The sequence below is a fragment of the Aquarana catesbeiana genome, linkage group LG10 (genome assembly GCF_042186555.1).
Source record: "Aquarana catesbeiana isolate 2022-GZ linkage group LG10, ASM4218655v1, whole genome shotgun sequence".
Classification (NCBI taxonomy): Eukaryota; Metazoa; Chordata; class Amphibia; order Anura; family Ranidae; genus Aquarana; species Aquarana catesbeiana.
In genome coordinates this window covers 19,391,910-19,536,088 of record NC_133333.1, presented here as the reverse complement: position 1 = coordinate 19,536,088, position 144,179 = coordinate 19,391,910, and the positions used below count along the sequence as shown (strand labels likewise).

The following is a 144,179-nucleotide window of genomic DNA, read 5'->3' as shown; positions in this document are numbered from 1 at the left end:
TCCTAACATGCATAACGAACTAGGCATAACAATTGAACTTGAATTATAACATAAAGCATACACATCATTACATACCCTGTCCTGCTGACTCCTGTCCTCTGTGCTGTTGACCCCTGTATTCTTCCCTACTGACTCCTATCCTCTGTCCTGCTGACCCCTGAACCCTTCCCTACTGATTCCTATCCTCCATCCTGCTGACCCCTGTACCCTGCTCTACTGGCTCCTACCCTCTGTGCTGTTGACCCCTGTATCCTTTCCTAGTGACTCCTGTCCTCTGTCCTGGTGACCCCTGTATCCTTCCCTACTAACTCCTGTCCTCTGTCCTGCTGACCCCTGTACCCTTCCCTACTGACTCCTGTCCTCCATCCTGCTGACCCCTATACATTGCCCTACTGACTCCTGTTCTCCATCCTGCTGACCCCTGTACACTGCCCTACTGACTCCTGTCTTCCATCCTGCTGACCCCTGTACACTGCCCTACTGACTCCTGTCCTGTGTGCTGCTGACCCCTGTACCCTTCCCTATTGACCCCCTGAGCTCCGTCCTGCTGATCCCTGTCCTCTGCCCTTCTGACCCTTCTTCTCTGCCATACTGACCCCTGGGCCCTGCCCTGCTGACCCCTATATAGGTACAAGGAAGCCCAGGTTTTGTTTAACCACACTCCTTTAACTCCTCCCATTGTTAAGAGTTTTGCCACACCCACATTTTTCTGTGGCGCGCTGTGCATGCCGCAAATTACTTCTTCCATTGGGTGTCCCTCATTCTGAAGTTCAAAAGTTGGGAGGTATGCTTACTGAGTATGCAGGTTCTTTATCTTTTAACCCGGGTTTACACTGGTACGACACGACAGTCGCACCACTTTGGATCGGACTTTGCCCTGCGACTTGTAGTCCGACATGCGTTCGACTTCAATGAACAGGGATCTGACTTTGATCCCTGACAATACCAGGCACTGTGTCTGGTATGAATCTTTAGGATGAACTCCACGCAAAATGTAAAAAAAAACGGCATGGGTTACACCTCAAGGAGCATACCAAAAACCCCCCAAAACCCATACCAGACCCCTATCCGAGCACACAGCCCGGAAGATCAGGAAAGGGGGTGGGGACGAGCGAGCACCCCCCCGAACCGTACCAGGCTGCATGTCCTCAACATGGAGGGTGAGTGCTTTGGGGCAGGGGGGCCCTGCGCCCCCACCCCAAAGCACCTCGTCCCCATGTTGATGAGGACAAGGGCCTCTTCCTGACAACTCTGGCCATTGGTTGTCGGGGTCTGCGGTCGAGGAGCTTATCGCAATCTGAAAGCCCCCTTTAATAAGGGGGCCTCCAGATCCTGCCCCCCACCCTATGTGAATGAGTATGGGGTGCTCTGTACCCCTACCCATCCACCTAAAAAAAGTGTTAAAACTAAAAGCATTACACAAGTTTTTAAAGTAATTTATTAAGACAGTTCTGTTGTCTCTTCCGATCTCTTCTCCCCTCTCTGGCTCCTCTGTCTCCTCCGCTGACGTCTTCTGCCTCTGCCTGTTCTTCTCACCTCTCCGGGTCTTATCCGCTGATGTCTTCTAGCCCTCTCCCATTCTTCTCCCTCTGACTGCTGTCTTCTGCCTCTGCTGGGTCTTCTCTGCTATCTTCTTGCTCTTTTGCTGGGTCTTCTCCGCTCTAATGCTGGGTGCACGGTGTGCCACTACTTATATGGGTGTGGGGCGGGGTCACCCGGAGGCCCTACCCCTTATGATGTCAATGCCCGGGGCATGATGGGACATCAGTGACATCATAAGGGGCAGGCCTCTGGTGACCCCGCCCATGCCATTATAAGTAGTGCACACCACGCACCCGGCAATGTACCCCATACCTATTCACATGGGGGGCAGGATCTGGGGGCCCCCTTGTTAAAGCCCTCAGCCCGTAGACCCCTTACAACCAACGATGAGGGTTGTCGGAAAGAGGCCCTTGTCCTCATCAACATGGGGACAAGGTGCTTTGGGGCCCCCCTGCCCCAAAAGCACCCACCCCCCATTTTGAGAGCATGTGGCCTGGTATGGTTCAGGAGGGGGGGCACTCGCTCGTCCCTACCCCCTTTCCTGAGCAGCCAGGCTATGTGCTCAGATAAGGGTCTGGTATGGATTTTGGGGGGGCACGCTGTTTTTTCGGCATGGGGGTTCCCCTTAAAATCCATACCAGACCGAAGGGCCTGGTATGCTCTTGGAGGGGGATGCCATGCCTTTTTTTTTTTTAATTTGGCGTGGAATTCCCCTTCAAGATCATCAGAGCACAAGTCACATGCCAAAGTCTTATCAGTCAATCCGACTTGATCCGGATCAAAGTCGGACCAAAGTAGTGGTGGGAGAATTTTCAAAGTCAGACCGACTTGTGTAGGACCAGTTAGAATGGCTCCCATAGGGAAACATTGATTTCACACGTCATGCGACATGAGCTCCCAATGTCGGAGCATTTGTCGTACCAGTTTGAACCCGGCCTGAATCCATGCTAATGTTCCAGTTTAAAATGGTTCAATGATCAGTGCCTTAGGTTTTCTGACATCATCATCTGATTCTAATTTATTGTCTAATAATAGCACAGAGATGGAGAGGTGATGTAGGAGATCGCAGAGCTGCAGCCACTGAATAGCAATGTAATTCAATGCCCATAAAGCTGAACATGGCTGTGAAGTCATAATAGAGACTTAAAATGATTGTAAACAAATAATATACTGGAATCTGAATATGTTCAGCCCTATAATCTACTGATTCTACTTCATAGCAAGTTCAACAACCTGCTCTCAAATTTACAACAAAATATACTGATTAGAGACGCATTCATGGCCTGACACTCAATCAGGAGATCATTAGGCCTCTCATCTTCAATTCCCAACCAGCTAACTTTGCACAATAACTTCACATTCTTCATAAATATAAGCGAAGAGGACTATAAAACCTGGGACTCTAAGGCCCTACAAAAGCGTCAGAAATTTTTAAACCTAGAGTGCCTTGAAAAAGTATTCATACCCCTCGAAATTTTCCACATTTTGTCATGTTACAACCAAAAAGCAAATTGATTTTATTGGGATTTTATGTGATAGACCACCACAAAGTGGCACATAATTGTGAAGTGGAAGGAAAATGAAAAATGGTTTTCAACATTTTTACAAAAAAGTAAGTAAGTGAAAAGTGTGGCGTGCATTTGTATGTAATACTTTGTAGAACCCCCTTTCACTGCAACTACAGCTGAAAATCTTTTTGGGGATGTCTCTATCAGCTTTGCACATCTAGAGAGGGACATTTTTGCCCATTCTTCTTTACAAAATAGCTCAAGTGTCTGTGAACAGCAATTTTCAAGTCCTGCCACAGATTCTCAATTGGATTTAGGTCTGGACTTTGACTGGGCCATTTTAACATATGAATATGCTTTGATCTTAATCATTCCATTGTAGCTCTGGCTGTATGTTTCGGGTCTTTGTCCTGCTGGAAGGTGAACCTCCGCCCCAGTCTTAATACTTTTGCACACTCTAATGCCCTGTACACACAATAGGATTTTCCGATGTAAAATGTGTGATAGGACCTTGTTGTTGGAAATTCTGACCGTGTGTGGGCTCCATCACACATTTTCCATAGGAATTTCCGACACACAAAGTTTGAGAGCTTTCTATAAATTTTCCGACAAAATGCGTTGTCGGAAATTCCGATCGTGTGTACACAAATCCGATGCACAAAGTGCCACGCATGCTCAGAATAAATTAAGAGAGGAAAGCTATTGGCTACTGCCCCATTTATAGTCCCGACGTACGTGTTTTATGTCACCACGTTCAGTACGATCAGATTTTCCGACAACTTTGTGCGACTGTGTGTATGCAAGACAAGTTTGAGCCAACATCCGTTGGAAAAAATCCATGGATTTTGTTGTCGGAATGTCCAATCAATGTCCGACCGTGTGTACAGGGTATTACAGGTTTTCTTCTAAGATTGTCCTGTATTTGGCTCCACCCATCTTCTCATCAACTCTGACCAGCTTCTCTGTCCCTGCAGAAGAAAAGCATCCCCACAACATGATGTTTAACGGTGGGGATGGTGTGTTTAGGGTGATGTGCAGTGTTAGTTTTCTGCCACCCATATCGTTTTTCTTTTAGGCCAAAAAGTAAAATTTTGGTCTCATAAGACCAGAACACCTTCTTCCACATGTTTGCTGTGTCACCCACATGGCTTCTCACAAACTGAAAACAGGACTTCTTACGGCTTTCTTTCAAAAATTGGCTTTCTTCTTGCCACTCTTCTATAAAGGCCAAATTTGTGGAGTGCCTGACTAATAGTTGTCCTGTGGACAGATTCTCCCACCTGAGCTGTGGATCTCTGTCTTGGTAGGTTTGCAGTTGTGCCATACTCTTTCCATTTTCGGATGATGGATTGAACAGAGCTCCGTGAGATGTTCAAAGCTTCGGATATTTGTTTATAACCTAACCCTGCTTTATACTTCTCCACAACTTTATCCCTGACCTGTCTGGTGTGTTGCTTGGCATTCATGATGCTGTTTGTTCACTAAGGTTCTCTAACAAACCTTTGTGGGCTTCACAGAACAGCTGTATTTATACTGAGATTAAATTATACACAGGTGGACTCTATTTATGAATTAGGTGTCTTCCGAAGGCAATTGGTTCCACTACATTTTAGTTAGGGGTATCAGAGTAAAGGAGGCTGCTTACAAATGCACGCCACACTTTTCAGATATTTATTTGTAAAAAAATTTGAAAACCATTTATCATTTTCCTTCCGCTTCACAATTATGTGCCACTTTCGGGCTGATTTACCAAAACTGGAGAGTGCAAAATCTGGTGCAGCTGTGCATTGTAGCCAATCAGCTTCTAACTTCAGCCTGAGCAATTAAGCTTTGACAATAAAACCTAGAAGCTGATTGGCTTCTAAGCAAGAGCTGCACCAGAGTTTGCACTTTACGTTTTAGTAAATTAATCCAGAGGCGTAACTAGAACCTTCAAGGCCCCGGTGCAAGAAACCATGATGGGCCCCCCTTCCATCTGAGCCCCGGGCTTCCAATTTTGGGAGAGTGTCCATGGACATCCTCCCAAAACCGTGCTTCCTGCATGACCCCTGGGACATGCATCCAGCACAATCACATCGGCCCTTTACCATGTGATCAGCTGTGTCTGTGTGAGGAAAGGACTGCCATTAACTGTCAAGAATGTCAGTAAATTGTTTACACTAATAATCAGTGCCCCAATCATCAGTGCCATCTATCAGTGCCCATCAGTGCTGCCTATCAGTGCCCATCACTTCCACCTACAAGTGTTACCTATCAGTGCTCATTAATGCCGCCTATTAGTGCCCATCAATTCTGCCTATGAGTACCACCTATAAGTGCCCATTAATGCCGCCTTACAGCGTCCATCAGTGCCACCTATCAGTAATCTTCAATTCTGCCCATCAATACTGCCTGAGTTCTGCCTATCAGTATTTGTAAGTGCCCATCAGTACCACCTATCAATGCCACCTATCAGTGCACATTAGTGCCTCCTATCAGTGCTGCCTATCAGTGCTCATCAATGTGGCCTATCAGTGCTCATCAGTGCCTCCTATCAGTGCCCATTAGTGCCTCCTATCAGTGCCCATAAATGCCTCCTATCAGTGCCCATCAGTGCCTTTTATCAGTGTCCATCAGTGCCTTCTATAAGTGCCCATCAGTGCCTTCTATCAGTGCTCATCAGTGCCGTCTATCAGTGCTCATCAGTGCCTTCTATCAGTGCTCATCAGTGCCTTCTATCAGTGCTCATCAGTGCCTTCTATCAGTGCCTTCTATCAGTGCTCATCAGTGCCGTCTATCAGTGCTCATCAGTGCCTTCTATCAGTGCTCATCAGTGCCTTCTATCAGTGCTCATCAGTGCCGTCTATCAGTGCTCATCAGTGCCGTCTATCAGTGCCCATCAGTGCCTTCTATCAGTACTCATCAGTGCCGTCTATCAGTGCTCATCAGTGCCTTCTATCAGTGCTCATCAGTGCCCATCAGTGCCTTCTATCAGTGCTCATTAGTACCTTCTATCAGTGCTCATCAGTGCCTTCTATCAGTGCTCATCAGTGCCTTTTATCAGTGCTCATCAGTGCCTTCTATCAGTGCCCATCAGTGCCTTCTATCAGTGCTCATCAGTGCATTCTATCAGTGCCCATCAGTGCCTTCTATCAGTGCTCATCAGTGCCTTCTATCAGTGCTCATCAGTGCCTTCTATTAGTGCTCATCAGTGCCTTTTATCAGTGCTCATCAGTGCATTCTATCAGTGCTAATCAGTTCCCATCAGTGCCTTCTATCAGTGCCCATCAGTGCCTTCTATCAGTGCTCATCAGTGCCCATCAGTGCCTTCTATCAGTGCTCATCAGTGCCTTCTATCAGTGCTCATTAGTGCCTTCTATCAGTGCTCATCAGTGCCCATTAGTGACTTCTATCAGTGCTCATCAGTGCCGTCTATCAGTGCTCATCAGTGCCTTCTATCAGTGCTCATCAGTGCCTTTTATCAGTGCCCATCAGTGCCTTCTATCAGTGCCCATCAGTGCCTTCTATCAGTGCTCATCAGTGCCCATCAGTGCCTTCTATCAGTGCCTTCTATCAGTGCTCATCATTGCCTTCTATCAGTGCTCATCAGTGCCCATCAGTGACTTCTATCAGTGCCCATCAGTGCCGTCTATCAGTGCTCATCAGTGCCTTCTATCAGTGCTCATCAGTGCCTTCTATCAGTGCCCATCAGTGGCTTCTATCAGTGCCCATCAGTGGCTTCTATCAGTGCTCATCAGTGCCTTCTATCAGTGCTCATCAGTGCCTTCTATCAGTGCTCATCAGTGCCTTCTATCAGTGCCCATCAGTGCCTTCTATCAGTGCCCATCAGTGCCTTCTTTCAGTGCCCATCAGTACCTTCTATTGTTATGGAAATGATTAAGAGCTCCAATCGAGCCCAAGGTTATCTGCTGCTGTCTCTAATTGGAAAGTGTGGCTATGCATGCATATAAAAGTAAACACTCTGAGACACGCTCAGCACCGTTACTTTTTACACTTCTAATTTATTCAAGGCGGTGCTAATGTTTTATACACAAAAATACGTCATTGCTATGTTAGTCTAATAGGTACATCTCATTGGTTAAGATAGAAAAGAAGATGGAGAATCTTCATAACGAGGTTTGGCTGTCCTTGGTTTTATCTTCAGTTCTGCGTTCTTCTGATGTGTGGGATGTAGGGGGTACCCGCCATTTTGAGAAAATATAGAAACAGAGCAAATCTGTATACTTATATAATGAGTAAAGAGAAAAATATGTATGCACATAAGAAAATAGACATTTTCAGATTATTATTATTATTTACATCACATTCCTTCACAATCCCCCCTAAAATGTCTATTTTCTCTTTTCTGTCCCTAATACTAAAGGTCCTACTTTTAGCCTGGCCCTTCTCCTCAGCAACTCTTTTAGGCTGTATATAGAATTGGGCAGCAACTGTTCACTTCCCTCCTCAATACAGCTGGAGAGGTGCAGTCAGGTGCTATCTATCCCTATAACCCTATAGGATTGTGAGATTTTGGACAGGGAGTGACTGTAGAGGAGTGAAGGGTTTGTCATCTTCCATCATAAGGGTGTCCTCTTCTTCTTGGTGGAGAAATGTAGGTGTGCTATTGTCTACAGCCTTGTTCATTAACTTTTTTACAAAAGGTAGAATACAGCATACAACCAGGGCTAAAAGAACCAGGATTATTAATACCATTACCTGTATCTGGACGAGCACCTTCTGCCACCCACTCATCCAGCTAAAGTATTGATCCCATGGGTCTGTGATACATGAGTTCTTCAACTCCAATGACAGATCTTCTAATTTCTTTATAGCTAGAGTAACCTTACCATTTGGGCCAGTATTATCAGGAATGTATGTACAACAGGCTCCCGTTTTTTCCTATGATTTTACAAAACACCTCCTTTCCAGCTAGCACCATGTCTAGGCCATCCGGTCCTGGAATGTCATATAGGAAGTGGGGGATAACTGGTCAGCAATTCCCTGGAGGGCATCTTTAGTGTAATTTACAAATCTCTGTTGGTTATAATATGTGTAGTGTCAGGTCACCTAGAGGCTGGGTGACAGATGCACACCGTTGGGATCAGGAGTGCACCGCAAGGTAGTGGACCCTACGGCTGACTGCTGCGGCTTAAACCCTGGGAGGTTCAGGAAGCAGGTCTACTGGATCACTGACACAGATTCCACTGGGAGCTAGAGCATAGATTCCCCAGGGCGCGGAGTCTAAGAGCCAGCAGGTGTTCACCTGAGCCTTTAATGGTAAGGATGGACTGCGCTGCAGTCTGGCTCCAGGTCGCGGCCCCCAGGGTCTCACAGCTCATGGTAGACTACAGAAGAAAAGGAAGGAGGCAGCAGGCTGGAACAACAAGGAAAGTAAGGGACAAGCCAAGGTCGGTAACAGGAATCAGATGTAGGAAACACAGCAAGTACACATAGAGGCTAACACACAATGGTTGATCAGCACTGCTGGCTTGCAGTGCACAGGTTAATATAGGGTTCCCTGATAGGGCCTGGGGTGGGGCCATGCTTAGAGGAGAGGTTACAAAAGCAGTCAGGTGAGGGTCAGCTGGTCTCTAGAGATGAACACATGGAGACAGGTATGTTGATCGACAAACTCTATTGCTTAACCATGACATGTAGTTAATCCAATCTACATTCTTGTTGACAGTTGTTATGGGGATCAAAGACTCAAAACCAGCTTTTACCTGGTCCCTGGCTTTAAATTCATCAGGGACCCCTCTTGTAACCCCTATGGCAACTATGTACACATGAGGGTCAAAGCTTCCGGAGAGAACTGCTCGCTTCCTCCTCTGACTGTGTGCTGGGTCAGTGTATGTATCAGGGGTATCTTCGGTTAGGATATGGGGCTTTCTATTTTCATCTTTTTTTGTCTAATACACTCTGTGATCGCCCAGTCTGGCCCTGTGTTCCAACCCACTGGCCCCCACAGAAACCACAACTCTGTCCCCAGTAACTGTCTCTGTGGCATACATATGTCCTTACCGTCAGGGATGTCACTGTACCAATGGCATTGCCATGAAGGGTCAAACGGACAAGGTACTATGTCACAGTAATCTAAAGTAAAGGTGGTCACATGTGTACCTGAAGAGTTATACCAAAATGTAATTATGTTATCATTTTTGTGATGGCCACCTCCTGGGCCCCTCCCCCCTAGATCAAACAGAAAAAAAGGATATGCAGCACCCGAAAACACGCTCTCCTGCAGTGATAAGCGTGCATTCAGGTGTTCTTCCTGGCCAACTTGACTGAGGTGGCTGTGGTCAGCAAACTTGGAATGGACCATCATAACTTGGCTCAAGGATCTCCAGACAGTAGTTGGTGTGTTCCTGTATCTAATTCAGGATCTGGAATGGAAGAAAACATCTGGACATGCATTCAGGTTAATTCTCGTGATAATGTGGTTACATAATTAGTCAACACATCAGACTGCAACTCTAACTATTGTGGAAAGTAACAACCAAGTCTGGGAGCTGAACCAAACAAAATTTCATAAGGGGATAGGGCATGTTTCCCCCGGGGGTGTGTCTGACACTGAACAGGGCAATGGGCTAACTGTCTGGCCAACTCATGTTAGTCTCTTGGGCCATCTTTAACATCCTGTTTTTAGTGTCTCATTAATCCTTTCTACCTTCCCGCTACTTTGAGGGTGGTATGGGATGTGTAGTACCAACTGAACCCCCAGTGCTGCCCAAATCTCTTTTGTAAGGGTTGCTGTTAAGGCTGGTCCCTGATCTCTCAATATCACCTCTGGGACCCCAAATCTACATACTATCTCACTCAGTAGTTTCTTAGCTGTGGTCCTGGCAGTCATGACCACTTTCACTAGGGCGTTTTCGAATCTGCCACTTCTTGGCACTTGAGAATGATAAATTTGCATCCTCTGGAATGGGGTATAGGGCTTTTGCCAGGTGCTTCTTCTGTGTTTTTTCTGTGCGTCCTGTGTTACATTTGGTGCAGATAATGCATTATCTGCAGAAATTGTCCGTCAGTGGAGTAACTCTTGGTGCAACACTTGTTGATAAGAGAGTTCATAAAAGTCTTTGTCAAGTGGGCAGCTCCATGTGCCCATTGCACCACGGCTGGGTACATACTCCTGGGTAGGCAAGGCTTCTTGTTGCACTCGAATAGTCCATTTCTGAGAGTTGCTCCTCTCCATTTCCAGCTTTCCTTCTTATCCGGACTTGTTGTTTCCTGTAGTTCTTTTAGATAAACTCTGTCCACTGGGAGAGTCTGTAAGGTAAGCACAGGGTGGTCTTCTTCTACCACCCTGCTGTCCACTTCCCGTGGACCACCAGCTGTCTGTTTGGAAGCTGAATTGGCTAGATGATTGCCTCAAGCTTCCTTTGAGTTCATTTTGTCGTGTGCTTTACTCAGAATAGTCACTTGGGTTGGGAGAAGCAAGGCATCAATTTTTCACAGGTGTTCCTGCAGCCGTCAGGAATCCTCTGTCCTAGATAGGGATGAGCCGAACACCCCCCTGTTCGGTTCGCACCAGAACATGCGAACAGGAAAAAAGTTCGCTCGAACACGCGAACACCGTTAAAGTCTATGGGACACGAACATGAATAATCAAAAGTGCTAATTTTAAAGGCTTATATGCAAGTTATTGTCATAAAAAGTGTTTGGGGACCTGGGTCCTGCCCCAGGGGACATGGATCAATGCAAAAAAAAGTTTTAAAAACGGCCGTTTTTTCAGGAGCAGTGATTTTAATAATGCTTAAAGTCAAACAATAAAAGTGTAATATCCCTTTAAATTTCGTACCTGGGGGGTGTCTATAGTATGCCTGTAAAGGGGCGCATGTTTCCCGTGTTTAGAACAGTCTGACAGCAAAATGACATTTGGAAGGAAAAAACACATTTAAAACTACCCGCGGCTATTGCATTGCCGACAATACACATAGAAGTTCATTGATAAAAACGGCATGGGAATTCCCCCCAGGGAAACCCCGAACCAAAATTAAAAAAAAAAAAAAATGACGTGGGGGGGTCCCCCTAAATTCCATACCAGGCCCTTCAGGTCTGGTATGGATATTAAGGGGAACCCCGGCCAAAATTAAAAAAAAAAATGACGTGGGGTTCCCCCTAAATTCCATACCAGACCCTTCAGGTCTGGTATGGATTTTAAGGGGAACCCCGCGCCAAAAAAAAAAAAAAAAAACGGCGTGGGGTCCCCCCAAAAGTCCATACCAGACCCTTATCCGAGCACGCAACCTGGCAGGCCGCAGGAAAAGAGGGGGGGACGAGAGTGCGGCCCCCCCCCTCCTGAACCGTACCAGGCCACATGCCCTCAACATTGGGAGGGTGCTTTGGGGTAGCCCCCCAAAACACCTTGTCCCCATGTTGATGAGGACAAGGGCCTCATCCCCACAACCGTGGCCGGTGGTTGTGGGGGTCTGCGGGCGGGGGGCTTATCGGAATCTGGAAGCCCCCTTTAACAAGGGGACCCCCAGATCCCGCCCCCCCCTGTGTGAAATGGTAAGGGGGTACTTACCCCTACCATTTCACTAAAAAACTGTCAAAATAGTTAAAAATGACAAGAGACAGTTTTTGACAATTCCTTTATTTAAATGCTTCTTCTATCTTCCTTCATCTTCTTCTTCTTCTGGTTCTTCTGACTCTTCTGGTTCTTCCTCCGGCGTTCTCGTCCAGCATCTTCTCCGCGGCGTCTTCTATCTTCTTCTCCTCGGGCCGCTCCGCACCCATGGCATGAGGGGAGGCTCCCGCTCTTCTCTTCATCTTCTTCTTCATCCTCTTCTCTTCTTCATCTTCATCTTCTCTTCTTTTCTTCTCCGGGCCGCTCCGCATCCATGCATGGAGGGAGGCTCCCGCTGTGTGACGGCGTCTCCTCGTCTGACGGTTCTTAAATAACGGGGGGCGGGGCCACCCGGTGACCCCGCCCCCCTCTGACGCACGGTGACTTGACGGGACTTCCCTGTGACGTCACGGGGAATGCCACAGGGAAGTCCCGTCATGTCCCGTGCGTCAGAGGGGGCGGGGTCACCGGGTGGCCCCGCCCCCCGTTATTTAAGAACCGTCAGACGAGGAGACGCCGTCACACAGCGGGAGCCTCCCTCCATGCATGGATGCGGAGCGGCCCGCAGAAGAAAAGAAGAGAAGATGAAGATGAAGAAGATGAAGAAGAGAAGAGGATGAAGAAGAAGATGAAGAGAAGAGCGGGAGCCTCCCCTCATGCCATGGGTGCGGAGCGGCCCGAGGAGAAGAAGATAGAAGACGCCGCGGAGAAGATGCTGGACGAGAACGCCGGAGGAAGAACCAGAAGAGCCAGAAGAACCAGAAGAAGAAGAAGATGAAGGAAGATAGAAGAAGCATTTAAATAAAGGAATTGTCAAAAACTGTCTCTTGTCATTTTTAACTATTTTGACAGTTTTTTAGTGAAATGGTAGGGGTAAGTACCCCCTTACCATTTCACACAGGGGGGGGCCGGGATCTGGGGGTCCCCTTGTTAAAGGGGGCTTCCAGATTCCGATAAGCCCCCCGCCCGCAGACCCCCACAACCACCGGCCACGGTTGTGGGGATGAGGCCCTTGTCCTCATCAACATGGGGACAAGGTGTTTTGGGGGGCTACCCCAAAGCACCCTCCCAATGTTGAGGGCATGTGGCCTGGTACGGTTCAGGAGGGGGGGGGCCGCACTCTCGTCCCCCCTCTTTTCCTGCGGCCTGCCAGGTTGCGTGCTCGGATAAGGGTCTGGTATGGATTTTTGGGGGAACCCCACGCCGTTTTTTTTTTTTTTTTTGGCGCGGGGTTCCCCTTAAAATCCATACCAGACCTGAAGGGTCTGGTATGGAATTTAGGGGGAACCCCACGTCATTTTTTTTTTTAAATTTTGGCCGGGGTTCCCCTTAATATCCATACCAGACCTGAAGGGCCTGGTATGGAATTTAGGGGGACCCCCCACGTCATTTTTTTTTTTTTTAATTTTGGTTCGGGGTTTCCCTGGGGGGAATTCCCATGCCGTTTTTATCAATGAACTTCTATGTGTATTGTCGGCAATGCAATAGCCGCGGGTAGTTTTAAATGTGTTTTTTCCTTCCAAATGTCATTTTGCTGTCAGACTGTTCTAAACACGGGAAACATGCGCCCCTTTACAGGCATACTATAGACACCCCCCAGGTACGAAATTTAAAGGGATATTACACTTTTATTGATTGACTTTAAGCATTATTAAAATCACTGCTCCTGAAAAAACGGCCGTTTTTAAAACTTTTTTTTGCATTGATCCATGTCCCCTGGGGCAGGACCCAGGTCCCCAAACACTTTTTATGACAATAACTTGCATATAAGCCTTTAAAATTAGCACTTTTGATTTCTCCCATAGACTTTTAAAGGGTGTTCCGCGGCATTCGAATTTGCCGCGAACACCCCAAATTGTTCGGTGTTCGGCGAACTTGCGAACAGCTAATGTTCGAGTCGAACATGAGTTCGACTCGAACTCGAAGCTCATCCCTAGTCCTAGATAACACCATAATCATGGGCAATGCTGAAAGCATATCTTGAGTCCATATGAATGTTGGCTCTTTTTCCCTCTGTCCATTTACATGCTGTAGTAAGTGCTTACAGCTCTGCCTCCTGTGCAGACATCACCGGTGGTAAGGCTTCAGCTTGTAGAACAGTGTTTTCAGTGGTGACCGTGTGTCCTGTGTGGTCATGGGGTGACAAGTCAAGACTCTACTCCTCCTCCTCCTTTCCCCCCTCGAGAAGTGGAAGAAGGGTGGTAGGGTTCAGTGTTTGACAACTTAATAGAGTAATGCTGTCCAGTAGGAGGGAACACAGGAGTCTCAAGTGTCTGGTAGTGGACAAGTGTTTCGGCTGGATCTTGGTTGAATATGGCAACAACGTCATGGGGAGCAAGCAGAACGAGGCAGTGTCCGAGGACCAAGTTCAAAGTTTTGTCAAACAAGGCTTGTGTAGCAAAGCCAGCTCGCAGACACAATAGGCCTCCTCTTGCTACCGCATCCAGCCGACAGGAATAATATCCTATGGGGCGTAGGCTGATGCCGTGTGATTGGGTGAGTACACCTGCAGCATGTCCCAGACGTTCGGATACAAAGAGCTTGAGCGTTTTGTCATCGTCTGGGAGCCCTAGCGCCTGAGATGGCACACTTGAGGGCCTCAAACTTAGATATTTCTTCAGGAGACATCTGGAAGGGTCTGATTGCAGAGCATCAGTAGGAAGGCTTCTGGAATCCATGCTCTGCACTAGGAAATTAGTCCAAGGAAAATGACAGGTGTTGAGCACCACTGCAATTTGGGCTTTGAGGCTCTGCAGCCCTGGTTGGCAAGATAGCACAACAGGCTTTCTGAGGTGACTTCAACAGGGGGTAAATCAGCTGCACAAAGGAGAAGGTCATCAACATGTTGGAATAGAATCTCTTCCGGGTGTTCCTCTTGTCATGTGTCAAGGATGATAGCCATAGCTTTTGCAAACTGGCTTGGAAAGTTCTGTGCCCCTTGCGGCACAACTGTTTAGGTATGTTGCCGTTTCTTTCCGTGGATGAATGCAAAAAGGTACCAGCAGGAGGGGTGAGGGTGGACACTGAAGAAAACGTTTGTAAGGTCCACCTCTGTGAGGTATTTTGCAGTCAAAGGCATCCAGAGCAGTTACCTGGTTCTCCTTTAGGGGTTCTCTTCTTGGGGTTATTGTGGTTTCCGGGGCAATGATGCGCCCTCTTTTAGCTTGACTGAAACTGGTGGCACCTTTAAGTGACCGTTGTCTTCCGGTCCTGTGGACCATAGGCACACAGGGATTCTGTTAAGTACTTCCTGCAGTATTGAGCTTGAAGTTTTTGCTTCATTAAGTGTCATCAGGAGAGGCAAAAAAAAAAAAACACAAAGCAGATGAGTCTTCTAAACATAGGGGAGTATGTAACTTCATCCCCCCTTCAGGCGTGTCCTGATTGAGGCCTGTAGTCTGGACAATACATCAGCTCCTAGTAGATTCAAGGGACATGTAGAGGACACCACAAATCTGGCAAGCAAATCAGGAAGTGGACTGGAGCGGGGCACCCCATCCATTCCCACGCAGGAAACATCAATAGTGGAAAGGAAAGAATTATCAGGCAGGTTCACCGCCCTCAACACACTTTTGGCTGCACCCCTGTCAATGAGGAAAGTGGTAGGTTTTTCGTCTGGGACATCTTGGGGCTCTGCATTCTTTCCTATAGTGACCCCGTTTCCCACAGTTGTAACAGGTGATCCTTTCCCTGGTATTGGGCAGTGGTGGTGGACTAGTGTAGGCGGGATCTTCGTAATGGGTTACCATGAGGGGCGTTGGTTTTTTACCTTTTTGATTTTCTATACCTCTAGTCACCAACAATAAATCAGACATTTTCATTGAATGGTATTCAGGGCGGGCCACCATCAGGCCTTTTCTAATATCCTCTCTGAGCCCTGAAACAAAAGCAGTTGATAACATGTGTGTGTATGCCTTTATGAGTCTAGCATGATACTTCTTCACAGACTCCCCTTTATCTTGGGTAATATCTTGGATTGTGGTGGTCTGATCCGTCAACTTCTCCTTTGCCCAGTCGTGGAGTTGTGCACAGAAATCCACGCCTGAGATGTAGGAAGTGGCACTTGTCAGGCTGGCATCATTGAAGGCCGTCTGCATGACTGGCCAAAAGACATGTCCTGCTTTGATTTGGCATAGGCTGATCAAGTCTCTCCAGGCAGCTGAGTAAGTTTCTTGTATCTGCACTATCCTGTGGTAGAAGGGAATTGGCTGCTTCTCTGGGTCAGGCAGACTTGTCACTAAGGCCTCTGCTTGTGATGGAGTAAAAGCGACATACGTCACTGGTGCCCCTTCTGGTAACCGAGACTGTTGTTGGGGCGGGGGCTGGCAAGAGGCACTGTTCCTTAAGGTTGCCAGCATGTGTTTGAGATCCTCTCGGAACTGAGAGTCTGGAGCCGGATTGGGGGTTAAATCAGTGGGTGTCCTTGCTGCCTGCTGTTGGGCTTCCCACTCAGATGCTTCTTCATCATTAACATATCCGGCATGGAATGTGATGCTTCCGTATTGGGGAAGACAGATGTGTGGTATGAACCATCCTGGTTTAAAACAGGGAGGGCTGGGTACAGGCTGTTTAAGCTTACTGGGTGTACCAAGATGGCCGCCGGCAGGAAGTGCACTGGGCTGGGTAGAAAGTGAAGGCATGGGTGCACTAAGATGGCCGCCGGGCTGAGTTGTCACAGTGGGTTGTGCTTGGGTGGTGAGAAAGGAGTGGTTGTTAGACTGAGGGCAGTGCTGTCCCTCCCCTCCTTTTGTTTCAAGTTCCAACATATCATCAGCTCTGTGATACACATACATAATACAATTGCCATCTTTCTTAACTTCCTTTATCCAATTTTCTTTATCACACAGGATTTTTCTCCCTGTTTCTTTAGCAACATAACTTTCGCCACTTCTTTCAACTTTGTTAACTATTTCAACATCTTATCTCCTCTTCACAATATCACATTCTTCTCTCTCTCTGTTTCTCGGCTAACGGCTTGAGAGGAGAATACGTACAACCAAGGGGTTAATATTCTTCTCAGTGTTCCTTATCAACAAATTCCTTGGGTGGGGGAACATAAGGCTGCGCTCCTAGCTGCTATTGTCTGCTATAACCCTGTAATGTATGGTTAATCTCAGAACAAGAACAAACACATCAGGGGTAGTGAGGAGCAACGGCCCGCGACCCAACAGATCCCCCGGGCAGCCCCCCCTCCGACCTTAACCAGTCCCCAACCCCTCTCGTGTATAGCAAACAGTAAACCACAAATACACTCACGACAGGACATTACACCTGCCACTCTTCGAACTGCAAAATTTCAGCAGGCTAAGATAACCACAAGGGCAGACCACCCTGCAAAAATTAACCCGTTTATAGATGCCTGTTACACCTCTCCAGCCAGAGGCCGACAGCTCATCTGGGGGTGAGACTTCTGTAACACTTTCAGACTGCTGGGGGCTCCAGCAGCTGAGATTTCCCTCAAAGGTCCGACAAACCCTTGAGTAACCCGTCTATAACCGTTTGCTACAAAGGTAAACCCTCATCTCAGAGGCCGACAGCTCATCTGGAGATGAGATCACACATTCACACATGTAGCACTTTTAGACTGCTAAGTTTCGTAGCCCAAAGAATGGCAGACAGTGAACAAAAAATACAGACAGCAGAAACCCATTAGCAGGTTCATTAAAACAACCTCAGGCGAGGAAATACCTGCCTCTAAGACAGTCTCAGCATACCGACAGAATCCAGCCGTCAACCGAAAGATCAGAAAGTCGTACAGTGGTAAGAATATATATCAACTTACCGGTACTGTTAGGGCTGCGCAAAGACCCCCTCTGTTATCTTTCAATTAACGCTCAAATCCTTATTGCGGTATGACTTTGACTGTAGCCTGAGGTCCCAGGTTTCGGCACCAGCTGTTATGGAAATGATTAAGAGCTCCAATCGAGCCCAAGGTTATCTGCTGCTGTCTCTAATTGGAAAGTGTGGCTATGCATGCATATAAAAGTAAACACTCTGAGACACGCTCAGCACCGTTACTTTTTACTTTTCTAATTTATTCAAGGCGGTGCTAATGTTTTATACACAAAAATACGTCATTGCTATGTTAGTCTAATAGGTACATCTCATTGGTTAAGATAGAAAAGAAGATGGAGAATCTTCATAACGAGGTTTGGCTGTCCTTGGTTTTATCTTCAGTTCCGCGTTCTTCTGATGTGTGGGATGTAGGGGGTACCTGCCATTTTGAGAAAATATAGAAACAGAGCAAATCTGTATACTTATAGAATGAGTAAGGAGAAAAATATGTATGCACATAAGAAAATAGACATTTTCAGATTATTATTATTTACATCACATTCCTTCACACTATCAGTGCTCATCAGTGCCTTCTATCAGTGCTCATCAGTGCCCATCCGTGCCTTCTATCATTGCTCATCAGTGCCTTCTATCAGTGCTCATCAGTGCCTTCTATCAGTACTCATCAGTGAATGCTATTAGATTCCATCAGTGCCGGACAGCACGGCTCTGAGCGGGGATCATGTGTCATAGAACAAAAGCACAGAGAGACACCGGCGGCATTAATGTTCTATTTGTCGGTCCTCTCTGGCAGGGGATGAGAGGGGACACACAGCTGATCTCACGGCTCCCCCTTCTCCCCCCCTCCCCTCTCCTGTGTGCTCCGTGGGCAGTCTAGTGTGAAGCTAAAGAGCTCACATTTCCCATGGAGCACACAGGAGAGGGGAGGGGGGAGCCATGAGATCAGCTGTGTGTCCTCTCTCATCCCCTGCCAGAGAGGACCGACAAATAGAACATTAATGCCGCCGGTGTCTCTCTGTGGTATTGTTCTATGACACACGATCTCCGCTCAGAGCGTGTGTGAAGAGCAACCCCGCTGGGCTCCCCCCCCCCACAGTGGCGGAATGCCGGGCCCCGTCGCAACTGCGACTGTTGCGACCCCGGTAATTCTGCCACTGAATGAATCCATTTGTGTTGGTCTATCACATAAAATCCCAATAAAATACATTTACGTTTTTGGTTATAACATGACAAAATATGGAAAATTTCAAGGGGTTTGAATACTTTTTCAAGGTACTGTAACGCAACTCAATTCAAATCCTTCAGTGAAAAATATCAACAGAGTATGATTTGCCATCTCATCATGAACCCATCTTCTGACAACTAGTATCATTCTTCAAACAATGCTTCAACCAAAAAAGAAATCCCTTTCAACATTCAATTATCGACCAAGCAACTGAACATTCAGCATACTTTATATCAAAACTATATGCTTCTCTAAACTTCCATTTTTCAAAACCTCAAGGACATTCTCTCTTAAAAAGCTGGCAAAAAGATTTTGAAGACAAAATATCCGAGAAAAGATCTTAAGTATAGGTTGACACCTATGCGGCTGCGCTTGATGCATTTTTCAGGCATGTTTTTCAGTGCATTTTGCATTTTTAAATGAGTGTTTTTAGGCGTTTTTGCATGCAGTTTTTATGCGTTTTGAGTTTTACGGTTGTTATTTTTTTCTCTTTAAAAATGCACTGATCACTGTATAAATTACTCTGGCAGGGAAGGGGTTAACACTAGGGAGTGACCAAGGGGTTAACTGTGTTCCCTCAGCGTGTTCTAACTGTGGGGGGCATGGGCTTACTGGGACATGACAGAGATCACTGGGAATAGAAGATCTCTGACATTTCCCCTGTCAGAACAGGGAATTGCCTTGTTTACATAGGCAGTTCCCCATTCTGCCTCTGTACTAGGCGATCGCGGACCCGCGGGCACTCTCCGGCAGCTTGCAGCGGACCCGCAATCTCAAACTGCACAAACCAACGTACAGTTATGTCAGTTCACGCAGGAGAGCCAACCTGCCGCAGTAAAAATACACTCTGATGTAAGGGGGGCTCCGCTGGGGGCACCTGATGCAAGGACGGACTCTACTGGGGGCACCTGATGCAAGGACGGACTCTACTGGGGGCACCTGATGCAAGGATGGACTCTGCTGGGGGCACCTGATGCAAGAATGGACTCTGCTGGGACACCTGATGCAAGGACGGACTCTGCTGGGGGCACTTGATGCAAGGACGGACGGCTGGTGGCAGGCGACGTGGCAGGTGACATGCTCAGGGATCCCACTGATTCAGCATTATGGTGAGTTGAATGATTTCATTTTATATTACAATGTAATAATAGAAATAATGGACTTCAATCATCCTGACACCATAACAACCATGGTGCCAGGATAATTGAAGTGCTAACACCAGCTGTTTGGAGTATCTTTATCTGCTGATTGTTAAACTTTCTATAATACACATATTTCTATTGTTGTGTAGGATCTGGGGCTGCTTTCCCTCCATCCCTCTCCCCCCCTTTCCCTCTCCATCCCTCATTCATCTCAGACTCTAACCACACCCCCTTTGAGCCACGCCCATTTAAGACACGCCCACCATGTCACGTGAACCACGCCCGTTTTTCGCCGTGGCGCGCTTCGCACGCCGCATTTTTCTTTTCCCCTGTGCCACGCCCGCAAATGCATGCCCCACCCCCTAATTATTACAAGACTCCGCCTACAGCCAAAAAAGTGTCCCTAAATTTTTTTTTACAATGTTGGCAACTATGGCAGAGCACAATCATTTATCAAACAGGAAGTGACTTAAAAAGGAAGTTCATGGGAAGAGCAAGGAGCTCGAGGTTATCCAGAAACAAGATAGAAAGTAAGGCTGTCCAAGGGATCAGGCAGGAAGTTGTCCATGTTCTCAAATGGATCAGCAAAAAGAGCTAATAGAGGTCTTGGGTTCGGACACTGACACATTCCAGATTCTGTGGGAGCGTTCCAGGATTTCAACAAAATCCCAACATCCCATGGATCCAGGCTGAGTCTCAGAGCCTGGTGTTAGAACAAGTTCCACAACTTGGCTTCACAAACTCAGCTGGCAGGGAGCAGGATCTGGGGGTCCCCTTGTTAAAGGGGGCTTCCAGATTCCGATAAGCCCCCCGCCCGCAGACCCCCACAACCACCGGCCAGGGTTGTGGGGATGAGGCCCTTGTCCTCATCAACATGGGGACAAGGTGTTTTGGGGGGCTACCCCAAAGCACCCTCCCAATGTTGAGGGCATGTGGCCTGGTACGGTTCAGGAGGGGGGGCGCTCTCTCGTCCCCCCTCTTTTCCTGCAGCCTGCCAGGTTGCGTACTCGGATAAGGGTCTGGTATTGATTTTTGGGGGGACCCTACGCCGTTTGTTTTTTTAATTTTGGTGCGAGGTTTCCCTTAATATCCATACCAGACCTGAAGGGCCTGGTATGGAATTTAGGGGGACCCCCACGTCATTTTTTTTTTTAATTTTGGCTGGGGTTCCGCTTAATATCCATACCAGACCTGAAGGGCCTGGTATGAATTTAGGGGGACCCAACACGTCATTTTTTTTAAATTTTGGTTTGGGGTTCCCCTGTGGGCCGTTTTTATCAATGAACTTCTATGTGTATTGTCGGAGCGGCAATGCATTAATAGCCGTGAGTAGTTTTGAATGACTTTTTTTCCTTTGAAATGTAATTTTGCTGTCAGACTGTTCTAAACACAGGAAACATGCGCCCCTTTACAGGCATACTATAGACACCCCCCAGGTACGAAATTTAAAGGGATATTACACTTTTATTGTTTGACTTTAAGCATTATTAAAATCACTGCTCCCGAAAAAATGGCCCTTTTTAAAACTTTTTTTGCATTGATACATGTCCCCTGGGGCAGGACCCAGGTCCCCAAACACTTTTTATGACAATACCATGCATATAAGCCTTTAAAATTAGCCGTTTTGATTTCTCCCATAGACTTTTAAAGGGTGTTCCGCGGCATTCGAATTTGCTGCGAACACCCCAAATTGTTCGCTGTTCGGTGAACTTGCGAACAGCCCATGTTCGAGTTGAACATGAGTTCGACTCGAACTCGAAGCTCATCCCTAGTGTTAATGTGCTAATACTCTGCCTGACTGACCTTGTTCCTGAATAACCGGCTATCTTCTGACAATTCTCTTGGATCTCCCCTGCCTGCTGAACCTGCCTCTACCTGCAATACTGACCTTGGCTTGAACTTAAGATTACGACTCTGCCTCCTGATTCTGTACCCCACTGCCCATCTGTTGCCAACCTCTGCCTGTTTCTGACTACGGTTTGCCTTCTGACTTGGTACCCCACTGCCAGCCTGTTTCCGACTCCTGCCTATTCCTGATTCTGCAGTTGATCCTGATCTGGCTCCCGCTGAACAAGTTTGGTGATCAGTTTCCACATCTCCTCAGCAGAGGTTCCTGTATCTCCAAGTTCCAGCCTCCTGCCTGCAGGCACCTGCGCCCTTTCGTTGCCCTCGCACTCCCTGTACCCACCACCAGGGGTGCTTGGACCAGAATCGTGCAAGAGGCCACCCTCATCATTTCGGACTCTGCTGTAAGGTACGTGACAACTACATAATGAAAGGACTGTGCACATGTTAACCAAAATAAAAAGTCTATCATGTGGAGGTCCACCATGCAGTGAGTCAGCCAGGTATTATGTGATCTGCTTCTTGGTTTATCTCCAGGCTACAATAAGAATGTCACCTCTAGCTATTGCAAAGTTTCCCGTCCTATATTATTGCATGCAGTAGCGTTGCAGGGGGGTGGCTTTTAGGGCTACAGCCCCAAATCTGGGACCCATAGCCCCGAGTCTCTGCAGGGGTCCCCAGGGGGAGGGGAGGCTCTCTGGGGACCCTGATGTAAGTGGGGGCTCTCTGGGGACCCTGATGCAGGGGGGAGGCTCTCTGGGGACCCTGATTTAAGGTGGGGCTCTCTGGGGACCCTGATTTAAGGGGAGGCTCTCTGGGGACCCTGATTTAAGGTGGGGCTCTCTGGGGACCCTGATTTAAGGGGGAGCTCTCTGGGGACCCTGATTTAAGGGGGAGCTCTCTGGGGACCCTGATTTAAGGGGGAGGCTCTCTGGCGACCCTAATATAAGGGGGGCTCTCTGGGAACCCTGATGTAAGTGGGGGGCTCTCTCTGGACCCTGATGTAAAGGGGGGCTCTGTGGGGATATATACACACACACACACACACACACACATATATATATTATATACAAGTGTATGCCCGCCCAAGCGTATGACTTTCTTTAATCTTACATCACGGGACACAGAGCCATAGTAATTACTATGTGATTATAGTCCACCTTCAGGTGCTGGACACTGGCACACCCTAAACAGGAAGTTGCCTCCCTATATAACCCTTCTCATACCGGGAGCATCTCAGTTTTTTTGCCAGTGTCTAGGGTGTTGGTCACGAGTGAAGATGTGCTGTACTGAGCTCCACTGGAGCAATCCTTGCTGGGGCAAGCTATGCAGACGGATCCATTCAAAGTATCTTTTAGGCCAAATTGAATGGTGCCTGGGCCTCGTATCTGAAGAAACAAGGTTTTGCTTTTAAACGCTTCTCTTTAGAGAGCTGGACCCCGGGATCCAGTACTTTTGGTATTAAGGCCATAAAGTTTTACTGGCGGGGTGCTATTACAGGTCCAGGATTGTGGGTTCCCCAAGGGTCCTCAGTTCCTGAAGGTTTGTTAACGGAACCCACCATGAAGGGTGAAGATTGGGTCTGTTGGTTTTACCACAGAAAACCCTGCGGCGGGAAAGGTAAGTGGAGTTTTCTAAGGAATTTTTAAATTTTCTTATGAAATGTCTCCTTTAAAGTAAATGTTGTCATGGCTATGTCACCACTGGGGGCTGTATGGAGCACATACCTTCTCATGCTTTGCGCAGAATCACGCTGTGTCACAGAAACAGCAGACTTTTTTCCTCCGGCTAGCAGGCAGACCTCTGGTAAGTTTGGGGGATTTCCTCCAGGCACCCCCACCTCAGCTGAACTCTTCCCCTCTTCGTGAGGCTGAGTATAAGGGAGAACTAAAAACGATCAGCAATGCCGTTTTCTTTCGCCGCCCCTACTCGGCAGCAGCTTCCAGGTCTCCTCCACGCCATCCCTCCCTCACTCACAAGCTGATCCCATCGGATTGGAGGCCCGTGTTTGCGCGGGAAAACTCTTTTTTTGAAAGAGAATGTAGGGGGTGCGATGCGAGGTGGAGGCGGGGCTTCGCGTGGTGTTGGCGTCCTCCAACGTGGGAGTGTGTTTAAAAAAAACTCAATTTGTGCTAGCTGCAAAATTGTCAGAGAGACAAAAGAGCAAAGAGGAGCATGAAAGAGGTTTTGGTGACACATTTCCTATTTGACACATTTACTATTTGCATCAGGCTGAGCATTAATAGCAGCAGCAGTGGCTGGACTATTGTTCAAGCAGTGGATGTGATTTCTTCTGGTAGTACCTCTGCTTTGTGCATCGGGCTAAGGTCAGAAGGGGGGTTTGAAACACCCCCAAAAAAGAGCTAACAGGGTCTCCCTCAAGCTCTGGAAAGCCTACTCATCTCTACAAATGGCATCCTCCTCTGAGAGGGGGTGGCTGGTCAGAGTGAGCATCGGAGCCATGAAACATTTGCAACTGTTTTCAACACTGCAGCCCCTGTTTATGTTACTAAAAAGATCTTTTTTCCTCAGCCATGATAGGTTTTTTGAAAAAAAAAAGCTTAGCGACTGTAATCACATCCCAGTGCGACAGGTTCTCTTCCATTGCCCAGGACCCTCAAACTGAGGAACTAGAGACGGGAGAAGACGAATTCCCTCAGGGGACTGTGGTGAGGCTAATAACTCCCCTTCTGAGGTGTCAAATGCGGGAGAATCAGCTGTTTCAATCTTTAGATTGATGGTGCAATTTCTTGCTGAACGGTCCGCTCCACATTTATGTACCCTTAACTGACTGTTTGGGTTCGCTAAAGCCTCCTCAAGCTGTGCATGCCTTTTTCTGTCCATTCATTGCTGGAAAAGCCTTTTTGTATCTGGAGGATCACCCAGATAAGCATTATTTTCCCTCCTAAAAAATTTTCACACTTTATCCTATGGTGAAGGAAATTCACTAAGTAGGGTGTACCAGCAATTAACGCTGCTATATGCTCTGTGAATAAGAGTTTGACTTGTCCGGCAGACAATGCTCAAATGCTTAGGGATCCAATGGATAAAAAGTTGGAATTCCTATAAAAAAAACAAAAAAAAAACACTTTTTTCTCCGGCAGATTGAGTGTCTCAGCCTCAGTAATTGCTTAATCATTGAGAGACCAAATTAAACAGGTCGACGTCAAAAATGCATACCTCCATATGCCTATTTCCTTGCTCACTAGTTATATCTACTTTTCAAGGTGGAAAATCTTAATTTTTTAGTGTGTAGCACTGCTTTCCAGTCTAGCTACTGCACCTTGAGTGTTTACAAAGGTTCTGGCCCCTCTTCTAGCCAGATTAAGGGCCCAAGGTATAACGATTATGATTTACCTGGACGATCTGTTCTTGATAGTCCAGTCGGTAGCCCTCTTAGACCAAAGTATGGTCACCACTTTCAACTACCTGGAATATCTAGGTCGGATTCTCAGCCTAGGAGAAATCTTCTTTAAAACCATGAAAAGGGCTAAGATACTTGGGTCTGATCATAGGTACACCCAGAAAAGGGTATTCTTGCCCCAGTCAAAGATCAGCACTATAAAGGAACTGATTTAGGTGGTTGAAGCAAGATGAATTCTTCTATTCAACTTGGCATGAGGCTGTTGGGAAAGATGGTGGCTTCATTTGAGGCCATTCCTTATGCTCAATTTCATTCGAGACTGCTGCAAAACATTATCCTATCGGCTTGGAGCAAAGGGTTCAAGCTCTAGATTCCCAATGTGCCTGACTCCTGAGAGTCAATTTTATGTGTGTGTGTCGTCTATTCTAATTTCTTGCCCTCCTGAGTCCTGTCCGTGAGCTACTTATTTACTATATCGAAAATAAAATAAGAAATGTTTTTTGCCTTATTATCTACCTTAAATCATATTGCTAATTGCATATTGTATTTGTTTGTAGCCTAAATACTCAAATTTGCACTTAAAACTGTAATTTTGTAAGTTTTGGAAATGCCAGTAAAAACTTGGCTGTGTCAGTAAATTTTGGGTGTTGTGTCAGTAAATTTCAATCTGGTAGGTTGGCAACACTGGTACCCGGATGGACCACCTAGAAATACCAGGTACTGTAGGCTGGGTACGCCGGAGCCTCAGTTTATGGTTAATATCCAAAAATCTGCAAAGGGGAAAATCCTTCCTTCAGTTACCATGGAAGTGGCCCAGATCAGAAATGGCCTTGCCCATTATCTTTCTAGAAATTCAGGCAGACCACTTGGTTCTGAGGGCCTGAACGTTTACGGTATTGTCCTGCGAGGATTCAATCCGACTATGCCACAGCAATGGCCTATATTAATCATCAAGGTGGCACAAGAAGTTGGGAGGCTCAGAGAAAGGTGAATCATATCCTATCTTGGGCATAAAACAATGTACTTTGCCTATCGGCGGTCTTCATTCTAGGAATAGAAAATTGTCAGGTGGACTACTTGAGTTGTCAGCAGTTGTTCCCGGGAGAATGGTTCCTTCACCCCGATATCTTCCTGTCAATATGTCAAAGATGGGGGATCCCAGACATAGATCTGTTTACGTCTAGGTTCAACAAAGAAATTGACAACTTTGTGTCAATAACAAAGGATCCGCTAGCATGCGAAACAGATGCCTTGCTATTCCTGTGGAATCAGTTCTCACTGATTTATGCATTCCCTCCTATTCTGCCTGCAGCCACGACTTTTTTGCAGGATCGTGCAGGAAGGGAAATCGGTGATTCTTGTGGCCCCCAGCGGAGCCCAGGAAATCTTGGTATGCAGGGATCGTAAAGATGACAGTAGGGGACCCATGGACCCTACCGACACGGCCAGACCTTCTTTCGTAAGTTCCGGTATTCCATCCTACTTTACAAACGCTAAATTTAACGGTTTGGCTATTGAGACCCACACTCTGAAGAAACGTAGGCTGTCAGGTTCAGTGGTTTCTATCGTGGTTAATTCAAGGCAGCCGGCCTCCATAATTATATATTATGGAGTCTGGGAAGCATATGTCTCCTGGTGTGAAACCAGGGGGTGCACCCCAGGAAATAGGTCAAAGGTAGAATCCTTGACTTTCTGCAGATGGGGTGAGAAATAAAGCTGGCCTTAAGTGCTTTCTAAGGACAGGTCTCGGCCTTATCGGTATTATTTCAAAGACCACTTGCTTCACTTTCTTTGGTTCCTAACTTTATTCAGGTGGTAACACAGCTTAATCCCCGGTTATGTCACCCCTGAACTCTTAGGGCTTGAATTTAGTTTTGGCGGCATTACAAAACAGCCTTTTTTTTAGACCAATACAACATATTCCTTTGGTCCTTTTTTTGAAAGGAAACTATTTTTTCTGGTAACTATATCTGCTGCAAGAAGGGTATCAGAATTGGCTGCTCTTTCTTGTAAAGAGCAATATTATTATTGTTCTCAAGAATAAGGTAGTATTGCGTCCTCATCCTAACTTTTTACCAAAGGTAGTATCAGGCTTTTATCTAAACCAGGATATTGTTCTATCTTCATTTTTTTCAGAACCCTGTTCTATGGAACAAAAATCACTACATTCTCTTGATGTGGTGAGAGCAGTCTACTTAAAGACGACTGCTCAGATTCGGAAAACGGATGTTTTGTTCGTATTGCCTGAAGGTCCTAAAAGAGGACAGGCAGCATGGATTGGACAAGTAATCGTTCAAGCTTATGGTTTAAAGAGGTAGTTTCTACCCTCTCAAATAAAAAGCGCACTCCTCTAGGGCTGTTAGTGCTTCGTGGGCAGTGCATTACCAGGTCTCCACGGCTCAAATCTGCAAGGCCGCAACTTGGTCTTCAATCCATACATTTACCAGATTCTATCAGGTGGATGTAAAAGACATGAGGATGTCACCTTTGGGCGCAGGGTGCTGCAGGCAGCAGTATAAGTCCTCTGATCTCATGGTGCCCTACTTTTGTTGTGTCTCCCTCCCCTCAGTTGGCATTGCTCTGGGACATCCCACATAGTAATTACTATGGCTCTGTGTCCTGTCATGTATGATTAATTTTTATAACAGCTTACCTGTAAAATCCTTTTCTTTTGAAGTACATCACGGGACACAGAGGTCCCACCCCTCTTTCTAGTATACACGTGTATTGCTTTGCTACAAAACTGAGATGCTCCCAGGATGGGAGGGGTTATATAGGGAGGCAACTTCCTGTTTAGGGTGTGCCAGTGTCCAGCACCTGAAGGTGGACTATAGCCACATAGTAATTACTATGGCTCTGTGTCCCGTGATGTACTTCAAAAGAAAAGGATTTTACAGGAAAATTGTTATACAAATCCTATTTTCTTTACTACGCTGCTATGGGCTCAATCCCCAGATCTTTTGTAGAGCTAGCAAAGCCCCTGATTGTATGACTACAATATTACCAAAGGCAGCTAAGACAGGTATTCCAGAAATGTTTTGACACCCATGTATTTTATTTTATTTGCTTCCGGGCAATGCACTACAACTCCCCACCTATCTGCCATATTATTGATAGAAACAAACTAAAAAAAACATTGTAAAAATGTCTATTTCTAGTCAAATGCCTAGGACATATGTTACACTATGTCCCCTATGTTCCCCTAGCTGTCTTAGGGAGGATGGATCTCTATACACCATGTTGATGTGGGGTACTGTCCCGGCACTATAACTGCTGGTGTTCCATTGTCAACATGCTCCTAGGACCGTTACTGGGTGGAAAAAGAGTTTCTGTAAGTCACTCTAAACAAAGCTAGAGCTAAAACCATGGGATCGGCTACAGTAACTCTGGCTCAGTGCTCCCTTCTTCCAATAAATTGACCCACCTCCGCCCATGAGGCCGCTTTGTTTGTATATTTTGCTTTTAGTTTTTCATTTTTTTTGTTTTTTTTTTCAGGCTGGTCATGTGACGGGCTGGTCTTCTTCCTCCTCAAATCTTTTTTTTTTTTTTTTTTCGGACGTGAGAAATCCCTGATAAGACAGAGATTGGTGCTATGGTGAAGACATCAGTTCTACTCATTGCATCAATACACTGTATGAGGGGGTACCATGTTTATGCTCCTTTAGGGGGTTGGCCCATGACACCCTACCATAGCTCCCAACTGTCCCTGATTTTTTGGGACTGCCCCTGATATGGAACAATGTCCCTCTGGCCCTCTTTCTTCCTTATTTGTCCCTCATTTTAATCTGATCTATATAGTTTTGTATAAAATGCACTACTTATCTATTAAAAAAGTGTTTCCCAGTGCTAAAACTTTCATCCAATTCTCCTTTAAGTGGGGCGTGGCAGGGGGTGTGTCTTATGCCCATATACTTTTGCTAATATGTATCCTTAATTGCCATCTCAGAAAGTTGGGAGGTATGCCCTACATTCACCAGATGTCCACCAGTTTTGTGGGTTAAATGATGCATTGGAGAGGAACATCATTGGAAAAGAGGTGAATATTGCAGCCAGAGAATTTTAATAATAAAATAGCCTGGAGCTGGGATTAAGGAAGGAACATGTTTTGTTCATTATGGCAAAAAGTTAATCAAATGAACCTGATTTTAAGAGATCAAGAAAAAAATAGCATTTATTACTTGCCATGTGTTTTAATAACAGCCATTAGATGTACATAGATGTAGACATATTGTTGTCATAGAAAGGCACCCCCCACGCACGGGAGACGTACAGGAAAGCGGCAACCCCCCCGCAGGAGATGGATGGGAAGGCAGCACCCCCCCCCCCTTTGTGGGAGATGGACAGGAAGGCGGCAATACACCATTTTCATAGCCCTGACTCATGCGGGCCCTCCTGGACAAGCTCCTTGTACCCATGTTGGAGAGGACAAGGGCCTCTTTACCACCACCCTGGCTTGTCAGGGTTATCAGAATATGAAAGCCCTCTTTAAAAAAAGGTAACCTAGAAATAAGCACCTAAATGACTGACAAGTCCATTATTAAAAAAAAAAAAATCCCCAAAAGAATTACCCTACCCTAAAGTAATCCAACCTCAATTACAATGTCCACCACCCCAAGAATCGCCGAAAAAAAAAAAAAAACCCAATGGACCAGGCATACAGGACTGATCCAGATGCCACTACTCAAAAAATGACAGCTCCCTGACAGCTAAATAAAGGAACAGGTGAGGAAAGTGGTAACATCATTGATTAAACATGGCCATGGCCATATTTGGTTAATATACCTGCCCAAATATGACCAGTGGCCATATTTGGGCATTGATGTCAATGCTATCCCCGCCCCTTTATTTATGTGGCCGGGGATTCCTGGTCATGTAAGTCAATGGTGACAGTCACATCAGTGGTTGCTAAGGATGCGGCAAATTTCAGAACCTACCCCTTCCAAAGCAATAATTGACAGTGGAAAGCTGTCATCTATAGAAGCGGTAGAGAAATACTGCCTTTATATACGAAGTTTGGCTCCATAAGAACAGGGAGGGAAACAGGCCAACTGACCAAATTAACCTGTCCATCAGTCTGCATAAGCTGCAAGGCCTCTTCACGGCACCCTGTGTATGCTTGCAGTCCTAACGCTACTGAATTTATAAGCGTCTCCACAATGGAAGCACATGCATTAAATGGATAGATGAGGGGCAGATGGGCCTGGAGGCAGCCCAATCCCCCTTAAAGGAACAGGAGCACACCGGACACCCAGCAAGAGCAGCTTATGCATGCGTTTGCAAATGCGTGCTAACTAAACCCGTTTTTAACGCCTCCAGGCCCACCTGCCACTCATCAATCCATCTGCCCCTCATCTAATTATAAGCGGAGACTTGGAGTAAGCCTTCTTGTCCAACATCAGTGCCTGATCTCACAAAAGTGCTTCTGGAAGAATGGTCAAACATTCCCATAGACACACTCCTATACCTTGTGGACGGCCTTCCCAGAAGAGTTGAAGCTGTTATAGCTGCAAAGGGGGGGCCAACTCAATATTGAACCCTACGGACTAAGACTGGGATGTCATTAAAGTTCATGTGCGTGTAAAGGCCGACGTCCCAATACTTTTGGCAATATAGCTTCGATTTTATCAGTCCCTTTCTCTACAACCTCAGCTGCACCAACTAATTATTAGGAAGCACTCTGAGGCTTCCTGCTCATTCACAAACTGAAGCACAGTAAAGCTATTTTACTATGCCTCAGTGATGAATGGACACATGAGTGATTGGTACAGATTGCTCACTGTTCATTCAGGAAAGGAAGGGGTCAGTAAATTACATTTACTGACTCGTTCCCCGCTCTCCATCCTGAAACATCCCCATGCAGAGGGAGGGAGAGGAGAAGAAGCTGGCAGCACTACAGGGAGAGGCAGAAGAGGATCGATGTTTGCAATAAGACAGTACAGCCGGCCCTCCTGCTCAGCAGGTGCCCGGGCCCCCCTTTTGAACTGATGGGGCCCGGGCCCAGTACAGGAGGACTGGCTGTACTGCCTTATCAGCGGCCCTGGTTGTTTTACAAGGTTATTGTTTACAATCTTTTTAAATAATAACATGTCACTGTTGGTCGCTCTATGTAGTTCATTGAGGTTCCTGGCAGAATGTAACTGCCTGTCCATAGTGGAGGTACAGGCAGACAGCTACACAGCCAGTCTGCAGGACCGTGGCATTACATCCACCGTCTACTGATTTTGGGTGCAATGCTTTACAGGTCCCTAACAAAAATAAATAATAAATGCATATTTTTTTACCTGCAAAAAATGTGCATTTATTTATTTATTTATTTTTTTTTTTGTAAAAATGATCTTATCCTTTAAGAAAAGTATAGCATCCACCACATCTCGGGACTAGTAGCTGCAATTTATTACATATTTGTTCTTGGATTTAGATACAATAAATAATACTAATTAAATAAATACAATAAATACAATTAAAGGAATGCTAAAATACCATTAAAATACCATTGGTTGTGAGGCCAAGTGGCATACCTTATGTATACTTCGGTAATATTACAGGTTGATAAATCAGGGTCTATGCCTCTAAGGCATTATTAAAAAAAATAAAGCATGTGCCTTTTTTTTTTTTTTGTTGCGTTCTCATTCCTACCAAGTTCTTGTCTTCTAACTTGTTTTGCTGCATATTTCCATTATAATCTATGACATTGATTAAAAGGATGACTTTTTAGTTTCCTCATACCATTGGTCATATTCACCCCCCTCCAGATTTCACATAAAATAGGCTCAGCATTGACCTCCAGCAGTAGTGACAGAGCTGACACCAGGACAGAACACGTTGGGTGGAGGATGGACGGTCTGCTGAGTTTTCTCTGCCTGCTTTGTGTCCTCATAACACCAGGTATGTCTGATCCCAGCAGGGGATAGATTTTGAACTACATCTATGCTATCTCTGTGGAATGAGAAGGTCTTCCCGTCATAGTCAATGAGATAGTTAGGTGTGTTGCTGGTTGGATCACCAGGCCATATATTACATCTTTATTCTTGGGTTTCATGGTTGGCACTTCTGTCTTGCAGCCCTGGGGTTATGGGGTTAAATCCTAGTCAGAATTGCATTGAGTTTACATGTTCTCCATTTGCTTGCATACTCCAAAGACATGCTGGTAGGCTAATTGCCTCCTGTGTAAATTATCCCTAGTATGTGAGCGAGGTGAACCTTAGATTGTAAGATATTTGAGGGCATGGACTGGTGAATGTACAATATTTAAAATGCTGTGTGAATTGATGGCGCCATTTAAATACCTGTAATAAATACAATTTTACAATAAACGGAAGCTAGTGTTCATGCAAGGGGTTCTGTCTGTCAATCAATATTGTATTCTTATAATCTAATATATTTTTCAGGTCATTCTCTTTCATGCATTAACTGTATGGAACTAAATTCCTGCACGGGAGATTCTGAGACATGTATGCCTAATTACAGTTGCGGCGTGGCCTATAGAGAGATCACTGAAGGTAAGCCTTGCAAAATATTTCTGGAGTACAATCAATTTTTATTTTCATTATTTAATGAGGACTCATAAGCGTGCGCACAGGGTGTGCCAGATGTGCCTGGGCACACCCTAATCACCCTGTTTTGCACAGAATCCCTCTGCTGTTTGGCTGCAGAAAAAGGGACTGAGGAATCTCTGTCCCCAGTCTCTTTCTCAGTCTCAAAAGTGAGACATCAGGGGTCTGTTCAGACCCCTGATATTTCATCAAAGCCCCCCAATGGGGCTCCTAAAAAACTATAAAAAAATAAAAGAATAAAAAATTATTGTAATAAAATATTGGAAAAAATGAAAAAAATGAAGGTAAGTAATAATAAAATAAAAAATATAAAATAAAATAAAATACATACATAAATAAAAACTACTATCACCAATCTCTGCCCTACTGACGCCGTTCACTGCTCTACTGACACTGTCCACTGCCCTGCTGCTATATATATATATATATATATATATATATATATAGATAGATAGATAGATAGATAGATAAAGATATATATATATACCCAGTCACACAGTATGTGTGTGTTTGAGTTTTGGGGTGCACACCCTAATGCAATAGGCTGCACACACCTATGTGAGGAATCCAACAAAAGCAAATAATTCTAAGTAGAGCGAGTGAGAGTGAATTTCTCTGATGGGTTTATGAGGTTTCCCTGATCCTTGAAGTCTGTATTGCCTTGGCCAAGATTGCCGGGCCAGTTATAAAATGTAACATGCTTCGTGCATGTGCAGTAGGGAACCGGCTGTCAAGCTGAAAGGCTTCACTACCAGTTTCCCTTATGACGAATGGTGGGAGCGGCACCCGACAGCCGATCCGAAAATCAGCTGTTGTGCCGACATCACAGGCTCCCTGGACAGGTAAGTGTCCATATATTAAAAATCAGCAGCTACAGTATTTGTAGCTGCTGACTTTCATTTTTTTTCCCCAGGCAGAACACCTCTTTAAGTTCTCCAGTATGTCTAGTCCACTGTGTAAAAAAATGATCATGTCTTAAAGGGTCAGTCCACCCAAAACAGATTTTAATTTTTGAGAAATATAAACCTTAGCGCCTTTGGATTATATAACTGATCATCAAACTCCAGCTGCAGTAAAAAAAGCTCGCTAGTAAGCAGGGGCGGACTGACAACTCATGGGGCCCCCGGGCAATAGGAGATCCTGGGGCCCCCTGTCCCCGCTCATGTGTTCCCACCCACACTCAAGCCACACCCACACAAATCCGCACCTACATTTTGCACTGCCCACACTACATGCGTTCGTCACAGAATTACATTAAAGAAAGTGCAACAACGGTACCTTACCAAAATTAAAGTGATTGTAAAGGCTCGGTTTTTTTTTTGGTTTTTTTAAATAACAAACATATCATACTTACCTTCACTGTGCAGCTCGTTTCGCACAGAGTGGCCCCGAACCTCGACATCTGGGGGTGGCTCTCGCGGCTCCTCCCCACATCAGATAACTCCCTAGGAGAAGCGCTCTCCCGGGGGGGGGGTTACCTTGCAGGTGGGCTCCCGTGTCCAGCATTTGCGTCTATAGACACATGTTTACATACATGTGCTCATCCTACATAAAGCTTTTCATATAGAGCATGTGCTGGGATCATGGGGGTGCTTTACATTTTTTTTTAATTATTTTTCTTAACTTTATATAATTTTCACTGATCACCAATGTAAGGAACATTCTTCCCACTGACCACCAATGTAAGGAACATTCTTCTCACTGATCACCAATGTAAGGAACATTCTTCTCACTGACCACCAATGTAAGGAACATTCTTCCCACTGATCACCAATGTAAGGAACATTCTTCCCACTGATCACCAATGTAAGGAACATTCTTCCCACTGACCACCAATGTAAGGAACATTCTTCTCACTGATCACCAATGTAAGGAACATTCTTCCCACTGATCACCAATGTAAGGGACATTCTTCTCACTGACCACCAATGTAAGGAACATTCTTCCCACTGATCACCAATGTAAGGAACATTCTTCCCACTGATCACCAATGTAAGGGACATTCTTCTCACTGACCACCAATGTAAGGAACATTCTTCCCACTGATCACCAATGTAAGGAACATTCTTCCCACTGATCACCAATGTAAGGAACATTCTTCTCACTGATCACCAATGTAAGGAACATTCTTCTCACTGATCACCAATGTAAGGAACATTCTTCTCACTGACCACCAATGTAAGGAGCATTCTTCTCACTGACCACCAATGTAAGGAGCATTCTTCTCACTGATCACCAATGTAAGGAACATTCTTCTCACTGACCACCAATGTAAGGAGCATTCTTCTCACTGACCACCAATGTAAGGAACATTCTTCTCACTGATCACCAATGTAAGGAACATACTTCTCACTGACCACCAATGGAAGGAACATTCTTCTCACTGACCACCAATGGAAGGAACATTCTTCTCACTGATCACCAATGTAAGGAACATTCTTCTCACTGATCACCAATGGAAGGAACATTCTTCTCACTGACCACCAATGGAAGGAACATTCTTCTCACTGACCACCAATGGAAGGAACATTCTTCTCACTGACCACCAATGGAAGGAACATTCTTCTCACTGACCACCAATGTAAGGAACATACTTGTCACTGATCACCAATGTAAGGAACATTCTTCCCACTGATCACCAATGGAAGGAACATTCTTCCCACTGACCACCAATGTAAGGAACATTCTTCTCACTGACCACCAATGGAAGGAACATTCTTCTCACTGATCACCAATGTAAGGAACATTCTTCTCACTGATCACCAATGTAAGGAACATTCTTCTCACTGACCACCAATGTAAGGAACATACTTGTCACTGACCACCAATGGAAGGAACATTCTTCTCACTGACCACCAATGTAAGGAACATACTTGTCACTGATCACCAATGTAAGGAACATTCTTCCCACTGATCACCAATGGAAGGAACATTCTTCCCACTGACCACCAATGTAAGGAACATTCTTCTCACTGACCACCAATGGAAGGAACATTCTTCTCACTGATCACCAATGTAAGGAACATTCTTCCCACTGATCACCAATGTAAGGAACATTCTTCTCACTGACCACCAATGGAAGGAACATTCTTCTCACTGATCACCAATGTAAGGAACATTCTTCTCACTGATCACCAATGTAAGGAACATTCTTCTCACTGATCACCAATGTAAGGAACATTCTTCTCACTGATCACCAATGTAAGGAACATTCTTCTCACTGATCACCAATGGAAGGAACATTCTTCTCACTGACCACCAATGGAAGGAACATTCTTCTCACTGATCACCAATGGAAGGAACATTCTTCCCACTGACCACCAATGTAAGGAACATACTTCTCACTGATCACCAATGTAAGGAACATTCTTCTCACTGACCACCAATGTAAGGAACATTCTTCTCACTGACCACCAATGTAAGGAACATTCTTCTCACTGACCACCAATGGAAGGAACATTCTTTTCACTGATCACCAATGTAAGGAACATTCTTCTCACTGACCACCAATGTAAGGAACATTCTTCTCACTGACCACCAATGTATAGAAACATTCTTCCCACTGACCACCAATGTAAGGAACATTCTTCTCACTGACCACCAATGTAAGGAACATTCTTCTCACTGACCACCAATGGAAGGAACATTCTTCCCACTGACTACCAATGTAAGGAACATACTTCTCACTGACCACCAATGTAAGGAACATTCTTCTCACTGATCACCAATGTAAGGAACATTCTTTTCACTGACCACCAATGTAAGGAACTTACTTCTCACTGACCACCAATGTAAGGAACAATCTTTTCACTGATCACCAATGTAAGGAACATTCTTCTCACTGACCACCAATGGAAAGAACAATCTTCTCACTGACCACCAATGTAAGGAACATTCTTCTCACTGACCACCAATGTAAGGAACATTCTTCTCACTGATCACCAATGTAAGGAACATTCTTCTCACTGACCACCAATGGAAGGAACAATCTTCCCACTATTTATTTAATCCATATTGAGCACTATATTTGATTGGCTGCTTCTGCTTGGCACACACGCACAATCACAATCACGCACATGATGATGGAGTCAGCATCATATGCGATTGTGCGTGTTTGCCAGGCCTAAGCAGAAGCAAACAGCCAATCAAATATAGTGCTCAATATGGATTCAAGAAATATGCATAGCCATAGATATCATAAATGACTACAGGAGATAACCAGAGACTACGGATGAAACTACAGGAGATGACCAAAGACTGCGAATGGGACTACAGGAAATAACCAGAGACTGGGGATGCGACTACAGGAGACAACCAGAGACTACGAATGCGACTACCGGAAATAACCAGACTGCGAATGCGACTACAGGAAATAACCAGAGACTGCGAATGCGACTACAGGAAATAACCAGACTGCGAATGCGACTACAGGAAATAACCAGAGACTGGGGATGCGACTACAGGAAATAACCAGAGACTGCGAATGTGACTACAGGAAATAACCAGACTGCGAATGCGACTACAGGAAATAACCAGAGACTGGGGATGCGACTACAGGAGATAACCAGAGACTGCGAATGCGACTACAGGAGATAACCAGAGACTGCGAATGCGACTACAGGAGATAACCAGAGACTGCGAATGCGACTACAGGAAATAACCAGAGACTGCGAATGCGACTACAGGAAATAACCAGACTGCGAATGCGACTACAGGAAATAACCAGAGACAGCGAATGCAACTACAGGAGATAACCAGAGACTGCAAATGCGACTACAGGAGATGACCAGAGACTGGGGATGCGACTACAGGAGATAACCAGACTGCGAATGCGACTACAGGAAATAACCAGAGACTGGGGATGCGACAACAGGAAATAACCAAAGACTGCGAATGCGACTACAGGAAATAACCAGAGACTGCGAATGCGACTGCAGGAGATGACCAGAGACTGGGGATGCGACTACAGGAAATAACCAGAGACTGTGAATGCGACTATAGGAAATAACCAGACTGCGAATGCGACTACAGGAAATAACCAGAGACTGGGGATGCGACTACAGGAGATAACCAGAGACTGCGAATGCGACTACAGGAAATAACCAGACTGCGAATGTGACTACAGGAAATAACCAGAGACTGGGGATGCGACTACAGGAGATAACCAGAGACTGCGAATGCGACTACAGGAAATAACCAGACTGCGAATGCGACTACAGGAAATAACCAGAGACTGGGGATGCGACTACAGGAGATAACCAGAGTCTGCGAATGCGACTACAGGAGATAACCAGAGACTGCAAATGCGACTACAGGAGATGACCAGAGACTGGGGATGCGACTACAGGAGATAACCAGACTGCGAATGCGACTACAGGAAATAACCAGAGACTGGGGATGCGACTACAGGAAATAACCAGAGACTGGGGATGCGACAACAGGAAATAACCAAAGACTGCGAATGCGACTACAGGAAATAACCAGAGACTGGGGATGCGACTACAGGAGATAACCAGAGACTGCGAATGCGACTACAGGAAATAACCAGACTGCGAATGCGACTGCAGGAGATGACCAGAGACTGGGGATGCGACTACAGGAGATGACCAGAGACTGCAAATGCGACTACAGGAAATAACCAGACTGCGAATGTGACTACAGGAAATAACCAGACTGCGAATGCGACTACAGGAAATAACCAGAGACTGGGGATGCGACAACAGGAAATAACCAAAGACTGCGAATGCGACTACAGGAAATAACCAGAGACTGGGGATGCGACTACAGGAAATAACCAGAGACTGGGGATGCGACAACAGGAAATAACCAAAGACTGCGAATGCGACTAGAGGAAATAACCGCGAGACTGGGGATGCGACTACAGGAAATGACCAGAGACTGGGGATGCGACTACAGGAGATAACCAGAGACTGCGAATGCAACTACAGGAAATGACCAGACTGCGAATGCGACTACAGGAAATGACCAGACTGCGAATGCGACTACAGGAGATAACCAGAGACTGCGAATGCGACTACAGGAAATGACCAGACTGCGAATGCGACTACAGGAGATGACCAGAGACTGGGGATGCGACTACAAGAAATGACCAGAGACTGGGGATGCGACTACAGGAAATAACCAGAGACTGGGGATGCGACAACAGGAAATAACCAAAGACTGCGAATGCGACTACAGGAAATAACCAGAGACTGGGGATGCGACTACAGGAAATAACCAGAGACTGGGGATGCGACAACAGGAAATAACCAAAGACTGCGAATGCGACTAGAGGAAATAACCGCGAGACTGGGGATGCGACTACAGGAAATGACCAGAGACTGGGGATGCGACTACAGGAGATAACCAGAGACTGCGAATGCAACTACAGGAAATGACCAGACTGCGAATGCGACTACAGGAAATGACCAGACTGCGAATGCGACTACAGGAGATAACCAGAGACTGCGAATGCGACTACAGGAAATGACCAGACTGCGAATGCGACTACAGGAAATGACCAGACTGCGAATGCGACTACAGGAGATAACCAGAGACTGCGAATGCGACTACAGGAAATGACCAGACTGCGAATGCGACTACAGGAGATGACCAGAGACTGGGGATGCGACTACAAGAAATGACCAGAGACTGGGGATGCGACTACAGGAAATAACCAGAGACTGGAGATGCGACAACAGGAAATAACCAAAGACTGCGAATGCGACTACAGGAAATAACCAGAGACTGGGGATGCGACTACAGGAGATAACCAGAGACTGCGAATGCGACTACAGGAAATAACCAGACTGCGAATGCGACTGCAGGAGATGACCAGAGACTGCAAATGCGACTACAGGAGATGACCAGAGACTGCAAATGCGACTACAGGAAATAACCAGACTGCGAATGTGACTACAGGAAATAACCAGACTGCGAATGCGACTACAGGAAATAACCAGAGACTGGGGATGCGACAACAGGAAATAACCAAAGACTGCGAATGCGACTACAGGAAATAACCAGAGACTGGGGATGCGACAACAGGAAATAACCAAAGACTGCGAATGCGACTACAGGAAATAACCGCGAGACTGGGGATGCGACTACAGGAGATAACCAGACTGCGAATGCGACTACAGGAAATGACCAGAGACTGGGGATGCGACTACAGGAAATAACCAGACTGCGAATGCGACTACAGGAAATGACCAGAGACTGGGGATGCGACTACAGGAAATAACCAGACTGCGAATGCGACTACAGGAGATAACCAGAGACTGCGAATGCGACTACAGGAAATGACCAGATTGCGAATGCGACTACAGGAGATGACCAGAGACTGCGAATGCGACTACAGGAAATGACCAGATTGCGAATGCGACTACAGGAGATGACCAGAGACTGCGAATGTGACTACAGGAGATGACCAGAGACTGCGAATGCGACTACAGGAGATGACCAGAGACTGCGAATGTGACTACAGGAGATGACCAGAGACTGCGAATGCGACTACAGGAGATGACCAGAGACTGCGAATGTGACTACAGGAGATGACCAGAGACTGGGGATGCGACTACAGGAGATGACCAGAGACTGCGAATGCGACTACAGGAAATAACCAGACTGCGAATGTGACTACAGGAAATGACGAGAGACTGGGGATGCGACTACAGGAGATAACCAGAGACTGCGAATGTGACTACAGGAGATGACCAGAGACTGCGAATGTGACTACAGGAGATGACCAGAGACTGCGAATGCGACTACAGGAGATGACCAGAGACTGCGAATGCGACTACAGGAAATAACCAGAGACAGCGAATGCAACTACAGGAGATAACCAGAGACTGCAAATGCGACTACAGGAGATGACCAGAGACTGGGGATGCGACTACAGGAGATAACCAGACTGCGAATGCGACTACAGGAAATAACCAGAGACTGGGGATGCGACAACAGGAAATAACCAAAGACTGCGAATGCGACTACAGGAAATAACCAGAGACTGCGAATGCGACTGCAGGAGATGACCAGAGACTGGGGATGCGACTACAGGAAATAACCAGAGACTGTGAATGCGACTATAGGAAATAACCAGACTGCGAATGCGACTACAGGAAATAACCAGAGACTGGGGATGCGACTACAGGAGATAACCAGAGACTGCGAATGCGACTACAGGAAATAACCAGACTGCGAATGTGACTACAGGAAATAACCAGAGACTGGGGATGCGACTACAGGAGATAACCAGAGACTGCGAATGCGACTACAGGAAATAACCAGACTGCGAATGCGACTACAGGAAATAACCAGAGACTGGGGATGCGACTACAGGAGATAACCAGAGTCTGCGAATGCGACTACAGGAGATAACCAGAGACTGCAAATGCGACTACAGGAGATGACCAGAGACTGGGGATGCGACTACAGGAGATAACCAGACTGCGAATGCGACTACAGGAAATAACCAGAGACTGGGGATGCGACTACAGGAAATAACCAGAGACTGGGGATGCGACAACAGGAAATAACCAAAGACTGCGAATGCGACTACAGGAAATAACCAGAGACTGGGGATGCGACTACAGGAGATAACCAGAGACTGCGAATGCGACTACAGGAAATAACCAGACTGCGAATGCGACTGCAGGAGATGACCAGAGACTGGGGATGCGACTACAGGAGATGACCAGAGACTGCAAATGCGACTACAGGAAATAACCAGACTGCGAATGTGACTACAGGAAATAACCAGACTGCGAATGCGACTACAGGAAATAACCAGAGACTGGGGATGCGACAACAGGAAATAACCAAAGACTGCGAATGCGACTACAGGAAATAACCAGAGACTGGGGATGCGACTACAGGAAATAACCAGAGACTGGGGATGCGACAACAGGAAATAACCAAAGACTGCGAATGCGACTAGAGGAAATAACCGCGAGACTGGGGATGCGACTACAGGAAATGACCAGAGACTGGGGATGCGACTACAGGAGATAACCAGAGACTGCGAATGCAACTACAGGAAATGACCAGACTGCGAATGCGACTACAGGAAATGACCAGACTGCGAATGCGACTACAGGAGATAACCAGAGACTGCGAATGCGACTACAGGAAATGACCAGACTGCGAATGCGACTACAGGAGATGACCAGAGACTGGGGATGCGACTACAAGAAATGACCAGAGACTGGGGATGCGACTACAGGAAATAACCAGAGACTGGGGATGCGACAACAGGAAATAACCAAAGACTGCGAATGCGACTACAGGAAATAACCAGAGACTGGGGATGCGACTACAGGAAATAACCAGAGACTGGGGATGCGACAACAGGAAATAACCAAAGACTGCGAATGCGACTAGAGGAAATAACCGCGAGACTGGGGATGCGACTACAGGAAATGACCAGAGACTGGGGATGCGACTACAGGAGATAACCAGAGACTGCGAATGCAACTACAGGAAATGACCAGACTGCGAATGCGACTACAGGAAATGACCAGACTGCGAATGCGACTACAGGAGATAACCAGAGACTGCGAATGCGACTACAGGAAATGACCAGACTGCGAATGCGACTACAGGAAATGACCAGACTGCGAATGCGACTACAGGAGATAACCAGAGACTGCGAATGCGACTACAGGAAATGACCAGACTGCGAATGCGACTACAGGAGATGACCAGAGACTGGGGATGCGACTACAAGAAATGACCAGAGACTGGGGATGCGACTACAGGAAATAACCAGAGACTGGAGATGCGACAACAGGAAATAACCAAAGACTGCGAATGCGACTACAGGAAATAACCAGAGACTGGGGATGCGACTACAGGAGATAACCAGAGACTGCGAATGCGACTACAGGAAATAACCAGACTGCGAATGCGACTGCAGGAGATGACCAGAGACTGCAAATGCGACTACAGGAGATGACCAGAGACTGCAAATGCGACTACAGGAAATAACCAGACTGCGAATGTGACTACAGGAAATAACCAGACTGCGAATGCGACTACAGGAAATAACCAGAGACTGGGGATGCGACAACAGGAAATAACCAAAGACTGCGAATGCGACTACAGGAAATAACCAGAGACTGGGGATGCGACAACAGGAAATAACCAAAGACTGCGAATGCGACTACAGGAAATAACCGCGAGACTGGGGATGCGACTACAGGAGATAACCAGACTGCGAATGCGACTACAGGAAATGACCAGAGACTGGGGATGCGACTACAGGAAATAACCAGACTGCGAATGCGACTACAGGAAATGACCAGAGACTGGGGATGCGACTACAGGAAATAACCAGACTGCGAATGCGACTACAGGAGATAACCAGAGACTGCGAATGCGACTACAGGAAATGACCAGATTGCGAATGCGACTACAGGAGATGACCAGAGACTGCGAATGCGACTACAGGAAATGACCAGATTGCGAATGCGACTACAGGAGATGACCAGAGACTGCGAATGTGACTACAGGAGATGACCAGAGACTGCGAATGCGACTACAGGAGATGACCAGAGACTGCGAATGTGACTACAGGAGATGACCAGAGACTGCGAATGCGACTACAGGAGATGACCAGAGACTGCGAATGTGACTACAGGAGATGACCAGAGACTGGGGATGCGACTACAGGAGATGACCAGAGACTGCGAATGCGACTACAGGAAATAACCAGACTGCGAATGTGACTACAGGAAATGACGAGAGACTGGGGATGCGACTACAGGAGATAACCAGAGACTGCGAATGTGACTACAGGAGATGACCAGAGACTGCGAATGTGACTACAGGAGATGACCAGAGACTGCGAATGCGACTACAGGAGATGACCAGAGACTGCGAATGCGACTACAGGAAATAACCAGAGACAGCGAATGCAACTACAGGAGATAACCAGAGACTGCAAATGCGACTACAGGAGATGACCAGAGACTGGGGATGCGACTACAGGAGATAACCAGACTGCGAATGCGACTACAGGAAATAACCAGAGACTGGGGATGCGACAACAGGAAATAACCAGAGACTGCGAATGCGACTGCAGGAGATGACCAGAGACTGGGGATGCGACTACAGGAAATAACCAGAGACTGTGAATGCGACTATAGGAAATAACCAGACTGCGAATGCGACTACAGGAAATAACCAGAGACTGGGGATGCGACTACAGGAGATAACCAGAGACTGCGAATGCGACTACAGGAAATAACCAGACTGCGAATGTGACTACAGGAAATAACCAGAGACTGGGGATGCGACTACAGGAGATAACCAGAGACTGCGAATGCGACTACAGGAAATAACCAGACTGCGAATGCGACTACAGGAAATAACCAGAGACTGGGGATGCGACTACAGGAGATAACCAGAGTCTGCGAATGCGACTACAGGAGATAACCAGAGACTGCAAATGCGACTACAGGAGATGACCAGAGACTGGGGATGCGACTACAGGAGATAACCAGACTGCGAATGCGACTACAGGAAATAACCAGAGACTGGGGATGCGACTACAGGAAATAACCAGAGACTGGGGATGCGACAACAGGAAATAACCAAAGACTGCGAATGCGACTACAGGAAATAACCAGAGACTGGGGATGCGACTACAGGAGATAACCAGAGACTGCGAATGCGACTACAGGAAATAACCAGACTGCGAATGCGACTGCAGGAGATGACCAGAGACTGGGGATGCGACTACAGGAGATGACCAGAGACTGCAAATGCGACTACAGGAAATAACCAGACTGCGAATGTGACTACAGGAAATAACCAGACTGCGAATGCGACTACAGGAAATAACCAGAGACTGGGGATGCGACAACAGGAAATAACCAAAGACTGCGAATGCGACTACAGGAAATAACCAGAGACTGGGGATGCGACTACAGGAAATAACCAGAGACTGGGGATGCGACAACAGGAAATAACCAAAGACTGCGAATGCGACTAGAGGAAATAACCGCGAGACTGGGGATGCGACTACAGGAAATGACCAGAGACTGGGGATGCGACTACAGGAGATAACCAGAGACTGCGAATGCAACTACAGGAAATGACCAGACTGCGAATGCGACTACAGGAAATGACCAGACTGCGAATGCGACTACAGGAGATAACCAGAGACTGCGAATGCGACTACAGGAAATGACCAGACTGCGAATGCGACTACAGGAGATGACCAGAGACTGGGGATGCGACTACAAGAAATGACCAGAGACTGGGGATGCGACTACAGGAAATAACCAGAGACTGGGGATGCGACAACAGGAAATAACCAAAGACTGCGAATGCGACTACAGGAAATAACCAGAGACTGGGGATGCGACTACAGGAAATAACCAGAGACTGGGGATGCGACAACAGGAAATAACCAAAGACTGCGAATGCGACTAGAGGAAATAACCGCGAGACTGGGGATGCGACTACAGGAAATGACCAGAGACTGGGGATGCGACTACAGGAGATAACCAGAGACTGCGAATGCAACTACAGGAAATGACCAGACTGCGAATGCGACTACAGGAAATGACCAGACTGCGAATGCGACTACAGGAGATAACCAGAGACTGCGAATGCGACTACAGGAAATGACCAGACTGCGAATGCGACTACAGGAAATGACCAGACTGCGAATGCGACTACAGGAGATAACCAGAGACTGCGAATGCGACTACAGGAAATGACCAGACTGCGAATGCGACTACAGGAGATGACCAGAGACTGGGGATGCGACTACAAGAAATGACCAGAGACTGGGGATGCGACTACAGGAAATAACCAGAGACTGGAGATGCGACAACAGGAAATAACCAAAGACTGCGAATGCGACTACAGGAAATAACCAGAGACTGGGGATGCGACTACAGGAGATAACCAGAGACTGCGAATGCGACTACAGGAAATAACCAGACTGCGAATGCGACTGCAGGAGATGACCAGAGACTGCAAATGCGACTACAGGAGATGACCAGAGACTGCAAATGCGACTACAGGAAATAACCAGACTGCGAATGTGACTACAGGAAATAACCAGACTGCGAATGCGACTACAGGAAATAACCAGAGACTGGGGATGCGACTACAGGAAATAACCAGACTGCGAATGCGACTACAGGAAATGACCAGAGACTGGGGATGCGACTACAGGAAATAACCAGACTGCGAATGCGACTACAGGAGATAACCAGAGACTGCGAATGCGACTACAGGAAATAACCAGACTGCGAATGCGACTACAGGAGATGACCAGAGACTGCGAATGCGACTACAGGAAATGACCAGATTGCGAATGCGACTACAGGAGATGACCAGAGACTGCGAATGCGACTACAGGAGATAACCAGACTGCGAATGTGACTACAGGAGATAACCAGACTGCGAATGCGACTACAGGAGATGACCAGAGACTGCGAATGCGACTACAGGAGATAACCAGACTGCGAATGTGACTACAGGAGATAACCAGACTGCGAATGTGACTACAGGAGATGACCAGAGACTGGGGATGCGACTACAGGAGATGACCAGGTAGCCAGTTTTAAAATTTAAACTTTCAGCAATGCACAGCTATACAGGGGGGTAAACAACATTTCCAGGGATGGTTTAGGGAAAAAAAGGGGTCTACAGGCCGTGTATATAATGTAGGCAGAAGGACCTACCTGACCAGTCGGGCTCACCTCCCGCTCTCAGAGGTCCAGGGGCGGAGTTTTGTCGGTAGGGGGCGGAGTTTTGTCGGTAGGGGGCGGGGCTTTCGTCGGTAGGGGGCGGGCTTTCGCCGGTAGGGGGCGGGGCTTTCGTCGGTAGGGGCGGTGATCTTTGTGGTCCAGAGCGGAGCTCTCACAAGTGCAGGAGAGACGCTCTAATTAGGAACACACTCAGACTACATGAGGAGGGGCGGGGCAGGGCAGGGTCAGAGCGTCAGTGGAGCTCCCTGCCCCGCCCCTCCCTGCTGACAGAGCCTCTCTCAGCCTAAGCCGAGGTCTGCTCGGCAGCGGGCTGGCTGCGGTGCTGGGAGCTGAAATAATGCAGGAGGACGGGGTTTTCGTGCGGTGCAGCGGGCGGCTTTTTTCCACTACTGACTGAGCCGCTCATGGGGCCCCTCCTGACGTCGGGCCCTCGGTCGGCGACCAAGTGACCGAATGGTCAGTCCGCCCCTGCTAGTAAGCAAATGGCAAAGAAGCAAAGTAGGAATGTAAAAACAGTTTGCTGTGCATAGGGTTGATCAAATTCATGTAAAACATGCAGAACACGCAAAAAAATTCAGAGCACGCAAAAAACATGCATAACACACAAAGGGTTAATAAAGTCCCATTAGCTGATGAAATAAAGTCCTTGTGCTTAAATTGACATCTCCTGTGCAATGGTGTTCAGACTGGGTGTCCCACATAGATGTACACACACCCTGGATGCAGTGGTGTATTTTGGTTTTGTGCTGCCCTAGGCAAGACTAAAATCAGACGCCCCCCCTTCGCCCCCCATGTAAATTTACCCCACCCCTTCCTGTTTAATGCATGTGGTAATGCATGGGTTCATGTTCAGACCTGTAGTCCTTCACTAGTTTTTAGGGGGGTGATATCCTCAGCTCTGAGGGGTTCATGCTGGGACCTGCAGTCCGTCACTTTTGGGGGTCACATTCCTAGATCTTATAGGTTCATGCTGGAACCTGTAGTCCTTCACTAGTTTGGGGGGGCGTGTCGCATCCTCAGCTCTGAGGGGCACATGCTGGAGGGGTCACATCCCCCAAAAGTGAAGAACTACAATTTCCAACATGAGCTCCTTAGATCTAAGGATGTGTCTCCCTCCAAAATCGAAGGACTACTAGTCCCGGCATGAACCTCTAATATCTAGGGATGTAACCCTTTAGATCTCACGGGTTCATGCTGGAACCTGTAGTCCTTCATTAGGTGGATGGAATCAGTGGCAGTGCTTGGTGGGGGGGGTTGGGTTCTGTATCTTTGCTTGGGGGGTGGGTGCAATGTCAGTGCTTGGGGGGGTGGGTTCAGTAACTCTCATTTGCTGTTACCTGTCAGTCAGTGTCCAATTGATTCCCCCTGCCTGCATGCAAGAGAGGGGATGAGAGAGAGAGGGTTAAGGAAGGTGAGAGAGAGAGGGGGTGGGTGGGGGTGGAGGAGAGGGGGTGGGGGGTGGGAGAGAGAGAGAGGGGGTGGGTGGGGGTGGAGGAGAGGGGGTGGGGGGTGGGAGAGAGAGAGGGGGTGGGGGGAGAGGGTGGGAGAGAGAGAGGGGGTGGGGGGAGAGGGGGTGGGAGAGAGAGAGGGGGTGGGGGGAGAGGGGGTGGGAGAGAGAGAGGGGGTGGGTTGGGGTGGGGGAGAGAGAGAGGGTGTGGGGGGAGAGGGGGTGGGGGTGGGAGAGAAAGAGGGGTGGGAGAGAGGGGGTGGGAGAGAGAGGGGGGTGGGAGAGAGATGGGGGTGGGAGAGAGGGGTGTGGGGTGTGAGAGAGGGGGGTGGGGGTGGGAGAGAGAGGGGGCGGGTGTGTGGGGGTGGGGGAGAGAGAGATGGAGGGTGTGAGAGTGGGTGGGGGAGAGAGGGTGGGAGAGAGAGGAGGAGGGTGTGAGAGGGGGTGGGGGGAGAGGGGGGTGGGAGAGAGGGGTGTGGGGTGTGAGAGAGGGGGGTGGGGTGTGAGAGAGGGGGGTGGGGTGTGAGAGAGGGAGGTGGGGGTGGGAGAGAGAGGGGGCGGGTGTGTGGGGGTGGGGGAGAGAGAGAAGGAGGGTGTGAGAGGGGGTGGGGAAGAGGGGGTGGGAGAGAGGAGGGTGTGAGAGGGGGTGGGAGAGAGAAAGAGGGGGTGGGAGAGAGAGAGAGGGGGGTGGGAGAGAGGGGGGGTGTGGGGGTGTGAGAGAGAGAGGGGGATGGGGGTGGGGGTGGGGGAGAGAGAGGAGGGGGGTGTGAGAGGGGGTGTTGGGAGAACGGGTGGGAGAGAGGGGGGGTGTGGGGGCGGGAGAGAGAGGGGGATGTGAGAGAGAGAGGGGGGTGTGGGGTGGGAGAGAGAGGGGGGGGGGGGTGTGAGAGAGAGAGGGGGTGGGTGAGAGAGGGGGGCGGGTGTGTGGAGTGTGAGAGAGAGAGGGGGTGGGAGAGAGAGGGGGGCGGGTGTGTGGGGTGTGAGAGAGAGAGAGGGGGTGGTGAGAGAGGGGGGCAGGTGTGTGGGGTGTGAGAGAGAGAGGGGGTGGGTGAGAGAGGGGCGGGTGTGTGGGGTGTGAGAGAGAGAGGGGGTGGGTGAGAGAGGGGGGCGGGTGTGTGGGGTGTGGGAGAGAGAGGGGGTGGGTGAGAGAGGGGCGGGTGTGTGGGGTGTGAGAGAGAGAGGGGGTGGGTGAGAGAGGGGGGCGGGTGTGTGGGGTGTGAGAGAGAGGGGGTGGGAGAGAGAGGGGGGCGGGTGTGTGGGGTGTGAGAGAGAGAGGGGGTGGGTGAGAGAGGGGGGCGGGTGTGTGGGAGAGAGAGGGGGTGGGTGAGAGAGGGGCGGGTGTGAGAGAGAGAGGGGGTGGGTGAGAGAGGGGGGCGGGTGTGTGGGGTGTGAGAGAGAGGGGGTGGGTGAGAGAGGGGGCGGGTGTGTGGGGTGTGAGAGAGAGGGGGTGGGTGAGAGAGGGGGGCGGGTGTGTGGGGTGTGAGAGAGAGAGGGGGTGGGTGGGAGAGGGGGGCGGGTGTGTGGGGTGTGAGAGAGAGAGGGGGTGGGTGAGAGGGGGGCGGGTGTGTGGGGTGGGAGAGAGAGAGGGGGTGGGTGGGAGAGGGGGGCGGGTGTGTGGGGTGTGAGAGAGAGAGGGGGTGGGTGGGAGAGGGGGGCGGGTGTGTGGGGTGTGAGAGAGAGAGGGGGTGGGTGAGAGGGGGGCGGGTGTGTGGGGTGGGAGAGAGAGAGGGGGTGGGTGTGTGGGGTGTGAGAGAGAGAGGGGGTGGGTGAGAGGGGGGCGGGTGTGTGGGGTGTGAGAGAGGGGGTGGGTGAGGGGGCGGGTGTGTGGGGTGTGAGAGAGGGGGTGGGGGTGTGAGAGGGAGAGGGGTGAGTGTAAGAGAGGGGGGAGAAGGTGAGGGTGGTGGGAGAGAGAGACCCCCTAGCCATGCCTGCAGTCCCTACTGCCCCCTCCCTGTGACTGTCCCAGGCAGCCCCTGTCTGTGTTGGTAGTCCTGTGTGATGCACCTACCTCATGGCCATCCTCGGTCTGCCTGTCTTCCTGTTCCAGGACAGTCACAGCTGGGAGAGGAGTTGGAGAAGGAGTCGGGGATGCTGATCAAGTCAGAGTGGCGGTGAGGCGTAGTCTTCTCTCACTCCCTCCCGGGCTCTTGGTTATGGCAAGCTGTCAGTCTCTTCCCAGCTGCCGGGGCCTCCCTCTTGCTTTTTGAAAATTCCGCTGCCCTGCACCCCACCGCCACCGGACCAACGGCGGACTCTCCAGGACCATGACAAAAGGGCGGGGCTCAGCTCAAGGGGCCAGGCAGCTGCTTTGAGCCCCTCCGCGCTGGAGGAGAAAGTTAAGTCCTCCTCTGCTTTCATTGCTGGGCAGGGAGGAAGTCGCTGCCGTGACATAACCAGTGGCCAGGAGTCAGGTGGAGGCAGAGCCGAGCCAGCACTACCGCGGCTCAGTCCGCCCCTGTCCCATTCATTCCGGACTGCTCCCAGTGTCACTTTTATTCCGCGTGGGAGCCGGGACTCGGGAGGACGGGTCAGGGAGGGGACTTTTTTTGCAGGGGGGGCGGCTTTTTTGCCGCCCCCCCGCAGTGTGCCGCCCTAGGCCTGGGCCTTGTTGGCCTAGGCCAAGAGACAGCACTGCCTGGATGTTGACCAACTATCACTAGTATGGTCCAATGGGCATGTGGGGATACCCCTAGGGAGCCTGTTGAAATGACATTTCTTGCAAGAGTGCACCTCATAAATATAGATGGAAACAACTAACGAAAACCTTCATTGCACAAAATGCGCAATGAAGGATTTCCTTTAAAAATATTTGCATATGGTTTCTCCATAGATGTACACATAAACTAACTGCGGTTGTCTCTTGATGAAGTGGGCGCTGTCCCGTGAAATGCATAGAGATTACCGCTTCTGCAAATGAACAATGATTTACTAACCACATTGGCATTTAGAATGCACTTTGGTGAAACAGTGTTTTTAATTCTACACGAAAATGTGGATATGTATAGGTTTTTTATGTAAATTGAAATCATTTTTATATTTTTTAAAATTTGTTGTACCATTTTACTTAGCACCACTCCTAAAAGTCCCATGGCAATATTGCCTTTTTGGTTGTTCTGGTATATTGGGGACTGAGTGCTGCTAAGGTCTGAACACGGGGGGGGGGGGGGGGCTGTTATTGTTTCTAGATTAATATATTGCAGCTATATAATGCTACTGTGATAATTATTGTGCAGGGGGAACCATCACTACAGAGTATATACAGTCATGTGTGTCAAATAGCAAGTGTAATAAAACGGGCAGCATCAGCTATACCGGCGGCACAATAAGGATGGGGATTTCATGCTGCGACACCGATAACTGCACCCCACCTCTACCCCAATGTAAGTTCCTTTATTTTATTATTAATATTTTTATGATCTCATTCACAAAATATTAACATATTCACAATATTAATAATTTTATAGTCACATATTTCCTTTTTCCTAAATACAAACCCCAATACATCCCCAATGTGAAATCAATTTCACCTCTATACATCCATACAGTGTATCAATTCTTCAAAATTAAGTAAATTAAATATTTCATATAAATTTCATTTCATAAATAGTATAAAAAAATCAAAATGATTGGGTGCAGTCTATCCCCAATTTTCCAGGTATCTGTAAATACTTTAATTGTTCTTGTTGTTGTTCAGTTATTTAGTTGTGTCCGACTCTTCGTGACCTCATGGACCATAGCGTGCCAGGCTTTTCTGTCCTCCACTGCCTCCCAGAGTTTGCTTAAAGCGTTTGTTAACCCCCCAAAAAAAATGGATCCTGTTCCTTTAACCACTTCAGATCCGGGTCATTGCCAAATAACGGCAACAGCGCGGATCTACATTACTGGGATGACGTCTATTGACGTCGTCCTGTGCACGAGCGGCCTGCGCGTCCCCTGCAGGGCGCGCGCGGCGCGCTCGGGGATCAGCAAGTCTATGAGACTCGCCTGATCACAGATCAGAGTAAGGGGTCGGTCCCGACCCCTTATCACATGATCAGCTGTCAGCCAATGACAGCTGATCATGTGATGTAAACAGAGCCGGTAATCGGCTATTTTTCCTCCTCGCGCTGACTGCGTGAGGAGGAAAAAAAAACACGATCACCGGCGGCTGTGATCGGGACATCAGTCCCGATCATAGCGATCATCTGCCCCCTGCCAGTGACACAGCAATAGGCAGCAGTGCCGCCTACCAGTGCCCACCAGCATCACCCATCAGTGCCCACAGTGCCATAAATCAGTGCCATCCATCAGTGCCCACACTGCCACCCATCAGTGCCCACAGTGCCACCTATTAGTGCCCATCAGTGTCACCTACCAGTGCCCATAAGTGCCCATCAGTGCCGCCCATCACTGCCCATCAGTGCCACCCATCAGTACCGCCCATCGGTGCCCCCATCAGTGGTACCTATCAGTGCCCATCAGTGCCACTTATCCATGCCACCCATCTGTGCCACCCATCAGTGCCACCCATCAGCGCCCATCAGTGGCCATCAGTGCCGCCTTATCTGTCCCCATCAGTGCCGCCTTAACTGAGTCTATCAGTGCCGCCTTAACTGTGCCTATCAGTGCCGCCTTATCTGTGCCTATCCGTGCCCATCAGTGCAGCCTATCAGTGCCCACCAGTGCTGCCTCATCAGCGCATATCAATGAAGGAGAAAAATTACCTGTTTGCAAAATTTTATAACAAACTATTAAACATGATTTTTTTTTTTTTTTTTTTTCAAAAATTTCCATCTTTTTTTGCTTGTTTAGCAAAAAATAAAAACCCCAGCTGTGATTAAATACCACCAAAAGAAAGCTCTATTTGTGGGAAAAAAATGATAAAAATTTCATTTGGGTACAGTGTTGCATGACCGCGCAATTGTCATTCAAAGTGCGTCAGCGCTGAAAGCTGAAAATTGGTCTGGGCAGGAGGGGGGTTTAAGTGCCCAGTAAGCAAGTGGTTAAAGCATGTTATATGACACAGTGCTTGTCCTGTGTCATTTGGCCCCCCTGTAACACCTAAAACACCTGGCTGATCCTGCCAGTTTCTCCCCACCTCTCTGTAAACTGACCATGGTATATCCTGGCTGCTGAGCCCTAACACTGTGGTCAGTTTCATCAGCAGCCTGCTATCTGCTCTCCTCTCTGCTCCTGTGTCCTCCTCCCCTCTCTGTCTGTGTGTGAGCCGCCCCTCCCCCTCCTGCTGCTCTCATAACACTAACCTTTATACACCATCAGCACTGCCTCCTATTGCAGTATCCCCCTCTGTGAATGATTTATAAATAGAAATGCTGTAAATACCTAATTTAAGAGCAGAGATTGCGATCACATGACCATCCAGCTCTCTCCTCCCCTCCACACTGACATCAGCAGGGGAATCTCAGCCCCGCCCACTACATCTCTCACAGGAGGAAAGGAGAAAGCTGGCTGGTCATGTGATCGCAATCTTGGTAGTGAAATGAGGTATTTGCAGCATTTATTTGTATAAATCACACACAGAGGGGGATACTACAATAGGAGGAAGTGCTGATGGTGTATACAGGTTAGAGTGGCTTAACAACCACTTTAAAGCAGAGTTCTGCCTGAAAAAAAAAAGTCAGCAGCAACAAATAGTGTAGCTGCTGACTTTTAGTGTATGGACACTTACCTGTCCAGGGAGCCCGCAATGTCGACACCCGCAGCCGATCTGTGGATCGACTCACGGGTGCTGCCGCCGCCATTCCTGGTAATAGAACCAGGCAGTGGAGACTTTCGTCTCCATGCCTGGTTCCCTACTGTGCATGCATGAGTTGCGTTGCACATTCTGAATGGTCCCTGCTGTCTTCTGGGACCTGTGTGTCTCCCAGAAGACAGCAGGGGGGACAGAGGGGGGCCAGACATGGCGTAGAGTGTGCGGTGCTCTTTCACTGGAATTGGGAGCAAATACCTGGATTTGACAGGTATCTGCTCCCCCTAAAAGGTGCCAAATGTGACACCGGGGGGGGGGGGGAATCCAATGAGTGGAAGTTAAATTTCTTGGAACTCCGCTTTAACTTCATGTTCATTGTTTCGATAATGCTATCTATCCATCTAGTTTTCTGTCATACTCTTCTCCTTTTTCCTTCCTTGTTTCCCAGCATCAGGGTCTTTTCCAATGAGTCCTCTCTTCGCATTAGGCGGCCAAAGTATTTGAGTTTCAGCTTCTGGATTGGTCCCTCCAGTGAATATTCAGGGTTGATTTCCTTCAAGATTGATATTCTTGGTGTCCAAGGGACTTTCATTTCTTCTCCAACACCCTAGTTCAAAAGCATTGATTGTTCGGCGTTCAGCCTTCCCTATGGTACAACTTTCACAGCCATAGGTTACTACACCATAGCTTTGACTATACGGCACTTTGTCGGTAGGGTGATGTCCGCTTTTTGTAATGTTGTCTATGTTTGCCATTGTTTTCCTCCCAAGAAGCAAGCAACTCTTCATGGCTACAGTCACCATCTGCCGTGATCTTGGAGCCTAGGAAGATAAAATCTTTCGTGGGACACTGTACACAAATAAAATTGTCCTTTTTTTCCCACAATTAAAGCTTTCTTTTGGTGGTATTTGATCACCTCTGCGGTTTTAAATTTTTAAGCTATAAACAAAAAAAGACGGAGAATTTTGAAAAAAATTAATATTTTTTACTTATTGCTATATAACACATCCAATAAAAAAATGTAAAAAATCGAATTTCTTCATAAATTTAGGCCAATATGTATTCTGCTACATGTTTTTGGTAAAAAGCCGGGTCGCCCTGCTGCAGTATATATATGCGGTGGGCGGTCCAGAAGTGGTTAATACATAATTCGCTGCCAGCAAGACAGGATTTGAGGGTAAATCTCTCTAACCACAGCTAGCTGTCCATGTTTGCATGTCTTGTGCATGTTGGCTGAGCCAATGCAGAAATGACAGCCCAAACACTGTTTTGGTTCATAAGAAACCAAATAGGATGGAGGGGTGGGAGATGTTACGTCGTGGTTAGATTATTGTTGCATAGCCGTATTATGCAATGTGCAAAATCTATTTTTCCATCTGGGAATTAAGGTATTTTATAAGTTACGGTACCCACAGTGAAATTTTATTCTGTGCTTTGCCCCATTTAATGAAGCCCCCTGAAGTTATGTTTCTGTTTCTGGAAAAAAAAAAAAGTCTTTTTAATGTTGAGCTACAAACGAAAGAATGTAATTTGTTCGTGTTTTTGTATGAATTGTATATTAAAAAAAAAAAAAAAAATGAAGAAAAATATAAGCTAAAGGAAGAAAGTAATGATGGGGTTAATAAAAAGCAATTGAGGTTAACAAGGGTTTAAACTTTCATTCATGTGTTTATAATTGTGTGAATAATTTATGAAGAATGACTACAACTATAGACTTCCCAAATAAAACTATTGAAGAGATAAAGAGTAGGTCTGAGCTTTCGGTATTTGCAATATAGCCAGGGCCGCGGTTAGAAATCACGAGGCCCCATACAGCCTACCTAATCATTATTAGTGGACACAAACATAACAGAAAACCTGTGTGAATTAGCCCTTTCTTATTTGTTTTTCAAATGTAAAAAAATATATAAATATATATATATATATATATATATATATATATGTGTTTTTAAATGTTAAAAAAAGTTAAATTATTTTATTTTACAATTTATTAAAATTATTTATTACAATGTTTAATCATAATTTTTTTTGTACAATTTTTTTACAGGACAGGGAAGCCTGCAGTGCCGCAGGACCGGAGGGCGGGCACAGTGACACGGTACACACGGTGGGGGGGGTTTTAGAAGCAGGCAGAACAGGGAGGGGGATCAGTGCTGGGGAAGCAATTACAGGGACGATATCCTGTGTCTGTGTCTCTCCCTGCAGCAGTTGAAAGCTGGCTTGAGGGGGTAAAAATGGCTTTCAGCTGCTGCAGGGCATCCTTCTGTATATTGCTCCTCTGCCTGACCACACGATTCCCCCTGCTATTTGGGCCCCCCTGTGTGCCCAAGCCCCCTACAGAAGGACTGGTGGTCCCCCCCCCATCAGCAGCCCTGCATGTAGCACTGTAGGCTCCATCAGGAGATCTGCTCCCCCAATTAAATCACTGGAAGAGCTTATCTCCCAGTGAAAACAATAAGCAGGGCTGATCTGTATTCTGATGGATCGGGCTTGCATAGCCCAGGTGACAGCCAGAGAGCAGAGGTAGGAGCAGGACCGGTGCCAGACTATTTTGCACCCCCAGGCAAGACTAGCTACTTGCACTCCCCATTCCCAAAAAAGTTAAGCAAAACTTCTGAGCTTGTTCAAATGCATTAAACATTCATATATGTATATGTTTATATATTTATAAATTATCTTTGTATAAATATATGAATCAGGATCCATTTATAAGGCTCCAATAGTCCCATTTTTTTCTTGGGCTCCCCCCCCGCCCCATGCAGTTACGCTTTTCACCTGCTCTGGGGCATACAATAAATAGCGGGTAGACTCAAAATCTGTTTTTCTGCAGCAGATCAGGCAGCGATTGCGATTGGTTTCCAGAGGTTACAGCATATCATTACTGCTCCCTAACTGATTGCTAGATGTTACATCAAATCATTTCTGCTTACTGATTGGCTGCTAGAGGTTACTACACATCATTACTGCTCACTGATTGGTTGCTAGAGGTTACTGCACATCCTTACTGCTCACTGATTGGTTGCTTGAGGTTACTGCACATCTTTACTGCTCACTAAATGGTTGCTAGAGGTCACTGCACATTATTACTGCTCACTCACCGGTTGCTTGAGGTTGCTGAGCATCATTACCTTTCCCTGATTGGTTACTAGAGGTTAACAAGGGAGTCTCTCCATGAGGGAGCCCCTGAACTGGAGGCTGCAGTCTCTCTATAGAGGGGCAGCTGAACTGTAGGTAGCAGTCTCTCTATGGAGGATCTCCAGGGGCCTCTCCATAAGGAAACTTCCATCTCCAGCTCAGGGGCCGAGGGGCCCCTCCATAGGGAGACTACTATCTCCAGTCTAGGGGCCCCTCTATAGAGAGACTGCTACCTCCAGTCTAGGGGCCCCTCCTATTGTAGAGTGACATTTGAATGGAAAGCCCCTGGGATAGTAAATCAGTTCAGAGTGCAGTGACAATAATGCCGCGAACACTGTGCTCCCCCAGCAGTTTATGGCTGAAGGTGCCTGCTCGGTGTGTGTCCTGTATGTGGTCTGTTGAGTTGATTCTATTGAGCCCAATCTCTCCCCTCCTGCACCTACTCCACAGATACGGGCGCCAGTCAGACCTGTCAGTGTAGCCACAGGACGGCATGCAGCGCTTGCTATATGGTGAAGGTATCAAACTCTCAGCACGCGCTGGCAGCATTCCCAGTGAAAGTAAAACTGTGCTAGAAGAGGAAGAGGACAGTTTACTCTGCTATGACAGGGCTACAGTCAGCACTAGAGAAAGCAAATGCAGCCGACTGCCCCTTCAGTGGTCAGTGCCAGAAACCCTGGACAGCAAGGGAAACCAGCGGCCGGGGCTGCGCCCTAGGCGTCAGTGCGCCCTAGTCAGCTGCCTAGTTTGCCTAGTGGGAGCACCGGCCCTGGGAAGGAGATGCCCCCCCGCCCCAGCTGCATGCTCTCCATTGCAGCACCTAAGGCAGGTGCCTCTCCTGTCTCTGGCTTGGCCCAGCCCTGAATCGACTTGTACTTCTCTCTTCTCATAAATCTTTTTTCTCTCTCTTTCATTTTTTGCCTCAGGCAGTTCAGCATTGATCCTCCTTGTTCTGCTCTCATTTCACACTTTTGTTTCTCAAAAACATACTTCCTATTTCTTTTTAATTCAGCACATTGCCTAAAGCAGTTTAGAATTTCTGTGCTCTTGATTGAAATCCTGAACTCTACATACTATAGAAACCGGTGTTACAATATGACATCTCGGTCTACTGTCATTATTTACAGTAGCTTTGTTAGTTCCAAGTCATTGAGTTTTCTCCTAAGGCTTGTCAGGACCTTCTCAGAATTTATAGCTTCAAATATGAGTCACCTTAATCAAATCACACCTTTGTTACACCTTCATCAATGTAAGGTTTATTAAGAAATGACACAAATACCGCATCACTTTCTCAAACTCAACCTATCCAAAACTGAGCTCATGATATTTCCTCCCTCAGGTGCCACTTCCCCTGATTTCCCTGTCAAGATCAACGGCTCAACTATCAACCCATCTCCCCACGCCAAGGTCCTAGGTGTAATCCTGGACTCTGAACTAACCTTTCGACCCCACATTCTATCACTATCCAAAGCTTGCCGCCTCAGTCTTCGCAACATCTCCAAGATACGCCCCTTCCTAACCAATGACACCACAAAGCTTCTAATCCACTCCCTGGTCATCTCCCGCCTCGATTACTGCAACTCCCTCCTCATTGGTTTACCTCTAAATAGGCTATCCCCACTTCAGTCCATCATGAACGCTGCTGCCAGGCTCATCCACCACACAAACCGCTCAGCGTCTGCCATACCCCTCTGTCAATCTCTCCATTGGCTGCCACTCAGTCACCGAATTAAATTCAAGATATTAACTATAACTTACAAAGCCATCCACAACCTGGCCCCCAGCTACATCTCTAACCTAGTCACAAAATACCAACCTAATCGTTCTCTTCGCTCCTCCCAAGACCTCCTGCTCTCAAACTCCCTTGTCACCTCATCCCATGCTCGCCTTCAGGACTTCTCCAGAGCCTCCCCCATCCTCTGGAATGCTCTACCCCAATCCGTCTGATTTTCTCCTACTTTATCCACTTTCAGACGATCCCTGAAAACTCATCTCTTCAGAGAAGCCTATCTGGCCCCCACCTAACAACTGTACATTTATCTTCTCAATCAGCACATCACCCATAGTTATTACCTCTTGTATCTCTTGACCTTGCCTCTTAGATTGTAAGCTCTAAGGAGCAGGGCCCTCTGATTCCTACTGTATCAAATTGTATTGTATTTGCACTGGCATGATGATCACATGACTTTGTAAATAAAAGGTTAGGGTTATGGTTCATTATTATCTACTCTCATGTTCCCAGATAACAAGGGGCTTTTTTGCACACAATAAGAGGTCTAGGATAGTTGAATGGGACTTCTGTAACCCTAATGAGCCATTTAAAGCCATTACACCCTTAAAAACCACCCAAATTTGTACCCTAATGCATTTTGGCAACATTTCAACAATACAAAAACTGATGTTTAAGGGTTAACCTAACCCAAAACCTGCTGAGCTTACATAGAGCCATAAAATAATGTTCTGCTTAATTAATAACACTTCAAAATTGTCTTTGAAGAATACTTTTGTATCATACTTATGTTTTTTTTTTTTAAACTAACATTATCATGTTTTAACAGTGCCAGCTACCAGTTCCCAGGCCAATGGACTTGTTTGCCCATCATGCCGAGCGCAGGTCTGGTGTAATCAAGAGATGAATATACAATGTACTGGCAGTGAGCAAACTTGCATTTTTCAACTTTCCTCATTAGGTATTTTAACATTATTTTATGTTTGTATGTATTTATTTACTTTAATTAAAAAGCATTTGACATGAAAACACATTCCCAACCACATCAAAATTAGTCTTTAACCCTATCAGTGCTTTGCAGTGATAGAGATGCACGAGGCTGCCATCTTTATCTTGGAAAAGCTTCTGTTCTTCAGCTGTATTGTCCCAATGACCATCGGATCGGTCTGCCTCCATGACTTACTTTTCATTGCTAGGGGGAGGTGGCCAAAGCCAGTCCCATCCGATGCCTAGGGCAAGAGGAGAAGGCAAACGTTCTGGGGAATGTGGTGGGTCAATGTGTGTGTATATGTTGGAAAATGGAGGCAAAATGGACTTTCATGGTACAGTATGGCCTTACACCATGAATTTAGAAAAAATATAAATTTATTATACAAAAAATATTTGTAGACAAATGTATACTAAACTATGGATGCTACTCATTGGGCTAGCTTTACTGTTTAGTATTTTTTTTTAATTCATTAAAGTGTATCTTTTCCAAAAAAATTAAGTTTGAAAGAACACTGTGCAAATATGGTGTGACATAAAATATTGCAACGACCAACATTTTATTCTCTAGGGTCTCTAAAAAAAAGACGGAGGCTCCTTACCTCGTGATCAACTGTGACCAATCAGCTGTGAACCAGGAAGTGCCGGTAAACGACTTTCCTCGGTTTGCTCTGACAGGGAGAGCCGATCGGCGGCTTTCCCTGTCAGAGGGAAGGGTCTGCGCTGATAATTAGCACATTTAGGGCAAGAGGAGAAGGCAAAGGTTCTGGGGAATGTGGACAAATAAACATTGTTTTTCACGGCTATGCTTAGCGTTCCTCTGACCCTGGAGATAACATGAATGAACGAAAACCCATTTGACAAACTTTTCCGAATATTCGTAAATTAGAATATTCAAAAATTCGTCAATTTTTTAAAAAAAATGTAAATTTGGGAATTCAAAAAAAAAAAAAATCGGAAATTCATAAATTAGAAAAAAAAAAGGAAATTCCTAAATTTGAAAAAATTCGTAAGTTTGGAAATCCGATAAAAAATGAAAATTCAAAGAAAATCAGACATTCAGAAATTTAAAAAAAAAAAACTAAAATTCGGAAATTCGAAAAAAATCAGAAATTCGGAAGTTCAAAACCCCAAAAATTCGGAAGTCTGAAATAATAACTAATTAATAATAATTTAACTATTACTAGTTATTAAATTATAGGTATTGGAATTTCCTTTCAAATTTGGCTGTTGGTGAACGTAACAAATACTAATTTATTCCGAAGTTACGAATTATCCGAAATAACGAATGCCACATCTAAATGAATGGAGCGTAAATAATGAATAATAATACATTACAATAATATTAATAAAAATGTTTTATTATTATTAATTTGTTCCGTTTCATTTGTTTAGATGCGGCATTTGTTATTTCGGATAATTCGTAACTTCGGATAAATTCGTCTATGATTATTAGTTAGTTATTTTAGGTTTTCGAATTTTCGGGTTTTCGAATTTCTGATTGTTTGTCGAATTACCGATTTTTTTCCAATTTCTGAAATTTTCAATTTATATTGAATTTCCGATTTTTATTGAATTTCTGAATTTCAGATTTCTATCAAATTTCCGAATTTCAGATTTTTTTTTCGAATTTCAGATTTTTTTATTAAAATTTTTTAGAATTCACGATTTTTTTCTAATTTAAGAATTGCAATCATAACTAATGACCCAAAAAACAAAAAAAAAAAACAAAAACAAAAAAACAAATGAAATAAAAACAAACAAATTTTTCGGCAGTGCACGTGTCTACTAATTGTACAAATATATCCATACCTGGAATTCTTCATTAATGGTGATTTTACGTGTTACCTGAATTTGTTTCTAAATTTCTGACATTTGTTTGTTTTCTTCAGGAGGTGTGATGGGATGCGCAACTTCAACCCTCTGTGATCTGGCAGACTATTCCTATGAGTCTACAAATAACATTGTACCAATGGATTTTTATTGTTTCCCTGCAACCAGCAGCAATGCAACAGGTAAGGAAAAGACTATTCCGTTGTGCCTATGAAGGTTGCGATGTGTGGAGGTCATGGTATATCTAGTAGTAGTTGGTTGTTATCAACTGGACTTGAATAACGTTATAGACGTTTTGCAAATCATTCAGGCAGCCCCTTCAGGGCATACCCCAGCCTCAGTCACCTTCATAGGCGTGCGCAGAGGGTGTGCCAGGTGTGCCTGGGCACACCCTAATCACTATGTGCAGTCAGTGGCAGCCCGGCCATAAGGGGAGCAGGGGCACCGCCCCCCCAATTCATGCGCCCGGCCCCTAATCTACATGGACGTATGGATTCCAATACGTTTTTTTTTTTTAAGCAGTGTAAAGGGGAACTCTGATGTAAGGGGTGCTCTGAGAACCCTGATTTACCTTAGTGTACTCACTCAGAGGCAGGAGAGAGAAGGGGGAGACTTCAGTCACAGACAGGAATGGATGGTGAGATCACTCACCCCTTGGCAGTCAGCACCTCTCATCTAGATGTATCTGGAAGCCATAATCTGGTCTGAATAATGTGCCGGGTTTCAGGCAGTCTGAAACCTGGACACATGATTCCGAACCCGAACTGTCCAGATGAATCCCGGACAGGTGACAACCCTGACACTTTTCTTGGGAGAGTACATGTGATCAGCACGAAGCCAATCAGAACTGTTCAGACAGAGGGTCAGGGGTCCTGCAGCCTCATAGAACATTCAGAGGAGAATAAAAACTCCTCCTACAAGCTTTAACCAGACACTGGTAGAAGTGACAAGACTGCTATATACTGCTGATGAGAAAAAGGTATTTAGCAGTTTATATTTTCTAAAATAATTGCATTTTCATGTTCTGTGTATTGCGGGAGACCAGATATAGTGAATGCAGGCTCCTGGGTTTAGTAACACTTTTTATTATTTTTTTGTTTTTGTTTTCTTAAATGAAAGCAGTGTAAGCACTTGAATTGTACTGGTTATCAGCCTTATACTAGCAGAGAGGGAGAATAAATAAGGAGCCAATCAAATGGACTGCAGTACAAAGGACATGCTGAAAGGAGGAGAGAGCAGAGTGACAGAGAGCTGAGCTTATCAGTTTTCAGTTTTGAAGTTCATCTTTAATGTGATTGTTTTGTATTTTAGGCACTTCATGTGTCGTCTGCTTATCCAATAATCCAACATGTAACTCCTCATTAAGTGTAATACCTCCAAATTCCAAATGTGCGTCCACTTATGCGGTATTCGGCACGGGTAAGAAAATTTTTTTTTTCCTTTTGGTTCGCTCTCATCTGTAAATTTTCTTGCTTCTGTACAAACATCTAAAAATCAGGAGGGGCTAAATATAAATCTCAGAATATTATTTTGTCAGCTGCATAATAATAGCTCTAATGTTTGTTTTCTACTCAAAAAAAAAAGTCCTTCTTGGTTTTTATTGTATGTTTTATACATTTATCACACAATAACAAATAACTTATCACAACCTAAAAAATAAAAAGTAGTAAACACTTTATTGGGGGTTATTATCTAAAGCTCCGTTCACACTTTTCCGGTGTCCGGTGCCTTAAAGTGTCACTGAACCCACAACAGTGAAATCAGTCTGTATATGCAGTAAATCATGCTTGTTATACTCACTATGGAACCTAAGGGGCTAATCCTCTGCAGTGTGCAAAAAATGGAAAATTTCTATCAAATACTTACCGTAATTTTTCTTTCCTGACGGACTCCATGGCAGCCTACGTGTGGGCAGGCATGTACTGGCCATCGGGACTACTGGGAGATTCCCGGTGGGCCGATGGCTCAGTGGGCCAGTAAGGTCTGGTCCTGGAGCCTGCAGTGGCGGTGGGAGTCCAGGATGTAGATGTTGGCCCTGGATGATGCCTGAATAAAGACGGTTCCCTTCTTATATAGAGAAAAGTTGATGAAAGCGTTGTTGGGTGGGGGGGGGGGAGTAGACTGTGATCTCTGTATCTGGAAATGTTACACCTGCACATTATTAGGCATGCATGCACTTAACATAAAACATACAGTACAGTGCCTTGCAAAAGTATTCACCCCCCTTGGCATTTTTCGTGTTTTGTTGCCTCACAACCTGGAATTAACATGGATTGTTTGAGGATTTGCATCATTTAATTTACAGAACATGCCCACAACTTTGAAGATGTTTTTTTTTTTTTTTTTTGTTTCAATCAACAAATAGGACAAAATAACAGAAAAAGTCAATATGCATAACTATTCACCCCCCTAAAGTCAATACTTTGTAGAGCCATCTTTTGCAGCTATCACAGCTCCAAGTCGCTTTGGATAAGTCTCTATGAGGTTGCCACATCTTACCACTGGGATTTTTGCCCATTCCTCCTTGCAAAACTGCTCCAGCTCCTTCAAGTTGGATGGTTTGCACTTGTGAACAGCAATCTTTAAGTCTGACCACAGATTTTCTATTGGATTGAGGTCTGGGCTTTGACTAGGCCATTCCAACACATTTACATGTTTCCCCTTAAACCACTCAAGTGTTGCTTTAGCAGTGTGTTTGGGGTGATTGTCCTGCTGGAAGGAGAACCTCCATCCTAGCCTCAAATCACACACAGAGTGGTACAGGTTTTGCTCAAGAATATCCCTGTATTTATCACCATCCATCTTTCCCTCAACTCTGACCAGTTTTACCAGATAGATTTGATGGTGCTCCTAGAGATCATCAAAGATTTGGATATTTTTGTGTAACCCAACCCTGACTTGTTCTTCTCAACAACATTGTCCCTTACTTGTAGTAGTCCCAACCTTTAGCCCTTCCTAAAACCAAGCGCTCACGGAGAAAGTAAAAGATAAATAAAAATAAAATTAAAATATCCAAGATAAACATAAATGCGAGATAGGAGAACTACAATACACCTCCCTCTCCCTAAAAACAATTGCCAATTGCAGGTGAAAAGCTGCTACCATTAACCAATCAGCTGATAGGTATGCAATATATATCAACACACATCAAACACAGGGCAGCGCTAAAACTCAAAGCAATAATACTCTTTATATCACTAATAGAGTAGAGTCAGCAGCAGGTGTTTTATAGAAATAAACAGGTGATTATCCCACATTCAGTGTGAAGTGAATAAATTAAATGCGGCCAAAGATATCGCTCAGTCCGCTATCTGCAACGATCCACCACCAACACTTCCACTCGTGAGAAAAATGGGGGGACAAGCCTCCCCTTCTACAGGTACTCTTACCAGATTACACTGGAAATAAGCCTCAAACAACCACCACTGACTTTTCTTTATAAAAGTCAGTGGTGGTTCCTTATTTAAAATAAGGTTTTAAAATAAGGTTTTTTTACCTTCATGCATTCTATGCTTGAAGGTAAAAAAAAAAAACCTTCTGTGTGCGGCAGCCCCTCTACTACTTACGTGAATCCCCTCTTGATTCCAGCAATGTGCACGAGAGCCTCTGCTGTCCCGGGACTCCCTCTCCTCATTGGCTGAGACAGCAGTGGCAGCCACTGGCTGCCACTGCTGTCAATCACAGCCAGTGAGCCAATGAGGAGAGAGCGGGTAGCGGGGCTGAGCGTCGGTTCTACAGGTCTTATGGACACACAGAGCAGGGCTCGAGACTGATCACCCAGCAGTACCCCTGTAGCAAGCGGCTTGCTACTGCGGGCACTGGTCAAGGGGGAGGAGCCAGGAGCTCCAGCGGGGGACTTGAGAAGAAGAGGAGGATCCGGGCTGCTCTGTGCAAAACCACTGCACAGAGCAGGTAAGTATAACATGTTTGTTTTTTTAAAGCCAAACATTTAATACTACTTTAAGCAACTTTGGAAGACCATAAGGCTTGTGTTGTTTCTGTCAATGTTTTAGAGAATTTTTATTCATTTTTCAGATGCAGTGAAGTCATACGTAGTCTTCCGATCTTGGGCTCCTGTGAACAAATGTAACATTGCTGGTTCCATGTCTGTAACTGGCTTTAAGTTCTCCATAGGTATAAGTTGCTGTGATGGAGATGGCTGTACCCCATCAATACCAGATAGTAAGTAAATCTACCCTTCCTACTCTGTTGTCATGGTACAGAACAAGGATTTTTTCATTGGATATTTCCTTATTTCCTTATCAATCACTTGAGTTCTGGGTACTAGCTGAATCCACAATGACATCTTGTAGATCTCCATGAAGAAAAAAAAATGTGTGTTTGTGTATTATAGCGGGGTGCCTGTAAAACAGGTTAAAATTTACAGGAAAAGTGATTGATGGGGATATATGTTCCTCCGGGAACTCTGATTTGCAATCTAAGATAATTCCAGCAAATACTTCAGGGTAAAGAAGGATAGTTCTTTACCCTGTATTGGTTAAGTCAATTCCGGGGCTGGTTTTATTGGGAGCCTGATAAAGATCCGGGTGGGACAGACCGTTTTCCATGTGTGGAGACATCTAGGAGCATGGCTGCTCATCCCTGATTTTGGATATAAAGGATTTGCGTTTGTAAGGACGCTTATGGGGCGTACACACGGTCGGACTTTTCGTCTACAAAAGTCCAACGGACGCCGACGGACTAAAGCTGGCTGGTAATCCGATCGTGTGTGGGCTTCTCCGGACTTTCAGCAGACTTTTTCAGCCTCAAATCCGACGGACTTTAGATTTGAAACATGCTTCAAATCTTTACGTCGTAACTACGACGGACCCCGAAATCCGCTCGTCTGTGTGCTAGTCCGACGGACAAAAACCCACGCTAGGGCAGCTATTGGCTACTGGCTATGAACTTCCTTATTTTAGTCCGGTGTACGTCATCACGTACGAATCCGTCGGACTTTTGTGTGGTCGTGTGTAGGCAAGTCCGTTCATTAGAAAGTCTGCTGCAAGTCCGCCGAAAGTCCGCCGGAAGTCTGTCGGACAGGCTGTCGGACTTTTGTAGACGAAAAGTCCGACCGTGTGTACGCCCCATTACTACAAGACCAAAGGACTGGTCAGTCTATGGACACAGTAAGGCTCGGTACAGCAGAAGTTTATTGTTTGATTGCTGGAAGAGCTGATATTTTGAGGGACCAGGACCTGTAGCAGCAGTGCTGTTGAAGAGTAGCCAGGTGGGCTTGTATTTTCAATTGTGTCTGAATGAAGTTTAAACCCCTGCGTGGGATTCCTGAGTGAACTTTTGTTTCGTTTTTATCATTTAATAAACGTGGGCTACCTGGCCCTTAACTATAAACGCCTGTCTGATGTGGACTTACTACATGAAAACGCATCTACCACTGAGCTGAACAATCCCCCATGCTACAGTGTGTGTGTGTATATATGTATTTATATTATATTATAATAGTACACTATATTGTCAAAAGTATTGTGACACCTGCCTTTACACGCACATGAACTTTAATGACATCCCAGTCTTAGTCCGTAGGGTTCAATATTGAGTTGGTCCACCCTTTGCAGTTAAAACAGCTTCATCTCTTCTGGGTAGGTTGTCCACAAGGTTTAGGAGTGTGTCTATGGGAATGTTTGACCATTCTTCCAGAAGCACATTTGTGAGGTCAGGCACTGATGTGGATGAGAAGGCCTGGCTCGCAGTCTCCGCTCTAATTCATCCCAAAGCTGTTCTAATGGGTTGAGGTCAGGACTCTGCCAGTCAAGTTCCTCTACCCCAAACTCATCCATGTCTTTATGGACCTTGCTTTGTGCACTGGTCCAAATCATTTGGTGGGGGGGGGGGGGACTTATGGTGTTGGGTTGTCTTTCAGGGGTTGGGCTTGGCCCCTTAGTTTCAGTGAAGGGAACTCTTAAGGCGTCAGCATACCAAGACATTTTGGACAATATCATGCTCCCAACGTTGTGGGAACAGTTTGGGGATGGCCCCTTCCTGTTCCAAAATGACTGCGCCCCATTGCACAAAGCAAGGTCCATAAAGACATGGATGAGCGAGTCTGGGGTGGAGGAACTTGACTGGCCTCCAACATCAGTGCCTGACCTCACAAATGCGCTTCTGGAAGAATGGTCAAACATTCTCATAGACACACTCCTAAACCTTGTGGACGGCCTTCCCAGAAGAGATGAAGCTGTTTTAAGCTGCAAAGGGTGGGCCAACTCAATATTGAACCCTACGGACTAAGACTGGGATGTCATTAAATTTCATGTGCGTGTAAAGTTAGGAGTCCCAATACTAAATCTGAACTTTCCTATTTTATAAACAGCACCCATGTAATGCAGTGATGGCTGGTGGTTTGTTTTTTTGGGGGGGCAGCAAACATCCACCCCAGGACTTGCCCCATCTAGGTTGCAGGCTCCTACGGGTGGCAGGCAGCAGCCGGGTTTTGGACTCCTATGGGCAGCGGGTGCCTATGGGCAGGTTGCTGGCTCCTACAGGCATCGGGCAGCAGCTTAGGGGTCCTCTCCTCCTCTTTTGCATCACGGCTGTTTCCGCCATGCAGGTCTTCCTTCCTCCACCTCCTAGGCGTCCAATAAGATTGCATGTCTTTTCAGCCAATCGGGTGATGGGTCTCAAGAACCACTTTCTGATTGGCTGGGAGGAGCATAAAAAAACACACCCCCCGCCATTGGAATCCACACGTCCGGTGCCATGTATATAGATCAGGGGGCCAGACGGATGGGGGGATGTTTGTTTATTATTATTATTATTATATAGGAATCAGGATTTCTATAGCGCCAAGATTCTGCACATTACAAAAAAAAAAAGTAGATAGTACCGTTACTGTAAGGAAACTACAACTACCATACAACAAGTTAATAGTACCTTTCTATCTTAACCACTTGCCGACCGCCTAACGCAGATATACTGCAACAGAATGGCACGGTACGTGATTTGCCTTCCCCGGTGCCCAAGGCGGTCGGCATCGTTAGGGGAGCGATCCGTGCTGAGGGGGAGGCCACTCATTCATGGCCACCCCCTCGCGATTGCTCCCAACGAATGACAATCTTCCTCTGCTGCTGTAATGTAAACAGCGGCAGAGGAAGTGATGTCATCGCTCCTCGCGTCGGTCTTTTCGTTCCGGCGCAGAGGAGAGAAGATATCCAAGTAAGTCTGCACAACACTACACTAACAGTAGAACACTCTAGGCACACTTTTCACCCCCGATCACCCCCCGATCACCCCCCTGTACCCCCTGTCACAGTGACACCAATAGTAGTTTTTTTTTCTGATTATTGCATTGGTGTTATTTTGTGACAGTTATAAGTGGTTATAATTAGTTATTAGTTATAAGTGGTTATAATTAGTGTTAGCCCTCTTTAGGTCTAGGGTACCCCCCTAACCCCCCCCCAATAAAGTTTTAACCCCTTGATCATCCCCTGTCGCCAGTGTCACTAAGCGATCGTTTTTCTGATCGCTGTACTAGTGTCACAGGTGACGCTAGTTAGGGAGGTAAGTATTTAGGTTCGCCATCAGCGTTTTATAGCATCAGGGACCCCTATATAATACCCAGTAAAGGTTTTAACCCCCTGATTGCCCCCTAGTTAACCCTTTCACCAGTGATCACCGTATAACTGTTACGAGTGACACTGGTTAGTTTGTTTTTTATAGTGTCAGTGCACCCGCCGTTTATTACCGAATAAAGGTTGATATCCCGGCGGGTGATATAAGTTAAGTTTTAGGGTCAATTAGGGTCTGCGTCACCCCAGGCAGCGCCAGGTTAGTGCCAGTACCGCTAACACCCACGCACGCAGCATACACCTCCCTTAGTGGTATAGTATCTGAACGGATCAATATCTGATCTGATCAGATCTATACTAGCGTCCCCAGCAGTTTAGGGTTCCCAAAAACGCAGTGTTAGCAGGATCAGCCCAGATACCTGCTAGCACCTGCGTTTTGCCCCTCGGCCCGGCCCTGCCCACCCAAGTGCAGTATCGATCGATCACTGTCACTTACAAAACACTAAACACACATAACTGCAGCATTCGCAGAGTCAGGCCTGATCCCTGCAATCGCTAACAGTTTTTTTGGTAGCATTTTGATACAGTCGCTAACAGTCAGGAGTCTCACTAGTGTACCACTAAATTTAGAGCCCAAGATGGCAAATCGAAGGTACACTAGTGAAGAGGCCTACACGTTTCTGAGCATGACAGATAGTGAAGAGGAAGTCACTCATCTGTCAGATTCAGGCTCAGAATACAAACCTGTAGACGACAGCGGTTCCATGACAGATAGCTCTGACGACGGACTTGTGGTCCCTGCCAAGGTCAGGCGTACCCGAAATCCAATCTTCTTCTGCTGTTGTTGATGTGCAAGAACCGCAGGTCCCTCGTATGGAGCAGAGTAGTACTAGTGCCGCTATTCCTTCTGGTGATGTGGCGAGTCCCATAAGTGCAGTTTAAGCTGGTGAGGTGGCAAGCACAAGTAGTGTCCCGCTACCACCAAGAAGATGAACACAGGCCCATCGTGCCCATAGTGCCCTTCCTCCGGCATTCGCCAATCCTAATTGGGAACCCACCACTTCTGCAGCACCCGTACTTCCCCCATTCACTGGCCAACCTGGCATACAGGTGGAAACAGTTGATTTTACGTCACTTGATTTTTATTTGCTGTTTTTCACCGAAGATCTCTATAGATCTATTGTGGACCAAAGCAATTTGTACGCTGGTCAACACATCGCCACTATTCCCCAGTCCTCCCTTGCCAGAGATTGGAGACCAATTATGGTTTCTGAATTTAAGCTCTTTCTGGGCCTTTCCCTCAACATGGGCATAACTAGAAAGAGTAAGTTGCGGTCATATTGGTCCACTGACCCAATTCACCATATGCCCTTGTTCTCTGCTTCCATGGCCAGGGCACGATACGAGCAGATCTTGCGGTTCATGCACTTCAATGACAATGAACTCTGTCGTCCTCGTGGAGACCCTGGATACGATCGGCTCTACAAAATTTGGCCCCTCGTAAACCACTTCAACCAACGTTTTGCAGGCTTGTTTACTCCCCATCAAGTTGTCTGCGTTGATGAGTCCCTGATTAAGTTTTCTGGCCGCTTGGCATTCAAACAGTACCTTCCCAGCAAGCGTGCCAGATACGGGGCCAAGATGTATAAGCTCTGTGACAGGGCCACAGGCTATACATATAGTTTTATGGTTTACGAGGGAAAAGATAGCCACGTAGAGCCGACAAACTGCCCTGACTACATAGGAAGCGCTGGCAAGATTGTATGGGACTTAGTGTCACCCTTATTCGGAAAGGGGTACCACTTATATGTGGACAATTATTACACGAGCATGCCACTTTTTAGTCACGTGTTTGATCAGCAGATTGGAGCATGTGGCACCGTGCGACCTAATCGCCGGGGCTTTCCCCAGCACTTTGTAGGCTGGAGGAGAGAGCCTGCTTCAAGTGTAATAACTTGCTCGCTATGAAGTGGAGGGATTATAAGAATGTTTTCGTTCTTACCTCCCTTCATGCAGACACGACAGTCCAAATTACTAAGGCGACTGGTGTTGTGGAGAAACCCCTCTGTGTCCACGAATATAACCAAAATATGGGAGGGGTGGACCTCAACGACCAGTTGTTGGCGCTGTACCTAATTGCCCGTAAGGCCAGACGCTGGTACAAGAAAGTGTCTGTTTATTTATTTCAATTGACTTTGCTGAACGCTCATGTGCTATACAGAGCTTCAGGATGGACTGGATCCTTCCTTAAATTTCAGGAAGAGATCATCAGAGCCCTTCTGTTTCCATACGGTGCTCCACCTCACCTTCCCCAACCAAATGCAGTAAGCTGGCTGCATGAGAGGCATTTTCTTTATGTCCTCCTGAGTACCCCTACCCAACGAGCCCCCCAAAGAAGATGTCATGTCTGCAGCAAGCGCGGATATAGGCGTGACACCAGCTATTATTGTCCCTCCTGTCCTGACAATCCTGGTCTTTGCATTGGTGAATGTTTTGAACGCTACCATACACTAGTTGAGTATTAGCGTAGGGTACAGCATTGCACAGACTAGGCACACTTTCACAGAGTCTCCCAAGATGCCATCGCATTTTGAGAGACCTGAACCTGGAACCGGTTACAGTTACAAAAAAGTGTAAAAAAAAAGAAAAAACACAAAAAAAAATATATAAAATAAAGAAAACAAAAATAGTTGTCATTTTCTGGTTCTCTCTCTATTCTCTTTCTATTGTTCTGCTCTTTTTTACTGTATTCTATTCTGCAATGTTTTATTGTTATTATGTTTTATCATGTTTGCTTTATAGGTATGCAATTTTTTTATACTTTACTGTGTTTTATTGTTAACCATTTGTTTGTTTTCAGGTATGCCATTCAGCTGCTGAGCGGATTCATTTATCTTGACAGCAACAGCGTTTGCTCCCACGATACATAAAGCCGTGACTCCAGCGCTGTCGGAGGTGATTTCACCACCACAGTTAAAATAAAGAGCATATATACCGAAACATGGGTGCAGCAGGGGTGGAGGAGCGATTTGCTCCTACCTTTTGCGGGTGGATGCCCCCATGCTTCGGCATATATATTTTAGGCACAGGTTGCATTAAAAAATGTTTTATTTTTTACTATTTTTTTTGTATTTGCTTTGCAGGTATGGTAAGTCTTACTGTTATACTGTAATGTTACTTTGTTTTATTGTTAACCATCATTTGCTTAGCAGGTACGCCATTCAGTTGCAGTGCGGATTTATTTATCTTGACAGCAACAGCGTTTGCTCCCACGATACATAAAGCCGTGACTCCAGCGCTGTAGGAGGTGATTTCACCACCACAGTTAAAAAAAAGAGCATATATGCCGAAGCATGGGGGCAGCAGGGGTGGAGGAGCGATTTACTCCTACCTTTTGGGGCGGATGCCCCCATGCTTCAGCATATATAAATGGTGCATGTATGCCCATCATTAGAAGTGGGTGGATGAAGGGAGGTATTCTAATGGTGGGCATACCCACTGATCAATCTCTTTTTTTTGTTCAGCCCACAGGCTTCATGAAAAAAAAGTTTACAAAATATGCCCAACAAGGACCAGCAACGTACTGGTATGTTGCTGGACTTTGAGTGGTTATACCAGAATGATGCCTGCAGGTTTAGGTATCATATTGGTATCATTCTTTTCAGCCAGCGGTCAGCTTTCATGTAAAAGTAATCCTAGTTGCTAATTAGCCTCTAGACTGCTTTTACAAGCAGTGGGAGGGAATGCCCCCACCGTCTTCCATGTTTTTCTCTGGCTCTCCTGTCCCAACAGGGAACCTGAGAATGCAGCCGGTGGTTCCGCCAGCTGACCATAGAGCTGATCAGAGACCAGAATGGTTCCAAACATCTCTATGGCCTAAGAAACCGGAAGCTATGAGCATTTTATAAATTAGATTTCGCCAGATGTAAACAGCGCCATTGGGAAATTGGGAAAGCATTTTATCACACCGATCTTGGTGTGGTCAGATGCTTTGAGGGCAGAGGAGAGATCTAGGGTCTAATAGACCCCAATTTTTTCAAAAAAGAGTACCTGTCACTACCTATTGCTATCATAGGGGATATTTACATTCCCTGAGGTAACAATAAAAATGATTAAAAGAAATGAAAGGAACAGTTTAAAAATAAGATAAAAAAGCAAAAAAAAAGCAAAAAAAATGTAAACAGCAATTGCACCATGCATGTGAAAGTATCACCACGAAGGTCAGATCGAGGGCAGTAATTTTAGCAGTAGACCTCCTCTGTAAATCTAAAGTGGTAACCTGTAAAGGCTTTTAAAAATAAATTTAGTTTGTCACCACTGCACGTTTGTGTGCAATTTAAAAGCATGTCGTGTTTGGTATCCATATGCTCGGCCTAAGATCATCTTTTTTATTTCATCTAACATTTCGGCAATATACTGTGTTTTAGTGCATTGAAATTTTTTTAAAAGTGTGTTTTTTTCCCCAAAAAATGCTTTTTAAAAACGGCTAATACTGTGTGAAAACAAAAAAATGAAACACCCACCATTTTAATCTGTAGGGCATTTACTTTAAAAAAAATATATAATGTTTGGGGGTTCAAAGTAATTTTGTTGCAAAAAAAATTAAAATTTTCATGTAAACAAAAAGTGTCAGAAAGGGCTTTGTCTTCAAGTGGTTAGAAGAGTGGGTGATGTGTGACATAAGCTTCTAAATGTTGTGCATAAAATGCCAGGACAGTTCAAAACCCCCATAAAATGACCCCATTTTGGAAAGTAGACACCCCAAGCTATTTGCTGAGAGGCATGTTGAGTCCATGGAATATTTTATATTGTGACACAAGTTGCGGGAAAAAGACAATTTTATTTTTTTTTTTTTTTGCACAAAGTTGTCACTAAATGATATATTGCTCAAACATGCCATGGGAATATGTGAAATTACACCCCAAAATACATTCTGTTGCTTCTCCTGAGTACGGGGATACCACATGTGTGAGACTTTTTGGGAGCCTAGCCGCGTACGGGACCAAAAAACCAAGTACCGCCTTCAGGATTTCTAAGGGTGTAAATTTTTGATTTCACTCTTCACTGCCTATCACAGTTTTGGAGGCCATGGAATGCCCAGGTGGCACAAAACCCCCCCAAATGACCCTATTTTGGAAAGTAGACACCCCAAGCTATTTGCTGAGAGGCATGTTGAGTCCATGGAATATTTTATATTTTGACACAAGTTGCGGGAAAATTACAAACTTTTTTTTTTTTTTTGCACAAAGTTGTCACTAAATGATATATTGCTCAAACATGCCATGGGCATATGTGGAATTACATGTGTGGAATGTGTGAGCAATATATCATTTAGTGATAACTTTTTGTTATTTTTTTTTTCTTTATCATTATTCAATCACTTGGGACAAAAAAAATGTAATATTTAATGGGCTCAACATGCCTCTCAGCAATTTCCTTGAGGTGTCTACTTTCCAAAATGGGGTAATTTGGGGGGGGGGGTTGTACTGCCCTGCCATTTTACCACCTCAAGAAATGACATAGGCAGTCATAAACTAAAAGCTGTGTAAATTACAGAAAATGTACCCTAGTTTGTAGACGCTATAACTTTTGCGCAAACCAATAAATATACGCTTATTGACATTTTTTTTTTACCAAAGACATGTGGCCGAATACATTTTGGCCTAAATGTATGACTAAAATTTAGTTTATTGGATTTTGTTTATAACAAAAATTTCAAAATTTTCAGTCTTTTTCCGTTTATAGCGCAAAAAATAAAAACCGCAGAGGTGATCAAATACCATCAAAAGAAAGCTCTATTTGTGGGGAAAAAAAGGACATACATTTCGTTTGGGTACAACATTGCATGATCGCGCAATTAGCAGTTAAAGTGACGCAGTGCCAAATTGTAAAAAGTGCTCTGGTCAGGAAGGGGGTAAATCCTTCCGGGGCTGAAGTGGTTAAAGATGTACTCCCTATATATGACCCCTATACTAACTAAAAGGTTATCCCAGATCTGTAACAAGGTAACGGTACCCATCTGGGTATTTATTCCTTCTATATACTAACCTGTGCCGACACTCTCCGTTCCACACATACACACACGTACACACACACACACACACACACACACACACACATTGCTCTGTGGGAGCAATGCAGATTGAAGTCAAACCACGGACAAAGAATAAGTGCTTTACAGATTTTTCTGTAAAGGTGAACTTACCCTTTAAAGACTTACTCTAAGTTAAGCCACAGTAAAGCAGAAAGTAAGTATATAATTAAGGGGGGTCTTTACGAGACCCTTATAGGGCATACACACGGTCGGACTTTGTTCGGACATTCCGACAACAAAATCCTAGGATTTTTTCCGACGGATGTTGGCTCAAACTTGTTTTGTCTACACACGGTCGCACAAAGTTGTCGGAATTTACGATCGCCAACCACGCGGTCACGTACACCACGTACGACGAGACTAGAAAAGGCCGGTTCAGAACCAAGCGCGGCACCCTTTGGGCTCCTTTTGCTAATCTCGTGTTAGTAAAAGTTTGGTGAGAGACGATTCGCGCTTTTTCAGACTCATGGCTTTCAGATCGTTTTCTGCCGTTCAGTTTGTGCTTGTGGGTTTGTATCTGCTCTTCAGTGCGTGCAAGCAAGTTCCGCATGACTTTAAGTAGTCATTGTTTTCTTGTGCATTCGTTACTGTTTTTCAGGTCGCTCTTCACAGGCCTTGCTGTTCTTCAGTGCGTTCTGTTACTTCGTTCTGAGCAGCCGACCGTTTTCTAGCCATGTTTCGTATACGTACTCCTCGTAGAGTTCGTGCTGTGCGGGGGCTTGGTGTTGGGGTCCTGACCTTGACACAAGTCCAGTCCATGAACAGGGTGGGGAGGAGTTCATGGACCAAGAATTGGTTGCTTCAGCGTGACCAGTTCTCTCATATGCCTTTGCTCCGTAAGATCCATGAGAATAATCCTGATGATTTCAGGAACTTTCTCAGGATGACGGACCCCGTGTTTCACCGTTTGTTGGCTTTGCTGACCCCCTATATCAGCAGGCAGGATACCTGCATGAGGCAAGCCATCACTCCGGAGCAAAGGTTGGTCGCTACCCTGCGGTATTTGACGACAGGGAGAAGTCTGCAGGACTTGAAGTTCTCGACAGGCATCTCCCCCCAGGCTCTGGGGATCATTATCCCAGAGACCTGTTCTGCCATCATCCAGGTCCTACAGAAGGAGTATATGAAGGTAAGATTTTTATCCTTTAATATCACATTTATTGTATTGAATGTTTGCTAATATATTGTATTTCTTTCCTCATTTCCTAATTACCATGATTGTAATATGCTGTGAATGCCCCCTTTGTCCTCATGCATGCTGGATTTTTATGTTATTATTATTTTAGGTCCTTCATACATATTTGCCCTTCAATAACCTCCCCAGCATGGTGTCTCCTGCCCTATATTCACCTCATGTAGTCACTTAACAATGTATTTTATCAGCTCCTTAGTAGTGCTTTACCCCAAACACCCCCTAAAATGTTTTGAAATGTTATTTTTGCTTTAAATTCAGGCAGAGTGTTTAAATTCAGGCAGAGTGCCAGAGGCTTTTTTTTGTAGTGTCCCCAAATCATTTTTAGTAACCCTCCCTCCCCCAACTGCTAAGTCAGCTTATCCCAATTCATTATCCTCAATCATCTATCTGGTGACTTTGCCAAACCCATACACACTATACCCATCTCTTTTGTGCTCAGATTTATGGATGAATTCCCCAAAGCATGTAGTGCAAGGGCCTGCCTGTATACTTTCAAATGGTACTGTTTCAAGTTTTTGTATCCTATTATTATCTTGTTAGGTAATAGCAGAATGTCCAAATGTGCTCAAATGTGTACAGTGTGTATTTATATCTTTGTATTATGACACTTCTTACCTGTCCAGTGGGCTGCCAATAGTGTAACTAAGGAGGGGCTGTTTAAAGTAATACCCATTATTTAGGCATTCATCTCTCAATGAAGTGAAGAGGGTTACCTGTCCAAGATTTCCACACACCCCCTATAATGTTAGAAATGGCCCATGGGAGGGGGGGGAGGGGGAATATGATAGGTGTACCTTATACTTTGGCATTGTTAAATTCCCCTTAATAAATGCTATCTGGAGGTTGCCCCATAATGTTTGTGCCTAATCTGCTTGCCATGTTTCAGAGTAAAAATAGTAATGTTTATTGTTTTTTCCTCAACAGTTTCCTTCCACGCCACAGGAATGGCAGACTGTGGCCTCCCACTTTGCCGAGCGGTGGGACTTTCCTAACTGCGGAGGGGCAATTTATGGGAAAAACGTCCACATCGTCCCACCACCCAACTCGGGGTCGTACTATTATAATTACAAGGGGTTCAATAGTATAGTGATGTTGGCGGTGGTGTCGGCTAATTACGACTTGTATGCGGACGTGGGGAAGAATGGCTGGATGTCCGATGGTGGAGTCATCACCCAGACGGAGTTCTGCAGGCGTCTCCAGAATGGCAGCTTGGACTTGCCAGCTCCAGAGGACAATGTGGAAGGACTCCCATTTGTGTTAGTTGCTGATGAAGCGTTTGCGCTGGGGGACCACCTGATGCGGCCATTCCCGATGAGGACCCTCACCCCGGAACAGAGAGTTTTTAATTACCGGCTGGCCAGAGCCCGAAGAGTGGTGGAGAACACATTTGGAATCCTGGCCAGCCGGTTCCGCCTATTTATGACACCCATCCATATGGCGGAGTATAAACTGAACCATATTATACTTGCGTGCTGTGTTCTCCATAACTTTTTAAGGAAACATTCGGCCAACTATGCTGGCTCAGTTGGGCCTGAGGCTGGAATGATACATCAAACCACACTGACGGCGCTTGAAAGTGGCCGTCCTGGTTTGCCCTCCCTGAGTGCCCGTGATGTCCGGTTACGCTACCTGGAGTTCTTTGTGGGTAGGGGGGCTATCAATATGCCAGACAATCTGTGAAGCCTTTTTATAATAAAAAAAAAAAAGAAATTCTTTGTGGACATTTACTGCTTGTGTTTGTTTTAGCTGACCCTGACAGAAATGTGTGGAGTCCAGAAAATGTCGTGATTGTGTAACCTTATTATACAAAGCACTGTTGGCTGTTATTTACTAAATGCAAAAACACATTTCACTACAAGTGCACTTGCAACTGCACTGAAACTGCACTTGTAGTGCAAAGAGGATTTGCCCTTAGGAAATAACCCCCATTTTTGCTGAAAACAGCAATTACATCACCCCAAAAGTGTTGTAGTGTTGAGACAATAATCCACACATTCTTGAGTAACCAACTTTTTTATACCTGCACAATCACATGTGCATTTATCAAAGGTTTTTAAAACAAACCAACATGTTTGTTGTATAACAATTTTTGGGGGGGCATTATCAAAAATCGAAATGTCCATTTAAGATAAAACAGGCCTGTGTAAAACCAACAAGAAAGACAAAAAACTTGAACTTACAAAGTTCACATTAGGTAAAACCTGAAGGCTATATCAGACATCAGTATTTAGGAACTGGGTTTGATATAGCGTTCAGATGGGGGGAAATCACCCCTGGAAAAGCCAAATTTGGAAGATGCACACCAATTTACGAATGTCATCATGTGCTATCTGCCATCAGGGGGGATCAAGGGACGTGTTTTGGGGGAGCAAGCCCTTCCTCACCACTACTTTATAATTGAGGAAGGTGTTGCACCCCCAAAACACGTCCATTGATCTCCCGTGATGGCAGATAGCACATGTTGGCACACTGTGTGCATCCTCCAAATTTGGCTTTTCAAAACATTGCAAAAAGTTTTAAAAGACTGGACCACAATCCAAAAAGTGATTTTGTGGGGTTTTAAATTCGCCCCAAAACATCAATGATGTTATTATTTTTTTTAATCACATCATTGATTTTTTGCTGTATGTTTTGCAGTTCTACATTACACCCCATGATCTCCCCGATCAGGATCTGGGCACTTTCTGATGTGAAAGGATCTGGATCACGATCACCTAAAAAGAGAGAAACAAAACAAAAACAGGTATCAAAAATCTGCCACCATCCACCTCTTACCTGAGCCTGTGGTCGCAGACACTCACCTGTTGTGGTGCCAATCTCCACCACATCTTCTTCTTCCTCCTGCTCCGCTTGGGTTGGGGGTATTTCACCTTCTTCCATAGGTGGGGGGTCTGTGGTCTCCTCGGATGAGGGGTGTCCTCCGAGTCTTTTCTCCCCTATGTAAAACAAAAATGGTATAATTAGCACACAGTGATTTGATGGCAGAACTAAAAATAGGAAACATTGCTTAGAAGTGGGGTACAATTGTCTATTTTAGCCGAGTTCAAAGATGTCTTTTTTTATTGCCCTTTGTCAAGCTGCAATACTTTACCTGTTTAGTACAAGCTTCACAGATGGAGAGCCCCCTATAGTATACACTGGAGCACCTGTGTGGCCCCCCTAATAAAAATGGTGTTCTGGGGTCCCACACTAGTGCTCCAGTGTCCAGATGTAAAAACAGCTGCTCAGTGTCCTCTCCTTACACAGAATCTAGTTTGCATTTCATTCGAGTAACAAACCCATCTACACAAACAAATATTTGGCATCCAAGTAGGCCCAAAAAAAATGTTGGAAAATGCATATGGCCTAAACAATGGTGTTTTAGAGGCCGAAAGAAAAATGTTTGATACGAACGAATAATGGGCCCATGAACATTAAAGTTGCCCTTTTAAACGTTACAATTCAGAAAAGCATATGGAGCAGCACGAACGGAATAAAGACAGAAAGAATAGGAACACAGCACAACTACTTACTTTTTTGCAGCACTCTCCGGATCTTTCGGTACTGCTCTGGCTCTCTTAATTTCAGGTCCAACCACCGCTTCCTGAGCTGATCTTTCGATCTTCGTACCCCAAAATTCCTGTGAATACTTTTGACCACTTTCACCATGATCTTGGCCTTTCTGATATTGGGGTTGGGGTAAGGCCCATACTTTCCGTCATAGTCGGACTTCTTCATGATGTCGACCATCTCCAACATCTCCCCAAAGGACATATTTGTGGCCTTAAAACGTTTCCTTCTGGATCGGGATGTGATCCGGGCTTTCCTCCTCCTCCTCCTCGTTCCTGCAATTATCACGCACCTGCTGTAACTCCGCCATGTGCTCTTCCCCCACTGCACCGAACGAAAAGGGGCGGGGAATAGACTAGAAAGAACGTCAGGGGCGGGCGGAGTTACACGCATGCGCAGTGTGTATAAAGCGTAACACGCGTGCGTATTACGTACGATCTGTGAGCGGAGGAAGGAGCATTGGACGCGCCGATCGTAAGAACGAAGGTAAGAGACAAACTTGTGCCTATACTGCTTCTACATTGAGGCCTATATTGTAACAAGATTAGGAGAGTTTTGTCTGACATTAGGCTTTGTCTTGTGTTGTGTCTTGCAGTGAACATGCAGTGACTTCATGTCAGTATTCCTAGATATGTTAAGGGAGCTGACATGTCTGTGGGAGATTAAACACCCCCATTTCAAGAACCAAGCAAAGAGGAAAGCAGCACTGGTGCAATTGTGTGAAATTGTGAAGCAGGTGATCCCCACGGCAGACATCACCTATTTAAAGATCTTCATTGGTGGCCTGAGGAGCACATATCTAAGGGAGCGCAAGAAGGCCCTGGATTCACAGAGATCCGGAGCAGCAGATGACATCTATGTCCCCAGGATGTTGTACTACGACAGGCTGCATTTTCTGGTAGGTCAGACTGAACCCAGGTCATCCCTCTCCAGTCTTCCTTCCACGCTTCCTTCCCCCCAGCTGAGGCTTCTGACGCCCAACCTGGGCCTTCCAGGCAACATGTGGAGGAGCCCAGATTGAGCCAGGTATAGCATTCCTCTAAATATTTCTGCTTGTCCAATCAATGATGTTAACTAGATGTTAGTTGGGAGTACTAATTTAGGATTGTGATTGATGATGCAAAACATTACAATCATGTCCCTTTTTCATACACAGGGAAGTCTCAGCCAGGAGGTGGCCGGGCCGAGCCGGCTGGCTGATCTGCAGGTCCCTTCACCCCCCCTGAAAAGAGAAAGTGGCAGGAGGAGGAGTGCCCTAGAGGAGGCTGCCAGAGGACTCTTTTGGAGGGCTACAGAGGTCCTGGACCGTGGAGGAGGACATTGCTGCCACCATTGCCTATAAAATGCAGAGGATGGAGGAGGGCCAACAAGCCATGTGTGAGTCGCTCATATTGGAGGCTCTTAACAAAGGTATGAGGGGCCAAATTACAGCTCAGACACACCTTTGCGATGGTCCTCCTCCTCGTCCTCCCTCTCCTCCAGGTCCTCCCAGTCCTCCTCCAGGTCCTACGCCTCCTCCTGCCACATCTCCAACAGCACAGCCACAGCCAGGAAGGAAGCGTGGAAGGAAGACCAGAAAGTGAGGACCCTGGATCCAGTCTGGTCGGCCAAAAAATGCAGCCTCTTGTGGTACCACAGCCTGGGGACACACATGTCATCTGCTGCTTTCCGGATCTCTGCGAATTCTGGACCAGACTGCCCTCCCTTACATATGGACTCCTCAGGCCACCAATTTTGATGTTCAAGAATTGATGTCTGCCATGGGGTCCCAGGCTTCACTAATTTCTCCTGTTGATCCAGTGTTGCCTTCCTCTTTATTTGGTTCTGAGCCCTTAATAAAGGATTTTTGTTTTGAATTATACTCTCCTATGTGTTTTACTTCAAAAATGACAGTTTTTTGGTGAGGATTCAGGTACATTTCAAATCTACAATGTGAAATGAACAAGGGACACCAACAACAAACAATCTCCTGGAGATTAAATAATAAAAGATATCAATGGTGTTGTGGTAACTTGACACACAAAACACACACAAAAATATTCTGGAGTAAAAATAAAAATAACATTGAACAAAGATCAGCCTTTGAAAAAATACAAACATTAAATAAAAAAAAAAGGCTTAAAATCCCCCCCCAAAAAAAAAAATTCTGTCAGATGTGACAACTAATAACAATATATTCAGGGAATCCCAATAAAAAAACAAAAATAAAACTTTGTGAGAAGTGTGTGTGAATATGAACAGCAAAACTACTTAATTCTTGTCACATTCTAAAGAAGAAGAGAGTGCGCTGTATTAAACCATTTTTAACATTGCAGCGTGACGAAAGTGCTGTATCCATTGTGAACGCTAAGTTTACCAGAACGAGCTGTTCCGTCTTGGAATTTCTTCTGAGCATGCGTGGCACTTTGTGCGTCGGAACAGGCCACACACGGTCGGAATTGACGCGATCGGATTTTGTTGTCGGAAAATTTTATCTCCTGCTCTCCAACTTTGTGTGTTGGAAAATCCGATGGAAAATGTCCGATGGAGCCCACACACGGTCGGAATTTCTGACAACACGCTCCGATCGGACATTTTCCATCGGAAAATCCGACCGTGTGTACGGGGCATTACAGTTACAATGCAATTCAAGGCAAGAAGGGCCCTGCTCATGAAAGCTTACAATCTAAAGGGATGTGGAAGTGATACAAAAAGTACTAACTGTGTGGGGATGAGTTTTTTTTTAAGAAAATAAGATCCAGTTGCTACAGTATCTGAGCAGAGCCACTGTTAGAAATCATGGGGCCCCGTACAGCCTACCTGACAGCCCCCCTCCCCCCATGAAAATGTTAAAAAGATATTTTCACTAATAATAAATTAAAATCATTATTAGTGGACACAAACATTCCAATATACATAAATACATTCTGTCTGGAATCCAAAATTCTCCCCAAACAATATTGCACATATTCCCCCAACTCCCAGTTCAAATCCCCCCTCCCAGCACTAATCTTTGCCTCCAACCCCAGTTCAAATCCCATCCCAATTCCCTTCCTAGCACAAATTCCTCACCCTAAAAACATTGACCCATTAGCACATATCCTCTTTCTTCCCAAACTTTCTATCCTAGCACAAATCTTCTTCTCCAAATCCCCCATGTCATCACAAATCCCTCCTATTAGCCCCTATTCCTTCACCCCCTCCTGGCACAAAATCCCCCCCATCTCCTCTCCAAGCACAAATCTTCTTTCTCCAATCCCCCTCCTAGGATAAATTCCCACAAATCCTCCCTCCTAGCATATCCCCCTCTTCCTTCCTCCCTACCCAAATCCCCCACCCCCCCTCCTAGCACAAACATTCCCCCCTTCTGGCTTAAACCCCCCCAACCCTCCTCCTAGCACAAACACCCCCCCTCATTATTCCTTCTAGCACATATCCCCCTTGCTCAAATCTCCATTACACTTCCCAGCACAGATATTCACCCATCCCCCTCCCCCAACTTACATGGGGGAGCCAGTGCAGAGCCAGGAGGAGATGCGCTGTGTTTTGCTCTTTCCTCATGTCAGAAGAGTGCTCATCTATACATTACATGAGACAGGATCGCTATTAGATAGCATTGGACTGTACACACACACCGCCCCTCTCTCCTCCAAGGCCTGCTCATTTCCCAGCAGCAGAAAATAAGGATAGGGGGAGGTGTGTGTGTGTACAGCATACCTTTCAACCGTCCCGGATTCGCCAAGACCATCCCAGGATTTGATGTAAGTCCCGGCATCCCGGCGAATCAAAGCAACGTCTCAGAGTGGAACCCAATGCCGGGAAAAGTCACGGCACTTGGCTCCATTGACTTCTCTGACAGGGATGCACTGGCGCTGGCACCAGCAGGGATTTTTTTCAGCCGGCGCTGCTCACTTCTTCCTGCCAGAGGCGGCACCTTCATAAGCCTGTGATCAATCAGGAATGTCGGGGCCGGTGGCTCCACCCCCCTGTACCGGGACTCTGCGACCCAGGGGCGTACTGACCACATCGGGCACTGGGTCAGTAGGGAGAGTGTAGTGGCAGCTGGTACGGGGAGTGGGACAGTGAATGCCAACAGGTGTGGGCAGGACGACCACACCCGACTCAAGGATGGAGCGGGCAAGGTGAGCAGAGAGGGCAGCAAGGAATGAATGACCCTGGAGGGAGAAGAGCTCTGAGGACCTTCCAGGACTGGAGAAGAGGCTGACCGGAGCCGGAGAAGGAGTGAGAGGTGTAGGCAGTCAGGGACAGCTGTATCTCACAGCAAACAGATCCTCTGGAAGGAGCAGAGCACCTCCGTAACCTCCTGTCCTCACCCAGCTACAAGAAAGGGCCCTGCCCACTGCTAGCATGGAAGGTACTGTACCAGGCATCACACATCTTCCCACAGACAGGTTTTGTTTAACCTCTCCACTTAAGCCCCTCACACTGGCAAGAGTTTGGCCACACACATTTTGCCGATACGCGTGCCGCAAGTCGTCCCTTACCTCAAGTGTCTCTTATTCAAAAGTTCAAAAGTTGGGAGGTATGGTACAGTCCAATGCAATCTAAGAGTGATCCTGTCTCATGTACTGTATAGATAAAAAACAAGTAAAAAGGCGCAAAGCAGGTATACCTCACATAACAGATCCTAAATAGTCCAATGGCAGGGTAGGTGACTGTAGGTGTATATAGACATATACACAAGAGGAAGTCTATCAGGGCTGCCACCAATAAAAGACCAGAAGCAGGGTCCAATAGGCTGAGGAAGATAAAAACAAGGAAGAGGGGCGCCTCTGAGTATAAATCAATAATCATTTATTACAACAAACAATATCCACTCACATGGAAGACTGTAGTATTGCGTTCTGGTGCATCTCTGAGTAGAGGAGAGGTTGGAGGACCACAAGTCTCAGCGAGTCCGTGCAGTGCTGGTCACACATCAAGTCCTTGCAGGGATGGATGGTGATGGCAGAACACGGTGGAAGTTCCCTCGGGTCTCCAGATGGCACTTCAGAATGGGTAGTAAGTTAAATAACAAAGACCAACGGTCTGTGGGTTCCAGGGAGGGGGTGGGGGGACGTCAAGGCTGATCGCCGGGCGCGCTGCCGTCTGAGGCCCGTACGGCTCCGTGGAGAGAGATGGTGACGGCCGTACAGGGAGCCAGAACGAGGCCTGGAAAGCAAGCGCGGCGCCGGGCCGTGACGTCACAGCTCTGCGACGCGTTTCCGAGTCTGCGCGCTATAGATGACAGGAATAGCGGCACTCCTTTTTCAAGCATAGGGGGCAGATGTGATGGCAGTCCTTTTGTAGTCTTTGGGAGGGAGGGGGAAGGGGCGGGGCTGAGAATAATAAACAGTATCCGGATACAATGCAGCTGTTTGGCAATACTAGATATAATGCACATGGAAGTGGGGCACAAGTAGATAAAATTTAAACATGGAGTATCTGTACATACATATATAGAAGACATATGAGCATAGTTATACATAGAATTGGAAAATGGAAATTAAAAAATTAAAATTGTTTGATTAAAAACCAGTACACATCCACCTGCAGAATAAAACCTGGTGCATATGCAACTAATGTGGACCATATATAAGAACATGTAAGTGTATCAATTGAGAATTGGGATGGTACTAAAAATTAATAATAATAATATTAATGATCATAGACCAGTGCAAGATAAAAAATATATATATATATATATATATATATATATATGTACAGATACTCCATGTTTAAATTTTATCTACTTGTGCCCCACTTCCATGTGCATTATATCTAGTATTGCCAAACAGCTGCATTGTATCCGGATACTGTTTATTATTCTCAGCCCCGCCCCTTCCCCCTCCCTCCCAAAGACTACAAAAGGACTGCCATCACATCTGCCCCCTATGCTTGAAAAAGGAGTGCCGCTATTCCTGTCATCTATAGCGCGCAGACTCGGAAACGCGTCGCAGAGCTGTGACGTCACGGCCCGGCGCCGCGCTTGCTTTCCAGGCCTCGTTCTGGCTCCCTGTACGGCCGTCACCATCTCTCTCCACGGAGCCGTACGGGCCTCAGACGGCAGCGCGCCCGGCGATCAGCCTTGACGTCCCCCCACCCCCTCCCTGGAACCCACAGACCGTTGGTCTTTGTTATTTAACTTACTACCCATTCTGAAGTGCCATCTGGAGACCCGAGGGAACTTCCACCGTGTTCTGCCATCACCATCCATCCCTGCCAGGACTTGATGTGTGACCAGCACTGCACGGACTCGCTGAGACTTGTGGTCCTCCAACCTCTCCTCTACTCAGAGATGCACCAGAACGCAATACTACAGTCTTCCATGTGAGTGGATATTGTTTGTTGTAATAAATGATTATTGATTTATACTCAGAGGCGCCCCTCTTCCTTGTTTTTATCTTCCTCAGCCTATTGGACCCTGCTTCTGGTCTTTTATTGGTGGCAGCCCTGATAGACTTCCTCTTGTGTATATGTCTATATACACCTACAGTCACCTACCCTGCCATTGGACTATTTAGGATCTGTTATGTGAGGTATACCTGCTTTGCGCCTTTTTACTTGTTTTTTGTTCTACATAGAAGCTCCTAGTGCTGCATGCACATGTATACTCACATTTAACATCACTATGTCTGTAATTACCTGCCTTATGAATTCATTACTAATGGTTCCTTGTACATCATTTTTTATTTAAATTTATTGCACCTGCACTGTTATTTGTTTGTAGTGTCCCTATAGACATATACGTATACCAATAACCTCTATAGTGCTTTCCACTCCCTTCCTCCCCCCATCCGTCCTCCCCCCCCCCCCCCCCCCCTCATTTAACCTAGCTTTGGTCATCTATCATGGAATTCCTAGATGACATAGAAACTTATAAGTATAAGGTATTGGAAGAACTATATGCCATTCTACCTTCCCATATGTTCTCCAATGACATCAAGCTAACCGGCACTACTAGATATTCTCTGTGTGGCAAATTTAAACATCTAGAAAGAATTATCAAACACATTAATTTACAATGGTGGGATAAATTCTTTCTAGAAAGGTATATCTCCACTAAGATCTCGCCCAGAGGTCTTAGAGTCACCAAGGACTGCCCCTTTCTTGATACTGTTCGTAAAAAAGAATGGGAAAATATTTCCGAATTTTGTACCTCAAAATGGATGGAAATCCTGGTTGAACATAGATTACATCTTTTTGAAAAACTCAGGTTAGAAGCCAATGCCATAGCCAAGACCATCATTGATCAGAAAGTCATTATCCCACTCTCTTGGTTTATGATCTTGAAGAAAAACACTAAGTCCGATGAGGACTTTATGTTAAAAGGCAAACTAGGTAAATTCAAGAGAGATCTTGACGATTTTAATTTAGATCGTGTGTTCAATTGGAAACAAAAATTGCCACAGTCCACCCACGACATTAAATCGTCGTGTCCTTCTCATCCCTGCTTCCCTTCCCCTCCCCCACCCTACATATCATCACATGTTTCTCACCCACATCCACCACCCCCCATCCAACCTCCCAATCACCCCCCTCCCCTAATGGGAATTTGTTTCCCTTACAAAAACTCTGTACATCTGTTGTCCAATACCCATGATCGTACGGTACGTAAAACTCCCATTACCACTAAAAATAAACATAAAACCAGTAATCTATTAACTGATCTCAACAGATTTTACAACAGACCATCACGTGCTACAAAAAGCACCAATGCTGCCACAACTGCTACACTGACTTCTTGTCAGACGTCAGACAACCAGCCAGGAGCTATACCTGGGATAGCTCATTCGAATAATGCTACCGACCCACGTCATTCCATAGTACCCAGTACTACCAATGATGATCATATGGAAGTACCGTCAGGTATTACCACTGATCTTCCCATAACTACATACGTGTCCAGACCTAATCTTGGGGACACACCCAGCCATTCCACTACAGACTTGCTCTCCCCCACACTTCCCCTTTCCCACATCCCTCCCCTTTCCTCCCCCATCCCATCTACACACATGCCCCATGCCCCAGGTCCCCTCTCACCCACTGACCCTTCTTTTTTAGCTCATTGTCCTCCTCCAACCAACCGGAGAAAAAGAAAATTCACCGGAGAGGTTGTAGAGGAGGACGAACCAAGTCCAAAAAGCAACCTACTCAAATTCCGCAAACTATGAAGATTTTTAATCTGTCTTCATTAGAACTCTCCACTGCAGACACCAGTCTGCTATGCAGAGGACTCAATTTCGCTCCCATAAACAAGCCCAACCCCTTCCTCTTGTTTAAAGATCTCAACCGTTATATCCGTAATCTAACCCTTAAAAGGTTTTTTAATGCAAAACAAAATAAACCCGTAAAAGAAGATCCAGACCCACCTACATGTACTTCACCCCCCAATGTTTTTGAATATGACGGTGATATCATAGATGTCCTAGATTCCATCAGGGAAGAAGAGGACCTGCTTGATCTTTTTACACAACACATGGCCACCTCCCCGCCCATCATTCACTCCTCTTTTAAACCGAAGTCGGTTTTTTTCCCTGCCCAATCGAAAGGCCCTTTCCTAGAAAGCTTCTACAGAGTGGTATACGCTGACTTTGTGAAGCTTTGTCAATCATCCTCCACCATTCCTATTCATAAACACAATCTTACAGTCGCCGAAACTCGAGCATTAGATTCTCTCATTCAAAACACTAATGTAGTCATCAAAACAGCAGATAAAGGAGGAAGTATAGTGGTACTGGACAGAGCAGACTACATTAAAGAGGCCCATAGACTCCTCTCAGACCAAACCACATACATTAAACTTAAAAAAGACCCCACTAGCGAATTTGCTCTGGAGGCGAGCAATTTGGTCCAATCAGCTCTTAATAATGGAGTGATTAATAAAACGGAAGCTTCCTTTTTTCTGAAAAGCTTCTACCAGGTTCCATATTTCTATTATTTGCCCAAAATCCACAAGAACACAACCACTCCCCCGGGAAGACCCATCGTGGCGGCGATGGACAGTGTTACCACGGGATTCAGCCAATATATTGATCAATTTTTACAGCCACTAGTTAAGGAATTACCGTCATATATCAGAGATGGTTCACATCTCCTAGAACTCCTAGCACCGTACAAGTGGGAATCCACCTACTTGTGGCTTTCATTGGATGTTACTTCACTCTACACCTCCATCCCCCACTCATTTGGATTATTAGCTCTGGAATTCTTTCTTGCCCAGGACCCTCTTTTAAACCCCAGACAAGCTGCTTTCATCATGGAGGCTACCAATTTTTGTTTAACCCATAACTACTTTGATTTCAATGGTGAGTTCTTCCTGCAAGCACAGGGGACCGCCATGGGAGCTAATTTCGCCCCCTCCTATGCCAACCTGGCTATGGGTTACTGGGAGAAAAACTTTATATGGCACAATAACCCACACTCAGCAAATATCATTTTCTTTGGGCGCTATATAGATGATCTGATCGTGATCTGGGACGGCTCCCCAGATCAGATTACATCATTTGTGGACCACTGTAACCATAATCCCTATGGACTTGCCTTCACCCACACCTCTGACCCCACCCATTTAACATATCTCGATTTAGAATTGGGTCACATGGACGATAGAATCATTGCTAAAAATTACACCAAGCCAACTGCTGGGAATTCCTTCTTACATTTTCACAGCTGCCACTATCCGAAGTGGACGAAAAATATACCAAAGGGACAGTTCTGCCGTCTCAGACAGAACTGTACCCTTGATAGCGATTATGCAGCCTCCAGCATTCCATTAAAAAACAAATTCGCAGAAAAACAATACCCTAAAGAATTGGTTGATGTAGCTTGTGCATCCTATTCCAAGGGTAAACCAGCCAAAACAAATACTTGCCCAACTGATCACTCCACCAGATTTATCACGACCTTTCACTATGAATATAAAAAAATGGAAAACATCATGAAAAAACATTGGGGGATTCTATTACAGGACCCCCTTCTCAAAACTCTTCTCCCTACAGTACCACGAATCACTTACCGTAAAGCACCTAACTTGAAAAGTAAAATTGCCCCAAGCAAATTCAAAACTACTGTGACCAACGACCATGCCACCACACTTATACCTCTGGTTGGCATGTATCGATGCAAAAAAACCCTATGCAAAACTTGTGCCTTTGTTAAACATGGACAAAAGTCATTCCTTTCCAAAGGTAAAACGTACCAAATAGACCAATTCTACAATTGTTCTTCCGATTTTGTAGTCTACGGCCTTATGTGCCCCTGTGGACTGATCTATGTCGGTAGAACAATCTGCCCCCTCAGACAGCGTTTCGGTCAACACCGGAGACTGATAGAGGGTGGCAAAGATATGCACAGTGTCCCACGACATTTTGCTAGTTTTCACCAAAAATCCACCACGGGCCTCACTGTATGGGTAATTGAACAAATCCCCAAGTCATATACTCCCGCCGAACGTTTCAAAAAGCTCTGTGCAAGGGAAACGTTCTGGATTTACAATCTCGACGTCCTCTCGCCTGGAGGCTTGAATGAGGGCATCGAGATTGCCACCATATTATAGATATATATTGCTTTTATTTGCTTATATATGGTATGTGTATATTCATTGCTTGTATCTTTATCATCCTTACCACAGGTTGTATACACACTAACATATCTATTATTGTGGGGGTGGCGGGTGCACGAGTAAGTATATTCCATTCCCCGCCCCCTCCCCTGCCCTCATTCTTTCCCATTACCCCTCTAACCCCCCCCCCCCTTTTTTCTCCATTCCTTTCTTCCCCCCCCCCCCCCTCCTTTCCCTTCTTGTTTTTCCTCCCCGCCCCCCCCCCCCTTCCCCCCCCCCCCCCCCCCCTCCCCCTTTTTTTTCCCCTCCCTTTGCTCCTTTCTCCTGGTTCTTCCCTTGCGGACTGTGTTACATTGCTAATTATATTTACAGTATGTACTGATATTTATGTTTATATAATCACCATCTCTTGTGTATTTTACATATATAAATTTCTTATTATTTTTTTTATATATATATATATATATTTTTTATCTTGCACTGGTCTATGATCATTAATATTATTATTATTAATTTTTAGTACCATCCCAATTCTCAATTGATACACTTACATGTTCTTATATATGGTCCACATTAGTTGCATATGCACCAGGTTTTATTCTGCAGGTGGATGTGTACTGGTTTTTAATCAAACAATTTTAATTTTTTAATTTCCATTTTCCAATTCTATGTATAACTATGCTCATATGTCTTCTATATATGTATGTACAGATACTCCATGTTTAAATTTTATCTACTTGTGCCCCACTTCCATGTGCATTATATCTAGTATTGCCAAACAGCTGCATTGTATCCGGATACTGTTTATTATTCTCAGCCCCGCCCCTTCCCCCTCCCTCCCAAAGACTACAAAAGGACTGCCATCACATCTGCCCCCTATGCTTGAAAAAGGAGTGCCGCTATTCCTGTCATCTATAGCGCGCAGACTCGGAAACGCGTCGCAGAGCTGTGACGTCACGGCCCGGCGCCGCGCTTGCTTTCCAGGCCTCGTTCTGGCTCCCTGTACGGCCGTCACCATCTCTCTCCACGGAGCCGTACGGGCCTCAGACGGCAGCGCGCCCGGCGATCAGCCTTGACGTCCCCCCACCCCCTCCCTGGAACCCACAGACCGTTGGTCTTTGTTATTTAACTTACTACCCATTCTGAAGTGCCATCTGGAGACCCGAGGGAACTTCCACCGTGTTCTGCCATCACCATCCATCCCTGCCAGGACTTGATGTGTGACCAGCACTGCACGGACTCGCTGAGACTTGTGGTCCTCCAACCTCTCCTCTACTCAGAGATGCACCAGAACGCAATACTACAGTCTTCCATGTGAGTGGATATTGTTTGTTGTAATAAATGATTATTGATTTATACTCAGAGGCGCCCCTCTTCCTTGTTTTTATGTACTGTATAGATGAGCGCTCTTCTGATACGAGGCGAGAACACAACACAGCGCATCTCCTCCTGGCTGTTTATTCTCTGCCTCTTCTTCTCTCAGTGCTCCAGCCTCCCGTCTCCTTGTCCCGGTCCTAAGTGCAGGCTGGGGTGGTCGGGGGAAGGCGCTCAGTGGGCGTCGGCCAGACACAACATCCAAGGGAGCCCTGGGGGGCAGAACTAAAATCTGGCACAGCCCACCCCAGCACCCCCCTGGTGGAAGGGAGAGGGGGAGAAACCGTCTTTCAGATGCTGCAGAGAGCCACACAGGACATTGTTCTGTCATCGTTCAATTCTCTGCTCCACCGATCCTCCTGCTGTCCGGGCCCCCCCTGTCTGCCCAGGCCCCCTACAGGAGGTACCCCCCTATCAGCGGCCCTATATATGAGGACTACAAAACATCTCCCTCTATGTCATGGAGAAGAGGAGATGTAGAGGTGTCCCATTCTAGAATGACAACAGTTCTCCTCCATTAACTCATTGTGGTGAGTGAACCTGTAGTACACCTTAGGTTTATTTATCTCTGTATGTTTGTATTATATTTCAACAGCAACATCTACGAGCCAAGAATCAAATGGTGTGCAATGCAAAACTTGTATATCTATGGGCTCCAGCTCCTGTGAGACTGACACCACCATGAACTGCACCGGACAAGAGACCCAGTGTGTGAGCAATGCACTGACAACCACATATGGTAATTTCATACACGTTTGATAACACCTTACATATTGCAGTTTCATGATGCAAATGTGTCTTGTCCTAGTATATTGAGCTCAGACATCACTCAGCCCCTACCTTCCCATGTGACAGTGTTGGTGCTTGGTGATTGGCCCAGTGCTGTCACATAGAGGTGGGCAGAGAGTCCTGAACCTTGTGTAAGCTCCAACCAGAATTAACTTCAAGCTTACACAGGACCAGAGGAGGACTTGGCCGTTGAGAGTTTCCTAGGCAGAACAATTGATATACACTATATTACCAAAAGTATTGGGACGCCTGCCTTTACACGCACATGAATTTCGTGGCATCCCAGTCTTAGTCCGTAGGGTTCAATATTGAGTTGGCCCACCCTTTGCAGCTATAACAGCTTCAACCCTTCTGAGAAGGCTGTCCACAAGGTTTAGGAGCGTGTCTATGGGAATGTTTGGTCAGGCGCTGATGTTAGATGAGAAGGCCTGGCTCACAGTCTGCTCTAATTCATCCCAAAGGTGTTCTATTGGGTTGAGGTCAGGACTCTGTGCAGGGCAGTCCAGGGGCAGACTGACAATTCATAGGGCCCCAGGGCAATAGAAGATCATGGGGCCCCCTGTGTCCCCGCCCACACGCAAGCCATACCTATACAAATCCCCACCTACATAAATCATGGGGCACACAGTAAGGCACATCACATTGCATACAGCAGAGCTTAGGGCACATCATGGGGCACACAGGAGGGCACTGAGCACATCACAGGGCATGGGGCACATCACAGGGCACACAGGAGGACACATAATGGGGCACACAGGAGGGCACTGAGCACATCACAGGGCATGGGGCACATCACAGGGCACACAGGAGGGTTTATTATGCTGTACACAGCAGGGCAAATTATTGAGCACAGCATGGTGCATCACAGGGGGTACAGGGCACATCAGAGGGTACACAGCAGGGCACATCAGGAGGTACACAGCAGGGCATGCCGCACATCACAGGGCATGTGGCACATAGTATGGCACACAGCAGAGCACACAGTAGGGCACATGATTGGGAACAGGGCACATTAGGCGGTACACAGCAGGGCGCATCACAGGGCATGAGGCACACATCCCAGGGCATGGGGCACACAGTAGGGCACATCAGGGAGTACACAGCACATCGCAGGGCATGGGGCACACAGTAGAGCACATCACAGGGCACATAGTAGAGCACAACAGGTGAAACACAGAAGGATATGGGGCACATAGCAGGGCACATCACAAGGCAAGGGGCACACAGTAGGGCACATTAGGGGGTACACAGCAGGGCACATCACAGGCCATGGGGCACGCAGTAGGGCAAATACCAAAACACAGGGCACAAAGTAGATCACTGGGATCCTCCAGACTCAGCACAGTGTCTCTCAGGGTGGCACAGGGGGGACACTGTTGGGCGAGGGCACAGGGGGGACACTATGCGGGTGGGTGGCATAAGGGGACACTGGGTGGAGGGCACAAGGGGACACTGTGGGTGGGTGGTGGGGACACTAGGGGGGGGTGGAGGGCTCAGGGGGGACACTGTGGGTGGAGGGGACCTTCTAGGAAGATTTTTCACACAATTTTGGAGTGTGCCAGTGGGAATTTGTGCCAATTCAGACAAAAGAGCATTTGTGAGGTCAGGTACAGATGTTGGATGGGAAGACCTGGCTCGCTATCAATGTTCCAACTCATCCCAAAGCTGTTCAATAGTGATGAGGTCAGGGCTCTGTGCAGGACACACCAAACCCATCAAATCATGTCTTTATGGAGCTGGGTGCAGTGGTGTATTTTGGTTTTGTGCTGCCCTAGGCAAGACTAAAATTGGGTGCCCCCCATCTAAATTTGTCTAACCCCAGCTGCAGTTGTGGCTTCCTCATCAGACTCTGAGACATGGTCCGTCCAAGTGCCACATATGTGATCAGTGGAGCAGAGGACGGAGTCAGCGGGACATAGGACGGGGTCAGCAGGTCGGAGAATGAGGCGGCACTGCTGAAGCTGCACTGATATGCGGCACTGATGGGCACTGATAGGCTACACTGGGGAAATTAATGCCAAAAATCTCCAGAAACTTTGTTTAGATCGTGATCAGCTGGACACAACTGATCACGTGGTAAAGAGCCACTGTGATAGGCTCTTTTTCCCCGACATGTGATCAGCTGTGTCCAAAGCAGCGGACGGGCACGGTTCTGAGGGCATCAATGGACGCCAGTGGCGGTCGTTTATAAAGGGAGCAGGGGCGGCGCCCCCCTAATCAATGCGTCAGGCCCCTAATCTTCATGCAGGGTGCCGGACGCATGGATTTCAATGGATTTCAATTTTTTTTAAGCACATGATTAGAACCCGAGGCTTTAATTGGCTTCCAAAAGGGTGGGCTCGGGCCGCAGAGCACTGCACCCTGAGCCCACCCACTTGTGTGACATTAGTGAATTAATATTCATTAAAGTCTTACTGCTTCTTCTCCCAGCCGGGAGTCCTAAGACCCGATTGGCCAGGAGGGGAAGCGACTGTCAGGACTCAGGAAGAGGTGCAGGGGGGAAGCCCCCAAAGCCGCGACCTGGATGGGGTAAGTGTGGGGCTGGTGGGTGACGGGTGAGTGAAGCGGCAATTGAATGGACGATCGACCGATCAAGAGAAGGGGGGTGGGTGGGGGGATTGACTGGGTAAGGTTAATTTGCCGCACCCCTCCACCCCTCCCCAAAGAAATTGAGCGCCAGCCGCCACTGTTGGATGCCCTCCCAGAACTGGACAATTGCGCTGTAGCTGTCATTTGGCTATAGCGTGGTCACCTTGGGGGGCAGCGCTGCCCCCCTAAAAAATGCCGCCCGAGGCAAGTGCCCTGTTTGCCTCACGGCAGATACGCCCCTGGCTGGGTGTATAGACATATCTAGGCATGGTCCACTGCTGTCACCATCAACAAACCCACCCTGAGAAATGCCATGCAGCATCGTTGGAGTGTATATAGATGGGAAGTGGTTGCAGCGAGACTGCAGGAGATCAGCAAGACAGATATAACAAATGTTCAGAAGTAAAAAACATTTTATTTTAATTAAAGTCAATTGTATAGGATACGCTTCAACAAAACTGATGTCATTCATCTTAGGGTTACATCTATTTTTATGAAAGTCAGGAGTTAAATGTCACTTGTGTTAAAATTCTCTTCCTGCAGGAAGCACCTCTTTTTTTTCATTCTTTCGAGGATGTGGTACTAAATCTCTGTGTGATGCTCAAAACCTTTCCACTACTATGAATTATATGACTCTTGTAAACAACTTTACTTGTGAAAGCACCACCATCAATCCCAGCACTACTACTCCGAGCACCACTACTCCGAGCACTACTACTCCGAGCACCACTACTCCGAGCACTACTAGTCCGAGCACCACTACTCCGAGCACTACTACTCCGAGCACCACTACTCCGAGCACCACTACTCCGAGCACTACTAGTCCGAGCACCACTACTCCGAGCACTACTACTCCGAGCACCACTACTCCGAGCACCACTACTCCGAGCACCACTACTCCGAGCACCACTACTCCGAGCACCACTACTCCGAGCACCACTACTCCGCGCACCACTACTCCGCGCACCACTACTCTGAGCACCGCTACTCCGAGCACCGCTACTCCGAGCACCGCTACTCCGAGCACTGCTACTACGAGCACCACTACTCCGCGCACCACTACTCCGAGCACCACTACTCCGAGCACTACTACTCCGAGCACCACTACTCCGAGCACTATTACTCCGAGCACCACTACTCCGCGCACCACTACTCTGCGCACCACTACTCCGAGCACTACTCCGAGCACCACTACTCCGAGCACTACTACTCCGCGCACCACTACTCCGAGCACTACTACTCCGAGCACTACTACTCTGAGCACTGCTACCCCGAGCACTGCTACTCCGAGCACCACTACTCCGCGCACCACTACTCCGAGCACCACTACTCCGAGCACCACTACTCCGAGCACCACTACTCCAAGCACTACTACGAGCACTACTACTCCGAGCACCACTACTCCGAGCACTACTACTCCGCGCATCGCTACTCCGCGCACCACTACTCTGCACACCACTACTCCGAGCACCACTACTCTGCGCACCACTACTCCGAGCACCACTACTCTGCGCACCACTACTCCGAGCACTACTACGAGCACTACTACTCCGAGCACCACTACTCCGAGCACTACTACTCCGCGCATCGCTACTCCGCGCACCACTACTCCGAGCACTACTACTCCGAGCGCCACTACTCCGAGCACTACTACTCCGAGCACTACTACTCCGAGCACTACTACTCCGAGCACCACTACTCCGAGCACCACTACTCCACGCACCACTACTCCACGCACCACTACTCCGAGCACTACTACTCCGAGCACCACTACTCCGCGCACCACTACTCCGAGCACTACTACTCCGCGCACTACTACTCCAAGCACCACTACTCCGAGCACCACTACTCCGAGCACCACTACTCCAAGCACTACTACTCCGAGCAATGGGGGAAGCAGCACTGCAAGCAATGGGGGAAACAGCACTACAAGAAATGGGGGAAACGGCATTACTGCTCCAAGAAATGGGGAAGTCATTTTCCTGCTCTTTTCCACACTCACCGCCATCCTTATCCTCCACCAGTTTAATAAGGATCCCTAAACATCTTCGGACGTCTGCTTGTGAAGACAAGAACACCCATTGGAGGATGAATTCAGGGGAACAATAAATGTATATTGCTAGGACTGAAAGTTCAAAGTCAAACTGGCATTAAATATCTTTTTCATGTATGACATGTTCTGTATGAGTGTAATGCCGCGTACACACGAGTGGACTTTACGGCAGACTTTGTCCGGCAGACTTTTCGACGGACTTTCCGAACTAACGGACTTGCCTACACACGATCAACCAAAGTCCGATGGATTCGTACGTGATGACGTACACCGGACTAAAATAAGGAAGTTAATAGCCAGTAGCCAATAGCTGCCCTAGCGTCGGTTTTTGTCCCTCGGACTAGCATACAGACGGGCGGACTTTTCGACCGGACTCGAGTCCGTCGGAAAGATTTGAAACATGTTTAATTTCTAGGTCCGTCGAAATTCTGGGGAAACAAAGTCCGCTGGAGCCCACACACGATCGAATTGTCCAACGGACTCCGGTCCGCCGGACCAAATATGCCATAAAGTCCGGTCGTGTGTACGCGGCATAACACTTCCACGTATCACAGTACTCCCCCCTCCTGACAATGCATTTAATTGCAGCGCTAAAATGTGAGTGAATCCAACATACGATTGGTGACTGAAACCAAATATAATGTGAAATTAAACTATATATTAACCACTTCAATACCAGGCACTTAGACACCTTCCTGCCCAGACCAATTTTCAGCTTTCAGCACTGTCACAGTTTGAACGACAATTGCGCGGTCATGCTACACTGTGCCCAAACTAAATCTTTATCATTTTGTTCCCACAAATAGAGCTTTCTTTTGGTGGTATTTGATCACCTCTGCAGTTTTTATTTTTTGCTAAACAAATAAAAAAAGACCAAAAATTTTGAAAAAAATAAAAGTTTTGCTTTTGTTTCTGTTAAAAAAAATTGTAAATAAGTACATTTTCTCATTCACTGATGGGCACTGATAAGGCGGCACTGACAGGCACTGATACGGCGGCACCGATGAGGTGGCACCAATGAGCGGGCACTGACGATGGGCACTGAAATGCGGCACTGATGGGCACTGATAGGCGGCACTGATGGGCACTGATGGGTGGCACTGGTTGGCACTGATGGGCACTGATGGGCGACACTGATGGGCGTGGCACTGCTGGGCACTGCTAGGCACTGATAGGGTGGCACTGATAGGCGGCACTGATAGGCGGCACTGATGGGCACTGATAGGTGGCACTGATGGGCACTGATGGGTGGCACTGGTTGGCACTGATGGGCACTGATGGGCGACACTGATGGGCGCGGCACTGCTGGGCACTGCTAGGCACTGATAGGGTGGCACTGATAGGCGGCACTGATAGGCGGCACTGATAGGCACTGATACGTGTCACTGATGGGCACTGATATGCGGCACTAAAATGAGGCACTGATAGGCATTCCTGGTAGCACTGGCAGTGGTAGGCATTGAAGTGGGCACTGACTGGCAGCTGCCTGGGCACAGATTGGCAGCTGCCTGGGCACACAGTGACATTTCTCTGGTGGTCTAGGGGCATACCTGGTGGTCCAGTGTGGATCGCTTCCCTGGTGGTCCTGGGCGGCTTCCCTGGTGGTCCTGGGTAGGATCCGATGGGGGGCTGTGCTGATAAACAATCAGCACAGACCCCCCCCCCTGTCAGGAGAGCAGCCGATCGGCTCTCCTCTACTCGCGTCTGTCAGACGCGAGTGAGGAAAAGCCGATCACCGGCTCTTCCTATTTACATGGTGATCAGCCGTGATTGGACACGGCTGATCACGTGGTGAAGAGTCTCTGTCGGAGACTCTTTACCTAGATCGGTGTTGCGGGGTGTCAGACTGACACCCCGCAACAACGATCGCCGTGATGCGCGCCCCCGGGGGCGTGCAGCGGCTCGATATTCCTGATCACGTCATATGACGTCCGATCAGGAATATCAAACCACTTTGCCGCCGTCATTCTGTAATAGGGCGGGCGGCAAGTGGTTAATAAACACTGGTGAAGTGTATGTAAATGTCGAAACAAAAAAGGTTAAAAATATGAAGAATGTCCAATAACAATATGTTATGCTCCACGGACTGCAGTCAAAGGCTGAAGTCAGTGCATACAAAAAGTCTTCTCAGACAGCTGGGGTGCTTGGATCCATAATGTTGACTGGAGACTGGAAAGCACATCAATCATGGACAGCACGACAGAACATCTAGAATAAAATACTCTTACCAGAGCGAGTGGGACGTGTCAGCCATATAGCTGTACGTCTATCTGGGCTTGTGGAGGTAACCTCCCATGTACTCTCTCCAAGGAGGGTGGAGGTTACCTCCACAAGCCCAGATGCTAGAAAATTATTAGAACCTACAAACATTATATACTTTTTTGAATTTAAAATAAACAAATCGGTAATGTTAGCCCGATTCTTTTGTATAATGTGAAAGATGATGTTATGCTGAATAATTACATACCGAACATGTCATGCTTTAAAATTGTGCACGCTCGTGGAATGGCGACAAACTACGGTGCTTGTTATATAGAAAAGAAACTTGTGCGCTGCTATGCCAAATATACCTTATACTGTGAGATATTAACCACTTGCCGACCGCCGCACGACTATATACGTCGGCAGAATGGCACGGGCATTGATGTCATCTCTCCTCGGCTCGGTATTTTCCGTTCCGGGCCGAGGAGAGAAGACTGCAATGTAAGTGCACCAACACACTACACACAGTAGAACATGCCAGGCACACAAAACACCCCGATCCCCCCCCCCGATCGCCCCCCGATCCCCCCCCAATCACCCCCCCCCCCCCGTCACAAACTGACACCAGCAGGTTTTTTTTTTTTTTTTTTTTTTTTCTGATTACTGTATTGGTGTCAGTTTGTGACAGTTACAGTGTCAGGGCAGTGAGTGTTAGGCCCCCTGTAGGTCTAGGGTACCCCCCTAACCCCCCCTAATAAAGTTTTAACCCCTTGATCACCCCCTGTCACCAGTGTCGCTAAGCGATCATTTTTCTGATCGCTGTATTAGTGTCGCTGGTGACGCTAGTTAGGGACGTAAATATTTAGGTTCGCCGTCAGCGTTTTATAGCGACAGGGACCCCCATATACTACCTAATAAATGTTTTAACCCCTTGATTGCCCCCTAGTTAACCCTTTCACCACTGATCACCGTATAAGTGTTACGGGTGACGCTGGTTAGTTTGTTTATTTTTTATAGTGTCAGGGCACCCGCCGTTTATTACCGAATAAAGATTTAGCCCCCTGATCACCCGACGGTGATATGCGTCGCCCCAGGCAGGGTCAGATTAGCGCCAGTACCGCTAACACCCACGCACGCAGCATACGCCTCCCTTAGTGGTATAGTATCTGTACAGATCAATATCTGATCCGATCAGATCTATACTAGCGTCCCCAGCAGTTTAGGGTTCCCAAAAACGCAGTGTCAGCGGGATCAGCCCAGATACCTGCTAGCACCTGCGTTTTGCCCCTCCGCCCGGCCCAGCCCAGCCCACCCAAGTGCAGTATCGATCGATCACTGTCACTTACAAAACACTAAATGCATAACTGCAGCATTTGCAGAGTCAGGCCTGATCCCTGCGATCGCTAACAGTTTTTTTGGTAGCATTTTGGTGAAATGGCAAGCACCAGCCCCAGGCAGCGTCAGGTTAGTGCCAGTACCGCTAACACCCACGCACCGTACACCTCCCTTAGTGGTATAGTATCTGAACTGATCAATATCTGATCCGATCAGATCTATACTGGCGTCCCCAGCAGTTTAGGGTTCCCAAAAACGCAGTGTCAGCGGGATCAGCCCAGATACCTGCTAGCACCTGCGTTTTGCCCCTCCGCCCGGCCCAGCCCAGCCCACCCAAGTGCAGTATCGATCGATCACTGTCACTTACAAAACACTAAATGCATAACTGCAGCGTTCGCAGAGTCAGGCCTGATCCCTGCGATCGTTAACAGTTTTTTTGGTAGCGTTTTGGTGAACTGGCAAGCGCCAGCGGCCTAGTACACCCCGGTCGTAGTCAAACCAGCACTGCAGTAACACTTGGTGACGTGGCGAGTCCCATAAGTGCAGTTCAAGCTGGTGAGGTGGCAAGCACAAGTAGTGTCCCGCTGCCACCAAGAAGACAAACACAGGCCCGTCATGCCCATAGTGCCCTTCCTGCTGCATTCGCCAATCCTAATTGGGAACCCACCACTTCTGCAGCGCCCGTACTTCCCCCATTCACATCCCCAACCAAATGCAGTCGGCTGCATGAGAGGCATTTTTATGTCCTCCCGAGTACCCCTACCCAACGAACCCCCCCAAAAAAGATGTCGTGTCTGCAGCAAGCGCGGATATAGGCGTGACACCCGCTATTATTGTCCCTCCTGTCCTGACAATCCTGGTCTTTGCATTGGTGAATGTTTTGAACGCTACCATTCACTAGTTGAGTATTAGCGTAGGGTACAGCATTGCACAGACTAGGACACACTTTCACAGGGTCTCCCAAGATGCCATCGCATTTTGAGAGACCCGAACCTGGAACCGGTTACAGTTATAAAAGTTACAGTTACAAAAAAAGTGTAAAAAAAAAAAAAAAAAACACAAACAAAAATATAAAATAAAAAATAATAGTTGTAGTTTTATTGTTCTCTCTCTATTCTCTCTCTCTCTCTCTATTCTCTCTATTGTTCTGCTCTTTTTTACTGTATTCTATTCTGCAATGTTTTATTGTTATTATGTTTTATCATGTTTGCTTTTCAGGTCTGCAATTTTTTATACTTTACCGTTTACTGTGCTTTATTGTTAACCATATTTTTGTCTTCAGGTACAGCATTCACGACTTTGAGTGGTTATACCAGAATGATGCCTGCAGGTTTAGGTATCATCTTGGTATCATTCTTTTCAGCCAGCGGTCGGCTTTCATGTAAAAGCAATCCTAGCGGCTAATTAGCCTCTAGACTGCTTTTACAAGCAGTGGGAGAGAATGCCCCCCCCCCCACCGTCTTCCGTGTTTTTCTCTGGCTCTCCTGTCTCAACAGGGAACCTGAGAATGCAGCCGGTGATTCAACCAGCTGACCATAGAGCTGATCAGAGACCAGAGTGGCTCCAAACATCTCTATGGCCTAAGAAACCGGAAGCTACGAGCATTTTATGACTTAGATTTCGCCGGATGTAAATAGCGCCATTGGGAAATTGGGAAAGCATTTTATCATACCGATCTTGGTGTGGTCAGATGCTTTGAGGGCAGAGGAGAAATCTAGGGTCTAATAGACCCCAATTTTTTCAAAAAAGAGTACCTGTCACTACCTATTGCTATCATAGGGGATATTTACATTCCCTGAGATAACAATAAAAATGATTAAAAAAAAAAAAAAAATGAAAGGAACAGTTTTAAAATAAGATAAAAAAGCAAAAAAATAATAAAGAAAAAAAAAAAAAAAAAAAAAAGCACCCCTGTCCCCCCTGCTCTCGCGCTAAGGCGAACGCAAGCGTCGGTCTGGCGTCAAATGTAAACAGCAATTGCACCATGCATGTGAGGTATCACCACGACGGTCAGATCGAGGGCAGTAATTTTAGCAGTAGACCTCCTCTGTAAATCTAAAGTGGTAACCTGTAAAGGCTTTTAAAGGCTTTTAAAAATGTATTTATTTTGTTGTCACTGCACGTTTGTGCGCAATTGTAAAGCATGTCATGTTTGGTATCCATGTACTCGGCGTAAGATCATCTTTTTTATTTCATCAAACATTTGGGCAATATAGTGTGTTTTAGTGCATTAAAATGTAAAAAAGTGTGTTTTTTCCCCAAAAAATGCGTTTGAAAAATCGCTGCGCAAATACTGTGTGAAAAAAAAAAATAAAACACCCACCATTTTAATCTGTAGGGCATTTGCTTTAAAAAAATATATAATGTGTGGGGGTTCAAAGTAATTTTCTTGCAAAAAAAAATAATTTTTTCATGTAATCAAAAAGTGTCAGAAAGGGCTTTGTCTTCAAGTGGTTAGAAGAGTGGGTGATGTGTGACATAAGCTTCTAAATGTTGTGCATAAAATGCCAGGACAGTTCAAACCCCCCCAAATGACCCCATTTTGGAAAGTAGACACCCCAAGCTATTTGCTGAGAGGCATGTCGAGTCCATGGAATATTTTATATTGTGACACAAGTTGCGGGAAAGAGACAAATTATTATTTTTTTTTTTTTTTTTTGCACAAAGTTGTCACTAAATTATATATTGCTCAAACATGCCATGGGAATATGTGAAATTACACCCCAAAATACATTCTGTTGCTTCTCCTTAGTACGGGGATACCACATGTGTGAGACTTTTTGGGAGCCTAGCCACGTATGGGACCCCGAAAACCAAGCACCGCCTTCAGGCTTTCTAAGGGCGTAAATTTTTGATTTCACTCTTCACTGCCTATCACAGTCTCGGAGGCCATGGAATGCCCAGGTGGCACAAACCCCCCCCCAAATGACCCCATTTTGGAAAGTAGACACCCCAAGCTATTTGCTGAGAGGTATAGTGAGTATTTTGCAGACCTCACTTTTTGTCACAAAGTTTTGAAAATTAAAAAAAGAAAAAAAAAATTTTTTTTTTTGTCTTTCTTCATTTTCAAAAACAAATGAGAGCTGCAAAATACTCACCATGCCTCTCAGCAAATAGCTTGGGGTGTCTATTTTCCAAAATGGGGTCATTTGGGGGGGGTTTGTGCCACCTGGGCATTCCATGGCCTCCGAAACTGTGATAGGCAGTGAAGATCAAAATCAAAAATGTACACCCTTAGAAATCCTGAAGGCGGTGATTGGTTTTCGGGGTCCCGTACGCGGCTAGGCTCCTAAAAAGTCCCACACATGTGGTATCCCCGTACTCAAGAGAAGCAGCAGAATGTATTTTGGGGTGCAATTCCACATATGCCCATGACCTGTGTGAGCAATATATCATTTAGTGACAACTTTGTGCAAAAAAAAAAAAAAATAAAAAAATAAATTGTCACTTTCCCGCAACTTGTGTCAAAATATAAAATATTCCATGGACTCAACATGCCTCTCAGCAAATAGCTTGGGGTGTCTACTTTCCAAAATGGGGTCATTTGGGGGGGGGTTTGTGCCATCTGGGCATTTTATGGCCTTCAAAACTGTGATAGGTAGTGAGGAGTAAAATCAAAAATGTACGCCCTTAGAAATCCTGAAGGCAGTGATTGGTTTTCGGGGCCCCGTATGCGGCTAGGCTCCCAAAAAGTCCCACACATGTGGTATCCCCATACTCAGGAGAAGCAGCTAAATGTATTTTGGGGTGCAATTCCACATATGCCCATGGCCTGTGTGAGCAATATATCATTTAGTGACAACTTTTTGTAATTTTTTTTTTTTTTCATTATTCAATCACTTGGGACAAAAAAAATGAATATTCAATGGGCTCAACATGCCTCTCAGCAATTTCCTTGGGGTGTCTACTTTCCAAAATGGGGTCATTTGTGGGGGTTTTGTACTGCCCTGTCATTTTAGCACCTCAAGAAATGACATAGGCAGTCATAAATTAAAGACTGTGTAAATTCCAGAAAATGTACCCTAGTTTGTAGGTGCTATAACTTTTGCGCAAACCAATAAATATACACTTATTGACATTTTTTTTACCAAAGACATGTGGCCAAATACATTTTGGCCTAAATGTATGACTAAAATTGAGTTTATTGGATTTTTTTTAGAACAAAAAGTAGAAAATATCATTTTTTTTCAAAATTTTCGGTCTTTTTCCGTGTATAGCGCAAAAAATAAAAACGGCAGAGGTGATCAAATACCATCAAAAGAAAGCTCTATTTGTAGGAAGAAAAGGACGCAAATTTCGTTTGGTTACAGCATTGCATGACCGCGCAATTAGCAGTTAAAGCGACGCAGTGCCAAATTGTAAAAAGTGCTCTGGTCAGGAAGGGGATAAATCCTTCCGGGGCTGAAGTGGTTAATAAAGTGAACAAAGAACAGCTGCTACCATTCAATAAGTGATCTCACACTCATAAACAATAAATATACAAAATGATGGTGCGCTTATTCAATGTAAAACTGTAAAGCATTAATACTTGGTACTTAAAAATCGCTATAGGCGACACTTTCACATTTTTTACAGGTTACCAGTTTAGAGTTAGAGAGGGTCGAGTGCTAGAATTATTGCTCTCGCTCTAACGATCGTGGTGATGCATCACATGTGTGGTTTGGACAGCCTTTACATATGTGGGCACGAATTACATATGCGTTTGCTTCTGTGCACGAGCGTGGAGAGATGGGGCGCTTTACATTTTTTTCTTATTTATTTTACTTTATTCTTTATTTTTACACTGTCCCTTTAATTTTATTTTTTTTTTAGTACATTTATTTCTATTTTAAGGACTGTAAACATCCCTTGTAATAGAAATAAGTATGACAGGTCCTCTTTATTGAGAGATCTATGGTCCTTTTCTGGAACTTTTTGTTCAAATTAGTATTTTTTTATAGAAAATTACTTAGCGCCCCCAAACATTATATATATATATATATATATATATATATATATATATATATATATATATATATATATATATATGCGGTCAGGTGTGAATCCATTAACAAATGTCCAGAAAAAATGTAAAAATATATATGTAGCGCACTACCCCCGAAGGAGCTGCAATTTGTGTGTTCTATCCATAATTTACATTTGCCATCTAGCCCCTAGAAATAGAAAACAGTCCATATTGTAATTTTCTCTTGCTTTTATTGGTATAACATGAACTGGAATAGGAGAAGGGTTTTCTGAGATGTTCTTTTGCTGCTTTATAACTATGAGAAATCACTCTGAATGACTTCTTCGGTGGGAAGACAGAAGTAGATTTACTAGAGAATATTTGGTAAAGAGTCACTCTGAATAACTTCTTCACCTGCAGAACTTTTTAGAACAATCCATATCTCTATATGTGCTTGGAGCTTTACCGCCGCCTTTTGACCACTACTTCCCGTCTGTATGGTACTTCCAAGTTTAGCTCAGGAAGAGATTACTCTGAATAATTCCTCCCGCCTGACTGATTGGAATCCCGGGGCATTGTTGAACCCAAAGTCACAGGCCATCACCACCTGTCTCACTGACTTGCGTACCAACATCCCTCAGCCTCTGGTAGTACCCTTCCCCTGGGCTTTCACTCACTTGATCAACAGTCCATGTTCCACTCACAAACAATCGATCACCCAGTTGTCTTCCACTTAGTTGCCACTTCTTCCGTAATGGTTTCTCCATCCCTTCTTTTCAGTTTGGCACGCTCCCTTCCCCACAGGGGCGTTCAGCAACACCAGCGACTACATCACTACGTCACCAACTCATCTCCTCCGTGTGTCCTGGTCCCCCCCTCCTTCCCTGTAGGGGGGGGGCTCTGCTTGTCTCCCTCTCTCCTTGGGCTCTCTCTTTCTGGAACTCCTCTCCTACATGTGACCCCAGCTTATATGGGAGTCCCGCCTCCTGCCAAACAAATTAATGATTGCCAAAAACTCCACACATGAGCTGCCTGCCACTCAGATCCCAAGTCCAACCTCTCTTCCAGAACCATTTCCACTGAAAGCAAGAGGAGGGTCATCTCTGGGTCCAAGCACAGGTGGTCACTCCCTGCACTACACTGACACTCCCAGTTTCCAAAATAAACAACCAGGCCTGGAATCACAATACAAGCCTGCCCAAATTTACCTGAAACCATACATTGTAGTTTAAACTCAGAAAGCCCACCTACATAAAAGTAGGTGCCCGCTACATATATATAAAAAATACAATAATCAAAAATAATGCATTCAAATCATGATCCATATACAATAAACCTAATTTTAATGATTTATAAGAATAAATGCCAGTCTCAGTCAAGTTTAAACCTTTAGGTTGTAAAGAATTAATTTAAAAAAAATTGGAAATGTAATGGAAAATAGATTGGATACTTGAGAAAAATAAGAAGGGCTAGGGGAAAAAAAGGGGACAATCGGGACTTTATATGAAACACATCTCATATAAAGTCCCGATTGTCCCCTTTTTTTCCCCTAGCCCTCCTTATTTTTCTCAGTTATAATTGGATGGAGACCTGTGTACCGGATGGTCATGGTTTCATATAAAGTCCTAACCTATACCTCTTGTTTCAATTCTAGATTGGATACTTTACAACCTAGAAGTTTAAACTTGGACTTTGACCTGCATTTATTTTTATAGATCATTAGGTTGAGGTTTATTGTAAATGGATCATGATTTGAATGCATTATTTTTGATTATTATATTTTTTATATATATATTTTTTTTATTTTATTTTTTCTGGACATTTGTTAATGGAAAGTGTATGTTTTAATACTAGGATAAATGGAACTTTTTCTGTGTGATTGGAGTGTGATTACATCTCGTTGAGCCATCTCTCTGGAGTTTAGGATGAAAATAATTATGATAATTTGTATTGATTAATTGATGCCTAATGGATTTCTGGTGTGAAATGTAACAATATAAAATGAAGTGAGAATAATGTCAGTATACATCTTGTTCTCATCTGAAGAAGGGCGTAAGCTTTGTAGCCCAAAACTGTTATTTGCAACGACATGAAAAGTATGTCATTTATTACATGTGAAATTAATAAATTTTAAGTGCAGCAATCCCTGGACTTTTTCTTTTTGGCAGATTTATATATATATTTTAGCAGAGACCCTAGAGAATAAAATGGCAGTTGTTGCAATGTTTTACGTCACACACTATTTGCTTTTTTTGGGAAAACATAACATTTTGAATTAAAAATCATTAAAGTTAGCCCAATGTTTTTATATAATGTGAAAGATGATGTTACACCGAGTAAATAGATACCTAACATGTCATGCTTTAACCACTTCAGCCCCGGAAGAATTTACCCCCTTCCTGACCAGAGCACTTTTTGCGATTCGGCACTGCGTCGCTTTAACTGACTATTGCGCGGTCGTGCGACATGGCTCCCAAACAAAATTGGCGTCCTTTTTTTCCCACAAATAGAGCTTTCTTTTGGTGGTATTTGATCATCTCTGCGGTTTTTATTTTTTGCGTTATAAACAAAAAAAGAGCGACAATTTTGAAAAAAACGCATTATTTTTTGCTTTTTGCTATAATAAATATCCCCAAAAATATATAAAATATATAAAATTAACATTTTTTTTCCTCAGTTTAGGCCGATACGTATTCTACTATATATTTTTGGTAAAAAAATCGCAATAAGCGTTTATTGAAGGGAAACCCCCTTCTCTTGTATTTATGCATAGGGATGGAAGCTTGTGCCTTGCCCTATGTGCCTAAACCTTTTACCTTCCCTGCCCCTAATGACCTTAGTGACACCTCCCCTGTGTTTTATTCTTAGTATTCTTATTCCACCAAGCCCATCCATAATATCCCTTGTTATTTATATTGTTTATTTTCCTTCCAACCCTGTTACCCTTCCTACATCCCTGGTGGGGCTGCGTTGTTGGTGATGTAGTTCGGCGGGGCCGCCTTGTTGCCTGGTCCTTGTCCCCCTCGGGAGCCGCGACGCGCCTTGCGTGTCTCCTCCCTCCCCCGGGCCTCCCCCTGGGGGGGGTGGACACTTCACCAATGCGCATCGACGTCACGCAATACGCTGTGCGTGCGGCCTCCCCTGTGTAGCGCCGTCACGCGCAGCGTTCACTCCATCTCGTGGGCCAATGGGGAGGTTCTTCCGCGCCGTCTTGCCGGCTGTGTCCGACTTGCGGTGCTCCTCCCCCCGCCACACGGCGTGACGTTGGTGGGCGGCACTTGCGGCGGCGTTATCTGGACGCTCTCCGGGGCGGCACGGGCACTCGAGGTTCTCCACACAGGCGATCACACACTTCTGGAATTTCCTCTCCCAGGACCTCACCACTGTCAGGTACACTCACTACCTTTCCCACCTTGGTTACTACACTTAGTTGATTTGGTCTCTTCACTTCACTCCATCACGTTTTTCTCTTCCCTATCTCCCACACTCCCCATCACTCCACCCCATATCTGGGGGCTCCCTTCCCTCTCTTTCTTGCATTTCTCCTTACATGCCTACATGCCTTCACTCTTATCCACTTTCTCTAGACCTTCCTCGGTTCCTGTGCCTGCCCTGGTCGGCGTTCGTTACCGTCTCCGCGGGGCTCCCCACCTCGGCTCCCGGTGGGGGTCACCTGGATGGCTCATGGGGCCCCGCCGCTGCACCGTCACTATACAGTCTCTCAGTGAGTATTCCCATACAGTAACTTTGGGGGCTCGTTTACCACGCTCCCCCATTACCAATGTCTCTTGTCCTATTGCATTATGTAATTATCCCAATATATTTCCAGATACCACACGGGCTCGCTCCTGACGAGTGGCATGGAAGCCACGAAACGCGTTGAGCCAATATATGCCGTGTTTAAACTGTCTATTCAGTCCTCATCAACTATATCTTTTCCAACCCCCCCCACAGGTCTAGTGAGGCCTTAGGTCCAGCAGATATTACTGGTTTTTACCCTACTTTACCCTACCTTGAAATCTTGATGTACTAGGGAATTTATTCCAGGTGGTATCTTGAGTTACCATTATTTAACTTTTTACCCTGTTCATCTTTCTATCAATTGTATGAACAATATTATCATGAATGTTTATTATATGACATTATGTACCTACCCGTTTTATCTTGTATGCATTTTGCGATTGTAACGTATGTGCTCTGGTATTATGTCAATAAATTCCTCTATGTTCATCTTATTACCTGCTTGCTGGTACGTGCTTCATATAAAGTCCCAACCTCCCCTCTAAGAATTTAGAGTTTGTGCGATAATTTGTATTGATTAATTGATGCCTAATGGATTTCTGGTGTGAAATGTAACAATATAAAATGAAGTGAGAATAATGTCAGTATACATCTTGTTCTCATCTGAAGAAGGGCGTAAGCTTTGTAGCCCGAAACTGTTATTTGCAACGACATGAAAAGTATGTCATTTATTACATGTGAAATTAATAAATTTTAAGTGCAGCAATCCCTGGACTTTTTCTTTTTGGTAGATTTATATATATATTTTAGCAGAGACCCTAGAGAATAAAATGGCAGTTGTTGCAATGTTTTACGTCACACACTATTTGCTTTTTTTGGGAAAACATAACATTTTGAATTAAAAATCATTAAAGTTAGCCCAATGTTTTTATATAATGTGAAAGATGATGTTACACCGAGTAAATAGATACCTAACATGTCATGCTTTAACCACTTCAGCCCCGGAAGAATTTACCCCCTTCCTGACCAGAGCACTTTTTGCGATTCGGCACTGCGTCGCTTTAACTGACTATTGCGCGGTCGTGCGACATGGCTCCCAAACAAAATTGGCGTCCTTTTTTTCCCACAAATAGATCTTTCTTTTGGTGGTATTTAATCATCTCTGCGGTTTTTATTTTTTGCGTTATAAACAAAAAAAGAGCGACAATTTTGAAAAAAACGCATTATTTTTTGCTTTTTGCTATAATAAATATCCCCAAAAATATATAAAATTAACATTTTTTTTCCTCAGTTTAGGCCGATACGTATTCTTCTATATATTTTTGGTAAAAAAATCGCAATAAGCGTTTATTGATTGGTTTGCGCAAAAGTTATAGCGTTTACAAAATAGGGGATAGTTTTATGGCATTTCTATTTATTTATTTATTTTTACTGGTAGTGGCGGTGATCAGCGATTTTTATCTTGACTGCGACATTATGGCAGACACGTCGGACAATTTTGGCGTGATTTTGGGACCATTCACATTTATACAGTGATCTGTGCGATTAAAATCGCATTGATTACTGTGTAAATGTGACTGGCAGTGAAGGGGTTAACCACTGGGGGGCGGGGAGGGGTTAAATGTATCCTAGGGATGTGTTCTAACTGTAGGGGGGATGGGCTAGCAGTGTCACTACACTGATCGCTGCTCCCGATGACAGCATCTCCCTGTTCTTCCTCTCCATGAGGCGATCGCGGGTATCCCCACAGCGATCGAGTCCACGGGACCCGCGACCTGACTCACGGAGCTCCCGGCCGGCGGCGCGCACGCAATGGCACGGCGGCAATTTCAAAAGGACTTACAGGTACGTCCTTTTGCCTAGCGGTGCCATTGTGCCGACGTACATCGGCGTGCGCTGGTTGGCAAGCAGTTAAAATTGCGCACACTCGTGGAATGGTGCAAAAACGACGGTACTTAAAAATCTCCATAGGCAACGCTTACATTTTTTTTTACAGGTTACCTGTTTAGAGTTACAGAGGAAGTCTAGTGCTGGAATTATTGCGTCTCTGTCTCTCAAAGGTTGCATTAAAGTCACATCTTAATGTTATCAATGTGACAGTTGTGCAGCAGTCAAAGCCAAAGTTGCTTGTAAGCCTCACCCATCCAAAGTTGCATCCAAGACGCAATGGAAATCGCACAACTGGGTTTACACTGGAGAATGCAGCGGCTCACAGCAGGAGTCTGGTGCGCCTCCATTCACCGTTTCAGGTCCGATTTCAGCCTGAATTTTTGGACCTGGTGCACTTTCTCCAGTTCCCTGATATCCTTTTTGAGAACTGGTGCCCAAAACTGCACTACATATTCCAGATGAGATCTTACTAATGATTTGTACAGTCGGGCTAAATGAAATCTCTCTCTCTTTCAATAACTCATCTATGTGGTCTTTTATTAAAGTGGAAGTCCACCCTAACACCTAAATTCTCCCCTGCAATCATTAATATGAGCTCAGTTCAGTCTTATGCCTCAAAATTTAAAAAATCCTACCTTATTTATAATACCTTTATTTTGCAGCATCCAGTGCCGTCTAATGACTTCAATTCTACTTCCTTCTGAACCTAAAAGCATCCAGTGGGTGTGGTTACTGAAAGCTAGTGACATCACTTCCAGGGAGGGGCACTGTTCCTGTGTAGCCAGTGGGTGTATACGGGATGGGAGGAGCTGATCATAGGTTCCCGCCCAGTGAGTGTTTTCTCATTGTACATCCTAATTCACGACAAAATAAACAACTAAAGCCCCATCCACACCCCATCCACACGGGGGGAGGTGCAGTGCACATATACCATATAGCTGTGCACAAGAGAAGGGAGCTTGACACAGAGTAGGGGGAACTGTCAGTGTAACTGGAAGTGCTCTGGGGTCTCAGCTCACAGTCTACAATGATCATAGTACAGGCAACCACACTAAGGCTCCGTTTCCACTAGTGCAACTTGTTATGCTACTTTGGACACATAAAGTCACAGATGATTGATTTCAATGACACCCATTCCCATCTTTGTGACTTTAAAATTCAGCAACTTTGAAAAGCTACCTACACTACTTTGATGCGACTTGTAATGCAACTTTGATCCAGAGTGTGAAGTCACATCACAGTCGCACTCTAGCCTTGGGCTACGTTTCCATTAGTGCAACTCCAAAGCTGTGCAATTTAGAGTGCGACTTTGAGTGCAGCTTTGATCCAACTTTACACTCTGGATCAAAATTGCATAAAAGTAGTGCAACTTCTCAAAGTTGCTGATTTTCAAAGGTGCATAGAACGTGTGCCATTGAAATCCATGGGCTGTGACTTGTGATGCGAATTTATGTGTCCAAAGTCACATGACAAGCCGCACTAGTGGAAACTGAGTCTTAAACTCATTACTCACATGTAGCTCTCTCAGCTGGGCATGTGCAAAACCATGCACACAGTGCCCATCACAGTGCCCATCACAGCGCCATGCAGAAACAACCATGTGGTTGTGCACTGTAGAAAATCTGCAGCATATTACATTGTAATCTATATTACAGTTTCTAACAAACAGAACATACTTACAATGCCTGCCCTCTCTCAGGAGAAACTGCTGGCCAAAGCAGGGCTATGAAGACAGGACGAGATCTGTGAGGCATAGGAGGGATGTGGGCATGGCTGGGTAGGTCTAGGCATGTCGGCCTAAAAAGGAGAGGCAGGATAGGGGTAGGTCTGGGCAGGGCTGGGCATGACAGGGAGCTCTTAGACTGAACAGTAGGCATGCCTGTGTAGGAGAGAAGGACAACGTTTTCAGGAAGTGAGAGACCCCCGTGCAGAATTCAGAAATAAGGAAGTAAGGTTGTCCCTGAAGAACAGGAAATAGCTGATTGTCTGGCTTTGATTAGACTTTCTAAGCTTGGCGATCAGCTATACAGACAATGAATGGTGCACCAACTCCTTTCATCTCGTCCTCATATGAAAAAACAGGGCTCCGCCTAAGGCGGAGCTACGCATCTACGTCATACCCGGATATCAGAGCGAGCTTGGAATGCAGCTGAGGCGCAGGCCGCTCAGCTGATGTGTCTCTTCCATAGCTCCCTCTGTCTACGTTTTTTCCCACGCATAGTGTGAGTTACTGGCTGCCCTTGCATGGGGAGTCTAGATTGGTTTTATTGTGTTTTTTAATAAAATCCTTTTATAAAAATACTACGCTATGGGAGCCCTGTTTTTTCATATGAGGACGAGATGAAAGGAGTTGGTGCACCATCCATTGTTTGGAGCTGAATCACAGAGGAGATATGTGTTGACGCCTGCACTGGATCTGGGAAGCCCTTCATTTCCTGTTACTACATGCCTATTACCCCTGCAGGGGTATGAGGAGCTGGTGAGTGGGGTTCCTTGAGGGGGAGCACGAAAGTCACCAGATATCATTATTTTTTACCACGAGAGTCACTAATTATAAGAACACTTTGCCGCTTTGGAGCTTCACACATTTTTTATTCAAAAAATTTTTTTTTCATTTTTTATCTATTTTTATATTTTGTGTTTATGGGACTGCTGGTCACAATGGATTCCAGATTATTTTGACAGTTACTTGTTTTACCTGTGGGACACTTATTATATTATTACTTCACCAGATACCTTATAGGGTGTTTATACACTATTATGTTATATATTGTGGTACATTAGGGGAGACTCTGATGGTCACTATCTCTCTCATTGGTATTAGAAGGTCTAATCACTCTATATGATGGTGTTATGTGTTTTATATAGTTTTTCACACATTTATATGGATTAATTTGTAAGAGGTTCTATCAGGTTTATTTGCAGAGGTACAGCACAGAACACCCCGGTACAGGTAGCGCCACACACCCCTATTCTTTTTTATTTCAATCATATTTTCAGTTTATTGATTAAGATTTATTTGTATGATTTTTTAATGAGATATACATATTGTTTGTTTGCACTTAACACACCGGCACTCTATTTTTTGCATGTTACTATAGTGTGTTCAGTTGATTCATATACTGTTCATATGGTTTTATATCATCCACATGATTTAAAGGAACAGCACACCTGTCTTGCATTTGAAGGGGGGAAGCCTATGTAAGGGTAAGCCAATAAGAAGGGAGTTGCAGTAGTTGAGGTGGGAGATGACCATGGAGTGAACTAGGGGCTTTGTTGTGTCATTGATCAGGAAAGAGGTGTATTTTGGAGATGTTGCAGGGGTTGAGGTGGCAAGATTTGACAGTGATTGGACGTGGGGCCGAAATGATAGTTCAGAGTCCAGGATTACGCCTAGAACCTTGGCATGCAGGGACGGACTGATAGTTGTACTATTGATCTGGACAGAGAGATCAGGGTAAGGGGCACGTGGGGAAGGAAATATTATGAGCTTGGTTTTGGATAGATTGAGTTTGAGGAAGTGATGTGACATCCAGGCTGATATGTCTGTTAGTAAATAAGTTATACGTGAGGAGACTGAAGGAGTGAGCTGGAGTGGGTGTCGTTGGTATAGAGATGGAAGCCATGGGAGGCTATCAGCTGACCTAGGGAGGAGGTGTAGATCAAGAATAGGAGAAGTCCAAGAACAGAACCTTACGGGACCCCAACAGAGAAAGGAAGAGGAGAGGAGGATTGTCTGGTAGCCTTTAAAGTGGACCTCTCCACTTTAAAGTCTAATCTTCACACTAGAAACTTGCAGATTTATGACTAAGCCCTGGATGATATGATAGGTGTTAGGAGAGGAACATAGTCTGGCAGAATGCATAAAGCTAGTTGACAATAAAGTTCCTCAAGTGGTTTTGCAGCTTGTTTACATGTTTCCAGTTAGATCTGAGATGCAGATGAACCCCATTGAGATATTCCGTCCACTATCAGTGGTGTATCCATAGTCCACTGGAATAATACCTATCACTGGGTCTCTTAGCATTGAGGAGTGCTAGGGGACACCAGAAGATGTAAGTATTAGGCTAGGATCATGCCGCAGCATGGAGCAGCTCACAGCAGGGGTTCAGTGCATCTCCATTCACTGTTTAGGTCCCTTTTCAGCCCCAATTTTTGGCTGAGTTCAGACCTGAAATGAACCAGAAGATGCACAGGACTTCTATGCAATTTGCGCCGTAGCCGCTCTGGAGATGTGTTAACCTGTGAGCCAGTCACAATCTCCTAACATGCACTAGCGTAAACCCATGGTCAGACTTTTCAACTGGACTGGTCTGACGGACGCCGACGGACCAAATCTGGCAGACAATCCGATCGTGTGTGGGCTTCACCGGACCTTCATCGGACTTTTCCAGATGCAAATCTGACAGACTTTAGATTTGGAACAAGCTTCAAATCTTTACGTCATAACTCCGCCGGACCCAGAAATCCGCTCGTCTGTATGCTAGTCCGACGGACACAAAATGACGCTAGGGCAGCTATTGGCTACTGGCTATCAACTTCCTTATTTTAGTCCGGTGTACGTCATCACGTACGAATCCGTCGGACTTCTGTGTGATCGTGTGTAGGCAAGTCCATTTGTTAGAAAGTCCATCAAAAGTCCGTCAAAAGACAATCGAAAGACCGCTGGAAAGTTTGTCGGACCATTCTGGTCGAAAAGTCCACTTGTGTGTACGCGGCATACGACATGTGCAATTCGTTTTGTTATGAATTGAAATTTGGATGAAAGTTTTGTTATTTGGAGATCTGGATGTATCCGAATTTTCAAATCACAATAGTAATGAGTTTCAAAGACTCTGAAATGCATTTTAACAAAACAAAATAACATAACGAAATTAGAAAAATTTGACAGCAAATTAGAAAAATCTAATTTGAATCTATTTTAACAGCTTATTTCACTTTTACGCCTTACTGTATTTATTGCAATATGTTTCCATTTCAAATTAATTTTCAAATTTAAATTCAACGTAATTTTCAAATTTGAATGTCAAATAAATTTTCAAATTTGAATTCAAATTAATTTTCAGATTTGAATGTCAAATTCATTTTCAAATTTGAATTTCAAATTCATTTTCAAATTTGAATTTCAAATTCATTTTCAAATTTGAATTTGAATTCATTTTCAAATACACGTTCAAATTCATTTTTAAATTCAGAGTCAAATTCATTTTCAAATTCGAATATGGATTCAAATTCATAATGCAAACATACTGCAATAAGTACAGAAAGGTATAAAAGTGAAATGAGATGAGGATAAAAATGGAAAAGAATAGAATAGAAAAACAATAGAATAGAACTAATATAGCCATCTTCCGAAATGTGAATAGAATGCAGTGGAGACAGAAAGTATTCAGACCCTCTTAAATTGTTCACTCTTTGTTATATTGCAGCCATTTGCTAAAATAATTTTTCAAAGTTCATTTTTTCCTCATTAATGTACACACAGCACCCCATATTAACAGAAAAACACAGAATTGTTGACATTTTTGCAGATTTATTAAAAAATAAAAACTGAAATATCACATCACAAGGGTGTCACCTGTAGATATTGTAAAGTTTCTTGCCCTTTATTATTGTATGACTGCAATGTTAACTGAGGCTGCCAAGATCGGTATTTCAGAGATTTTTTTTGACATGCATGTATTTCATATTGTTTGCTTCTAGGAAGTGTACTACTCATTCCTGGCTGTCTGCCATATTAATAAAAACAAAAGGAATGTGTAACATTTCTATTTATAGCCAAATTTATAAGGAACATGGTGTCCTATGTCCGCTATGTTCCACTAGCTGTCCAGGCCAAAGGGAGGAAAAGGATGGTGCCCCTAAATCAGCCTTTTTCAACCAGGGTGCCTTCAGCTTTCTTCATGGGTGTCTTGGCGAAATGCCTAAAAATTGCCCAAAAAAACTGTATACAAGCCAGCGAGTGCATGAAGCCTGCCTTTTAGTTACACAAAGCCACAGGTTTTCATTGTGCACCATTATAGCATTCTAGCTGGGCTGTTTTGACCACTGAGAACTATCTTATACATTCGAGATAGCAAATGGTTAGGCTCTGACATCTTCATACACAGATTCTCAAATATCATAAGAGAGCTCAGAGGCCTTTGTTCCCCTGAGATGACACCAGCTCCATAAAGGGAAATAAGGTTCCTCATGGGGCATACCTGGCACATGTTGTATTCCCCTCTGATCCCCACAGGCCTAAAACTCTTTTCTCCTTTCGGGGAGAACCAAGGGTATCCCTCCAGTGGGGCTATTGGTGTTACACAGGGGTTATATATGCCAGTTTTATTCATTCTGTCCCACACCGATAAACAGCCCTGTGTTAATGGGTATGTCCACCTTGAGAGACCCCTTGATGCAGTCGGAATCCAGGGTGCCCCTGCTAAGTTTCTACCCGCTATTATTTTCTCCAGCGAGACCCATGCCTTATATCATGGCACCAATTTAAAATGCGTACCAAAAACATTGCTCTGTAATACAGGGCCATGTCTGGAAGCCCAATTCCCTCTTCCCCTTTGCTTCTACGAAAAATATCATATGCTATTCTAGGGCTTTTGTCATTCCATACTTTACGTATCTGTTTAAAAAAAAAATCTGTGGAAGTGGGATAGCTGTAGTATACAAAACAAATTATTCTAGGTATTATGTTCATTTTTAGTGCGTTTACTCTACCGAACCATGTCAAAGAATGGCCTCTCCATCTCTGCAAATCCATCATTATCCTTACCAATAAGGAACCATAATTAAGTTTGTATAATGATTTTCTATCTGATGTAATATGTACTCCTATAGTATAAGGAATTTGCATTCCAAATAAAGGGATAAGAATTTTGCAGAGATGTTGCCATTGCTACTGGTACAAGGCTTGGTAATATTACTGATTTCTCAAAATTTATTTTGAAATTGGATAAAGTTCCATACCTCTGGACTTCAGCTAGATAACTGAATCAAGTGCAGTGATAGTGGCTGTGATACGCTGTTTCAGCTCCGCTAGATCAACAGGAAGGGGCAAATACCTTGTTCTTTATGTACCCCCACAGGAAAAAGTCACAAGGTGTTAAGTCAGGACTTCTGGGTCATTGGCATTTTGTAGTCCGCTGGTCATACAATCCATCGGTGAGGAAGATGTTCATCAAGGTAATCTCGCACGTTGCCTGACCAGTGTGGTGGTGCACCATCCAATTGAAGAATAAAGTTGTCACTGTCATCCTGCAAGTGTGGCATCAAACAAAGACTTAAAGGGGTTGTAAAGGTAAGCATTTTTTCACCTTAATGCATTCTATGCATTAAGATGAAAAAACTTCTGACAATACCGCCGCCCCCAGCCCCCCCGTTTTACTTACCTGACGCCTCGAAAATCAGCTTCGCGTTCCCGACATCTATTCCTCCGCTCACCCTGGCCGCTGATTGGCTACAGTGGATGGATTGGAAGCAGCGCAGCCATTGGCTCGCGCTGCTGTCAATCACATCCAATGACGTGGCGTGCTGGGGGCGGGGCCAAGTGATACAGTGAGCGGCTATAGCCGCCAGCTGTATCACGGGAGCGCGCCCGCAAGCACTAACCACCATGCGAGGGAGCTCGCATTAAGGTGGTTAATGCTTGCGGGGAGGAGCTGAAACAGCCGCCGAGGGACCCCAGAAGACCAGGTTCGGGGCCACTCTGTGCAGAACGAGCTGCACAGTGAAGGTAAGTATAACATGTTTGTTATTTTTAAAAAAAAAAAATTTACCTTTACAACCCCTTTAACATATCTGGAAAAAAAGCCTCCCATGACAGTTTTCTCATGAAAAAAGAAGGGGCCATACACTTTCTTTTTGGATACAGCACAGAACACATTTACAGTGCATACGGAAAAGTATTCACAACGCTTCACTTTTTCCACCTTTTGTTATGTTACAGCCTTATTCCAAAATAGATTAAATTACTTATTTTCATCAAAATCCTACAAAAAATACCCCATAATGACAGCGTGAAAGACGTTTGTTTATTATTTTAAAAATAAAAAAGGAAAAACATGTACATAAGTAGTCACAACCAGTGGCAACTGGTGAAGTTTTACGATGGGGGTGCCAGACCCCGCCCTTCCCTTTTGACCCCTCCCACTTCTCATAAGTCCCACCCCTTATAGAATCCACCCACTCTGTCCCCTGTATTGCACTTGCTTCCACCAATAATCTCAGGAGTATACAGCCGCAGCATCACAGGACAGAATATACAGCTCAGCATTACAGCTCAGGGTATACAGTTCAGCCTCACAGATCAGGGTATACCGTTCAGAATCACAGATCAGAGTATACAGCTCAGGGTATACAACTCAGCCTCACAGCTTAGGGTATACAGCTCATCCTCACAGATTAGGGTATACAGCTTTGCCTCACAGATAAGGGTATACAACTCAGCCTCACTGATCAGAGTATACAGCTCAGGGTATACAGCTCAGCATCACAGATCAGGGTATACAGCTCAGGGTATACAGTTAAGCATCACAGATCAGGGTATACAGCTTACGGTATACAGCTCAGCATCACAGCTCAGGGTATACAGCTCAGCATCACAGCTTAGGGTATACAGCTCAGCATCACAGATCAGGGTATACAGTTCATCCTCACAGATCAGGGTATACAGCTCAGGGTTTACAGCTCAGCCTCACCGAACAGGCTATATAGCTCAGGGTATACAGTTCAGCCTCACAGCTCAGGGTATACAGCACAGCTTCACCAATCAGGGTATACAGCTCAGCCTCACAGATCAGGGTATACAGCTCAGCCTCACAGATCAGGGTATACAGCTCAGCATCACAGACCAGGGTATACAGCTCAGCATCACAGATCAAAGAATACAGCTCAGGGTATACAGCTCAACATCACAGATCAGGGTATACAGCTCAGGGTACACAGCTCAGGGTATACAGTTAAGCATCACAGATCAGGGTATACAGATTATGGTACACACCTCAGCATCACAGATCAGAGTATACAGCTCAGCATCACAGCTTAGGGTATACAGCTCAGGGTATACAGCTCATCCTCACAGATCAGGGTATACAGCTCATCCTCACAGATCAGGGTATACAGCTCAGGGTATACAGCTCAGCCTCACAGCTCAGGGTATACAGCTCAGGGTATATAGCTCAGCATCACAGATCAGGGTATACAGCTCAGAGTATACAGCTCAGGGTATACAGTTAAGCATCACAGATCAGGATATACAGCTTAGGGTATACACCTCAGCATCACAGATCAGGGTATACTGCTAAGCATCACAGCTCAAGGTATACAGCTCAGCATCACAGATCAGGGTATACAGCTCAGCCTCACCAATCAGGGTATACAGCTCAGGGTATACAGCTCAGTCTCACCAATCAGGGTATACAGCTCAGCCTCACCGATCAGGGTATACAGCTCAGCCTCACAGATCAGGGTATACAGCTCAGCCTCACAGATCAGGGTATACAGCTCAGGGTATACAGCTCAGCATCACAGATCAGGGTATATAGCTCAGGTTATACAGCTCAGGGTATACAGTTAAGCATCACAGAACAGGGTATACAGCTTAGGGTATACACCTCAGCATCACAGATCAGGGTATACAGCTTAGGGTATACACCTCAGCATCACAGATCAGGGTATACAGCTCAGCATCAAAACTTAGGGTATACAGCTCAGGGTATACACCTCAGCATCACAGATCAGGGTATACAGCTCATCCTCACAGATCAGGGTATACAGCTCAGGGTATACTGCTCAGCCTCACCGATCATGGTATACAGATCAGGGTATACAGCTCAGCCTCAAAGCTCAGGGTATACAGCTCAGCCTCACAGCTCAGGGTATACAGCTCAGCCTCACAGCTCAGGGTATACAGCTTTGCCTCAGATATCAGGGTATACACCTCAGCCTCACAGATCAGAGTATACAGCTCAGCATTACAGATCAGGGTATACAGCTCAGAGTATACAGCTCAGGGTATACAGTTAAGCATCACAGATCAGGGTATACAGCTTAGGGTATACACCTCAGCATCACAGCTCAGGTTATACAGCTCAGCATCACAGCTTAGGGTATACAGCTCAGGGTATACAGCTCAGCATCACAGATCAGGGTATACAGCTCAGCCTCCCAGATCAGGGTATACAGCTCAGGGTATGCAGCTCAGCCTCCCAGATCAGGGTATACAGCTCAGGGTATACAGCTCAGCCTCACCGATCAGGGTATACAGCTCAGGGTATACAGCTCAGCATCACAGACCAGGGTATACAGCTCAGCATCACAGATCAGAGTATACAGCTCAGGGTATACAGCTCAACATCACAGATCAGGGTATATAGCTCAGGTTATACAGCTCAGGGTATACAGTTAAGCATCACAGATCAGGGTATACAGCTTCGGGTATACACCTCAGCATCACAGATCAGGGTATACAGCTTAGGTTATATACCTCAGCATCACAGATCAGGGTATACAGCTCAGCATCAAAACTTAGGGTATACAGCTCAGGGTATACACCTCAGCATCACCGATCAGGGTATACAGCTCATCCACACAGATCAAGGTATACAGCTCAGGGTATACTGCTCAGCCTCACCGATCAGGGTATACAGCTCAGCCTCACAGCTCAGGGTATACAGCTCAGCCTCACCAATCAGGTTATACAGCTTAGCCTCACAGATCAGGGTATACAGCTCAGCATTACAGCTCAGAGTATACAGCTCAGTCTCACAGATCAGGGTATACAGCTCAGGGTATGCCGCTCAGCATTACAGATCAGGGTATACAGCTCAGGGTATACAGCTTAGCCTCACAGCTCAGGGTATACAGCTCAGCCTCACAGCTCAGGGTAAACAGCTTTGCCTCAGAAATCAGGGTATACACCTCAGCCTCACAGATCAGAGTATACAGCTCAGCATTACAGATCAGGGTATACAGCTCAGAGTATACAGCTCAGGGTATACAGTTAAGCATCATAGATCAGGGTATACAGCTTAGGGTATACACCTCAGCATCACAGATCAGGGTATACAGCTCAGCATCACAGCTCAGGATATACAGCTCAGCATCACAGCTTAGGGTATACAGATCAGTGTATACATCTCAGGGTATACAGCTCAGCATCACAGATCAGGATATACAGCTCATCCTCCCAGATCAGTGTATACAGCTCAGGGTATACAGCTCAGCCTCACCGATCAGGGTATACAGCTCAGGGTATAAAGCTCAGCATCACAGACCAGGGTATACAGCTCAGTATCACAGATCAGAGTATACAGCTCAGCCTCACAGATCAGGGTATACAGCTCAGCCTCACAGATCAGGGTATACAGCTTAGGGTATACAGCTCAGCATCACAGACCAGGGTATACAGCTCAGCATCACAGATCAGAGTATACAGCTCAGGGTATACAGCTCAGCATCACAGATCACGGTATATAGCTCAGGTTATACAGCTCAGGGTATACGCTCAGCATCACAGACCAGGGTATACAGCTCAGCATCACATATCAGGGTATACAGCTTAGGGTATACACCTCAGCATCACAGATCAGGGTATAAAGCTCAGCATCACAGCTCAGAGTATACAGCTCAGCATCACAACTTAGGGTATACAGCTCAGGGTATACAGCTCAGCATCACAGATCAGGGTATACAGCTCAGCATCACAGATCAGGGTATACAGCTCAGGGTATACAGCTCAGCCTCACCGATCAGGGTATACAGCTAAGGGTATACATCTTAGCGTCACAGCTCAGGGTATACAGCTCAGCCTCACCAATCAGGGTATACAGCTCAGCATCACCGATCAGGGTGTACAGCTCAGGGTATACAGCTCAGGGTATACAGCTTAGCCTCACAAATCAGGGTATATAGCTCAGGGTATACCGCTCAGCATCACAGAGCAGGGTATACAGCTCAGGGTATACAGCTCAGCCTCACAGCTCAGGGTATACAGCTTTGCCTCACAGATCAGGGTATACAGCTCAGCCTCACAGATCAGAGTATACAGCTCAGCTTTACAGATCAGGGTATATAGCTCAGGGTATACAGTTAAGCATCACAGATCAGGGTATACAGCTTAGGGTATACACCTCAGCATCAAAGATCAGGGTATACAGCTCAGCATCACAGCTCAGGGTATACAGCTTAGCATCACAGCTTAGGGTATACAGCTCAGGGTATACCTCTCAGCATCACAGATCAGGGTATATATAGCTCATCCTCACAGATCGGGGTATACAGCTCAGGGTATAGAGCTCAGCCTCACTGATCAGGGTATACAGCTCAGGGTATACAGTTTAGCATCACAGCTCAGGGTATACAGCTCAGCATCACAGATCAGGGTATACAGCTCAGCTTTTTTTATTTCACAATATTTTGGGAGAAAAAATCCTTAGGGGCACAAAATCATACCTCCCAATGATCCTGTCATGGTCAGTTGTCAGGCTCCAGTATCTATAGCAGTGGAAAGGTTCACACAGTATCCTGCAGGAGATGTAAACAAGTAGGTTCCCCTAGCAGGTGACGTGGGCTCACCTAAGGTGTGGAGTCTAAGCACTAGCCAGTCTTTACCAGAACTCTGATGGTGGAGATGGGTTTTACAGTGTGCTAGTTCCAGGTCACGTTCCCCAGGAGGTGAGCAAGCTAGGGTCTTGTCACAGATGTAGCAGGTTGGGATCAAGCTGAAGTGTAGTAGATGCACAAGCCAACGGTTGGTAACAAGAGCTGAGCTTGCAGGTTGGAATTGAGAGGAAGCATAGTTAATGAACAAGCCAAAGGTCGATAATGAGCAGTAATGAAGATACAGGCAGCAGCAGTAGCAGAAGGAGCAAGATATTGGCTGGAGCAGAGCACAATCATTTATTAAACAGGAAGTGCCAAGACTTAAAAAGTAAGTTCATGGGAAGGGCAAGGAGCTCAAGGTTATCCAGAAACAAGATAGAAAGCAAGGCTGTCCAAGGGATCAAATTTATTTTGAAATTGGATAAAGTACCATACCTCTGGACTTCAGCTAGATATCTGAATCAAGTGCAGTGATAGTGGCTGTGATACGCTGTTTCAGCTCTGCTAGATCAACAGGAAGGGGAGGGGCGAATACCTTGTCCTTTACGTACTAGACATGTGCACACTGAAATATTTTGTTTCAGAATTTCGTTTTCGTCCGAAAAATACATTTATTTAGTTACTCCTGAAATTAGTTTTTATTTATTTCGGTTTTCGTAAAAAATTGCATTCGTCCGAAAATCCAAATTAAGGTCAAATCTGTCATTGAAGGCTTATGGTGTCTGTCGAATGTTCAAAGAAGATTCGACGGAGCAGCTAAACTATACGACGCCGTATAGTTTACCTGCTCCATCGAATTTTCTTAGAACTTTCAACAGACACCATAAGCCAAAGTACGTGTGTACTTAGTTCTAGCTATTTTATTGCTCCTCCTCTTTGGTTACAATCAGCCAAAAACATTCATCATAATCATCATCATTATTTTAATTTATCTTTTTTCCCCTACGTCGAATCTTTTCTCCCCTACGTTGAATCTTTTCTCTGTATGTCGAATCTTTTCTCTCTATGTAGAATAATCTTGGACTAATAGAGTTAAGGTTAGGCACATTCGACCACAGGTTTGATGGACACAGATTGTTATTGTCATCATCATGTCGAAGCTCCTATCTATATTGAACTGTTGTAGCAACGAAAACGAAAATAAAGCAATCTTTCGTTTTTCGGATTCTGCACTTTCGTTATCGTTTGTTAAAACGATAACGAAAATACCTGAAATTCGGACGAAAATGCATTCGAATGAAAACGAATGCACATGTCTATTATGTACCCCCACAGGAAAAAGTCACAAGGTGTTAAGTCAGGACTTCTGGGTGGCCATTGGGTCAGTGGCATATTGTAGTCTGTGGCTCATCCATTCCACCGGTGAGAAAGATGTTCATTGAGGTAATCTCGCACGTTGCCTGACCAGTGTGGTGGTGCACCATTCAACTGAAGAATAAAGTTGTCACTGTCATCCTGCAACTGTGGCATCAACCAAAGACTTAACATATCCAGAAAAAAGCCTCCCATGACAGTTTTCTCATGAAAAAAGAAGGGGCCATACACTTTCTTTTTGGAAAAGAACAGCACATAACACATTTACAGTGCATCCGGAAAAGTATGCACATCGCTTCACTTTTTCCACGTTTTGTTATGTTACAGCCTTATTCCAAAATGGAATAAATTAATTATTTTCCTCAAAATCCTACAAACAATACTCCATAATAACAGCATGAAAGACGTTTGTTTATAATTTTTTAAATAAAAAAGGAAAAAAATCACATGTACATAAGTAATCACAGCCAGTGGCGGCTGGTGAAGTTTTAGGATGGGGCCGCCAGACCCTGCCCTTCCCTTTTGACCCCCCACTTCTCATAAGTCCCACCCCTTATAGAATCCACCCACACTGTCCCCTGTATTCCACTCGCTTCCACCCATGATGTCAGGATTATACAGCCCCAGCATCACAGGACAGAGTATACAGCTCAGCATTACAGCTCAGGGTATACAGCTCAGACTCACAGATCAGGGTATACAGCTCAGGGTATAGAGCTCAGGATATACAGCTCAGCCTCACAGCTCAGGGTGTACAGCTCAGCCTCACAGATCAGGGTATACAGCTCAGCCTCACTGATCAGGGTATACAGCTCAGGGTATACAGCTCAGCATCACAGATCATGGTATACAGCTCAGCCTCACAGCTCAGGGTATACAGCTCAGCCTCACAGATCAGGGTACACAGCTCAGCCTCACAGATCAGGGTATACAGCTCAGCCTCACCGATCAGGGTATACAGCTCAGGGTATACAGCTCAGCATCACAGATCATGGTATACAGCTCAGCATCACAGCTCAGGGTATACAGTTAAGCATCACAGATCAGGGTATACAGCACAGTATATACACCTCAGCATCACAGATCAAGGCATATAGTTCAGGGTATACAGCGCAGCATCACAGCTCAGGGTATACAGCTCAGCATCACAGCTTAGGGTATATAGCTCAGGGTATACAGCTCAGCATCACAGCTAAGTGTATACAGCTCAGGGTATACAGATCAGGGTATACAGCTCAGCATCACAGATCAGGGTATACAGCTCAGCCTCACAGATCAGGGTATACTGCTCAGCATCACAGATTAGGTTGTACAGCACAGCCTCACAGGTCAGGGTAAACAGCTCAGCATCACAGATCAGGGTATACAGCTCAGCATCACAGATCAGGGTATACAGCTCAGGGTATACAGTTTAACATCACAGATCAGCGTATACAGCTCAGGGTATACAGCTTAGCATCACAGCTTAGGGTATACAGCTCAGCATCACAGCTTAGGGTATACAGCTCAAGGTATACAGATCAGCATCACAGCTCAGGGTATTCAGATCAGGGTATACAGCTTAGGGTATACAGCTCAGCATCACAGATCAGAGTTTACAGCTCAGCATCGCAAATCAGAGTATACAGCTAAGGGTATACAGCTCAGCCTCACAGCTCAGGGTATACAGCTCAGCCTCACATATCAGGGTATACAGCTCAGAGTATATAGCTCAGCATCACTGATCAGGGTATACAGCTCAGGGTATACAGTTTATCATCACAGATCAGGGTATACAGCTCAGCATCACAGATCAGGTTATACAGCTCAGCTTTTTTTAATTCCAGAATTTTTTGGGAGCAAAATTCTTAAGGGCACAAAATCATACCTCCCAACCACCCTGTCATGGTCAGTTGTCAGGCTCCAGTATCTATAGCAGTGGAAAGGTTCACACAGTATCCAGCAGGAGATGTAAGCAAGTAGGTTCCCCTGGCAGGAGACGTGGGCTCACCTAAGGCATGGAGTCTAAGCACTAACCAGTCTTTACCAGAGCTCTGATGGCGGAGATGGGTTTTACAGTGTGCTAATTTCAGGTCCCGGTCCCCAAGAGGTGAGCAAGCTAGGGTCTTGTCACATATGTAACAGGTTGGGATCAAGCAGAAGTTTAGTTGATGTACAAGCCAACGGTTGGTAACAAAATCTTGCAGGTTGGAATTGAGAGGAAGCATAGTTAATGAACAAGCCAAAGGTCGATAATGAGCAGTAGTGAAGATACAGGCAGCAGCAGAAGCAGAAGGAGCAAGATATTGGCTGGAGCAGAGCACAATCATTTATCAAACAGGATGTGCCAAAACTAAAAAGGAAGTTCATGGGAAGAGCAAGGAGCTCAAGGTTATCCAGAAACAAGATAGAAAGTAAAGGTGTCCGAGGGATCAGGCAGGGAGTTGTCCATATTCTTAAATGGATCAGCAGGAAGGGCTAATAGAGGTCTTAGGTTCGGACCCTGACTCATTCCAGATTCTGTTTTGGATTTGTTTCATATATTCAGATTTGTTACGTATACTCGGATTTGGTTAATATATTCTATTCAAATTTCGGAAGATGGCTATATTCGTTCTATTCTATTTTTTTTCTATTCTATTCTTTTCTTATTTCACTTTAATACCTTTCTGTACTTATTGCAATATGTTTGCATTTCAAATTTAAATACATATTTGAATTTGAAAATGAATTTGAATCGGAATTTGAAAATGAATTTGAATCTATATTTGAAAATTAATTAAAATTCAAATTTGAAAATAAATTTAAAAATCAAATTTGAAAATGAATTTGACATTCAAATTTGAAAATAAATTTGAAATTCAAATTTGAAAATGAATTCAAATTCAAATTTGAATTTAATTTGACTTTCAAATTTGAAAATTAATTTGAATTCAAATTTGAAAATTAATTTGAAATAGAAACATATTGCAATAAATACAGTAAGGCGTAAAAGTGAAAGATGTTAGAATAGATTCAAATTAGATTTTTCTAATTCGTTGTCAAATTTTTTTAATTCATTATTTCGTTAAGTTTTTTTTGTTTTGTTAAAATGTATTTCAGAGTCTTTGAAACTCGTTACTATTGTGATTTGAAAATTCGTATACATCCAGATCTCCAAATAGAAAAACTTTCATCCGTAACAAAACGAATTGCACATGTTTTAGGCTAGGTTTACACTAGTGCGAATTGGATGCATCCAATTTGCATATCAGGAGATTGTGACTGGCTCTCTATGGAGCCTGTTCACACATCTCTGGAGTGGCTCCGGTGCAAGTTGCACAGGAGTCCTGTGTGTCCTCTGATCCATTTCAGGTCTAAACTCAGCCAAAAATTTGGGCTGAAATGGGACCTGAAACGGTGAATGGAGTTGCACCGCACCCCTGCTTAGAGCCGCTCCATGCTGCAGCGTGAACCCAGCCTAATACTTACATCTTCTGGTGTCCCCTAGCACTCCTCAATGCTAAGAGACCCAGTGATAGGTATTATTCCAATGGACTATGGATACACCATAGTGGAATATCTTAGTGGGGTTCATCTGCATCTCGGATCCAACTGGAAACATGTACACAAGCTGCAAAACTACTTGAGGAGCTTTATTGGTCAACTAGCTTTATGCATTCTGCCAGACTGTGTTCCTCTCCTAACACCTATCATATCATCCTGGGCTTAGTCATAAATCTGCAAGTTCCTAATGTGAAAATTAGACTTGAAAGTAGAGAGGTCCACTTTAAAGGCTACCAGAAGATCCTCCTCTCCTCTTCCTTTCTCTGTTGGGGTACCGTAAGGTTCTGTTCTTGGACCTCTCCTATTCTCGATCTACACCTCCTCCCTGGATCAGCCTATAGCCTCCCATGGCTTCCAGTACCATCTCTATGCCAACGACACCCACTCCAGCTCACTCCTTCAGTCTCCTCACGTATAACTAATTTACTAACAGACATATCAGCCTGGATGTCACAGCACTTCCTCAAACTCAATCTATCCAAAACCGAGCTCATAATATTTCCTCCATGTGCCCTTCCACTGATCTCTGTCAAGAACGATAGTACAACTATCAGTCCGTCCCTGCATGCCAAGGTTCTAGGTGGAATCCTGAACTATCCTTTTGGCCCTACGTCCTATCACTGTCCAAATCTTGCCGCCTCAACCTCCGCAACCTCTCCAAAATACACCCCATTCCTGATCAATGACACAACAAAGCCTCTAGTTCACTCCCTGGTCATCTCCCACCACAACTACTGCAACTTCCTTCTCATTGGCTTACCCTTACATAGGCTATCCCCCCTTCAAATGCAAGACAGGTGTGCTCTTCCTTTAAATCATATGAATTATATAAAAACCATATGAACAGTATTGGAATTCACTGAACACACTATAGTAACATGCAAAAAATAAAGTGCGTTTGTGTTAAGTGCAAACAAACAATATGTATATCTCATAAAAAAATCATACAAATAAATCTTAATCAATAAACTGAAAATAGTCCATCACAAAAATTACTGTGATAAAGTGCTCAGTGCTTCACAATTGAAATCACTTTAAAGGTGCTCTAGTGCTGACAAAGGAGCTCATCAAATGTGAACACATGTCCTCTTACCAGATTTGATAGATCCCCATTACAGAGATCAAACACAGCATGTAATCAAACTCCACGGAAGTGATCCACATTCAAAAAGACTCCACATGAATGTATCTTCACAGTAACCCATTCTATTGAGCGCCGCTCAACACAGGAGCATATGTGGAACATGAACAGGGAGAAGCCTCATAGTGTAAATCGGCTAAAATGTTTTATTAGAATAAACGAAAATGCACTTACAATGAGACGCAAAGACACAAGCAGAGCAAATGAACTGGCCGATGTTTCACCTGTCCCACCAGCTGTGATGACGTCACACGTGTTCTCCACCCGGTGTGTTTCCCCAAAAAATGAAGCCGCCTTCTGAAATTGGAGGATGCGACGTCAGCAGACAGGCTTTAAAGAGGAAGTGACACCTAAAATGCTACACACAAAATACACTGTGCCACTGAGGAGATGTGTGCTGACAAATAAACATGGATTTAATTTAATAGAATATCCCTCTATGGTACTAAAGGTGATTACTGGTATTGACACATCCCCAAATGATCCACAATGGCTCAAAAGTGATATGATCCAGAAATATTTAGGCAGAATCAAGGTGGATAAAGCACAAGGACCAGGTGGCATCCAACCACGAATTCTAAAATAATTGAGCTCTGTCATTTCAAAGTCATGTTATTAAAATTTTTAGGGACTCGTTAATGGCTGGAATAGTACCACTGGATTGGTGTAGGGCCAATGTGGTGCCCATATTTAAAAAGGGATCAAAGTCTTTACCAAGTAAGTATAGACCTGTTTGTTTAACTTCGATAGTCGGGAAGATACTGGAGAGTTTAAAGTGGAATTCCAGTCAAAAAATGAAAAATTTTCTCTTAATTCTATGTAAAATATCTTTATCTTTGACATTATTCATTTTCTGTATAGCTGATTGCCAAGCTTAGAAAGTCTAATCAAAGCCAGACAATCAGCTATTTCCTGTTCATCATGGACAACCTTACTTCCTTATTTCTGAGTTCTGCACGGGGGCCTCTCACTTCCTGAAAACGTTGTCCTTCTCTCCTACACAGGCATTCCTACTGTTCATTCTAACCGCTCCTGTCTTGCCCAGCCCTGCCCCGCCCCCATCTCGCCTCTCCTTTTTAGACAGACATGCCTAGACCTGCCCAGCCCCGCCCACATCTCTCCTATCCTTCATAGATCTTCTCCTGTCTTCATAACCTTGTTTTGGCCAGCAGTTTCTCCTGAGAGAGGGGGAGGGCAGGCATTGGAAGTAAGTTCTGTTTGTTAGAATCTGTAAGATAGATTACAATGCAACATGCTGCAGATTTTCTACAGTGTACAACCACGTGGTTGTTTCTGCATGGCACTGTGATGGGCACTGTGTGCATTGTGTGGCACATGCCTAGCTGAGGGAGCTACATGTGAGTAATGAGTTTAAGACTCAGTTTCCACTAGTGCGACTTGTCATGTGACTTTTGACACATAAAGTCGCATCACAAGTCACAGCCCATTGATTTCAATGGCACACGTTCCCATCTATGCAAATGAAATTTGAAAATCAGCGACTTTGAGAAGGGGCTTGCACTACTTTGATGCAACCTTTTGATGCAATTTTGATCCAGAGTGTAAAGTTGGATCAAAGCTGCACTCAAAGTCGCACTCTAAATCGCACAGCTTTGGAGTTGCACTAATGGAAACGTAGCCCAAGGCTAGAGTGCGACTTTGATGCAACTTCACACTCTCTGTATTAAAGTTGCATCACAAGTCGTATCAAAGTAGTGTAGGTAGCTTTTCAAAGTCGGTGATTTTTAAAGTCGCAAAGATGGGAATGGGTGTCATTGAAATCAATGGGCTGTGACTTGTCATGCAACTTTATGTGTCCAAAGTCGCATAAAAAGTTGCACTAGTGGAAACGGAGCCTAATGCCCCGTACACACGGTTGGACATTGATCGGACATTCCGACAATAAAATCCTAGGATTTTTTCCGACGGATGTTTGCTCGAACTTGTCTTGCATACACACGGTCACACAAAGTTGTCGGAAAATCCGATCGTTCTGAACGCGGTGACATACGTCGGGACTATAAACAGGGCAGTAGCCAATAGCTTTCATTTCTTAATTTATTCTGAGCATGCGTGGCACTTTGTGTGCCGGATTTGTGTACACACGATCGGAATTTCCGACAACGGATTTTGTTGTCGGAAAATTTTATAGCAAGCTCTCAAACTTTGTGTGTCGGAAATTCCTATGGAAAATGTGTGATGGAACCTACACACGGTCGGAATTTCCGACAACAAGGTCCTATTCACACATTTTCCATCGGAAAATCCTATCGTGTGTACGGGGCATTAGTGTGGTTGCCTGTACTATGATGTAGACTGTGAGCTGAGACCCCAGAGAACTTCCAGCTACATGGACAGTTCCCCCTCACCCTGTGTCCAGCCCCCATCCTCCTGTGCACAGCTATACTGTATATGTCCGTGTGGATGGGGCTTTTTATTTGTTCATTTATTTGTTCATTTTGTCATGAATTAGGATGTACAATGAGAGAACACTCACTGGGCGGGAGCCTATGATCAGCTCCTCCCATCCTGTATACACCCACTGGCTACACAGGAACAGTGCCCCTCCCTGGAAGTGATGTCACTAGCTTTCAGTAACCACACCCACTGGATGCTTTTAGGCTCCGACGGAAGTAGAATTGAAGTCATTTGACAGCACTGGATGCTGCAAAATAAAGGTATTAAAAAATTAAATAAGGTAAGATTTTTTTTTTTCGTTTTGAGGCATAAGTCTGAACTTAGCTCATATTAATGATTGCAGGGGAGAATTTAGGTGTTAGGGTGGACTTCCACTGTAATAAAAGACCACATAGATTAGTTCTTGCTGGCAAATAATTTTTTTTTTGTTTCAAACATTTTTATTATGTTTTCATAAGTAGTAAACAACAGATGTAAAGTAATATCATAAGGGGTTGTACAATATTTGAAAGAACATGAAATAATAATAATGAAGTTTCATTAGCAATAAACATTAAAAACAGATATAAGGTGAAAAAAAAAGATTATTAGATGATACAATGTTATTTATGACATATATGACTGAAAATAAGATATACTTATTTTAGTAATAATATGGATAGTAGAAATAATTCAGTAGAATATTGTATCTGTGCTTTTGAGCAAAGGGTGAGATAGTCAAAATATATATGGGATGGTGAGTTAGGAATGTAAGAGGGCAATCAGGAGAAATAGGTAAGTTTTTCCAGGGCCAAGTTCCTGCAAGTTGGCTTGGCATTATCTGGAAGTAATATTTCAGATTGACCCGTAAGACTCCTATTATAGTAAAATAACCAGTGTTAAGAGAAGGAGAAACTTAGTTAATGGTATGATAGAGAGACATTGGAACGGGAAATGGGGTATGTCTCCAGAGGGGGTCAGCAGTCTCGGGGGGTAATAATGAATGAATTAAGACATGTGAGAGATTATAAATCTTAAGCCCTTAAGGGGGTATTAAAGAGGTGTCAAAGCCCGGTGGTAGGAAGTGATCAATCTATGGTTTCCATAGGGATTCGAATTTAGATATATTATCAAGATAAATAGCTTCTGTTTTAGCATGGATTAAGGATTGGGTAACTCTTTGTTTGACTGGAAAAAAAAATATTTTAAGCAACAGATAGCATGGATTCATGAAAGACAGAAGTTTTCAGGCAAACCTTCTTTTTATGAAGAGGTAAGTAAAACCTTGGACAGAGGGGGGGGGGGGGGGGAGCTGCGGTGGACGTGGTATACTTGGATTTTGCAAAAGCGTTTGACACAGTTCCCCACACACGGCTAATGTGTAAGGTAAAGTCTACAGGCTTGGAAAGATCAATTTGTAAATGGTTCTTACTCTGAATGGTCTAAAGTTATCAGTGGTGTAGGCCAAGGTTTATTGTTGGGACCCTTACTTTTTAATACCTTTATAAATTATATTGGGTCTGGGATTAAAAGTAACATTTCAGTGCATAGTGGAATAATGTCCTTACAGGATGTCTCCAACTTACAAGCCAACCTCAATGCACTGTCTAATTGAGCAACTAAGTGGCAAATTAAGTTTAATGTTGATAAATGTGAAGTTATGCACTTGGGGGCTAAGAATATGCATGCATCATACATACTAGGGGGAGTACAACTGGGGGAATCCATAGTGGAGAAGGATCTGGGGTTTTTGGTAGATCATAAGTTTAATAATAACATGCAATGCCAAGCTGTGGTTTCCAAAGCGAGCAAAATGATTTCTTGTATTAAGAGAGGTATGGACTCCAAGAGAGAGATATAATGTTGCCCCCCTGTACAAATCATTAGTAAGACCTCATCTGGAATATGTAGTTCAGTTTTGGGCACCAGTTCTCACAAAGGATATCGGGAACTGGAGAAAGTGCAGAGGAAGGCAACCAGGTCCAAAAATTCAGGCAGAAATCGGACCTGAAACGGTGAATGGAGGCACACCAGACTCCTGCTGTGAGCCACTGCATTCTCCAGTGTGAACCCAGTTGTGCGATTTCCATTGCGATTTTGATGCAACTTTGAATGGGTGTGACTTAAAAGCAACTTTGGCTTTGACTGCTGCACAACTGTCACATTGATAACATTAAGATGCGACTTTCATGCAACCTTTGAGAGATGCAATAATTCTAGCACTAGACTTCCTCTGTAACGCTAAACAGGTAACCTGTAAAAAAAAAAAAAAAAATGTAAGCATTGCCTATGGAGATTTTTAAGTATCGTCGTTTGTCGCCATTCCACGAATGTGCGCAATTATAAAGCATGACATGTTATGTTTACGTGTATCTATTTACTCGGTGTAACATCATCTTTCACATTATATAAAAACGTTGGGCTAACTTTACTGATTTTTTTTTTCTTTATTCAAAATGTTATGTTTTCCCAAAATATTGCTTTTGAAAGACCCCTGAGCAAATAGTGTGTGATGGTAAACATTGCAACAATCGCCATTTTTTTCTCTAGGGTCTCTGCTAAAATATATATATATATATATATATATATATATATATATATATATATATATACATACACACACACACATATATATAAAAAAAAGAAAAAGTCCAGGGATTGCTGCACTTAAAATTTATTAATTTCACATGTAATAAATGACATACTTTTCATGTTGTTTCAAATAACAGTTTCGGGCTACAAAGCTTACGCCCTTCTTCGGATGGGTACAAGATGTATACTGACATTATTCTCACTTCATTTTATATTGTTACATTTCACACCAGAAATCCATTAGGCATCAATTAATCAATACAAATTATCAGAATTATTTTTGTCCTAAACTCCAGAGAGATGGCTCAACGAGATGTAATCACGCTCCAATCACACAGAAAAAGTTCCATTTATCCTAGTATTAAAACATACAAATCCATTAACAAATGTCCAGAAAAATAAAATAAAAAATACATCTATAAAAAATATATTGATCAAAAATAATGCATTCAAATCATGATCCATATACAATAAACCTCATTTTAATGATCTATAAAAATAAATGCAGGTCAAAGTCCGACTTTTAAACCTCTAGGTTGTAAAGTATCCAATCTATTTTTCCATTGTACTTCCAATTTTTTTTAAATTAATTCTTTACAACCTAGAGGTTTAAACTCGGACTTTGACCTGCATTTATTTTTATAGATCATAAAAATTAGGTTTATTGTATATGGATCATGATTTGAATGTATTATTTTTGATTATTATATTTTTATATATATTTTTTTTAATTTTTTCTGGACATTTGTTAATGGATTCACACCTGACCTCATATATATATAATGTTTGTGGGCTCTAAGTAATTTTATAGTAAAAATACTAATTTGAACAAAAAGTTCCAGAAAAGGACTATAGATCTCTCAATAAATAAAGAGGAACTGTTATACCTATTTCTATTACAAGGGATGTTTACAGTCCCTAAAATAGAAATAAATGTGATAAAAAATAAAATAAAATTAAAGGGACAGTGTAAAAATAAAGAATAATAAGTAAAATAAATAAGAAAAAAAATGTAAAGCGCCCCATCTCTCCATGCTCGTGCACAGAAGCGAGCGCATAGGTAAATCGTGCCCACATATGTAAACGCCGTTCAAACCACACATGTGATGCATCGCCACAATTGTTAGAGCAAGAACAATAATTCTAGCACTCGACCTTCTCTAACTCCAAACTGGTAACCTGTAAAAAATGTGAAAGTGTCGCCTATAGAGATTTTTAAGTACCAAGTATTAATGCTTTACAGTTTTACATTGAATAAGCTCACCAATATTTTGTATATTTATTATTTATGAGTGTGAGATCACTTATTGAATGGTAGCAGCTGTTCTTTGTTCACTTTAATAATATCTCACAGTATAAGGTATATTTGGCATATCAGCGCACAAGTTCTTTTCTATATAACAAGTACCGTAGTTTGTCGCCATTCCACGAGCGTGCACAATTTTAAAACATGACATGTTGGGTAAATTGTGTTTTTTTGGAAAAAAGACCGCTGCGTGGGTGTGATATAAAACAATGCAGTGATAGCCATTTTATTCTCTAGGGTCTCTGATAAAAAAACAAAAACATAAATAATATTGGAAGGTTCTAAGTAAATTTCTTGCAAAAAATACAAATTTAAACTTGTGAACAAAAAGTTCCAGAAAAGGCCCGGTCTAGGCCAGATTGAATACAGAGTTCCCTCTAGTGGCTAGTCTGCAAATCTTAATATTTATTGTAATAACAACTATAGGAAAGCACAAGCATGTGAATATGTAAGTATTTTAAAAGGTCAAGATTTCTGTTTAAGGTTAAACATTCCCGAACAACTATGGCGCATCCTTCTGGAGAGAAAAGGCAACTAAATGCATTGTTAGGAGGGGGAGTACTGTGATACATGGAAGTGTTACCCCATACAGAACATGTCATGCATGAACAAGATATTTAATGCGAGTTTGACTTTGAACTTTCAGTCCTAGCAATATACATTTATTGTTCCCCTGAATTCATCCTCCAATGGGTGTTCTTGTCTTCACAAGCAGACGTCCGAAGATGTTTAGGGATCCTAATTAAACTGGTGGAGGATAAGGATGGGGGGGAGTGTGGAAAATAGCAGGAAAATGACTCCCCCATTCCTCGGAGCAGTAATGCCGTTTCCCCCATTGCTTGTAGTGCCGTTTCCCCCCTTGCTCGGAGTAGTGGTGCTCGGAGTAGTGGTGCTCGGAGTAGTGGTGCTCGGAGTAGTGGTGCTCGGAGTAGTAGTGCTCGGAGTAGTGGTGCTCGGAGTAGTAGTGCGCGGAGTAGTAGTGCGCGGAGTAGTAGTGCGCGGAGTAGTAGTGCTCGGAGTAGTAGTGCGCGGAGTAGTAGTGCGCGGAGTAGTAGTGCGCGGAGTAGTAGCGCTGGGATTGATGGTGGTGCTTTCACAAGTAAAGTTATTTACAACAGTCATATAATTCATAGTAGAGGAAAGGTTTTGAGCATCACACAGGGATTTAGTACCACATCCTCGAAACACTACAGTAGAAGAGGTGGTTCCTGTAGAAAGAGAATGTTAAAGCTGAGTTCCACCCAAAAGTGGAACTTCCGCTCATCTGATTCCCCCCCCCTCCGGTGCCACAATTGGCACCTTTTAGGGGGGAGGGGGGTGCAGATACCTGTCTAATACAGGTATTTGCACCCACTTCCGGGAATAGAGGCCCCTTCCCGCACACCCCCCCCCCCGCTGTCTCCTGGGAAACACACAGGTCCCAGGAGATAGCAGGGACCGGTTAGGACGCGCAGCGCGACTCGTGCATGCGCAGTAGGGAACCGGGAAGTGAAGCTGCAACGCTTCACTTCCTGATTCCCTCACCGAGAATGGCGGCGGCAGGTGCCGAGACCCAAGCGATTGATCGGCTTCAGCTGCCGTCATCGCAGGCTCCCTGGACAGGTAAGTGTCCATTTATTAAAAGTCAGCAGCTGCAGTATTTGTAGCTGCTGGCTTTTAATATTTTTTTTTTAGGTGGACTCCCGCTTTAACACAAGTGACATTTAACTCCTGACTTTCATTAAAATAGATGTAACCCTAAGATGAATGACATCAGTTTTGTTGTATCATATACAATTGACTTTAATTAAAATAAAATTATTTTTACTTCTTTATTTGAACATTTGTTATATCTGTCTTGCTGATCTCCTGCAGTCTCGCTGCAACCGCTTCCCATCTATATACACTCCAACGATGGCTGCATGGCATTTCTCAGGGTGGGTTTGTTGATGGTGACAGCAGTGGACCATGCCTATAGTATGTCTATACACCCAGCCAGGGGCGTATCTGCACATTTATGTGCACTGACAGGCATTCTTTATTGGGCACAGGCTGGCAGCTGATAGGCAGTGATTGGCAGCTGATGGGCACCTCTCATGGGGGCTGCACTAATAATCAATGTGCTGATTATCAGCGCAGACCCTTCCCTCTGACAGGGAGAGCCACCCATCAGCTCTCCCTGTCAGCGCAAACCGAGGAAAGCCCTTTACCGTCACTTCCTGGTTCACGCAATGATCAGCTGTGATGGGTCACAGCTGATCACGTGGTAAGAAGCCTCCGTCAGAGGCTCCTTACCATGATCGAAGATGCGGTGTGTCAGAGCTGCGCTGCTCGCCCCTGCGGGCACACGCCGGGTTCTTATCCTGATCACGTCATATGACGTCCGGTCAGGATTAGAGAACCAGTTTGCCGCCGTCATATTGCTATATGGCGGGCGGCAAGTAGTTAAAGGGCTTGTAAAGGTTCGTTTTTTTTCTTTTTTAAATAACATGTTATACTTACCTGCTCTGTGTAAGGATTTTGCCATAGGCTCTAATAGGCTTCAAAAAAAAGGCGGAGGGGGTCACAGTGGCAACTTTTGATGGGCACAGTGGCAGCATTTGATGGGCACAATGGCACTTATTGATGGGGCACAATGGCACTTTTGATGGGGCACAGTGGCAGCATTTTATGGGCACAGTGGCTGCGTTTGATGGCACAGTGGCTGCGTTTGATGGCACAGTGAGGCTGCAATTGATGTTTTTTTTTTTCAGAATTTTTCAGTTTGTTTGCGCCCCCTCCAAAAATTTTGAGCACCAGCCGCCACTGATGGTAACTGAGCCTGGCAGTCACCTTTGTGACTGCTGATGAACAGAGGGAATTCTGGTGTCTGTCAGGGCTCAGACTGCAGATAACCAGGGACCAGAGGTGACGCAGGTGGTGACCCGGATGTAACGTCACAGGCTGCTAGAAACACTCCAAGAGAAAACCGCTGGAAGGGCAAATCGCTGGACGGTCTGGAAGCAATCACAAGTTGATGAAATCATATGAAAAGCCATTTGTCTTCAGGGGCGTAGATAAAGGGGGGGTCAGGGGTGTTCAAACCCCCCACAGCATCCTGGTAAAATGCCCAGACAGTGTCCCTGCTGTTTAGCCTCAGCTTTAGCACAGTAGAAGCAATCAGAGTTTTGGAGTGCAGCAGCAAGCCTCCCTTCTATTGTGCCCCATCCCCTCAGTTTAATAAGGGGTCCCCCTGATAATACCCCAGTTGAAGTCCCTTAAGATGAAACGCGTAGGATTAATATGCCGGCCGTGGCCACCTCTTACTGCGCTGTCTTTTATTTGTTCATTTTTATTGAACATTTGTTTTTGGATATCCGTTTTTTCGCTGCTAATAAATCCTACCATACGGATTTACACCACTTGGAGATTCTTTTTTTCCCCTACATGCCTTTAATACCACACATCCTACCCAGAGGAGAAGCCCCCAGTAAGCTGATACCTGTTTGGCGTTGCAATCTTCTATTTATCTCCCTGATTGGCGTCCTTGATGCTCATCTGCCTACTGGAGAGGTTATGGTGCAGCCCATCTTGAGAGTTCGGCTTCAGGTCTCCGTTTCCATGCCTTATTGACCCACCACCATATGGTTAGCTGGGTCCATCGCTCCTGGTAAGAGTACCTCTTTCTCCCCTTTTCCCTTTGATGGTGAAGGCATTCCTGGGTGTACACCCACCATTAAATACATCCACCCCAGAGACTATTTGACTTATACAGAAGTTGCCTCTTCATTACATCCAATGTTGCATCTGTCCCAAGCTGCTTCTAAGACCAACAACAGAGCGATCAAAGACCACTGATCACTCAGTTCTCAGCCTTCAGTGAGGAAAAAGTGGTGACTGTCAGTCCCTGGTTCTGCCCCCCCCCTCCCCCAAGCTCAATGGAATGCCAGGCTGTGGAGGGGGCAGGAGTGGCTGGCTCAGGGTCTCACTGAAAGGCTGAGCAAGCTGCTGGTCCAGGCATCTGGGTGAATCCTGGCTTTAAAGTGAGGATCTTTCCACAGCCTGGACCTGTTGAGCGATGTCAGCTGACAGCGGGCTATAGCTGGCTGTCGGCTAAAAATGGGTCACAAAAGTGCATTACGAACTGCGCTCCTGCCCAGGAGAAGTACAACCAAGCAGTATGCCGTCCCTTCAGAGTGCATGCACTAGTGACGTCGCTTGCTGCTTTCCATGTGAATATCTCATAAACACCACAAATTTATTAGATATTCACTGTACCTACATATAAGTGTTATTATAGGCTTACTTGTAGGTACAAGTTCAAAAGCTGGGTTTACTACAGTTGAAGACTGAATAAAAGCCAACCATTTTGACCTGGTGCAAAGGGCACCATCCTGTGGTAGGAAGTGCACAATATTGGTCCAGCCACATCTTGAGTATGTCATCCAGTTCTGGTCACCGGTCCTTAGGAAGGATGTGTTGGAACGGGAGAGAATGCAAAAAAGGGCAACAAAGCTAAAAAGGGGATGGAGGATCTTAGTTATGAGGAATGGCTACACATACTAAATGTATTTTCCCTGGAGAAGAGATGTTTAAGAGGTGACATGATCGCAATATACAAATATTTAAATGGAGATCCTAGCATAGGGAAAAAAAATATTCAGTAAGACACGTGGCCACTCAATGAAGTTGGATGAGAAGTGGTTTAACCTTAGACTGTGTAGGGGCTTTTACAACAGTCAGAGCGGTAAAGATGTGGAACTCCCTTCCACAATCGGAGGTGTCAGCAGGAAGTGTCGATCAGTACACTGTTAGAGAACTGGGTGCCTGTGTCACCAACATATACACACAGTATATAAAATGCTACTTGATTGTGTCAGAGAATTGGGTGCCTATAATGAGTAGCATCCGGTGATTAGTATACATTTGTCTATGTTTTTATCTACAAATATTTTTTGCATAATAAATTTATATTTTTTCTAAATTCATTGTGTAAGTCCATACTGTACCATGAGTCCATTTTGCCTCCATTTTCCAACATATACACACACATTGAGCCACAACATTCCCCAGAACCTTTGCCTTCTCCTTTTGCCCTAGGCATCGGAAGGAACTGGCTTTGGCCACCTCCCCCTAGCAATGAAAAGTGAGTCATGGAGGCAGATCGATCCGATGGTCATTGGGACAATACAGCTGAAGGACAGCTTTTCCAAAATAAAGATGGCAGCCTCATACATCTCTATCACTGCAAAACACTGATAGGGTTAAAGACTAATTTTGATGTGGTTTGGAATGTATGTTCATGTCAAATGCTTTTTAATTAAAATAAATAATTACATACAAACATATAATAATGTTGAAATACCTAATGTGGAACATTGGAAAATGCAAGTTTGCTCACTGCCAGTACATTGTATATTCATCTCTTGATCACAAGGGGACTGCGATCGGCATGATGGGCAAACAAGTCCATTGGCCTGGAAACTGGTAGCTGGCACTGTTAGAACATGATAATGTTATTAAAAAAAAAAAACATAAATATGATACAAAAGTATTCTTCAAAGACAATTTTGAAGTCTTAATAATTAAGCAGAACATTATTTTATAACTCTATGTAAACTCAGCAGGTTTTGGGTTAGGTTAACCCTTAAACATCAGTTTTTGTATTGTTGAAATGCTGCCAAAATGCATTAGGGTCGAAATTTGGGTGGGTTTTAACGGTGTAATGGCTTTAAATGGCTCATGAGGGTTAGAGAAGTCCCATTCAACTATCCTGGACCTCTTCTTGTGTGAAAAAAAGGGCCCTTGTTAGCTGGGAACATGAGGGTAGATAATAATGAACCATAACAGTAACCCTAACCTTTTATTTATAAACAAAGTCATGTGATCATCATGCCAGTGCTAACGAGGCAATTCCATGGCCATGGTGTCATGTTATGTGTCAAGTTCCAAATGTCCAAAAACATGGGAGGTGTGAGTTTGTGAAACCACACTGCTCTAATTACGTAACCCAATAGCCATGGTGCCATGAAAATGGAGAGATGCGGTATTTGTGTTGTTTCTTAATAAACCTTACATTGATGAAGGTGTAACAAAGGTGTGATTTGATTAAGGTGACTCATGTTTGAAGCTATAGATGCTGGGGAATGTTCCAATCCCAACATCCATTGGACCTTGGATAAGTGGGGAAACATCTTCAACATTACAGAACAGCTCCACAGAATATAACTAACTACTACTAGCTAAACATGTAGAAAAGGTTTTACTGACAGTATCAGACATTCTCTTGTATCATCTTAGTCACCAGACAATATACCAGAGATGAGCCCTAAATCTGAGTTTCTTACTGTCCTCCAAAGTTCTTCACACAGACATGAGTCCCAGTGCAAAGTATTAACCAGCAGAAAAAGTTACCTGGTGATTGTTCGGTCAATGGTGTGTGTCCGGACGCCTGACTGTCACACCTATACGAGTTTAAAGGACATTTCATTCGAAAACCATGGCTGTTAACATGGAATTTTACATTTTGTGGCCTCCAGTCTTCTGGGACAACTTTCCACAATTTTTTTTAGTGTGTCTGTGCGAATTTGTACCCATTCAGCCAAAAGAGGATGGCCAGGTATTTGGAAAGGAAGAACTGGTTTGCTATGGGTATTTCAATTCATCCCAAAGGTGTTCATTAGGATTGAGGTCAGGGCTCTGTTCAGGACACAAAACAAAAACTCATCAAACCATATCTCTATGGAGCTGGCTTTGTGCCCAGGGATACAGTCATGCTGAAACAGAAATGGGCCTTGGCCACAAGATTGGAAGCACACATTTGTCAAAAATGTCTTTATGTTGTAGCATTAATTGTACACTTTACTGGAAACATCTGAACTCCATGTGGAGGGTGGTCCACAGACGTAGGCCATATAGTATAAGATAAAAGACAACAACAGAACATTCCAACTCACCAACCAGTCTGCTGACCAACCGAATTAACCTGTCCAACAGTCTGCGTCAAAAACAGACTGTCCAACGCAGACTGTTGGACAGGTTAATTCGGGTGGTCAGCAGACTGGTTGGTGAGTTGAGCTATAGAATGTTCTGTTTTTGTCTTTTATGCATCTGTCCTTCCATATAGTAGTCTCCCTATAGAGGGGCCCTGGACTGGAGGTGAAAGTTTCTTTATGGAGAGGCCCCTTGACTGGAGGTGGCAGTCTCTCTATGAAGATCCTCCATAGAGAGACTGCTACCTTCAGTTCAGGGGCCCTTTCATAGAGAGATTACCACCTCCATTCCAGGGGCCCCTCCATAGAGAGATTGCAACCTCCAGTCCAGGAGCCCCGCTATAGAGAGATTGCAACCTCCAGTTCATGTGGCTCCTTCATGGAGAGACTCCCACGTTAACCTCTAACAACCAATCAGGGAATGGTAATGATGCTCAGCAGCCTCAAGCAACCGATGAGTGAGCGGTAATAATGTGAAGTGACCTCTAGCAACCAATTAGTGAGCAGTAAAGATGTGCAGTAACTTCAAGCAACCAATCAGTGAGCAGTAATGATGTGCAGTAACTTCTAGCAGCCAATCAGTAAGCAGAAATGATTTGATGTAACATCTAGCAATCAATTAGGGAGCAGTAATGATATGCTGTAACCTCTGGCAACCAATCTCAATCGCTGCCTGATCTGCTGCAGTAAACAGATTTTGAGTCTAGCTGCTATTTATTGTATGTCACAGAGTAGGTGAAAAGTGTAATCGAATGGAGGGGGGCGAGAAAAAAATGGGACTATTGGAGCCTTAATAAGTGGATCCTGATTAATATATTTATACAAAGATATGAAAAAAGGAAGACACATATAAAAGAGACAAGAAAGGCTGCGCACCCCGGAATTGGATTAAAGAAAAATAATTTTCCCCATGGGGCTTTAAAACAGCAATGCACATAATGAAAAGAAGTTCTTAATGGATGTATAAAAAGTTTTATCCAATATCATGGTTTGAAGTACAGTATAGAGAATCATCTGGTACAGTAACACACATCTTATTCCCCAGTGCAGTAACAAACACATATTAATACACATAGTTAGGTTACATAATGTTACATAAATAGCAAGCTCCGACGCGTTTCGACCTGTATGTGGTCTCTTCAGGGGGACAGTTGGATCTAAAAAAGAATTACATAAATTAAATTCAAATAGATAAATATATATATTATTGTGCATCACTTGGATTAAACCAAGATAGTGAGTCTTTACCGCTAAGTGGTGGAATGGGTGTTCTCTAGTCCAGGATATGTGCTGAGGGCCAATGGAAACACCGGAGGGCTCGGGGGGCCACCCTCACTCTCCCAGGAGAGCCAGCCTCAAGGGGCTTACAAGGAGCCACACTTAGCGCGCCCCCCGGGAGGGGGGGGGAAGGGGAGATGAGGGGGAGGAGCCCACACCTGCAACAGAAACCCAA

At 45.1% G+C, this 144,179-nt stretch overlaps 1 protein-coding gene across 1 annotated transcript; it reads left to right on the top strand.

Moving 5' to 3' along the window:
• The first annotated feature begins 31,657 nt into the window (after positions 1-31,657).
• LOC141110423 (uncharacterized) lies at positions 31,658-96,980 on the top strand. The gene is made up of 10 exons (XM_073601767.1): positions 31,658-31,861; positions 32,365-32,475; positions 50,940-51,086; positions 59,089-59,220; positions 61,139-61,261; positions 62,391-62,498; positions 65,115-65,261; positions 91,956-92,099; positions 95,282-95,406; positions 96,661-96,980. Exons 1-10 carry the CDS (start codon positions 31,810-31,812, stop codon positions 96,778-96,780), a joined length of 1,209 nt encoding a protein of 402 aa, XP_073457868.1. The 5' UTR covers positions 31,658-31,809; the 3' UTR covers positions 96,781-96,980.
• Positions 96,981-144,179: the final 47,199 nt, after the last annotated feature.

Bases quoted from the DNA above. Each gene is read 5' to 3' on its own strand.
- LOC141110423 (XM_073601767.1), top strand. From the start codon at position 31,810: ATGGACGGTCTGCTGAGTTTTCTCTGCCTGCTTTGTGTCCTCATAACA. The intron at 61,262-62,390 runs GTAAGGAAAAGA...TTTGTATTTTAG, and splicing joins AACCAGCAGCAATGCAACAG to GCACTTCATGTGTCGTCTGC. The intron at 95,407-96,660 runs ATCAATCCCAGC...AATGGGGGAAAC, and splicing joins TTACTTGTGAAAGCACCACC to AGCACTACAAGAAATGGGGG.